Genomic DNA, 144179 nt, shown 5'->3' with positions numbered 1-144179 from the left:
GGATCTGAGCCAATCAGCAGGAAGCTTCCTCATAGCCTTACTAACTGAGCATGTACACCGGTCTTGGTCTTGGTGCAGGAGCGAGGCATTATGGGAAATTTCTTTACAGAGCTCAGTGTTTCTTTTTCCTATGAGGCTTCTGATCATCTGAACGGGAGAAATATGGGGAGAGAACTGAAGGTATGCCTACAGCTTGAGATTAACTCTTTATTAGCCTTTCCTTCTCCTTTAGCATTTTCCTTATTCAGGGTCTCCGGTACCATGCATTCCCTGGTGCTTTCCAAGACTCCAAGTGTCCCAGGGGTCACCCATATGCCCCCCTCCTGCCCCTTCTGTATGCAGTACATGGCCATAGGGAGGAGCATCTCCATCCTCAGATGCCTATGGAAGCCTCCTGTGGGCAGGGCTTAGAACTAGGGGGAGGTGCAATAGAGAAGGAGCATTGAGCCTGGGGAAGGAGTCAGCAGTGGGGTGGGTGACGGACTGATTAGTGGGTTGGTTTAAGAGGAGGTGGACCCCCGATGGTCACCATGATCAAGCAAGATGGCTGCCTTGGGTACATCCTGGCCCAGCTCTGCATTGGGGCAACGTGCCAGTTGTAATTGTCTACCAAAGTGCCTCCTTAATCCCTTGCTAATACCTTTAACTATTTGACCAAACCTCCGTGTCTTTGTAAACACATATCTGTCATCTGGCATTCATCAGATTTTGTGCAGACGATTGTTTTTTTCCATGCTAACCCCATTGACCCCAATGCACCCCAACATTTCTGCCCAATGATTGGCCAGTTCTATGCAAACCCCATCACTTCCCGGCCAATAATTACTGGTCCACGTGTACATCACCGTCCCAAATGTGCAGCGACTGTTTTCCTTAGGAACCGGCGTGACTGAAGGCGCAGTTCAATTTGCATTGGATTATTTAATTGACCTATTTTAGCCGATGTTGCAAGAATGAAAATTTTCTCTCGCCGCCCATCTATTTTATATTAAGCATGCATGCAGCCTAACCAGTTGCCAGTTTGTATGCATTTTCATATGCACGTGCAGCTACAGCCCCCATGCAACTGGGTCGCTGCTGCCATCTGTGTAGGAAAAGGCACTCTTGTTGCTTTAAAGAAGAAGGAAAGGTAAAAACTCAGTAAGCTTTATCAGAATATATGGTATAAGCACTCACAGAAACGCTGCACTGAGTCCTCTGTCAAAAGATTTGTTGTCTCTATGTCTGTTTTCCTGTGCCAGAGACCGGCAGCTCTCTCCTCTCTCCATTAGCCTTTCCTTCTCCTTTAAACTGAGTTTCAGCAGCCGACTCAATGTAAGAAAGCACTGCTAAAGGCACTGGTAACACAGGCATAACAAGGCAGGCATGATATCTAGGCAAGGGAGGCAGGGTTGGCACTGATTGCAGGCAAGGTAGGCAAAGTTCATGATACAGGTCAGTAAATTACAACAGGAATCCAGGAACAGGCAGGGCAAGGTTCACAATTGGATAATGCAGTGATGCAACTAATCCTAAATTAGCATGGACTGCATTTATAGGCTTTCTATATGGAGAAGTTTTGGGTTCAAGCCCAGCAGCAGGCTGCACATTGCAATGGAGGAGCTTGATGTGGTGACGTAACCAGGGTCGGATTGGGGGGTGCAGGGCCCACCGGGCTTCCGCGCACAGGGGAGGATGTCGGGTGGGGGCCCCCATAACCCCCCCAGGGGCCTCCATAACCCCCCCAGGGGCCCCCACCCGATGTCCTCCCCTGAGCGCACGTAAATTTAACGCAACAGGGGAGGAACGTTCGGGCAAAGCGAGCGCAGATGGGTCGGGTCTCGGCCGCCAAGATTTTCCCCGGTGTCCCGGCGGCCCAGTCTGATTTTGGGCGTAACTACATGTTACTGGGCCCCACAGCAAATTCAATTTAGGGCCCAAAAACATTGCTAAGTTGATCAATTCCCCAAAGCTATATTGATATAGCCTTACTGGGTCCCCTATACTCTTGCCCCCCCCCCCCCCCCCCAAGACAATAGGGCCTGATTCCTCTGTAGTTATGCTCCTGGTTTGATGGAAGTAGGATTGCCCCCTTTACCTCGGGTTAAACCTGGACAAAGGGGGTGGACTGATGATTGTGGGGGGGCGACTGTTGGGTGGAGTTATTGCATCACTGATTTCTGCCCAATTTTGAGACTGGTGAAAATGGGGCATAAAGATTTAAACCAGACAGCCCATTGGCAAACCAGGCTGCCCAGTTCAAAACCAGATGGGCAGCAACACTAGATGGAAGGCCAGTGTCGGACTGGGACCCCAGGGGCCACCAGAAAACCTTAGACCCTCTCCAAACTATTTTTCCCCCTTTCCCCACCCAACCTCTTTATTCTCCCAGTCTCTTTTATTTACATGCTAGCATCTATTCTTCCATCTATTTCTCCTCTTTCTTCCCATTCAGAAATAGGGACTGACCATGAAACAGGCCAAATGGTCAGGAGCAGGAGGTCCCACTGACACCTGGGCCCACCGGGAGTTTTCCTGGTATCCTGGTGGGCTAGTCCGACACTGTGGAAGGCTCACGTCCTTTTTGGAAGTTACAGGTTACTAATGGTACAGGTTTGTGTAGTGCCTATGGCATTACACCATGTCCTCTGGTGCCCAAGCCTTGCTTGTACTAGATGCCAAGCACAATAGGGGCACCCCAATGTATACCCATCTCCCACCCATATACCAATAAGTGTCCTGCTATCAGTTTGCATAGGACAAAAAAGGCGCGGGAAATGTGGGTTAGTGATGTAACTAACAGTTTCAGGCAAAGGTATAAAGAGCAGTGAGGTTAGGGTGTGTGCCATGCTGTTAGGGTGGAGTTACTGGAAGTGCTTATGGCTGAAATTACGAGAAGCAGTTAGGTAAGACTCCTGTGCCATTGGTAGGATGGCATTTAGGAGAGAAGAGCTAACGATAAATCAGCAGATTGAGAAACAAGGAGGAATAATGAAAATATCTAATAGGGCAAAGGGCAAAAGGCCTTGAAAGGGGTATAAACCTTCTGTAGCAGTTCCACCTGTAATGTTGCTGGACTAGTCCTTCTTTAGAAGGTTAAAAAGCCTTACTTGAAAGTCGAACCTTTAGCCAGGGCTCATCTTGAAGGTCCAACCTTTGCTCGTTGTCCTTTTTTAGCTAATGGAATGAGTACAGAATATTGGTATATCAGTCACAGTCAGTCAACAAATATTCACCCCAAATCTCACCCTAAATGGCCTTTAAGGTGTATCTAGACCAGGGGTCCCCAACCTTTCTTACTCGGAAGCCACAGTCAAATGTAAAAAGACTTGGGGAGCAACACCCCAATGTCGACGCGATACAAGTGAGTTCTCACTAGGGAGCATAGATAGGAATAGTATGCAGCGCTGATATGTGACGATATTAGGTAAGCCCTTTAAATGCCTTTATATAACAATATGCTGGAAAGGTTCAGTGCCAGTTCTCTGTATTGCGCTCTCATAAATACAGGGGCTTTAATATATGGATAGTGTGACAATGTCCGTGTTATGTATTCTAAACTCCATAACAAAACACTTGCAAACAATGGCTACAGAAGTACACTTGAGATAGTTTTCATAATAATAACAAGATCCCTGGTCTCTAGTGCGCAGGGCACTTGACACAGTCACATAACTGTTTCAAGGGGCGTCTGAGGGAGAACAGCAGGCTTCCGCACAATGCCTTCTTCGGCTCCGCGAGAGCCACATGGTTTGAGAAAGAGAATAGGATCATGGATTGACGTAGTTCAAAGAGATGAAAACTCGCAGCGGTCCAATTCGCCTAATTATGTTCACCAATTCTCTCACTGTTGTTTAAAAGTCATTCCATCTATAATGCAACGCCGCCAGGCAACCACAATTGGGCGAGACAGTTAGCAGCAGATAGACGGCTAGCGCTTTATAACACCTCCCAAATAAGTAGTTTCCTTTATTACCACCACTATAGCGGCTTTGACTACTGGTAGATGTGGGTGGCTAGTGGCAGGAAACATCTGCTAAACGAGAAGCAAAAATAAGTTACATAGCAGTTAATTTACCACACACAAATCCAAGGGATCTGTTATATGGAAACGCCTTTAAAATAACAGGATACTTCTATTTAAATTTGGTTTCGCCTTTTCACCACAATACAAGCAGCTTCCTGTACTTGGGGGTTTCAAATCGTTTTTCTAAGTAGCCCTCATATATGGGCTCTTACAAGGTTGAGGCATGCTCATACCCTGACACTATAACGCACTGTAAGCGCTCGACTTGTGGTACAAGTTGAGATCAGCACCGAAATAAGAGATCTTCGCGTGGATATATCAAGTTTAAACAGAATATCACCAGGATCCTATGCCATGGTCATTACGTCGTCAGACCTCAATCATAAGATACGCAATTGGCACGAGAGTGACGACACTGATTCTACGACCAAGTGATAAAGTTCCTAGCAAAATCTATGCAATGAGAACAGGTTGAATAGAGTGAGTGTGTTCTTTGTCGCGAGGGCCGTCACTACTTTACTCTATCTTGTGCATTAGCACAAGAGGGCCAGGACAAACAACGGTCACTCATCGCGAGATCATTTCCTATTAGGGTCATTATCAGAAGAGGGAAGACTAGCTCCATTGGGACTGAGGGATGAGACGATCCATGCAATATTGGAGATCAACAGCATCTCTCTTCCAAGGACGCTCAGTTTTCACTTACAGATAGCAAGAGATGATCCTGAAATACTGTTGTCTTTATATGGGTCAAGACGTAGCACTAGGACGCATAGGTGTGTAGCATGCCGAGATCTTCGCAGGGTGGGAAGATCTCACTCTCTAACAGTATAATACGAGACTACCTAAGGTTGAGGCAGCACTATGTGCGTACTGCTAGTAACAACAGCACCACAAGATCGGCGCTTGTCACTGACTAATACTTTATCGAATAACACAGCTGTCCGCACAGTCCACGTCTCGCTCTACGCACAATAAGCTAGAATCTTCTCAGTATTTGTCTATCGGCCGGGATTTTCCCATAGGTATTGTTTATGTTAAGTCTACCTCCAATAGTGGACGCCTTAGAACTCTTGCTGACTCTCAGGGCCATACTTGTTCGCTCCTCACCAACCTCCTCTAGGAGCAGATCGTGAGATAGCCCGATTAGCAGTATTAAATGCGAGCCGGAACGAGGGATGGGGATAAGAGTTTCACTCCAATAGAGGGATGGGATGGAACTATGTAGAGTAGATAGATGTCACAAAAGAGGCACGCATTGGTAGCAATTGGGTGCATGGTCATATGGTAATGAGATCCATCTTCATAGTTACACGTGTTCATCTCTAAAGCGGGATCCGATAAGGGAAGCAGAGGCAACACTTTATTAGATAGATGTGAGTAACAGTGTTTAATCGAACTGCATGGAGGAGATGAAACGCGAATTGAGAGCCGTCAGCTTCGGGACGCAGACGTCAAGTAGTCTGTTTTCCGCTTTTATATGCACGTGCGTATAGGACACTGAGTATGTGTTGGGGTACGCGCGCAGGCTGTGTAACTGCCCAGTACACCTCTGTGCACAAAGACCAGGTGCTGCTAGCGAGTGTTTGAGGGGAAAAGTACAATTCTTTAAACAAAAGAACGGAGTAGTCGAGCACAATGGACTATAGTAATACTACTCTATACGATATGTTAATACATCTTATTAACCCGTATACACTTATGTCGCGATTGGCAGGTCATAGGCGCTAAAATAGCAATAGATCCCATCGTGTAGCAGATGTGCAATTTGCCAAGTACATAGCATGCAGGAGCCAGAGGTAAATCGCACGTCTAGGTTGCAGCATAACTGAGTGGAAACTTCATTATAGGGCGGGAAGTCTCTGCTTTTATCACTATCTCTGCTCATGTCGCAGGTAATCCTCTGAGCAGTAGGGCTTTACTGCTCAAGTCACCAGCGTGGGATGTCCCTACTTGTATAGCCTGCGGCATTTATTATTTCCTTGATAACCGGACCGGCTGTAGTTGCTCTTATGTTTAAGCAAAGGTCAGTAGAGGGGTGGTTGTCCCTAAGCAGAATATAGCCACCTCAGGGTGCGTTACACGAACAATTATAAATCATACCGTGCTGGATTCGCGCGGAAGTTCACAGTATAGTGTGATTGACTATGCATTATTGAGCATAATATTACCATGTCGACCTAATAGTTCTACCGCCTGTAACTCTGTGATACCTTAAGCATCAAACACACATCAAGGGGGCACCTATGTGAGCATCATATTCAAATCTGCAGCGTACTCAAACATACAGTAGTATAAACCTACTTGGAACCTATATTATTATTAGTGCTACTTGCAATAATATAGATGGGTTTCACTGCACTCTACACTCGCGCGTTGGCAATGCCGGAGCTCCAAACTATAAGCAGTAGAGTACTTAACCCTGATGGAAGACACCTATATTAGGATTTGACACTAGTATTGATTACCTTTTCACTCATGAGTGCTCCCGGCACAATCCACTAAACACGGCGGTAAGTTCTCACAAATATTTGAACCTAAGCTATTGATTCTGAACCGTAATACGTATATAGGTAACCCCCAACGGTCCTACCCGACTCTCCAATACTGGACCTATAAACCATACAGTAGTATGTCGCTATAATAGGAAATGGGCTACACTTAGATATTCTTAAGTAACATTGAACCGGTTTCGTTTTTATACTCACTTCGTCGCCGGCACTCTCGAAGTATGCGCGACCACATGCCGGATTCACAAGTAGCTGCTCATCCAATACTATACTGCGCAAACCATTTTAATTAGATCAACTAATTTGGTCTCTAAGGATGCCAATATATCAAATCAACTCTAGCCAGATATCCCCCACCCTTGGTTTGGTGCCCTTTCCAAAACAAGTGCTTCATACTTAATGCCGTGAAAACCATTATAGCCAGTCACCGTAAATTAGGCCTAGGTATGGGAGGCTATTCATGATCCTTAATTATTCCTATGCACATCTAGTATTTATGCACACATTGCCAACTAACATCACTTACTCACGCACAGAGTCAATGATACTCACCACAAACCAGATATCTGGCCCGTGCATAAAGTTTTGGACAAAGGGCTTCCCATTTATGCGAACACCACTGGGTGGCAAACTCTATATAATACACCGGTAGATCTACTAGGCTGCACTACTCCCAGCCAGTAACCCAGCAAACGCGGTGCAGGTCTGTCTTGCTGTTGTCTCTTCTCTTTAGAATGAGGGCGCATTAAATCAAACCGCGTGGCAATCGTCTCACAGACCATAATCTTGGACGCAGCTGTATGTCAGTCTGGACTCTTCAGCTGTATCGAGGCATACCGGCCTCCCATATGTTCGGGCAACCAACTACCCTATTGAGGAGATGGCTAAACATTTTGGTCCAATGAATCAGTGTGATTGAAAACAGTGTTTTTCTTGTTTTCTCTCTTTCCCACCTCGGATCAGTGACGATCGCGGCATGTGAGGGGTTAACAAATTGCCAAGCTTCTAGCTATTGGAGCTACCGTAGTGTCCAAAAACCCCCCGCCCATTTTTAATAAAGCGCTGGTGGGTACTACCATGGCTAAGTACAAAAGGGGACCGGATAGCGTTCCGGATTGGCTCAGCTCAGGTATCTCCTAAGCTAGGGGTCTGGGAGTGATGGCACGGATAGAGGCTTAGGTTGGCTATTGTGAGCCTATGAATAAGGGCAGACGGCAAGGAGGGTCACGCGGGGGTCAAGTGTTTGTGGTCGCACTGGTACTTTGCACATACGGGTTATATATTTGATATACCTTGTTATGTTTATACAAAGTTGTTCTACCCATTTTGTATTTGTAATAATCATTAAGTTTAGTATTATAAATAAAGCTTGTGGGCTGGCCCATTATCATCTTCCTAACAATGATACTCGAACGGAACCAGTTTTTTATTGGAAGTGAAGCTGCACGTGAACGTGAGCGAGTGTACGTTAGTATGCGTGTTAAGGTCATGTGTATCTATAACCGGTGTAGAGAGGTTTACTAAACTGGTGCATTGGATTTTGTGCAAATTTAAGCAAATAACAACCTCACTTTCTTCCTTCTAGACATTAATACTGTAATAAAAAATACGTATGGGGAAAGAATGTGTCAACACTACAACAGCCCACAGATACATAGCAACTCGTGCAAAATTCGCGTCTAAACAAAAAAGAAATTACTAAAGCTCTCCGTGAATAATTTTTTGTTTATTCTATTAGTTATTTAATAAACAGGGCTGTCAATTAATTGTGGGCGGCAGCTGCTTTGCGTACATAACGACTTCATTTTCATTCGGCACCGGGTAAAAATTCCATCTGCTCTGATTGGGAAATTGTCAGTCTGTGAATCTCCATTGTTGAATGCAACAATGAAAAATATCGTCATGGGGCAAGTGATTTATGCGAGTGCGGAGAAAAAAAAAAAAAAATGAATTTGCATGGTGTTTTAAAATTACTAAGGCAACACCTAAATCCTGGACGTTTTTACCCCTAACCAAGCATCCTTATCACCGTAGGGGACCTTGATAAAAAAAATCTAGGGGGCACCCTTGAGTGAGCTCACAGAACTTAATTATTATATAGAGCATAAACCTCATTAGGAAAGCAGGAGATTGCGGGTGCATAAAAACATAGTTCATTTACTGTCGGAAAGGCAGCTTCTCCCAGTACAGGGTTAGGTCTTGTTTGGAAGTGTGTGCGTGGAGTGGTTAGATCTCATACTTTGGTCCTGAAAAGAGAGTACCATAGTTTGTGGTCACAAATGAGCCTCTCAATCGCCTCTAGAAACGACTCTCCGAGTTTGCAGTGTGTAGAACCACCCGCGCCATCTCAAGGCTGCACCGGCCTTGTTTTCTCTTCTCCGCGCCTCGCTTCGTCCTGCCACACACTGCAAGGTACAATCTCACTCGTTTTAAACACCCACCCTGGAGGACAAGCTCTACTGTCTAATATCAAGGTGGGTGTCGACAATTGAACAGGTGGAGGGTCCTGACCCCGAGGGTGTATGTTTGCAATTAGCGATAAGGGGGGGCTGGTCAATGTGTATCAATTGAACCAAACATGTTAGTAGGGATGTAAGCTTCAACCTGATGTCAAATACAGTTGCTTGTCTCTCTATTATAAGAGCTCAGGAGACGAGAAGGAAGATCCCTAGTCTCGCTCCGAGTCATTGACCAAAGGACAACATCCCTTTCCCTGGAGGTCCTGCTCATTCTGCTTCATCACAAGGCAGCAACTGGGATTATTACACACACTCCAGACAGAGCTGCAACAGCAACAGCAGCAGCAGCAGCAACAGGAGCCCGACTACAAGTAAGCAACTTTTATTGTGGTACCCATTGTGCCAAGCAGACACCCCAGGGAGCTGGGACCTACCTGCATAGGGGCAACTGGGAGATGCACAATTTCATTAATGTAATACTCACCCTAGTGCACCTTTAGCTGGAAACTTTTATACACCGACATGGGGGTTCATGTTTTCATGCACTAGAAAGCTTTATTTTGATATAATTCACAGGTTATTACAAAGTACTTTGACAACCTCGGGACTAGATGAGCGTTTTTAATTTTTCTGAGCAAGGGGGTTCATCTTATGTTCCTTTTGTTCATTAATGCTATATAAGATCATGTAGGAAATTGCCACGAATTGCGAGACGAAGCTAATGAGCACATAGGTATACACCTCAACGTTTTTTATTTTTTACCTTCTCCAATTGGGAGTGTTTAAGTACTCTCATCATCTCATGGACACATATAATAGAGATACCATCGATCTAAGAGAAGACCATTAGGGCAATAGCGCTCGAGCAATATAGTGAGAGATGCTTAATATTTAGACTATAGACTTGCAACTTCCCATGATCATGAATTCATGTTGAAGTGTGTTAGGCAGTGAGGCCTCAGCAATCGACAATGACGAGTCGCGAATAAGGAGAGTTATCTTCTTAAGTTGGTCTGTGTTACTCTTATGTTGCGCTCGGAGTGTGTGCAGAGCTGCAGTGAGTCGGCTGGTGAGACCCGTCCTACACAAACAGGCATTGCTTAAGACGCCGGCAATGTGGTCTGTAATCGTGTTATGTGGCTGTGAGTCCAATTTAAGTCATCTTATCAGTCTCGCTGCAATAACTGGTCTTACGGGTATAAGACGACATTTTGTGCTAAATAATGTTCACTCCATAGACTCATGACCCCAAAGCTTGCAGTCATCCTATATATGTCGATCACGGTGCCATCATTGTATTTTCATACCATGCCAGATAGTTAATGACGCAGATTATAGTTAAAATAGACAATGCCTGAAGAGCGTTATTACACTGCTATTTAATCTGCCGAGGTGATGACGAGGAGCACTGGAGAACTCGTTTAGGATGTCATATACTCGAAAGTATGGGGTACAGCGTCGGGAGTCTGATTAAATCAGTTTCCTGAGGGGGAGTGTACAGCACTGACCTAACTCAGCAAATGTAATATGGGTCCACTTACACTCAGATGTACTATCCATTTTCGCACTGGAAAAAGTATATATGCTGATGCGCCTCGTATAAATAATATTAGTTTTTACTACCATCACGCGCCTGCCAGGTTTTGACCATGATATATGATCTGTTTATGGTTGCTTCACCAGCCTGTGCTTACGTAGACGATATTTGAATGCCGCACATATTATACTGTTATTTCCCCACTTTTTATTTTATATTTTGGATACTCATTACTATATGTGTTCTTGTAAATCATCCACTGAGGTGTTGAAAAAGCAATTCGCGATATACTATGTGTAACTCATGTATGATGCTGGTCGCTTACCTGTGTTGTTATATTTGCTATTCGTCGACTCTTCGGACATGTGTGCATATTAAGTAATCTAAGGAAAAGCCGCCTGTGTTGTCAATTCGCACGATTCTGTGCCAGAGATACAAGGCGTTGCGAGGAGTGAAATAGGTGGTATATTTATTTATTAGATTTAGATGGTGTGTTGTTAAGAGGACGGATAGATGCAGATACTTGAGAAAATTTCAGATACTCGTTTTTTTGTTTTTAACTCTCGTCGACTTGGTGTGATCCTGCGAGGGACGAATTGAGTGGGACTTTAATCTTCATATATGCTGCATGTAGAAAGGATTGTCTCCTCGGCATATCATAGCAACAGGTGGCTGTTGCGAGGCATACGCCTCATTGTGTGAGCGCAGTTCGGCGATGGCCCAGCCAGACCTCAACCGCAGTTATCTGTATGAGGGTAGTGAATGCAGTGCATGACGCTCTGGTCATATGCTGACTCTAAGTGCACATGAATCATTGGCTAGCTTTGGATCCTTGTTAGTGTATATGAAGGCTGTCACCTGACAATAAACTAAGCCTAGCGCGATGTGTCTGGCACGATGCGATCCAGAAGAGCAAGAATATCCACCAGGAGTGGAGTGTCTCGCTGGAATGAGCCTGTCTATTGTTGCTCCCAGTGCATGTGGCCACACTCCATAACTCGCAAAGGAGTGATATTTGGGCCCCCCGCATTAGCCCTCACTTCCTTTGGCAGTCGCGTGGATAGACCTTGTGTATACACTATAGTAACGATTTGAGAGCTTTATCACACACAAAATCAGTGCCACATGCTACAGTACAGTCCGTAGTAAGTCATATAATATGTCACATAACAAAGGCCCGGGGGGCCTAAATTCCGGCCCACTCTAGGCTGATATTAATATGTGGCCCTAATCCGTGACGTAGGTGTCTTAGAACGACCATAGTTGGCACGCCAGCCCTAGCCTGTCCTAGATACAAATGTATGTCCCATTTCCTCCACAGCATCTATACAGTTAACTAAAGATGCGCAACCTGATAAATTCGTAAAGGGCGCTGGTTATATTTTAGCCATGTCCATTTGCCGCAATTCGATAAAAAAGGTGGATGGGAGAGTGTTAAAGGCAGCATTCAAGTGGATAAAACCACAACTACAGGTATGGGACCTGTTATCCAGAATGCTCGGGACCTGGGGTTTTCCGGATAAGGGGTCTTTCTGTAATTTGGATCTCCATAACTTGTCTGCTAAAAATCATTTAAGTATTAAATAAACCTAATAGACTTGTTTTGGCTCCAATAAGGATTCATTATATCTTAGTTGGGATCAAGTACAGGTACTGTTTTATTATTACAGAGAAAAGGGAATCATTTAACCATTAAATAAACCCAATAGGGCTGTTCTGCCCCAAATAAGGGGTAATTATATCTTAGTTGGGATCAAGTACAGGTACTGTTTTATTATTACAGAGAAAAGGGAATCATTTAACCATTAAATAAACCCAATAGGGCTGTTCTGCCCCAATAAGGGGTAATTATATCTTAGTTGGGATCAAGTACAGGTACTGTTTTATTATTACAGAGAAAAGGGAATCATTTAACCATTAAATAAAACCCAATAGGGCTGTTCTGCCCCAATAAGGGGTAATTATATCTTAGTTGGGATCAAGTACAGGTACTGTTTTATTATTACAGCGAAAAGGGAATCATTTAACCATTAAATAAACCCAATAGGGCTGTTCTGCCCCCAATAAGGGGTAATTATATCTTAGTTGGGATCAAGTACAGGTACTGTTTTATTATTACAGCGAAAAGGGAATCATTTAACCATTAAATAAACCCAATAGGGCTGTTCTGCCCCCAATAAGGGGTAATTATATCTTAGTTGGGATCAAGTACAGGTACTGTTTTATTATTACAGCGAAAAGGGAATCATTTAACCATTAAATAAACCCAATAGGGCTGTTCTGCCCCCAATAAGGGGTAATTATATCTTAGTTGGGATCAAGTACAGGTACTGTTTTATTATTACAGAGAAAAGGGAATCATTTAACCATTAAATAAACCCAATAGGGCTGTTCTGCCCCAATAAGGGGTAATTATATCTTAGTTGGGATCAAGTACAGGTACTGTTTTATTATTACAGAGAAAAGGGAATCATTTAACCATTAAATAAATTCAATAGGGCTGTTCTGCCCCCAATAAGGAGTCTATGGGAGACGGCCTTTCCCTAATTCGGAACTTTCCGGATAACGGGTTTTCCGCATAAGGGATCCCATACCTGTATAGAAATAAGCGAGAAAATAATCACATTTCATTGTAGCCCCCAGGGTTAACACAGTTTAGTACTGATAAGGTGTTGTTGAACTACATTTCCCAGGATCCTCAGTGCAAATTTCTTAAAGAAGCATTCATATTTTTTCTTTTCTTTCAAACTGTTCACATTTCACAATGTTGTGAAATGGGCACAACTGGGACAATGGCACCGAAATTTCAAAACTTTATTTTTTTTTTTTTACTTTGTGTCTTCCAGGGTCGTCGGGTTCATTGTTTAAAAAAAAAAAAAGGCAGAAAGCGCACGGATCGGAGCCGCCGAGCAAAATAAAGTAGGCAAGTGTCTTTTTGCTTTATACGTCGGAAGGTATCTAATTCCCTCTCCTAGACTTCCCCTCCTCCGTTTACTCTTCTGGCTCCAGCGGCTGATTTGGACGGGTCTCCGTGTCGGTGGTTCTAATGGAATTTTGTTTCTGGTTAAAATACTTTTCAGCGTTTGATAGATTTTTAAATTCTCTCTCTCTCTTTCTGACCATAGCGTGTTATAAGTCTGTCTGGGGCGAGACTGCCACTTTCTAATGTCGGTTATGATCGGGTTCAGCCGTGGGTTTTTCTGGTGGCCCCTCGAATTTAGATGTTGATCCTCTGGTCTTGATTTGATGCCAGTGGGTTTGAATTAGACTCTAATTTGATAATGAATTGTTTTTCCCTAATTCTACAACATTCATTTGCTTGGTTCTTGGGCGTCTGTTGATATGACACAACTAGGGCAGTATAGCTATGGCGGGGAGGCATGGAAACCAACGTGGGTGAGAATTGGAGAGAAGGCCTTCATAGAGACACCTGAAAGCCCAGCTTGAAGGTCAGTTTGGGGGAGATTTTAGAGTGACCAATGTGGATTTGGTGCCCCACATATTCCTAAATCTGTACTCAAGGTGGTCCTGACCCAACACTGGGCCTTCAAGAGAGGAGGCTTCAACTGAAATGGTTTTTAGAGTGACCAATGTGGATTTGGTGCCCCCCATTTTCATAAATCTGTACTCAAGGTGGTCCTGACCCAACACCGGGCCTTCAAGAGAGGAGGCTTCAAATGAAATGGTTTTTAGAGTAACCAATATGGATTTGGTGCCCCCCATTTTCATAAATCTGTACTCAAGGAGGTCCTGACCCAACACCGGGCCTTCAAGAGAGGAGGCTTCAACTGAAATGGTTTTTAGAGTAACCAATATGGATTTGGTGCCCCCCATTTTCATAAATCTGTACTCAAGGTGGTCCTGACCCAACACTGGGCCTTCAAGAGAGGAGGCTTCAACTGAAATGGTTTTTAGAGTAACCAATATGGATTTGGTGCCCCCCATTTTCATAAATCTGTACTCAAGGTGGTCCTGACCCAACACCGGGCCTTCAAGAGAGGAGGCTTCAAATGAAATGGTTTTTAGAGTAACCAATATGGATTTGGTGCCCCCCATTTTCATAAATCTGTACTCAAGGTGGTCCTGACCCAACACTGGGCCTTCAAGAGAGGAGGCTTCAACTGAAATGGTTTTTAGAGTAACCAATATGGATTTGGTGCCCCCCATTTTCATAAATCTGTACTCAAGGTGGTCCTGACCCAACACCAGGCCTTCAAGAGAGGAGGCTTCAAATGAAATGGTGTGACAACCAATACACTGGAGTCTGACTGTGGCACAATCCATAGTCAGTAAGAAGAATCAGATCTATAATCAGTGTGCCCTATGGGTGCATAGACCAGTGGAAAGGAGGGCCCTACCTGATAACCATATAGGGCAAAATACAAGGTTCAATGCTTATTGATTATGTTGGAGATCCCTGCAACAAAAAGAAAGGGACTGTGATGTCCATGGATTTATATATCTGTAATGTTTGACCGAAAAGTGGGAGCAGAACCCAAAAAGACCTCACGTTGTATAGTAGATATCGAATCAATTGACTTGAGTTGCAATCAGGCAAATGTAGCCTATAATCCTTTGATGGTGGTCCAAGTGGTTAGTGAGCTGATCCAGTGTCTGACTGGGACCCCAGAAAACCTTAGACTATAGGCCCACTTTCCAAACTATTTTCCCTCCTTTCCCCACCCAACCTCTTTATTCTCCCAGTCTCTTTTATTTACATGCTAGCATCTATTCTTCCATCTATTTCTCCTCTTTCTTCCCATTCAGAAATAGGGAATGGCCATGAAACAGGCCAAATGGTCAGGAGCAGGAGGGCCCACTGACACCTGGGCCCCCCGGGAGTTTTCCTGGTATCCTGGTGGGCCAGTCCGACACTGGTATTATCCCAAAAAACCTGGACGATCACAATTTATGGAAAGGGAATAAACTGCCCATGTTGTGCCTGGTTCTTATGGGTCCCTGTTGGTCTTTGGTCCCTCCGACTCTCCGTTACCTATCTTCATCATCACTGAAGAGCTGTTTTTCTTAGCTGATCAATAAGCAACCTTCAGCCCTTAAGCTATTGCTGAACTATAATGTACAGGTTTCCTAGGAGTTGTAGTGCAGCTGTATATAAATATCTGTAGGCTACTTGGCCCCAATCTAAGACAAAGAGACTCGCTCTGTCTGCATCTGTTCCTTTTGCCTTTACTCCCTCCACTTGTGTTTTCTCTGGCTCTGGCGGAGATTACTGAATTCTATTTCGCTCTCTTTCAAGTGGTTACAATGTGTTGTTGTAAATTTTACGTGACCCCAACGTTAGGTGCTATTTTCTCTCGGCGAGCCCCTGGTCCTGGTCGGGGATGTCATTTTTCTCTTTCGGTTGTTTTGCTTCTGATAAGGCTCGGTTGTATAGTTCCAAAGCCTGGGCTGATGGCACACAGATTAACTCTGAGTGTTTCAGGTCTATAATAAACTTATTTTTGGGGGTTGACTTGCCCTTTAAAGGCCAAGGTTGGGTTGATTTACTGGCGAGTATCAATGTGTTAACCCTTACGGGTCATGCATCCAGCGGTAGCCCTGTTGGAAGACTTCTTGTTGTTACCCCCAGTATGGAACTGTCCCAGAAAAGAAAGCAAAATAAATTAGTATATTAGCCTTATGTTGTCCACCTATAAATTAACTTTTAATACGATGTAGAGAGTGCTATTCTAAGGCAATAAGCAATTGGTATTCATTTTTTATTATATGTGGGTTTTTGTTTTTTTTTAAATGTAACTTTTTGTATAGCAGCTCTCCAGTTTGGAATTTGGAGCAGCTATCTGGTTGCTAGGATCCAGTTTAACCTAGCAACCAGGCAGTGGATTGAAAGAGAGACAGGAATATGAATAGAGGAGGGCCCTAAAATAATAAAAAGTAACAATAGCAATAAAGTCCAGGTACTGTTTTATTATTACAGAGAAAAGGGAATCATTTAACCATGAAATAAACCCAATAGGGCTGTTCTGCCCCCAATAAGGGGTAATTATATCTTAGTTGGGATCAAGTACAGGTACTGTTTTATTATTACAGAGAAAAGGGAATCATTTAACCATTAAATAAACCCAATAGGGCTGTTCTGCCCCCAATAAGGGGTAATTATATCTTAGTTGGGATCAAGTACAGGTACTGTTTTATTATTACAGAGAAAAGGGAATCATTTAACCATTAAATAAACCCAATAGGGCTGTTCTGCCCCAATAAGGGGTAATTATATCTTAGTTGGGATCAAGTACAGGTACTGTTTTATTATTACAGAGAAAAGGGAATCATTTAACCATTAAATAAACCCAATAGGGCTGTTCTGCCCCCAATAAGGGGTAATTATATCTTAGTTGGGATCAAGTACAGGTACTGTTTTATTATTACAGAGAAAAGGGAATCATTTAACCATTAAATAAACCCAATAGGGCTGTTCTGCCCCAATAAGGGGTAATTATATCTTAGTTGGGATCAAGTACAGGTACTGTTTTATTATTACAGAGAAAAGGGAATCATTTAACCATTAAATAAACCCAATAGGACTGTTCTGCCCCAATAAGGGGTAATTATATCTTAGTTGGGATCAAGTACAGGTACTGTTTTATTATTACAGAGAAAAGGGAATCATTTAACCATTAAATAAACCCAATAGGGCTGTTCTGCCCCCAATAAGGGGTAATTAGATCTTAGTTGGGATCAAGTACAGGTACTGTTTTATTATTACAGAGAAAAGGGAATCATTTAACCATTAAATAAAAAGCAATAAAACTGTAGCCTCAACGAGTAATAGTTATTTGGCTGCTGGGGTTAGTGACCCCCCCATTTGTATGCTCAGCTATAATTTACAGTTAAGCTTTTAATTTAGTCCCATTGCTTTAGTTCTGACACTTGTGGGGGTCTAACGAGTCTTTTATTATATCTGCAGGTATCTTCCCAAGATGTTTTGGACGCTATTCCCACATTGCAGTTTGGCCGTGTTCATCCTTAGCTGTTCGTTGCCGGCCCACGGGAGACCTGCGCAGGGGATCAATGGGCGAGTGTAAGTGTCACTAACATATAAGTGTACGTGTATATATGCAGTGTATATAGGTACCTGGCATGTGAGTAAAAACATATACAGGTATGGGACCTGTTATCCAGAACCAAGGGACCAAGGGGATTCCGGATAAGGGATCTTTCTGTAATTTGGATCTCCTACCTTAAGTCTACTAAAAATACAATAAAACATTAATTAAACCCAATAGGGCTGTTCTGCCCCCAATAAGGGGTAATTATATCTTAGTTGGGATCAAGTACAGGTACTGTTTTATTATTACAGAGAAAAGGGAATCATTTAACCATTAAATAAACCCAATAGGGCTGTTCTGCCCCCAATAAGGGGTAATTATATCTTAGTTGGGATCAAGTACAGGTACTGTTTTATTATTACAGAGAAAAGGGAATCATTTAACCATGAAATAAACCCAATAGGGCTGTTCTGCCCCCAATAAGGGGTAATTATATCTTAGTTGGGATCAAGTACAGGTACTGTTTTATTATTACAGAGAAAAGGGAATCAATTTTAAAAATCAGAATTATTTGATTAAAATGGAGTCTATGGGAGACAGGCCTTCAGTAATTCGGAGCTTTCTGGATAAAGGGTTTCCGGTTTCCGGTTTGTGTGTATGGTGTAACTACACATCCTATGCTTTATACTTCTCAAATATTTATGCTGGGAGACTTAATATTAGACATAGTTCTTTGAAGAGTCAAGTTTCCACCCACATCGGAGGATTAATCTGCTTCTTGGGAGACACTTACATTAAATACAGGAGGAAATAAGACAGGGGGTGGAAGGTTGAAGGCAGGAATCATGTGCTCACACGCAGCCCGTGCAGGAGACGTGTAATTATATCCGCACGGGAGAGCGTCTCGCTGGCTTTAACGTGTGTGTTGTGTCCTGAGGCCAACTGAACCGCAGGCTTAAAGGGGGATCTATTGTGAAAACTAAAATTGAATATAAGCTTCATCTCACTGAAATTTTCTAAATGTAATCAATGAAATATTCTGTACTGTTTATAAAATAATACAGTTACTCTTCATTCTGCCCATCTCAGCAAATCATTCCCTTTTCTCTGTAATAATAAAACAGTACCTGTACTTGATCCCAACTAAGATATAATTACCCCTTATTGGGGGCAGAACAGCCCTATTGGGTTTATTTAATGGTTAAATGATTCCCTTTTCTCTATAATAATAAAACAGTACCTGTACTTGATCCCAACTAAGATATAATTACCCCTTATTGGGGCAGAACAGCCCTATTGGGTTTATTTCATGGTTAAATGATTCCCTTTTCTCTATAATAATAAAACAGTACCTGTACTTGATCCCAACTAAGATATAATTACCCCTTATTGGGGCAGAACAGCCCTATTGGGTTTATTTAATGGTTAAATGATTCCCTTTTCTCTATAATAATAAAACAGTACCTGTACTTGATCCCAACTAAGATATAATTACCCCTTATTGGGGGCAGAACAGCCCTATTGGGTTTATTTCATGGTTAAATGATTCCCTTTTCTCTGTAATAATAAAACAGTACCTGTACTTGATCCCAACTAAGATATAATTACCCCTTATTGGGGCAGAACAGCCCTATTGGGTTTATTTCATGGTTAAATGATTCCCTTTTCTCTGTAATAATAAAACAGTACCTGTACTTGATCCCAACTAAGATATAATTACCCCTTATTGGGGGCAGAACAGCCCTATTGGGTTTATTTCATGGTTAAATGATTCCCTTTTCTCTGTAATAATAAAACAGTACCTGTACTTGATCCCAACTAAGATATAATTACCCCTTATTGGGGGCAGAACAGCCCTATTGGGTTTATTTAATGGTTAAATGATTCCCTTTTCTCTGTAATAATAAAACAGTACCTGTACTTGATCCCAACTAAGATATAATTACCCCTTATTGGGGGCAGAACAGCCCTATTGGGTTTATTTAATGGTTAAATGATTCCCTTTTCTCTGTAATAATAAAACAGTACCTGTACTTGATCCCAACTAAGATATAATTACCCCTTATTGGGGGCAGAACAGCCCTATTGGGTTTATTTAATGGTTAAATGATTCCCTTTTCTCTGTAATAATAAAACAGTACCTGTACTTGATCCCAACTAAGATATAATTACCCCTTATTGGGGGCAGAACAGCCCTATTGGGTTTATTTAATGGTTAAATGATTCCCTTTTCTCTGTAATAATAAAACAGTACCTGTACTTGATCCCAACTAAGATATAATTACCCCTTATTGGGGGCAGAACAGCCCTATTGGGTTTATTTAATGGTTAAATGATTCCCTTTTCTCTGTAATAATAAAACAGTACCTGTACTTGATCCCAACTAAGATATAATTACCCCTTATTGGGGGCAGAACAGCCCTATTGGGTTTATTTCATGGTTAAATGATTCCCTTTTCTCTATAATAATAAAACAGTACCTGTACTTGAAGCGAGAGCATGGGGACTGGTTGCCCTTATACTGAAGAAACAGTACAGAATATTTAATTGATTACATTTAGAAAGTTTCTTATTTCATATTAAATTTGCCCTTTAAAGGGACATGATCTTTAAAAACACAAATAGGATGCTTTCACCCTTATTTACATTATATATAGGTTATGGCCACTTTTACACTTCTATATTTCTGACACAGAAGCCCAAGCTGCCCATATACAGGCCAATATAACGCCCCTCAGGACCAACTCCTTATTTTATTTTATTAACGCCTACTGCATCCCAGCAGCAGTCACAGTTTACATTCCCTGGCAGTCAAGCAGTTAATGAGGCCTGACAGCGCTGACTCAAACACAATAAATAAACCCGCTGGCATTAAGACATTGCACCCCCGGCCAAACACCAACGGACTATGCCGGAATTTGTGTGAAAGTTGTATCTGTGTTGTAGAAAGCTAGTTGGTCCTCTTGGCCTATCAGTGCAGCAGGACTAATGCCGTGCAATGTCCTATCCCCACAGGCGGAGGGCAGTATCGGAGCACCAGTATCTCCACGACAAAGGCCGGGCCATCCAAGAGCTGCGGCGCAGGATATTCCTCCAGAACCTGATGGGCCGAGTGAACACGGCGGGACTGCACGCGCCACCGGACGAGGCCTTGCTCCCCGCCACCAGCGTGAAGAACTACAACACCCTGCGCACGGTGGCAGAAGAAGAGGGGGCCACCACGCACCTGACTCAGGAGACACAGAAATCACTGAGCTACAAGGAGCCCTCTCCGAAAACCCACGGCAAGAAGAAAAAAGGCAAGCCGGGAAAGCGCAAAGACCAGGATAAGAGGAAGAGACAGGAGCGCTCAGCGCTGGAAAGTCTGCAAGACCCACCGGGATCGGCTTTTTGGTTGGAAGAATTAGATTACAGGTAATGGTGTCAACTTGGTCTTCAAGGTGGGGATATCGAGAGAAGATCCGCTCGCTTGGCGACCTCGCCAAGCGAGCGGATCTTCACGTGTATGGCCACCTTTAGATTATTCCTATCTCGGGTTGCCACCTTTGTAGAGTCAAAGTGGTCAAAAATAGAGTCTTGTCTGGATTTCACACCTATAAAATAACTTTAAAGGAGAAGTAAAGGTAAAAACCACAGGGCCGCTCCTGCCATGAAGCAAAGGAGAACCTTGGCCTTGGCAGTAGGAAGATGCCAGTTACCAGGGGCGGCAAAAAGTCACCCGAATATTTGTTATTTGGCTCCCCCCAGGGATTTTTTACTTTCCTTCTCCATTAAGGCTGCACCACCACCTTTTTACTTGCTATACAGGCATTGGTTAGGGCATTGGTTGGGACATTGGTAGGGGCATTGGTTAGGGCATTGGTTGGGGCATTGGTTGGGACGTTGGTTGGGACATTGGTTGGGGCATTGGTTGGGGCATTGGTTGGGACATTGGTTGGGGCATTGGTTAGGGCATTGGTTGGGGCATTGGTTGGGACATTGGTTGGGACATTGGTTGGGACATTGGTTGGGACATTGGTTGGGGCATTGGTTGGGACATTGGTTGGGGCATTGGTTGGGACATTGGTTGGGGCATTGGTTGGGGCATTGGCTGGGACATTGGTCGGGGCATTGGTCGGGACATTGGTCGGGGCATTGGTTGGGGCATTGGTCGGGGCATTGGTCGGGGCATTGGTCGGGGCATTGATTGGGGCATTGGTTGGGGCATTGGTCGGGGCATTGGTCGGGACATTGGTCGGGGCATTGGTTGGGGCATTGGTTAGGGCATTGGTTGGGGCATTGGTTAGGGCATTGGTTGGGGCATTGGTTGGGGCATTGGTTGGGACATTGGTTGGGGCATTGGTTGGGACATTGGTTGGGACATTGGTTGGGGCATTGGTTGGGACATTGGTTGGGGCATTGGTTGGGACATTGGTTGGGGCATTGGTTGGGACATTGGTTGGGACATTGGTTGGGGCATTGGTTGGGACATTGGTTGGGGCATTGGTTGGGGCATTGGTTGGGGATGGCCCAAGTAAATCCCTAGGAAAATCGAAGTAGACAATGGTGCAACACCCTAATGAAAAGTACCCCGTTTAGTGCCGACGCAGGCTTCCCTTGTGCTTTTGGGGGATAAAAATGACACCCAAGGCATTTTGATGTCCAACCATTAAAAATCATTCTTTGAATTCATTAGGAAAATATTTCCAAAAAGAATTTTAAAAAAATCATCCTCTGTAACTATGCTTATACCATAGCGCCACCTTGTGGTGGTAAAGAGCACAGACTCTATTTTTGGCTCAATGAAAAAAAAATACCAAATGAATTGCCCCCAGATCTATCGCCCGAGAGGGCTCGGCGGCCGCACACGTTTGGTTAAATTAATGCCTTTCTTTTCCCTTCTTTCTCTGCAGGACGCAGTGAATATTTGACTGGAGAATACTTGCATTTTGGAGAAAATCGGAAATATAAAAAAAAAAAAAAAGACGTGCGTCAGAGAATATTCTGGATCCGTACATACGAGCTGTATTTATTATCATCCACGTGCGCTGTCCCTTCCCGCCATTTGTAAAACTGCACAGTCGCATTTCGGCGGCCTCCCCCCTCCCCCCCCCCGTCTCTTATTTATTGGTTGAATTATGTATTTATTGTTTGACCCTTGTGCTGCTGCCCTCCTTTTTATAAATGTTGCACTTTACGTTCAAAAAACTCGCAGAAAATCCTTGATTTTTTTTTTTCTATTTTTTGATATTGAAACCGATATAGCATTTTGTGCATGTAGAAAAATGTGGTATAATTTGTACAGAATTGTGTAATAAATCCGGTGTAAAAAAAAAAAAAAAGAAAAGAAAAACGAAAAAAAAAAAAACCGTTATGTCTGATTTCGGACGCCCAGTGACATTCCAGTAGCCCGACGACTCCTGGTCAGCTTTGCTGTATCTGTAACCTAAACATCTGGATACAGTGGCCTCTGTCCTATAAATAAAGTTCTTTTCTCTCGGGCCCTTACATGGCTTTGTATTGTTTTGTTTTTGTGTATCTTCTTATGTTCAGGTCCGGACTGGCAATCCATGGTTTCTGGCAAATGCCAGAGGGGCTACTGCAGAATGACATAGACAGTCACTATTCAGTGGGCTGGTTGGGCAGGGCCGGAACTAGGGGTAGGTAGAAGAGGTACAACGGTGGGGGGGTGCCAGGCAGGTACCTTTTCTTCTACCTACCACCGGTTCCAGACCCTTTCCCCCCAATGTGCAGCGGCCCCGGTAACCTCTTCCTGTAGACCTGTGCCCTGTGTGCGCATTGGAGGGTGTTGGCGGCCCAAGCCAACCGGGTTGCTTAGGGCGCCTGGCCGGCTTGGCCTGGCACTGTGGTTGGGGTATATTTGGGCCTCTATGTACTTGAAATGTCAGGGAATATTTTAAAACCCAGTCCAGACCTGTGTTCATCCATGGCCAAACCTTGGTTTACCCAAACCAGAGTCAGACTGGGTCGGAAAGATCCAACCCTTGCCGGCACTCCCTCTGCCCAACCGTTCTTCTACTGACACATTAAATTTACACACGCTCAAGGTAGGACGTTGGGTGGGGGACCCTGCAGCGGGTTAGGGGGGCCCCTGCATGGGGGGATTAGGGGATGCAGCCGGCGGGGGCACCTGTAGGGCCCCCATAGCAGGAGCCACGGTGGGCCCTGCACCCCCCAGTCCAACCCTGACCCAAACCCTGTTACACTACAAGACTACAACTCTGAGCATAATCCAATATATAATCAAGGGTTAAAGCAGTCCAGTGTTATCGTTTAATCAAACTTTTTTTTAGAAAGGGTAAAGGTGGCCATACCCGTAGCAATTTCGATCTGAATCATCAGATATGGAGGGAGAAACAATAGGAGTTCTACCTCCTTCTGCCCATTCAGCCCTGAACGGAGATTTTGCTCAGACGCCTTCTATGGCGCCCAATCAAAATCTTTTATCCTGCTGATCGGCGAGTCGCAGCCTTTTGCGATATCAATTGCCTCGCCGAGTTGCCATACACGCACCGAATATTGTATGAAATGCAGTTTCATGGGGTAATATCAGTGTGTGTATGGCCGGCTTAAGTCTTGTGATGTTGCTCTGCTTAGAATCCTTTGGAGGAACATCAGATGGCCAATTAAATAACTGGAATCCAAAGGTCCCATGAGAATCCAAATCTGTGTAACTCTGGCGCCATGTTTGCCTTTTATTCTGCTCTTTACACTATATTTTAGACCAGGGACCCCCAACCTTTCTTACTCGGGAGCCACAGTCAAATGTAAAAAGACTTGGGGAGCAACACAAGCACCATAAAAGTTCATGGAGGAGCCAAATAAGGGCTGTGATTGGCTATTAGGCAGCCTCTATGCACCCTATCAGCTTACAGGGGCTTTATTTGGTAGGAAATCTTGTTTTTATTCAACCAAAACTTGCCCCCAAGTCAGGAATTCAAAAATAACTCCCTGGTTTGGGGGCACTGAGAGCAACATCCAAGGGGTTGGGGAGCAACATGTTGCCCCGGAGCCACTGGTTGGGGATCATTGTTTTACAGTGTAAAAAAAAAAAGGGTTGACATGGAGTTCGTCTAGGAAAGAAAGATCACGGTAATTATGAAACGGGAACCTGGAGGAACCCATAAGACTGAACAGAGTCCAAAGTCATGAAACTTTTATAAGTGAACATAAAGACTCCAGGTGGAAGCCCCAAAATATAGTCTAGCAGTCCTACAGTATAGATTCTATAGCAGGGGTCCCCAACCTTTTATACCTGTGAGCCACATTCAAGTGGAAAATGTGTTGGGGAGCAACGCAAGCATGAAAAAATGTTCCATGGGGTGACAGTAAGAGATATAATTGGTTACATAATAGCCCCTATGTGGACGGGCAGCCTACAGGAGACTCTGTTTGGCATTATACTTGGTTTTTATTCAACCAAAACTTGCCCCCAAGACAGAAATTCAAAAATAACTCCCTGCTTTGAGGCCTCTGGGAGCAACATCCAAGGGGTTGGGGGGCAACATGTTACCCCGGAGCCACTGGTTGGGGATCACTGATCTATAGTATAGAATATGAGAGATTCCCTTTTCTCTGTAATAATAAAACAGTACCTGTACTTGATCCCAACTAAGATATAATTACCCCTTATTGGGGGCAGAACAGCCCTATTGGGTTTATTTTATGGTTAAATGATTCCCTTTTCTCTGTAATAATAAAACAGTACCTGTACTTGATCCCAACTAAGATATAATTACCCCTTATTGGGGGCAGAACAGTCCTATTGGGTTTATTTAATGGTTAAATGATTCCCTTTTCTCTGTAATAATAAAACAGTACCTGTACTTGATCCCAACTAAGATATAATTACCCCTTATTGGGGCAGAACAGCCCTATTGGGTTTATTTAATGGTTAAATGATTCCCTTTTCTCTGTAATAATAAAACAATACCTGTACTTGATTCCAACTAAGATATAATTACCCCTTATTGGGGCAGAACAGCCCTATTGGGTTTATTTAATGGTTAAATGATTCCCTTTTCTCTGTAATAATAAAACAGTACCTGTACTTGATCCCAACTAAGATATAATTACCCCTTATTGGGGCAGAACAGCCCTATTGGGTTTATTTAATGGTTAAATGATTCCCTTTTCTCTGTAATAATAAAACAGTACCTGTACTTGATCCCAACTAAGATATAATTACCCCTTATTGGGGGCAGAACAGCCCTATTGGGTTTATTTCATGGTTAAATGATTCCCTTTTCTCTGTAATAATAAAACAGTACCTGTACTTGATCCCAACTAAGATATAATTACCCCTTATTGGGGCAGAACAGCCCTATTGGGTTTATTTCATGGTTAAATGATTCCCTTTTCTCTGTAATAATAAAACAGTACCTGTACTTGATCCCAACTAAGATATAATTACCCCTTATTGGGGGCAGAACAGCCCTATTGGGTTTATTTCATGGTTAAATGATTCCCTTTTCTCTGTAATAATAAAACAGTACCTGTACTTGATCCCAACTAAGATATAATTACACCTTATTGGTCCCGTAAGGTGTTTCTTTAGCCATTTTTGGATGAAGCCTATCAGCTGGCCAGAGCTCTTAGCTAATAACAAGCAATAGGCGGCACTGTATTGGCCATTCAGCCATAGTTCCAGGAATATCCAGGGCAGCAAATATATGTTGACCCCCATGGAGCCGGTAAGGGTTCTGTACTTCTGACTGCAGACATTAAGCACAACTCTCTGCACGTTTCTATCTAATTCCAATTAGTTCTAGTCAAAACCGATCCTACAGCAGCCCCTGCTGAGCAGCCCCAGAAGTAAAGCCTGCCTAGCGCAGACCTATGTGTTTAAAGGCCAAATAAAGTGAAATTTACTGAGCCTTTTCTGGCCTACATGGTGGAGGGCCGATAATAGAAGCCCGTTTTGGCCACTCCCCTTTTTACACCACACCCACTTCAAACCACACCCATGTTATCACAAGATGGATAGTGCTCACTGCAGGGATATCACCCTTCGTTCATCAAAAAAGTTTATAATAAGACACACCCTTAAATCCATATGCCTCCTCCTCTCCTATGGATAGCACAGCAACACCCAGCACATAATTACACACCTTAGGGGCCATTTAATGGCTATTTCCAACTGCTAACAAACTCCCACAAACCCCTGCCAGGTTCACCTCCCACGGGCAGCATAGGGCAGGCAGAGTATGGCACACATGGGCAGCATAGGGCAGGCAGAGTATGGCACACACGGGCAGCATAGAGCAGGTAGAGTATGGCACACACGGGCAGCATAGGGCAGGCAGAGTATGGCACACACGGGCAGCATAGGGCAGGCAGAGTATGGCACACACGGGCAGCATAGGGCAGGCAGAGTATGGCACACACGGGCAGCATAGGGCAGGCAGAGTATGGCACACACGGGCAGCATAGGGCAGGCAGAGTATGGCACACACGGGCAACTTAGGGCAGGCAGAGTATGGCACACACGGGCAGCATAGGGCAGGCAGAGTATGGCACACACAGGCAGCATAGGGCAGGCAGAGTATGGCACACACAGGCAGCATAGGGCAGGCAGTACATACAGTGACACAATGCCAGCACTGCTCCTATAGTCTGAGCCTGAGATGTGAACAATGCAGGGGGGTGAATAATGCAGGATCTAAAATGTGTGAACAACACAGGGGGTTTCTTTTGCATTTAAATGTTGCCCATGAGCACTGGAGAGCTTGAAATGTTTTATTGTGCAATATTGCTTTAAGAATCCAACCCTGATGTTGCTGGACTACAGCTCCCAGCATGCCTCAGCCTTCATTATATGTTAAATTGTTCTGGGATTTGTAGTCCAGCAACAGCTGAGTAAAGTTTGGTTGAGCAGTGCAATGCAGCAATATATAATTTCAATGAATAATTACATTATCAGCCCTGTTCATGCAAAGGTACAATAGTGACCTCTACTGGACGTGGGGCACATAGCATTTAATCATGTGCCCATTTTGCTGCCCATGCCTTCTTATAATTAGAAGAATATAGAGTATATTACTAATGCCAGCAATACAATATTGCCCCTTGCTCATGGGACTGCATTGCTACGTAGTTTGGGTGAATGTGGCACGGTGCCTCTGGCTGGAACCCTCGGTTGGCACGTGGGCACTGACACGGATAAGCCATTGTTTAGCTTCTAGATGTTTTCTTGATGAGCTCTGAGACCTTGGCATTTCCTCTGACCCGTTTTTCTTCTGCCATTGGTATAACCCTCTGCCCTTGATCACTAAATATTTATTTTTCTCCTGTGCATTTTTGTGGCCTTCACGCGGCTGATAATCACCAGGCTGCCACCCGTGACTGGTATTTATGGAATTTTTCATGCTGATTGATCGTGCCCAGGCCGGTACAATAGCATCACTTGAATCCATACAGTATATAGCACTATAGCATCAGTTTTGAGCCAGAGGTTGGTGTCTTTACACTTCATACAGTCCCCAGCCCACTCACAGGCCTAGACTGGGGGGCTTCCTCTACATGTGTTTACTTACCCTTTACACATGGGTCAGGCAAATAGGTGTAAAGTGGAGCACCTCCCAAATATATTTGCCTGACCCATGTGTGCACTGGTGATTACCATTCAGGTTAATGAAGGGGCAATCAGGGATATGGTAAAGGGTAAGTAAACACATGTAGAGGAAGCCCCCCAGTCTAGGCCTGTGAGTGGGCTGAGTACTGTATGAAGTGTAAGGTCAGTATCAGCCTTGGAGTCCCATGGAGGCAAAGGAACCAACCTCTGGCTCAAAACTGATGCTATAGTGCAGGGGTGGGCAAACTTTTTGGCTCAGGGGCCACATTGACTTACAGACGGCCCGGGCCGGGCCGGGCCGGACCAGCGCTATGCCCAGGGCCGCCATTAGAAATCACAGGGCCTCTCAGCTCACCCCCAGCATCCTCCAGCTCCCCCCTCAGCATCCCACCCAGCATCCTCCAGCTCTATTCCTCAGCATCCTGCAGTTCCCCCCAGCATCCTTCAGCTCCCCCCCAGCATCCTGCAGTTCCCCCCAGCGTCCTTCCCATCCTCCTCCTCAACATCCTCCCACCAGCTCCACCCCCAGCGACCTACAGCTTCCTTTGGCTCCATCCTCCAGCGACCTCCTGCCTCCTTCGGCTGTGTCAGTCCCTCGGCTCCCGCTGCATCTGAAGTTTCATACGGTTGCGCCCCGTGCGTTCTGACGTCACGCGCATGCACGGGGCGCAACCAATCAGGCGTCGGCGGGGCAGATTAAAAAGGCAAACGGGCCGGATGTGGCCCGCGGGCCGTAGTTTGCCCACCCCTGCTATAGTGCTATATACTGTATGGATTCAAGTGATGCTATTGTACAGCCCTGGGCACGATCAATCAGCATGAAAAATTCCATAAATACCAGTCACGGGTGGCAGCCTGGTGATTATCAGCCGCGTGAAGACCACAAAAATGCACAGGAGAAAAATAAATATTTAGCGAACAAGGGCAGAGGGTTATACCCGTGGCAGAAGAAAAACGGGTCAGAGGAAATGCCAAGGTCTCAGAGCTCATCAAGAAAACATCTAGAAGCTAAACAATGGCTCATCCTTGCCGGTGCCCACGTGCCAACCGAGGGTTCCACATGACTCAGCCAGAGGCGCCGTGCCACATTCACCCAAACTACGTAGCAATGCAGTCCCATGAGCAAGGGGCAATATTGTATTGCTGGCATTAGTAATATACTCCATATTCTTCTAATTATAAGAAGGCATGGGCAACAAAATGGGCACATGATTAAATGCTATGTGCCCCACGTCCAGTAGAGGTCACTATTGCACCTTTGCATGGTCACGATCCTGAACAGGGCTGATAATGTAATTATATATTGAAAGTTAAGGTGGTCATACATGGGGAGATCTCGCCAAACGAGCGGATCTTCTCCCAAAATTCCCCATATCAGACATAGGCGCCATCGGATCAGGCGTTGATGCGGTCCCCGATCCGACGGAAAATCAAACCTGCCAGATCAAGATCTGGCCAATTTTAGGCCAGACGGGTAGGCCCATCGGGGGGGCCCATACACAGGCCGATAAGCTGCTGAACTGGTCAAAAGAACCTGAATCGGCAGATAAAATGGCCACCTTTAGTCTCTTTTTTTTATAAGACTCCACTCCGATGCATAACTTGCCTTTAAAGGGGCGGTACAAATTTATTTCACAGGACAGTCCATTATTAATGGGAATAGAAATGATGCAAAGTCATTTTTTGGCATCCAGTTGTTAGTCCTACCTACTATTAAAGGGGAACTAAACCCTGCTGCACGGCTCTGATCAACCAAACTTTGCTCAGCTGTTGCTGGACTACAAATCCCAGAACAATGTAACATATAATGAAGGGTGAGGCATGCTGGGAGCTGTAGTCCAGCAACATCAGGGTTGGATTCTTAAAGCAATATTGCACAATAAAACTTTCCCCCAAATCCGCCATTAAAATGCAAGAAATCCCCCAATGAGAATCCCAGCTGATGTGAGTAAATCCGGCTCCCTGTTCTCTGTTCCTGCAATTGGAGTTGGGAGCAATAAGCACAGTTTCCCAGCACTGAACAAGTCTGTCCCTTTATCCCCATGTCTGATTCCTGTGCCATATAATGACGGGAAAAATGCCATCATTATCTCTATATGTAAGGTACCAGCAAGATGGCCGACACAGTGCTGGGAATCAGCATTCTCATTGGTCACTTCTCCTGCACTTATAATGAGATATTTAGTCAGTAGAATGCTCAGGGGTGAACTTTCTTGCACCTATAATTACGTTTTTCGACAACTGCTATAGCAACACTAGGGGGCGCAGTGGGACAGCATTGTGATTGGGTTTACAACACCACTAAAGGTCCCCATACACAGGCCGATTCTAGCTGCCGATATCAGTCCCTTAGACCGACTCAGCAGCTTATTGGCCCGTGTATGGGCACTAACAACGAGCCTGCCCGACCGATATCTGGCCTGAAATCGGGCAGATATCGATCGGACAGGTTTAAAAATGTAGGAAAAACTTAAGGGGGTGATCACTATCTTCGCAAGTAGGTGGTAGATCTTACCAGTAGTGAAGATGGGTCCGGGTGCTCATGCCCCAGACCTTTCAGCTTAGGGAGCCTTCATGGGAAAAATCGTTGGGAGAGTAGTGTAGGCAGGCACTCCGGATACTCAAATATGTAGAGAGAAGCAGCCGATTGTGTATTAAAAAGTATAGATTTTATTTAGTCCATATGTAAAAAAGAAGGAAAGCCTTATGCATTTCGTACCGCAGGGTACTTAATCATAGGCTAAATTCTATTTATTAAATAATGTGCGAAACGCGTAAGGCTTTCCTTGTTTTTTACATATGGACTAAATAAAATCTATACTTTTTAATACACAATCGGCTGCTTCTCTCTACATATTTGAGTATCCGGAGTGCCTGCCTACACTACTCTCCAAAAAGTTTAAAAATGTAGTCGGATCGGGGACCGCATCGGCTCATTGAACCGACTGTGCCTATACCCGTCGTTCTAATTCTGTCGTTTGGCCCTGAATTAGCCCAATATGGCCCACCCGTAGGTGGGGATAGCAGGAGAAGATCCGCTCGCTTGGCGACCTCACCAAGCAAGCGGATCTCAGAGTGTATGAGTGTATCTGCCGATATTCTCCTACGTTTTGGATATTGCAGTTATACAGGGGCGATTCTGGACATATCGCCGCCTGAGGCGGCTCCTGGATGCCGCCCCCCCCACTCCCCAGCGCTTACCTTCTGAGCGCAGGAGCGGGTCCGGGGGCGGTGAGATCGCTGTTGCAGAGAGCGCAATTGCGCTCTCTGCACTAGAAGAGCCGAATTTCCGGTTTAAAAACCGGAAATTCGGCTCTTAAAGTTACCAGGAGCGGATTTTTGCCGCCCCTAATGGCAGAAGCGCCCCTGCAGTTATAGCTTGGTTGCAGCACAGTGCAACAACTAGGAAGAAAATACTTTATCTTCACCTGATTTGGCCACCTACACGCTGGTCCAAATATGGGTGATCCAATCACTTGGCTTCCAGGTCAGTGCCCAAACTTAACAGAGATTTATGCCAACTAAGCAAGAACAGCATCGACTAACCAATTGGTCCCTGCCTGACACTGGCCAATAAAGATACAATAATCTGGGTGGCAAATAAAGGCGCTCTCTACGGTCGGTTGTCCTTCCCATAGGGCAGCGCAGATACATACAACTGTATAAAGGCACATACAATTAAGTATAATAAAATGGCTTGGTTTTAATTTCATTGGCACTCATGCTCTGCTTATCAATAGGTAAAAATATTAATAGTTATTTAGCAACAGTGTGCCGTAAAGGAAAAACTAATGCTTACTCCGCTCAATTTGGGCACTTTAGCCAATGTAAATCCAAATATCCTTTTCACTTTGTCTTGGAAACACAAAACAGTCTTAGTCCTTAGTCTTATTGTAACCAATAAAGGAAGGCATAGGCGGATTTTTAGCAAGGCTAGGGGAGGCTTAGCTACCCCAAACCTGCTTGGCACCTTGAAATAAAAAAAAAAAAAAAAAAACTCATACCGTTTCCGCACTGCTCTGGAACCTTTAACATCGGTAAATCTTCTTGCATTTCTCCTTCCTGCAAGCTCCTGTTCTGTTCTAATCTAACATCAGTACCCACTGCATCTCCCTGCATATATATGGTTTTTATAAATACAGACTGCATTTCACTGTACATAATATTCCTGCGGTGTCACTACCCACTGCCTTTCTCGCTATAAAACAAATTAAAAACACATTCAAGCTAACTGATCATAAACACAAATGGATGGAGAACCCCTCCCTGGATATAATGTGCTGGTTTTTATAAATAAAGCCTGCATTTCACTGTAAATAATGTGCCTGGGGTGTCACTACCCACTGCCTTTCTCGCTATAAAACAAATTAAAAACACATTTAAGCTAACTGATCATAAACACAAATGGATGGAGAACCCCACCCTGGATATAATGTGCTGGTTTTTATAAATAAAGCCTGCATTTCACTGTACATAATGTGCCTGGGGTGTCACTACCCACTGCCTTTCTCGCTATAAAACATTTAAGCTAACTGATCATAACCAAAAATGGATGGAGAACACCTCACAGAAGTGCATTTATGAATACTTTTACATCCTGAACATTTTAGGGTGAAAAAAGCCCTCCCATCCGCACAGTAACCCTGGTCAGTCAGTGGGAACCCCAAGAGGTAGTTTGGAGGTTCATTTTTAACACCAGCAGCGAATCCACTAAGTCTCACAATAGCTTTAGGTCAGTCTATGTATGGCCCATCTTTAGCCACCCTCCTCCTATGGTGGAGCACAGCATAGAAAGGGACCGGACCCAGCAGGAAAAGGGGTGGGGTTTAGACTGTAGGGAGGTGCAAACATGAAGCAGTTCTATGGCAGTGCAAGATGCACTCCTATTGGCATTAAAGTCCTTAGGGTACTGAATTAGCCCATTCCCAGTAATAAAGGTCTAGGCTACCTGCCCCTTTAATGCGTTCATAGCGCTTGGGGCAGGTACAGTGAGCAGAGCTGCATGTTGTTACCCTCAGAGGGGGGCCCACGCACATACTCGATGCCCCCAGTGAATACACAGTATTTCAGAAAGATGCGGTTCCGCGCCCCCATCGTCGGTCCCATGTCCCGGCTCAGGATATAGATGCCGTCATTGTGCAGCGCGCAGCTCACACTCAGTCCGGATTTCGATGTATTTGCCTTCAAGCAGTTCCAGGTTTTCGTCCTTGTGTTATACGAGTGAATGCCCAGGGAGTCCTCAGTTTGGCCTGACTTTACATTACGCACGCATCCTCCAACCAGAAATATTGTCTCTTCCAGTGACACCATCTGCTGCTTCCGAACATGCTGCTGGCACACGTCGAACACACACCATTCGTCAGCCGAGGGGCAATATCGAAGAATGTTCAGGTTTCGCCCTGCACAGGAAAATACATTGTGCTTAGTACTTAGGGGGCTGTTCCTGCTGAATTGTGCTTAGTACAGGGGAATCCCTATGCTGCCATAGTTTTATGGTATCTCTCTGTACAGGCTATGAGCAAACTTAGGGGGCTGTTCCTGCTGAATTGTGCTTAGTACAGGGGAATCCCTATGCTGCCATAGTTTTATGGTATCTCTCTGTACAGGCTATGAGCAAACTTAGGGGGCTGTTCCTGCTGAATTGTGCTTAGTACAGGGGAATCCCTATGCTGCCATAGTTTTATGGTATCTCTCTGTACAGGCTATGAGCAAACTTAGGGGGCTGTTCCTGCTGAATTGTGCTTAGTACAGGGGAATCCCTATGCTGCCATAGTTTTATGGTATCTCTCTGTACAGGCTATGAGCAAACTTAGGGGGCTGTTCCTGCTGAATTGTGCTTAGTACAGCGGAATACTTATATTGTTATGGTTTCTGTACTAGTAGGGAATATGTATGTTGGCCATGAGCAAACATAGAGGTTTGTTCCCATAGCAAAGAAAAGTGAAGTGTTATTCACTGGGGGGTGCGAGTATGTTAGACACCCCCTGATGAATACAATTGCTAGCCGGGGTACTACTATATACTATTAAACCCCATGCCTGCATCTTTCTTTACCGATGTCCCGGTAGAAAAAATATGGACACCCAAAGTCATGGTAACCCCCAGACTGGTGCCTAAAGGGTAATAGCCAATATATTTACTGGGGAGAGGTGAACAAATTGGCACGCCCAGTAATAATAATAACTGACTTATTCAACATGTTGCTCCCCAAACCCTTGGATGTTGGGGATCCCTGTGTTAGAGGATATATTTCCCCTTTAATCCTATGCTTGTATATTTCCAGCCAGGTCAGTCTACCCCCAATGGTGTCAATGGGTCAAATCTACTACTTATAATGGGATTGCACTGGGAAAAAATAAGGAAAGCTGTGGCCAATCGTCCAAAGAACCATGGAGTGTTGCAAGGCTGAAGCTGCAAGCAGTAACATAATCACAGACATGGGTAATATCAATGTTACCATCAGCTAGTGTTTAAGTTATTCTCTGATATCCGTGCCCAATGGATCCCAGTTTAAATGACCAAGGTGACATAGGTGGGAATTTGGCATAAAACTGACCAATGTGTGCCCCCCTAGCCCCCCCCATAATAGGCATCCCAGAATTACAGAAGCAAAAGATTGGAATGAACTTCCTAGAACAGCACTTGCAATAAGTCTAATAGCCCATAGCAACCAATAACGTTTGCTTCCAAACAGGTGACCAGTAATTGCTGATTTCTGATTGGTTGCTATGGGTTGTTAGACTTTGTGCCAACAAATCAGATTGACTTTTAAGACCCAGGAAAAGGAGTTTAGTTGGGGGAAATGCCCTCTCTCGGTTGGTTAAGATCTGCCCCAGCCCATTGTCCAACCATGGGAAAAAAAATAGTTGCCCTGTACCTGGGCAAGTAATGGAGGAGATCATATTCACTCACCCAGTTCGGGCAAATGAATGGATCAGTGAAGGTAGATTTACCCTGTAGGTGGGGTAATTATGAACTTACCCCGAGGCGTGTAACCTCCCACCACGTATATGTTCCCACGGCTTTCACAGGCAGAGAACTCGGCCAATATCTCGGGAAGGGGGGACACGGGGGTCCAAGCGTCCTGAGCAGGAATGTAACACTCCACGTTCGGCAGAGTTTGGCCCCCGACGGCGTAAAGGGCCCCACCAACAGCCAGCAAGCGGAAATTACACCTGTTAGAAACAGAAGCGCAGCCATACATGGGGGCATTAGTTCAGCCAAAAGAGCTTGCACTCTAGTCTAGTAGACCCCCCCTACCACAAACCCATAGCTAGGGATGCTGGGAGCTGTAGTACAACAAAGGGAGAAGCACTTGTCTACTGTAACATAACTGTATAGGCCACAGCATAACTCTAACTCTATGCCTACAACTCCCAGGATCCCCTGTTTTAATACCCTGTTGATAGCCCCCAGCTGGGGCAGGAATGCATTTGTGAGTCCAGTGGGGCAGCTCTGCCTCCTGAACAGGAGCTCCCACTATCTCTGCTTTGTATCAAGCCCTGCCATGTCCCTATAAGGGCTTTGGAAATAGTCCCAAAGAAACCCCCCTCCAGCTCCAACTCGATCAGCAAGGGAAGCTACTTAGATGGAGCCAAATAAGGCTGGAGATCCAGCACAGGCACTGTCACCCCTCATAGAGGTTTCCCTGCACAATACACATCGATTTTGGGGCTGCTGCCTGGGATTCCCCTGTACTAAGCATAATTCAGCAGGAACAGCCCCCTTAGTTTGCTCATAGCCTGCACATAGGGATTCCCCTGTACTAAGCACAATTCAGCAGGAACAGCCCCCTAAGTTTGCTCATAGCCTGTACAGAGAGATACCATAAAACTATGGCACATAGGGATTCCCCTGTACTAAGCACAATTCAGCAGGAACAGCCCCCTAAGTTTGCCCATAGCCTGTACAGAGAAATCCCATAAAACTATGGCAGCATAGGGATTCCCCTGTACTAAGCACAATTCAGCAGGAACAGCCCCCTAAGTTTGCTCATAGCCTGTACAGAGAGATACCATAAAACTATGGCAGCTTAGGGATTCCCCTGTACTAAGCACAATTCAGCAGGAACAGCCCCCTAAGTTTGCTCATAGCCTGTACAGAGAGATACCATAAAACTATGGCAGCATAGGGATTCCCCTGTACTAAGCACAATTCAGCAGGAACAGCCCCCTAAGTTTGCTCATAGCCTGTACAGAGAGATACCATAAAACTATGGCAGCATAGGGATTCCCCTGTACTAAGCACAATTCAGCAGGAACAGCCCCCTTAGTTTGCTCATAGCCTGCACATAGGGATTCCCCTGTACTAAGCACAATTCAGCAGGAACAGCCCCCTAAGTTTGCTCATAGCCTGTACAGAGAGATACCATAAAACTATGGCATATAGGGATTCCCCTGTACTAAGCACAATTCAGCAGTAACAGCCCCCTAAGTTTGCCCATAGCCTGTACAGAGAAATCCCATAAAACAATGGCAGCATAGGGATTCCCCTGTACTAAGCACAATTCAGCAGGAACAGCCCCCTAAGTTTGCTCAAAGCCTGTACAGAGAGATACCATAAAACTATGGCAGCTTACGGATTCCCCTGTACTAAGCACAATTCAGCAGGAACAGCCCCCTAAGTTTGCTCATAGCCTGTACAGAGAGATACCATAAAACTATGGCAGCATAGGGATTCCCCTGTACTAAGCACAATTCAGCAGGAACAGCCCCCTTAGTTTGCTCATAGCCTGCACATAGGGATTCCCCTGTACTAAGCACAATTCAGCAGGAACAGCCCCCTAAGTTTGCTCATAGCCTGTACAGAGAGATACCATAAAACTATGGCACATAGGGATTCCCCTGTACTAAGCACAATTCAGCAGGAACAGCCCCCTAAGTTTGCTCATAGCCTGTACAGAGAGATACCATAAAACTATGGCACATAGGGATTCCCCTGTACTAAGCACAATTCAGCAGGAACAGCCCCCTAAGTTTGCCCATAGCCTGTACAGAGAGATACCATAAAACTATGGCACATAGGGATTCCCCTGTACTAAGCACAATTCAGCATGAACAGCCCCCTAAGTTTGCTCATAGCCTGTACAGAGAGATACCATAAAACTATGGCACATAGGGATTCCCCTGTACTAAGCACAATTCAGCAGGAACAGCCCCCTAAGTTTGCCCATAGCCTGTACAGAGAGATACCATAAAACTATGGCACATAGGGATTCCCCTGTACTAAGCACAATTCAGCATGAACAGCCCCCTAAGTTTGCTCATAGCCTGTACAGAGAGATACCATAAAACTATGGCACATAGGGATTCCCCTGTACTAAGCACAATTCAGCACCTTGCTATTTCCCTTGCATGTCAGTTTGACAGGATGATGGGAGTTGTAGTTCAATAACAAGGGGAATTAATATGGTTCCTATAGATGATAAAATAGAAGGTGTGCTTAGATTCTCAATACAGGACTCAGGATATAAATTTATTTTATTATATGAGTTCATCCAAGTTTAGAACTTGGAGTGGAACCTTGCACCTGGTATGTAAAGGGGAAGTAAACCACAAAATATTTTATTTTGTGCACAGAAATCGAAGGCCTGCGGTAGCTTCACAGGTGAAAAACACCAGCAGTCAAAATGCCCTGGTCCACTAGTCACCACAGCTAATGCTACTCAAACACAAGCAGTATATTTCCCCCTAGCAATCAGGAAGCGGTGTGAATGACAGATTTGAAGATAACCTGTAAAATAAGACTTTAAACTAGTTAGGGGTTGCTAGGGTCACTGACCAAGCAACCAGGCAATTGTCTGAATAAAAGACTGGCATCCTGGGCTCCTCAGTGGCCATAGCTTCATAGGACAGAACCAGAACAGAAAAGCAAAGTGACTAAGGAAAACAATATTCCCCACCTGATTACCTCTTTTGGTTCATGGAGGGCTCCTGGGTCCAGCACCCGTTGCTCGGGTTGTACGAGTGCACGGCACTGATCTCTTGCCCATTGTCCCTCCTACCTCCAGCCACAAACAGGTAGTTATGGAGTGTGGTAGCCCCATAGCCTTGCACCCTCAGCATACTCTGTGGGACCTCTCCGGTCATGACTTGCCAACCGCCTCCCCCTTCCAGGTACCTTAGTAGCACCCAGTTGTCAGGGCCCTGTTGGGACAGGACCATAAGGGCTGGGGTTCCTCTCAGCCTCTCTTCCAGGACACGAGTTCTGAGGGACCTTGGGCTCTGCTGGAAGTCTTCCCTCCTCAACATAGAAAGGTAATGAGCAGCCATGAAATGTAGAGCTGCCGAAGCCAAATCCCACTGGCCATGCAACTGCGCCACCTCCAGGATATCCAGACACGTGTCCAGGGACATGGAGGACTGCAGGAGAGACAGAAGACCTTGGACCTGTAGGTAGGATGCGGCTTCCACCACAGCCTGTAAAGGGCCCGATGACTCCAGGCCGCATGTTGATTCATCCTCCAGTGAGCAACGTTCTGGATCTTCCAAGGAAACAACCTGGAAACCAAACTCGGAACCCCCCTGAGCTTCTAGAAGGGAACCCCCAGTGATGTGGCGGAGAACCCCTTCCAGGCCCTCAGGGGTCAGCCCATGCAGAGTCACTGGTTCCCCATGACTTTCCCTCATGCCCGACCGGAACAGTGACTGGAAGAAACCACTCTGAGCCACCAGCTGTTCCCTAGGTACAGAGTAACACCTAGAACCCAACAGTATCTGAACTGTTTCTACAGAGGACATCACTTATACATGCATGATGCCTTCAAGAACCCAGAAATGGAACCAGAAAAGGGATCTACCAACATAAAAACATCACACTATTTGTGCACCGCATAGCTACAAGAACCTTGGGCACCTAATCAGGGCATCAAACTCTCATATCTGCAAGAACCTTGGGCACCTAATCAGGGCATCAAACACCCATACCTACAAGAACCTTGGGCACCTAATCAGGGCATCAAACCCTCATATCTACAAGAACCTTGGGCACCTAATCAGGGCATCAAGCACCCATATCTACAAGATCCTTGGGCACCTAATCAGGGCATCAAACTCTCATATCTACAAGAACCTTGGGCACCTAATCAGGGCATCAAGCACCCATATCTACAAGATCCTTGGGCACCTAATCAGGGCATCAAACCCTTGTTTCTACAAGAACCTTGGGCACCTAATCAGGGCATCAAACACCCATACCTACAAGATCCTTGGGCACCTAATCAGGGCATCAAACACCCATACCTACAAGAACCTTGGGCACCTAATCAGGGCATCAAACCCTTGTTTCTACAAGAACCTTGGGCACCTAATCAGGGCATCAAACTCTCATATCTACAAGAACCTTGGGCACCTAATCAGGGCATCAAACACCCATACCTACAAGAACCTTGGGCACCTAATCAGGGCATCAAACACCCATACCTACAAGAACCTTGGGCACCCAATCAGGGCATCAAACACCCATACCTACAAGAACCTTGGGCACCCAATCAGGGCATCAAACACCCATACCTACAAGAACTTTGGGCACCTAATCAGGGCATCAAACACCCATACCTACAAGAACCTTGGGCACCAAGCACCCACTCTGGGCATAAGAATATCAGGCAGAGAACCAATAAAGGAAATGCCCAATGTTCCTTACACCCCCCACCCATGACAATTAAGGAATCTCTTGGAAAAATACTCCAAAAATAACAGCCCAGAAGCAACACCCTCCAATCAGGAACAGTTGCCCAACTAGAGAATGGACCTGGATTCCCCACCCATCAGCCGGTCCCGTTTCAGCTCAGCAAACTGAGTAACAAGAAAGTCCAGAAAGAGAGAGAATCCCATCTGTGCAGCTTGTCCATTCAGCTCATTGTGCCAGCAGCTCTAGCCCCATTGGCTGCCCCCACTTGCCCCCCTTGCCCAGTCTTTCCGTTTACCCAACATGGAGAGAACGCCCCAATACAAACTGACCATCCAGGCATTTCACTTCCTGAATGTGCAGAAGCTTGTAAAAAACCCAGTCCCCTCCACCTGCGTGCCAGGGACCACGCCCACTTATACGCAAACACGTACTTGACACGCCTCCTGCCCCTCTTATAACCACAAGCCGCGCAAAGACACGCCCCCATTGCCAGACGCACCTCCTCATGGAAGCGTCTGCTTCATAGACAGGCCCCTCCCCTTCCCATATTGTGTTTTCCCCCCCATGCCCCATAAACACTGGCCTTATATGTGCAGCTGGGATTCTCTATGGGAGGGCTATATCCCTGCCAGACGCCATCCCCATGGGAACAGGCAACCCTAGCAGATATTACATAGTAGTTGGAGTTCAGCCTTTATCGCCCAACTGAGAGACTTTAGCTGTAAAAGCCGTAAAGAGATACTGACACCAGAAATTAAACCCTTTATTGCAACTGTCATGACACTGTTTGTACATTTATTTATTTGCCCATAGAAGTGTTTGCCCAATGCATTTATATTACCTATCTGGTCTCCATGTCCCTCTATGAGGCGGCGGCGGCCATATTTGTGCAGCCATTATTGGTTAGCATTAGGAGCTATAACTGACCGGCTGGGAGGGGACACTCAGGTTTAGGAACGTCAAATAGAAATGACTTACATTAACAGCCCTCCCTACCTGGGAGGATGTTGAGGAGAATGCTGGGAAGGAAGCTGGAGGATGCTGGGGGGGAACTGGAGGATGCTGGGGGGAGCTGGAGGATGCTGGGGGGGAACTGGAGGATGCTGGGGGGAGCTGGAGGATGCTGGGAGGGAACTGGAGGATGCTGGGGGGAGCTGGAGGATGCTGGGGGGGAGCTGGAGGATGCTGGGGGGAGCTGCAGGATGCTGGGGGGGGAACTGGAGGATGCTGGGGGGAGCTGCAGGATGCTGGGGAGTGGAGCTGGAGGATGCTGGGGGGGAACTGGAGAATGCTGGGGGGGAGCTGGAGGATGCTGGGGGGGAGCTGGAGGATGCTGGGGGGGAGCTGGAGGATGCTGGGGGGGGAGCTGCAGGATGCTGGGGAGTGGAGCTGGAGGATGCTGGGGGGAGCTGAAGGATGCTGGGGGGGAGCTGGAGGATGCTGGGGGGAGCTGCAGGATGCTGGGGAGTGGAGCTGGAGGATGCTGGGGGGAGCTGGAGGATGCTGGGGGGAGCTGGAGGATGCTGAGGGGAGCTGCAGGATGCTGGGGAGTGGAGCTGGAGGATGCTGGGGGGGAGCTGGAGGATGCTGGGGGGAGCTGCAGGATGCTGGGGAGTGGAGCTGGAGGATGCTGGGTGGGATGCAGAGGGGAACTGGAGGATGCTGGGGGGAGCTGGAGGATGCTGGGGTGGGGAGCTGAAGGATGCTGGGGTGGGGAGCTGCAGGATGCTGGGGAGTGGAGCTGGAGGATGCTGGGGGGGAGCTGGTGGGAGGATGCTGTTGGGAGGATGTTGAGGAGGATCCTGGGAAGGGAGCTGTAGGATGCTGGGGTGGGGAGCTGCAGGATGCTGTGGAGTGGAGCTGGAGGATGCCGGGGGGGGGAACTGGAGGATGCTGAGAAGGGAGCTGGAGGATGCTGGGTAGTGGAGCTGGAGGATGCTGGGTGGGATGCTGAGGGGGGGGAACTGGAGCATGCTGGGGGGGAGCTGGAGCATGCTGGGGTGGGGAGCTGCAGGATGCTGGGGAGTGGAGCTGGAAGATGCTGGGGAAGAGCTGAGAGGCCCCGTGATTTCTGATGGTGGCCCAGGGCATAATGCCCATCTGTAAGTCAATGTGGCCCCTGAGCCAAAAAAGTTTGCCCACCCCTGGCCTAGAGGATGAGGAGGATGAGGAGGGGCTGAAATTTCGATTTAAAAATTGGAATTGTGGCTCTTTAACTAACCAGGAGCAGTGTTTTGCTGCCCCCGGTACCTTCAGTGGTGCCGCTGCCTGAGGGGAGTTTCTCAGCTCGCCGCATTGTAGCATCGCCCCTGGCCCATGCAAACTAAGGGGGCATTCTAGGGGAAACCCACCACCTACCTTCTCTGAATACAGCACTGCTGAGCCCAGCTCCTTGCACCCACATTTTCCCTGGCCCTTTTTTCCCTGGAAGTCTGGACTGACTGTGCCAGTACCCCCCACCTATGCATCTGGCAGCACATCTGGTGCGAGAGAGTGGGTGCAGGGGTGTTGCCAGGCCCCCTCTCCTCCCTACTGTCACACCACTGGGAGACCGGGTAATATTGTGGCCTCTCATACACAGCCCCATTGTGATGAGCCGGGATGGTCTCGGCTGAGTGAGTAGCAGAATCCTAATTGTTGCGGATCTTTCAGAGCGTGGGAACAGAGAGGGCAGGTGCACTGTCAGTGTGACAAGATGGAATCGGATCAGAGCCATAGGACACAAGGGACCAAGCATACAGGACAAGAGATATGCAATGATGCAGGGGCGTTGCTACCATGAGGGGAGCTGAGAAACCCACCTCAGGCGGCAGCGCCCCCTAAAGTCACCAGGGCCGGCAAAAATCTGCTCCTGGTAAAAATGGAAATTGGGCTCTGCTAGTGTAGACCAGCGTTTTTCAACCACTGTTCCGCGGCACACTAGATGTTGCCTGGTGTGCCGTAGGCAGGGCCGCAATTTTTACTTTAAAAAAAAAATCCGGGCCCTGTCATTGGTTGCGCCCCGTGTGTACGGGTGACGTCAGTACGCACGGGGCACAACGTTATAAAAGGGCCTGTGTGCGGTCGCGTGTAGGCAGAAGTGCAGAGGCGGCGCGCGTGAGGGGAAGATGCTGCTGAAGCCGCCGAAGAGTAAAATGCTGCTGGGCACCAATGTATTAGGGGGGGCCACGGGGCACACTGACTTATGGTGGCACTGCTGCTGGGCACCAATGTACTAGGGGGGCTGGCTCTTGGCACCAATGTACTGGGGGGCACTGCTGCTGGGCACCAATGTACTAGGGGGGCACTGCTCTTGGCACCAATGTACTAGGGGGGCACTGCTGCTGGGCACCAATGTACTAGGGGGGCACTGCTCTTGGCACCAATGTACTAGGGGGGCACTGCTGCTGGGCACCAGTGTACTAGGGGGGCACTGCTCTTGGCACCAATGTACTAGGGGGGCACTGCTGCTGGGCACCAATGTACTAGGGGGGCACTGCTCTTGGCACCAATGTACTAGGGGGGCACTGCTGCTGGGCACCAATGTACTAGGGGGGCACTGCTCTTGGCACCAGTGTACTAGGGGGGCACTGCTCTTGGCACCAATGTACTAGGGGGGCACTGCTGCTGGGCACCAATGTACTAGGGAGGCACTGCTCTTGGCACCAATGTACTAGGGGGGCACTGCTGCTGGGCACCAGTGTACTAGGGGGGCACTGCTGCTGGGCACAGAGTTAAATTTTTTAACATTTTCTAATGGTGGTGTGCCTCGTGATTTTTTTCATGAAACAAGTGTGCCTTTGCCCAAAAAAGGTTGAAAAACACTGGTGTAGACAGTGCAATTGCACTCTCTACACTAGCACCCTGGACCCAGTCCGGTGCTGTAAAGGTAAGTGCCAGGGGGGCCACATCGGAGGGCCCGCCTCGGGTGGCTCAGGGGCCGAAAACACCCCTCTATAGAGAAAGCACGATATTAATTGGCATACCAGCTGTTAGGAGATTTTGTCCAGTAATGCAGGGGTTAAGAGCTGCTTGGCAACTGGCTAATTAGCGGCAGTGTTAGGAGATCGTGTCCAGTAATGAAGAGGTTAAGAACTGCTTTGCCAACTAGCCAATCAGCAGCGGGAGGCTACTTCTAGTCCCTCTGCAAGCTAGCCAGTTGCCAGTACAATTGGTTACATTGTGACGTTAGTTGCTGATGGTGTAGTTACTCGCTCATTTAGTTTCTGTGACCTGTTTGTATTGACTCGGCCCCTCCATGCAGTGTCGGACTGGCCCACAGGGATACCAGGAGAATTCCCAGCGGGCCCAGGTGTCAGTGGGCCCTCCTGCTTCCAGCCCTTTGGCCTAATTCATGGTCATTCCCTATTTCTCTATGGGAACAAAGAGACGAAATATATAGAAGAATAGATTCTCGGTATCCCCCTGGCCTAGCTACTCGGTATCTCCCTGACCTAGCTACTCGGTATCTCCCTGGCCTAGCTACTCGGTATCCCCCTGGCCTAGCTACTCGGTATCTCCCTGGCCTAGCTACTCGGTATCTCCCTGGCCTAGCTACTCGGTATCTCCCTGGCCTAGCTACTCGGTATCTCCCTGGCCTAGCTACTCGGTATCTCCCTGGCCTAGCTACTCGGTATCTCCCTGGCCTAGCTACTCGGTATCTCCCTGGCCTAGCTACTGGGTATCTCCCCGGCCTAGCTACTCTGTATCTCCCCGGCCTAGCTACTCGGTATCTCCCCGACCTAGCTACTCGGTATCTCCCCGACCTAGCTACTCGGTATCTCCCCGGCCTACCTACTCGGTATCTCCCTGACCTATCTACTCGATATCTCCCCGGCCTAGCTACTCGGTATCTCCCCGGCCTAGCTACTCGGTTTCTCCCTGACTTAGCTACTCGGTATCTCCCCGGCCTAGCTACTCGGTATCTCCCCGGCCTAGCTACTCGGTATCTCCCCGGCCTAGCTACTCGGTATCTCCCCGACCTAGCTACTCGGTATCTCCGTGGCCTAGCTACTCGGTATCTCCCTGGCCTAGCTACTCGGTATCTCCCTGGCCTAGCTACTCGGTATCTCCCTGGCCTAGCTACTCGGTATCTCCCTGGCCTAGCTACTCGGTATCTCCCTGGCCTAGCTACTCGGTATCTCCCTGGCCTAGCTACTCGGTATCTCCCTGGCCTAGCTACTCGGTATCTCCCTGGCCTAGCTACTCGGTATCTCCCTGGCCTAGCTACTCGGTATCTCCCTGACCTAGCTACTCGGTATCTCCGCTTTCTGTATATCGGTCTGAGTTCTAAAGCTGCCAGGGAGCCAAATATATCCGGACTTCAACTCCCAGCAGATTCCAATATATTACCAAGGACTAAGGCATGCTGGGGGTTGTAGTCCAGCACCATAAGGATTGGTATATGGTGCTGGACTACAACCCCCAGCATGCATTAGTCATTGGTAATGTATTGGAGTCTGCTGGGGAGTTGAAGTCTATATATATTTGGCTCTCAAGCTCTCCAGGGCCAGCAGCCCACTTAAAATAAAGCCTACCAAAATGGCCCCAGCCTCGGCACAGAAATGGACAGGCCAAAGTAGCACTGACATGGGGGGCTGCGGCTGTAGTTGTGCCTCTCTGAACGTTTTTTTTTTTTGCTACGGGCCCCAGGGAAGATTCACCCCTAAATAGTTGTATTAATTGACGTGCCTTTCCATTGTTTCCATAGTGTCAGACTTTAGTAAAGAATAACTAAGGGGGAAGTAAATCATCCCCAAAACTCTCATTTACACTCGGTAGTAGGAGCCCCAAGCTTAATTAGATATGCAATAAAATTCCCAATTAAAATTGGCCATGAAAGGGTTACACCCTTCTTAATGAGCAGCAGGAAGTAGAGCGCCATCATGCATGGCTGCGGGTTGCCCTCAGGGGAATGTAGGAGGACGAAGAGGAGGGGGAGAAGGGGCATTGTGTGTTTTCAGTCCGGCATCTCCTATGGAATGACTGGCAGGGTCTGAGCAGGGGCACAAAGGAAACTGGCACTTCCATGGGCACAGAAAGGGCCCCTTCTTCTTACTGTGTGTGGTGCCAACTAGTGCAATCATTTCCTTATCCCTTTACTGTGCCACAGGTGTTGGTTCCACAGGTGCCTCTTGTCCCATTGCCCATTGAGTTTAATTCCTGAGCCAACTGCTTGGCACTTAGTTTCAAAGCACTTTAAACACCAGCTGTAGATTGGCATTTCCGTGGGGCAGGGGTTTCGACACAACGACTTGGCAGAATCCTGAGACATTTTTGTTCAGCATCTCTCCAATTTGAAATTTCAGCAGCTATCTGGTTGCTAGAGTCTTGTTCACCTTAGCAACAAGGAAGTGGGGTTAAATGAGAGACTATAAAAATGAATAGGATGGGAACTGAATAGAAACATAAGTACAGGTATTTCTCTGTAATAATAAAACAGTACCTGTACTTGATCCCAACTAAGATATAATTACCCCTTATTGGGGCAGAACAGCCCTATTGGGTTTATTTCATGGTTAAATGATTCCCTTTTCTCTGTAATAATAAAACAGTACCTGTACTTGATCCCAACTAAGATATAATTACCCCTTATTGGGGGCAGAACAGTCCTATTGGGTTTATTTAATGGTTAAATGATTCCCTTTTCTCTGTAATAATAAAACAGTACCTGTACTTGATCCCAACTAAGATATAATTACCCCTTATTGGGGCAGAACAGCCCTATTGGGTTTATTTAATGGTTAAATGATTCCCTTTTCTCTGTAATAATAAAACAGTACCTGTACTTGATCCCAACTAAGATATAATTACCCCTTATTGGGGCAGAACAGCCCTATTGGGTTTATTTAATGGTTAAATGATTCCCTTTTCTCTGTAATAATAAAACAGTACCTGTACTTGATCCCAACTAAGATATAATTACCCCTTATTGGGGCAGAACAGCCCTATTGGGTTTATTTAATGGTTAAATGATTCCCTTTTCTCTGTAATAATAAAACAGTACCTGTACTTGATCCCAACTAAGATATAATTACCCCTTATTGGGGGCAGAACAGCCCTATTGGGTTTATTTACTGTTTAAATAATTTTTTAGGGTAGGAGATCCAAATTACGTAAAGACCCCTTATCCGGAAAACCCCAGGTCCCGAGCTTTCTGGATAACAGGTCCCATACCTGTAATAAAAAGTAACAATTATAAAATTATAAGCTCACAGAGTGATAGTTGTTTGGCTGCTGGGGTCAGTGACCCCTATTTGAAAGCTGAAATGATGCAGAAGAGGAAGGCAAATAATTCAAAAACTATTAAAAATATACAATGAAGACCAACTACAAAGTTGCTAGAAATAGGGCATTCTATAACATACTAGCCCAGTATTGTTGTAGCCGTAAGCCAAAGCTTGGCCGGTGCTTATCGAGTTCAGGATCTGGGCAGACAGAGGTGGCACCCGGATTGTAAGCAGCTGGCAAGGACCCTGAAGGCACATTGTATCTAGATTGGATTGCAAGGAATTTCTCTAAAATGGCAACACTTGCTGCGGTTGAGCCCCAAACAGGTGAGTGGAGGCCGAGTCACTGGGCCCATTGTGGTGCCTCCCTGCTGCTCACATTCAAATGGTGCAAATGTGCCGAGCAGGTCTCCGGTGCCGATTTCCCCACTCATCACCTTATTATACAGTAAAGTAGAACAATCCAATTCTTCCTCCTCGCTGCCAGGGAGCTGCATTGTACAAGGAAGCCTCGGGCTACCCAGCTAGACTTGGGCCGGCTAAGGTGGATCATTGGCGCTGCTTTCCGCTTATATGTAGGGTCTTTTCTGGGCAAACTCTCTGTATAGCTGGGGGTGCTGTTGGGCAATGTGCCCAGGCCTGGACTGGGATTAAAAATAGGTCCTGACATTCCCAGTACCCAGAGGCTCAAACAGCCCCCCCAGCCCAATAAATAGTGACTGTCTGTGGCACCTTACAGCCCCCCTGGCATTCCCAGTACCCAGAGGCTCAAACAGCCCCCCCAGCCCAATAAATAGTGACTGTCTGTGGGTCTGTGGCACCTTACAGCCCCCCTGGCATTCCCAGTACCCAGAGGAACAAACAACCCCCCAGCCCAATAAATAGTGACTGTCTGTGGCACCTTACAGCCCCCCTGGCATTCCCAGTACCCAGAGGCACAAACAGCCCCCCCAGCCCAATAAATAGTGACTGTCTGTGGCACCTTACAGCCCCCCTGGCATTCCCAGTACCCAGAGGAACAAACAGCCCCCCCCCAGCCCAATAAATAGTGACTGTCTATGGCACCTTACAGCCCCCCTGGCATTCCCAGTACCCAGAGGAACAAACAGCCCCCCCCCAGCCCAATAAATAGTGACTGTCTGTGGCACCTTACAGCCCCCCTGGCATTCCCAGTACCCAGAGGCACAAACAGCCCCCCCCCAGCCCAATAAATAGTGACTGTCTGTGGCACCTTACAGCCCCCCTGGCATTCCCAGTACCCAGAGGAACAAACAGCACCCCCCCAGCCCAATAAATAGTGACTGTCTGTGGCACCTTACAGCCCCCCTGGCATTCCCAGTACCCAGAGGCACAAACAGCCCCCCCAGCCCAATAAATAGTGACTGTCTGTGGCACCTTACAGCCCCCCTGGCATTCCCAGTACCCAGAGGCACAAACAGCCCCCCCAGCCTAATAAATAGTGACTGTCTGTGGCACCTTACAGCCCCCTGGCATTCCCAGTACCCAGAGACACAAACAGCCCCCCCAGCCCAATAAATAGCGACTGTCTGTGGCACCTTACAGCCCCCCTGGCATTCCCAGTACCCAGAGGCACAAACAGCCCCCCAGCCCAATAAATAGTGACTGTCTGTGGCACCTTACAGCCCCCCTGGCATTCCCAGTACCCAGAGGCACAAACAGCCCCCCCAGCCCAATAAATAGTGACTGTCTGTGGCACCTTACAGCCCCCCTGGCATTCCCAGTACCCAGAGGCACAAACAGCCCCCCCAGCCCAATAAATAGTGACTGTCTGTGGCACCTTACAGCCCCCCTGGCATTCCCAGTACCCAGAGGCACAAACAGCCCCCCCAGCCCAATAAATAGTGACTGTCTGTGGCACCTTACAGCCCCCCTGGCATTCCCAGTACCCAGAGGAACAAACAACCCCCCCAGCCCAATAAATAGTGACTGTCTGTGGCACCTTACAGCCCCCCTGGCATTCCCAGTACCCAGAGGCACAAACAGCCCCCCCCCCAGCCCAATAAATAGTGACTGTCTGTGGCACCTTACAGCCCCCCTGGCATTCCCAGTACCCAGAGGCACAAACAGCCCCCCCAGCCCAATAAATAGTGACTGTCTGTGGCACCTTACAGCCCCCCTGGCATTCCCAGTACCCAGAGGCACAAACAGCCCCCCCCCAGCCCAATAAATAGTGACTGTCTGTGGCACCTTACAGCCCCCCTGGCATTCCCAGTACCCAGAGGCACAAACAGCCCCCCAGCCCAATAAATAGTGACTGTCTGTGGCACCTTACAGCCCCCCTGGCATTCCCAGTACCCAGAGGCACAAACCGCCCCCCCAGCCCAATAAATAGTGACTGTCTGTGGCACCTTACAGCCCCCCTGGCATTCCCAGTACCCAGAGACACAAACAGCCCCCCCAGCCCAATAAATAGTGACTGTCTGTGGCACCTTACAGCCCCCCTGGCATTCCCAGTACCCAGAGAAACAAACAGCACCCCCAGCCCAATAAATAGTGACTGTCTGTGGCACCTTACAGCCCCCCTGGCATTCCCAGTACCCAGAGGCACAAACGGGGGCCCAGGGCAGCATAACATTAGGGGGGCCGTGGCCAGCATAGCGTTAGGGGGGCACTGTGTATGGGGGGCCCTGGCCAGCATAGCGTTAGGGGGCACTGTGTATGGGGGAAATTGGGGGCACTGTCTTTGGGGGGCATTGTGTATGGGGGGGCCCTGGCGAGCATACCGCTAGGGGGGCACTGTGTATGGGGGAAGTTGGGGGCACTGTGTATGGGGGGCCCTGGCCAGCATAGCGTTAGGGGGCACTGTGTATGGGGGCAATTGGGGGCACTGTCTTTGGGGGGCATTGTGTATGGGGGGGCACTGGCCAGCATACCACTAGGGGGCACTGTGTATGGGGGCAGTTGGGGGCACTGTGTATGGGGGGGCCTGGCCAGCATAGCATTAGGGGGGCACTGTGTATGGGGGAAATTGGGGGCACTGTGTATGGGGGGCCCTGGCCAGCATAGCATTAGGGGGGCACTGTGTATGGGGGCACTGTGTTAGGAGGGCCCTGATACTTTTTATGTCTGTGTGTCCTTTGTACTGATGGGAGGGGCCATTGGGTGGAGGGGCCCCATGGGAGAGGGGCCCAGAAAATTTTGTTGTGAGGGGCCCCGTGATTTCTGATGGCGGCCCTGTTTGCCAGCGTCCATAGATTGCCAGTCAGGGCCTGAATGTGGCCACGATATACCCCATTGCTATTAGGTCCCTCTACGCACCATTTGTGTGTCGCCAGTGTGTCCCAGTAACCTGCCTGTCAGCGCACAAATGGAGTGGATTTCGCCCCAAAGCATCTTTTTTTCCATGTTTTTCCATTAAGCACACCCTGTAACCGGGGGTCATGGGGGAAGCTGAAGGATACTTGGGGGGTCCCTGGGGGAAGCAGAAGGATACTTGGGGGGCCCTGGGGGAAGCTGAAGGATACTTGGGGGGGCCCTGGGGGAAGCTGAAGGATACTTGGGGGGGCCCTGGGGGAAGCTGAAGGATACTTGGGGGGGCCCTGGGGGAAGCTGAAGGATACTTGGGGGGGCCCTGGGGGAAGCTGAAGGATACTTGGGGGGGGGCCCTGGGGGAAGCTGAAGGATACTTGGGGGGGGCCCTGGGGGAAGCTGAAGGATGCTTGGGGGGGCCTGGGGGAAGCAGAAGGATACTTGGGGGGGCCCTGGGGGAAGCTGAAGGATGCTTGGGAGGGCCCTGGGGGAAGCAGAAGGATACTTGGGGGGCCCTGGGGGAAGCTGAAGGATGCTTGGGGGGGCCTGGGGGAAGCAGAAGGATACTTGGGGGGGCCCTGGGGGAAGCTGAAGGATGCTTGGGGGGGCCCTGGGGGAAGCTGAAGGATACTTGGGGGGGCCCTGGGGGAAGCAGAAGGATACTTGGGGGGGGCCCTGGGGGAAGCAGAAGGATACTTGGGGGGGGCCTTGGGGGAAGCAGGAGGATGCTTGGGAGGGGCCTAGGGGGAGCCGGAGGATGCTGGGGGTGCCCTGGGGTATGAGTATGAGTAATTTGGGGGAGGACCATTGATGTTTTAGGGGGCCCTGGGCTGGCTAGCAATGATTTAGGGGGTACCTGCCCTGGCACCAATGCAAAACGTAACCCCTGGCTACCAATGTCTGTATGTCTTTTGTATTGATGGGAGGGGTCACTGGGGGAGGGGCCATTGGGGGTGTGGGAGGAGGGGGGGCCCAGAAATTTTTTTTGTGAGGGGCCTCGTGATTTCTGATGGCGGCCCTGGTGGGGGCCAAGCATTATTTTAGCAAGGGGCCCAGCATTATTTTGGCAGGGGGCCCAGCTGGGTAATTTTGCACCACTGGGCTAAATCAGGTTCAGCCAACCGACCCCTAGGGCCAGTATCTGGATCACATGGGTGGCCATTACAGACTCATAGGGACTACATGGTTTCCACAGCCCAGGAGAACCCTTACCCAGTAGGACTTTCCAGCTTCCTATTTGACAAAGGGGGGGGCAAGGCACCCACAAGCCAGGGTACCAGGTGTCCAGCAGGACTAGCTTGGGTGGGGGGTCTTTGCAGGCCTGGAGCCCACTGAAAGTATTAATGGCATCCTGATAGGCCAGTCTGCCCCCAACAGTGGACATCCACCCTGCCTGGACCAGTGGGCTTACAATCAAGCGTAATTAAATTGGGGACTCTATAATGTATGAGCACATTTATACACACAAATGAAACCTTTGCCTACATTATATCAGTAATAAAAGATTAAATTAATAGCATTAAATCTTCAAAACGTTCTCACATATCTCCCATTGGTTTACGGCAGGTTTGCAGCCAATCAGCCGACAGCTCTCTAGCACCAGTGCTCCCTCCTGTATTATTGTTACACCCCCCCCTCCAACTGAAACACGGGTCTGGGAAGAGACGAGGAGGAGGAGGAGGAGGAGGAGGAGACGAGGGTTGGGCGCTGGAGGCAGAAGGAGAGAGGGCAGATTGCTTCATCTCAGTAACATCATGACACAGGACGGAGAAGGACCACTCGTTATGCAGGTGAGTTTGTATTGTACTGTATTGTAGGGCCAAGGGGGTATACATACCTGATACACGGGTGAGAGTATACATACCTGATACACGGGTGAGAGTATACATACCTGATACACGGGTGAGAGTATACTTACCTGATACACGGGTGAGAGTATACATACCTGATACACAGGTGAGAGTATACATACCTGATACACAGGTGAGAGTATACATACCTGATACACGGGTGAGAGTATACATACCTGATACACGGGTGAGAGTATACATACCTGATACACAGGTGAGAGTATACTTACCTGATACACAGGTGAGAGTATACATACCTGATACACAGGTGAGAGTATACTTACCTGATACACAGGTGAGAGTATACATACCTGATACACAGGTGAGAGTATACTTACCTGATACACAGGTGAGAGTATACATACCTGATACACGGGTGAGAGTATACATACCTGATACACGGGTGAGAGTGTACGTACCTGATACACGGGTGAGAGTATACATACCTGATACACGGGTGAGAGTATACATACCTGATACACGGGTGAGAGTATACTTACCTGATACACGGGTGAGAGTATACATACCTGATACACGGGTGAGAGTATACTTACCTGATACACGGGTGAGAGTATACATACCTGATACACAGGTGAGAGTATACATACCTGATACACAGGTGAGAGTATACATACCAGATACACAGGTGAGAGTATACATACCTGATACACGGGTGAGAATATACATACCTGATACACAGGTGAGAGTATACATACCTGATACACAGGTGAGAGTATACATACCTGATACACAGGTGAGAGTATACATACCAGATACACAGGTGAGAGTATACATACCTGATACACGGGTGAGAGTATACATACCAGATGGGTGCTACTTTCTCTATATTAGGGTGCCACTGAGCCCAGTACAGTATGAATGCTACATTCTCTATATTAGGGTGCCACTGAGTGCCATACGGTATGGGTGCTACATTCTCCATATTAGGGTGCCACTAAGTGCAGTAACTGTATAGGTGCTACATTCTCTATATTAGGGTGCCACTGAGTGCCATACGGTATGGGTGCTACATTCTCTATATTAGGGTGCCACTGAGTGCAGTAACTCTATAGGTGCTACATTCTCTATATTAGGGTGCCACAGAGTGCCATACGTTATGGGTGCTACATTCTCAATATTAGGGTGCCATTGAGTGCAGTAACTGTATAGGTGCTACATTCTCTATATTAGGGTGCCACAGAGTGCCATACGTTATGGGTGCTACATTCTCAATATTAGGGTGCCATTGAGTGCAGTAACTGTATAGGTGCTACATTCTCTATATTAGGGTGCCACTGAGTGCCATACAGTATGGGTGCTACATTGTCTATATTAGGGTGCCATTGAGTGCAGTAACTGTATAGGTGCTACATTCTCTATATTAGGGTGCCACTGAGTGCCATACGGTATGGGTGCTACATTCTCAATATTAGGGTGCCGTTGAGTGCCATACGGTACGGGTGCTACATTCTCTATATTAGGGTGCCACTGAGTGCCATACGGTATGGGTGCTACATTCTCTATATTAGGGTGCCATTGAGTGCCATTCGGTATGGGTGCTACATTCTCTATATTAGGGTGCCACTGAGTGCCATACGGTATGGGTGCTACATTCTTAGGGTGTCATCGAGTGCTACAAGTCTGGTGCAAGGTGCGTGCTATTAAGACTCTCCTCTCTGCACAGGGAACCCCCCTATTTCCCCTAGGCTCCGGGCAATGGCTTTCAGTCTAGGATGTGCTGGCTTCCTTCTCCTCACTCTCCTCCATGTACCAAAGACTCTTGGCAGATCCAACACCCTCTGCCCCCAAACCTCCTTCTACCATGACTGCTGGATCCGGCGCTTCCCCGGGCTCCACCTTAATCTGCCTGTGTCCGAGCAACGTGGGGCCCAGTTGCTGCAGACGGAGATGGAGCCATCGGCACAGCGCTGCAGCCGAAAGTGCTGCGACCAAGGTGAGTGTTCGGCACATTGACTCAAAAGTGCCATTCTTCTAGTGTGATTGGTGCTGAAATGGACAATTAAAGTAATTATTTATCAGTTTTTAGGCATCTATCTATCTTCTCTCAGCAGCAATCTGTAACCTGGCCGTGTCTTTCCTGGACATCAGCCAAGGAAGTGTAAGTTGCCACTTGGTCCACTGCCCCCACCCGGAGAGCTGCATCCTCCACCAAAAAGAAAGTGCCGTCCTCTATACTGTCACAGCTGGTGAGTGGGAGGGGAGAGGCCGACGTGGCCCCTTTCTTTTTTGAATTCCTTTCTTGTTGTCGTCACTCCTGCCCCACAGCTGTTCTCTTTCGCCATTTTAAATTGGCAGTATACCCCCTTTTTTAAAATAAGTTTAATAAACAGGGTTTGTGCTGAACATACTTTCTGCCTTTTGTATATGGCCCGGGTAGACCTCTCTTGTCTACTCCTATTGGCCCCCTGTCCTATGTCTACTCCATTTGCCCCCATCCTACCCTTTTCATTACTTCCTTGTTATCACTTCACACTGGCTGCTCCTCACTGTACTACCCTCATTCTACCCTCAGTCACCTCTTATGATTTCTGGAGCAGTCTTGGAGGTCTATTCCATTTGCCCCCATCCAAGGTCTACTCTATTTGCCCAAGATCCTCGATCTACTTCATTGGCCCCCTATCCTAGGTCTACTCTATTTGCCCCCTTTCCTAGGTCTCCTCCATTGTCCCCCTATCCTAGGTCTACTCCATTGGCCCCCTATCCTAGGTCTCCTCCATTGTCCCCCTATCCTTGGTCTACTCCATTGGACCTCTATCCTAGGTCTACTTCATTGGCCCCCTATCCTAGGTCTACTCTATTTGCCCCCTTTCCTAGGTCTCCTCCATTGTCCCCCTATCCTAGGTCTACTCCCTTTGCCCCCTATCCTAGGTCTCCTCCATTGTCCCCCTATCCTAGGTCTACTCCATTGGCCCCCTATCCTAGGTCTCCTCCATTGTCCCCCTATCCTAGGTCTACTCCCTTTGCCCCCTATCCTAGGTCTCCTCCATTGTCCCCCTATCCTAGGTCTACTCCATTGTCCCCCTATCCTAGGTCTCCTCCATTGTCCCCCTATCCTTGGAAAAACTCCCTTTGCCCCCTATCCTTGGTCTACTCCATTGGCCCCCTATCCTAGGTCTACTCCCTTTGCCCCCTATCCTTGGTCTACTCCATTGGCCTTCTATCCTAGGTCTCCTCCATTGTCCCCCTATCCTTGGTCTACTCCATTGTCCCCCTATCCTTGGTCTACTCCATTGGCCCCCTATCCTAGGTCTACTCCCTTTGCCCCCTATCCTTGGTCTACTCCATTGGCCCTCTATCCTAGGTCTCCTCCATTGTCCCCCTATCCTTGGTCTACTCCATTGGCCCCCTATCCTAGGTCTATTCCATTGGCCCCTATCTTACCCTTTTCACTACTTCCTTGTTATTTTGATATCACTCCCCACTGACTGCCCCTTACTACCCTCATTCCATTTGCTCCAAACTTTCTATTCTCTTATGTTCTCCTCCCACTGCCCCCATTCCTCCCATTATTAAACGTCCCATCTTATGATTTCTGGAGCAGTCTTGTACTTTGCCTCCCATTTCCTTTACTTCTGTCTCCATTGTCTCATCCCTCTCTTGTCAATGTTTTACAACTTCCACTATCTTCCCCCTGTAAGTTTCTACTCCCTAGTGTATTCTTCTATATGTTTGGGTGTTTTTTTCTATTCTCTATGTATTACCCATTTATTGAGCTTTTCTCTTGCCTTTTCCATTGGGCTCCACCTTATACATTTGGTGCTCCTGTCTTCGTTTTGACCATTTTTCTCCATCCACTCTTCCATTCTTAAATTCTCTTCCCTGCCTTTCCACTTCTTTCCAACACCTGCCCTCAAGCTCTAGTTTCTTCCTTTCCTTCTCTTCCACCATTTTTTCATGCCCCCTCCCTTTCCAACTCATTGCTTCATTGTTTTCTCCATGCCCATTCCTGAGCTTTCATGTTGCTATCCTCCTCTCCATCTCCACTCCCATTCATACCCCATTCTTCCTTCTACTCCACCTTCTCCTATTTCTTTCCTTTCTTGTTGGGCAGTTAAAGATTGTTCTGTTCCGATGAGCCTAATGTAGAAATGTAAATTTCACTGTAACCCACAAGGCCCCCTCCAATGAGAGTCTTATTAGTTTCAGTCTCTTTCCTTAGGTATTGACCCTGACCTGTTGGTGTTTGAGAAACTGGGACATGTTGATTTGAACCCAAGATCATCTTTGAAAATGCACCGCGTCAACACATCGGGGGCAGTTGCTCCCCCAGTTCCTCTGCCCCAGTCTTTTCTTCCTTCTAAAGACCCCCAACCAGCTCAACAATTATCTGCATCACCCAAACCCTCTACAGAGTCTTTGTTGCCACTCCCTACCTCTTTTCATCACTCCCTCCCTCATCCACCTGGTCCAGGGGATTCTTTTCTTCGTTCCTTCCCTCCCACTAAGTCTCCACTATCAACACCCTACGATTCTGAAACAACCTCCGTCACCCACTCAGAGACCAGTTCTCTGGCTGAGACAGCTCACAGTGAAGACCCTCTCACTTCCTGGGAACCTGTGGGAAAGCCCATACTCAACCTGCACAGTCCGGCTCATCTCGACAGCAATAAACAGCATGTCAACGACACCAAAGGCCACAGTGGCAAGAACCAGAGTTCTGATGCAGAAGTGGAGGATGCGTCTAGTCCCTGGTTGGGGCTGTGGTTATTCCCTGGCTTGTTCGGATCTTCAGTTGCATTATTGTGTTGCTGTTCTGGAATTATGATGCTTGGATGCTGCAGGAGAAGGAGGAGGGGCAGATACAGACCAGGGCAGGTGGCTGAATATAGAAGGGGTAGTTTGATCAAGTTTGCTTTTCTTAAGGAGAAGGCATGATCTCAGGATCAAGAGTGGAGAGTGTATGAACAACGCAAACACAAGTCGACTTCTGTTTAGATTGGTCATCTTGGACCTTCTGCAGCATGCATCCATATGTAGTGGGAGGAATGCGGCAGACGGGGCATCTGCCAGATAACGCAGAGGAACCTCAAGAACCAAGCTCTTTGCTCAAGTATCAGGTGCTGGAGTACAAAGAACGCCAACGAACACCGCCCATAGTGGTTTTCTCTTGTTCAATTGTACAGATGAATTTTGTTATGATTGGCCGCTTAATTTATATTCAGGAGGCCTCTTCCTGGCTTAGCATCACGTGCTTTGAGGATAATGTCTATGCTACTGTTTTGGTGCAATTAAAGAACTTTTTTTTTAGTACGTTTTACAGTAGATGGAAATGTTCTTAGAGAATCCTCTGCACATAATCTTAATAGGGGAGCACAGGCCCCAGGTTGGACCTTCAAGTGGGACTTTAACAGAAGTCAGTGTGTTATATGTGCCTTTGCCCTTAGGTCCCACTTGAAGGTTCAACCTTTGGCCAAAGGCCCCTTTTATCAGTCATTCAGCTATAGTTCCAAGAATATCTATGGTAGCAAACACATTCACCCCAAATCTTACCCTAACTGGCCTTTGGGTTTATCTATGAGAGTAATTGGACATTCTCCCCAGTCCTTACACTAACTGGTCTTCCATTTGGGCTGTCAGGTGTATCTAGGAGAGCAAAGTGCCATTCCCCCAATTCTTACCTAAAGGTCCCCATACACGGGCCGATTCTAGCTGCTGATATGGGTCCCTTAGACTGATTCGGCAGCTAATCGGCCTGTGTAGGGGCACTACCAATGGGCCTACCCGACCGATATCTGGCCTGAAATTGGCCAGATCTCGATCGGGCAGGTTAAAAAATCTAATCGGATTGGGGGCCGCATCGGCTCGTTGATGCAGTCCCCGGACCAACTATTCCTATACCCGTTGTTATAATTCAATCGTTTGGCCCCAGGGCCTGGATTCTCCCGATATCGCCCACCCTTAGATACACCTAAAAGTCCAGTTTGGAGGACAGTTAAGGTGCCCATACACCTTCAGATCCACTCGCTTGGCGACATCGCCAAGCGAGCGGATCTGAAGGTGTATGGGCACCTTAACTGTCCTCCAAACTGGGCTTTTAGGTGTATCTAAGAGAGTAAATAGCCATTCTCCTTAATTCTCAACCTAATGGGCCTTTAGGCCGAGACTACCCCCTCATACCACTGCAACAAACCCCACTGGGGGGCCAGCCCCACAACTTGGCAACCACTGCCTTAAGGTGGCCATACATGTAGCAATTTTCAATCTTCAATGGCGCCCACCAACCTGGGCGATCGACGAGTCGAGCGATATCCGCAGCCTTTTCAGTCACCTCGTTGAGCCCCCATACACGGTTTCATCATCGGCGCGTGTATGGCCGGCTTTAGGCTATTGTCACAAGTTTCTGCACCGGTTTATATCGGCTGCCATGAAAACCCCAACCCACCTGTGCAGTTTAATGAAAACCATCTGCCCCCCCAATAGTACAGACCAAAGCAGGTGTGATATTAATATAAAAATCAGCCTTATTTAGGCTCTGAATACTGTAAAACCCTGTAATATGTATATACAATGCTGCATATTGATTCTCAGGAGCCCAAGGCATTTTGGGATATTGCACTATTCATACGGAGGGTTAAGAGGGCACATTTTGCAGAGATGAAGGGTATCATAATACGGCTTTGTTACTGGTCACAGCCTTGCACTCCATCTTACATCTCAGCTATAAAACCCCAGCTTTTAAAACCTTGTCGCCCCCCCCCCAGGTCACCAATAGTAGCCCGTGCCATGATGTGCCCGGTTATTAGCTATGTGTTTGCATTTCCCCTTGAGATTTGAGGGGCCGGCTGCAAACTGTGCAGGTAAGAGATCTGGCCCACCCTTCCCCCAGCCAGCGAGGGAGGGAGCGAGGGGGGGGCACCTATCTTTTGTGCCGTCACTTCTCAATGCCTCCATTCTTCCCTAATGCACTGTTTGTGTTCCCTGTTCCCTGGAGCCAAGGCTGAAGGTCACCCTGAATGAAATGGGCCCAGCAAAGGGGATTGTATATTCTGAGATTAGCAGCAGGTCACTAAATGAGCCCTAAAAGAGTCAACGGTAAGAATTACACCACTTACCAAAAAGCTATACCAGCCATTACCTCCGCCCCCCCGAATATTCCTATTTATACAGAGACGTGGGTGCTGCCATGTTGTCTATATATTTGTACAGGTATGGGACCTGTTATCCAGAATGTTTGGGACCTGGAGTTTTACGTAATTTGGATCTCCATAACTTAAATCTGCTAAAAATCAAATAAACCCAATAGGATTGCTTTGCATCCAATAAGGATTATTATATCTTAGTTGGGATCAAGTACAGGTACTGTTTTATTATTACAGAGAAAAGGGAATCATTTAACCATTAAATAAACCCAATAGGGCTGTTCTGCCCCCAATAAGGGGTAATTATATCTTAGTTGGGATCAAGTACAGGTACTGTTTTATTATTACAGAGAAAAGGGAATCATTTAACCATTAAATAAACCCAATAGGGCTGTTCTGCCCCAATAAGGGGTAATTATATCTTAGTTGGGATCAAGTACAGGCACTGTTTTATTATTACAGAGAAAAGGGAATCATTTAACCATTAAATAAACCCAATAGGGCTGTTCTGCCCCCAATAAGGGGTAATTATATCTTAGTTGGGATCAAGTACAGGTACTGTTTTATTATTACAGAGAAAAGGGAATCATTTAACCATGAAATAAACCCAATAGGGCTGTTCTGCCCCAATAAGGGGTAATTATATCTTAGTTGGGATCAAGTACAGGTACTGTTTTATTATTACAGAGAAAAGGGAATCATTTAACCATGAAATAAACCCAATAGGGCTGTTCTGCCCCCAATAAGGGGTAATTATATCTTAGTTGGGATCAAGTACAGGTACTGTTTTATTATTACAGAGAAAAGGGAATCATTTAACCATTAAATAAACCCAATAGGGCTGTTCTGCCCCAATAAGGGGTAATTATATCTTAGTTGGGATCAAGTACAGGTACTGTTTTATTATTACAGAGAAAAGGGAATCATTTAACCATTAAATAAACCCAATAGGACTGTTCTGCCCCCAATAAGGGGTAATTATATCTTAGTTGGGATCAAGTACAGGTACTGTTTTATTATTACAGAAAAAAAGGAAATCATTTTTAAAAATGAGAATTATTTGCTTATAATGGAGAGACAGCCTTCCCGTATTTCGGAACTTTTTGGATAACGGGTCCCACACCTTACTTTCTATTTAGGCCCTCCTTTTTTTAAATTACTGTCTTTTTTTCATACCACTGCTTGGTTTCTAGATGAAATTGGGCCATAGGAACCAGATAGCTGCCGAAATTCCAACCTGTACATGTGCTGAACAAAAAAAAAGTAATTAAAAAAAACAAAAAATGCTAATAATAAAAATTAAAAGACCATCTGCAAATTGTTTCAGATTAGCACTATCTACATCATACTAAAAGTTAACCTCCAATCCTATACTTATTAAAATGACTTCCTAACTCCCACTGACCTGCAAATCTGCCCATTATCCTCTTTTCGTCCTATGCCATAGCTTTCAAAGGAGCGAGTCACAGAGTGCAGCACTAATGGATCCCTATAGGAAACAAAGGAATGTACTGTTAGGTGCACTTAGAAGCACATGGGTGGGTGCCGGGGGGATACGAGTCCTTTCAGGGGCTAGTGGGAAGCCATATCTTGGCTCAAATTCTTTAAGGTCTGGAAAACCATATTACAGGTATGGGATCCCTTATCCAGAAACCCTGCGAATTACAGAAAGGCCATCTCCCATAGACTCCATTATAAGCAAATAATTCTAATTTCCTTTTCTCTGTAATAATAAAACAGTACCTGTACTTGATCCCAACTAAGATATAATTACCCCTTATTGGGGGCAGAACAGCCCTATTGGGTTTATTTAATGGTTAAATGATTCCCTTTTCTCTGTAATAATAAAACAGTACCTGTACTTGATCCCAACTAAGAAATAATTACCCCTTATTGGGGCAGAACAGCCCTATTGGGTTTATTTAATGGTTAAATGATTCCCTTTTCTCTGTAGTAATAAAACAGTACCTGTACTTGATCCCAACTAAGATATAATTACCCCTTATTGGGGGCAGAACAGCCCTATTGGGTTTATTTAATGGTTAAATGATTCCCTTTTCTCTGTAATAATAAAACAGTACCTGTACTTGATCCCAACTAAGATATAATTACCCCTTATTGGGGCAGAACAGCCCTATTGGGTTTATTTAATGGTTAAATGATTCCCTTTTCTCTGTAATAATAAAACAGTACCTGTACTTGATCCCAACTAAGATATAATTACCCCTTATTGGGGGCAGAACAGCCCTATTGGGTTTATTTAATGGTTAAATGATTCCCTTTTCTCTGTAGTAATAAAACAGTACCTGTACTTGATCCCAACTAAGATATAATTACCCCTTATTGGGGCAGAACAGCCCTATTGGGTTTATTTAATGGTTAAATGATTCCCTTTTCTCTGTAATAATAAAACAGTACCTGTACTTGATCCCAACTAAGATATAATTACCCCTTATTGGGGGCAGAACAGCCCTATTGGGTTTATTTAATGGTTAAATGATTCCCTTTTCTCTGTAATAATAAAACAGTACCTGTACTTGATCCCAACTAAGATATAATTACCCCTTATTGGGGCAGAACAGCCCTATTGGGTTTATTTAATGGTTAAATGATTCCCTTTTCTCTGTAGTAATAAAACAGTACCTGTACTTGATCCCAACTAAGATATAATTACCCCTTATTGGGGGCAGAACAGCCCTATTGGGTTTATTTAATGGTTAAATGATTCCCTTTTCTCTGTAATAATAAAACAGTACCTGTACTTGATCCCAACTAAGATATAATTACCCCTTATTGGGGGCAGAACAGCCCTATTGGGTTTATTTAATGGTTAAATCAGGGGTAGGGAACCTACGGCTCGGGAGCCAGATGTGGCTCTTTTGATGGCTGCATCTGGCTCTCTGCCAAATCATAAATAAAAAAAATAACGAGGGGCGTGGCCTGCGCTCGGCAGATAGAAGACGTGTTCTAAGCCTTAGAACACGTCTTCTAGCCGCCGAGCGCAGGCTATGCCCTCCTCCGCATCCGGTATCCTTGGCACCCACCCTACCTTGCCCCTGTGCTCGGCGGATAGAAGACGTGTTCTAAGCCTTAGAACACGTCTTCCATCTGCCGAGTGCAGGCCACGCCCTCCTCTGCATCGCATCTGGCATCCTTGGGACCCACCCTACCTTGCCCCGCAGCATCCACGGCCAAACATATTGTATGGCTCTCACGGAAATTACATTTTAAAATATGTGGTGTTTATGGCTCTCTCAGCCAAAAAGGTTCCCAACCCCTGGTTTAAATGATTCCCTTTTCTCTGTAATAATAAAACAGTACCTGTACTTGATCCCAACTAAGATATAATTACCCCTTATTGGGGGCAGAACAGTCCTATTGGGTTTATTTAATGGTTAAATGATTCCCTTTTCTCTGTAATAATAAAACAGTACCTGTACTTGATCCCAACTAAGATATAATTACCCCTTATTGGGGGCAGAACAGCCCTATTGGGTTTATTTAATGGTTAAATGATTCCCTTTTCTCTGTAATAATAAAACAGTACCTGTACTTGATCCCAACTAAGATATAATTACCCCTTATTGGGGGCAGAACAGTCCTATTGGGTTTATTTCATGGTTAAATGATTCCCTTTTCTCTGTAATAATAAAACAGTACCTGTACTTGATCCCAACTAAGATATAATTACCCCTTATTGGGGCAGAACAGTCCTATTGTGTTTATTTAATGGTTAAATGATTCCCTTTTCTCTGTAATAATAAAACAGTACCTGTACTTGATCCCAACTAAGATATAATTACCCCTTATTGGGGCAGAACAGCCCTATTGGGTTTATTTAATGGTTAAATGATTCCCTTTTCTCTGTAATAATAAAACAGTACCTGTACTTGATCCCAACTAAGATATAATTACCCCTTATTGGGGCAGAACAGTCCTATTGGGTTTATTTAATGGTTAAATGATTCCCTTTTCTCTGTAATAATAAAACAGTACCTGTACTTGATCCCAACTAAGATATAATTACCCCTTATTGGGGGCAGAACAGTCCTATTGGGTTTATTTCATGGTTAAATGATTCCCTTTTCTCTGTAATAATAAAACAGGACCTCATACTTGATCCCAACTAAGATCCTTCTTGGAGTTAATGTTTAACTGATTTTTGTAGGCTTAAGAGATGGAAGGACCCCTTATCTGGAAAACCCCAGTTCCTAAGCATTCTGAATAACAGGTCCCTTACCTGTACCTTCAGAGGGAAAACACAGAAGGGTTAAGAAGGAGATGTGAAAGGGCATCTGAGGCCTCTGATTTCTTTCCTGAGCAGAGCAACATCAGAACAACTTTTCTTTTTACGAGAACTAACCAGCAGGTGGTGCTGTTGTTACAAAATTCATTATATTGGCAGTTGCAAAAGTGCTAAGAAAAGTTTCCTGAGCCATTTTACATTTTTTTTAAGGTTTACTTATCCTTCAAGTGGTATTCACCCACAATGCTGCATTTCCCCTACTATAATTGCGCAATTGCACTGCAAGAAGAAGATGCACACGGTGCAGCTGAGTCCAAGTGAAAGCAATTCTGCTTGTGCTTTGATGCAAACTGGAAAATACGAAATGTTGGAATAAATTGGAGATTATTTATGTTTCAAGATGTGGTCACATACCCCTGAGCCACATTCAACTGTCAAAAGATTTGGGGAGCAACAAAAGCATGAAAAAAGTTTCTGGAGGTTCCAAAGAAGGGCTGTGATTGGCTTTTCAGTAGCCTCTTTGTGGACCGACAAGGCGCTGCTTGGCATAACACTTGGTTTTTATGTCACCAACACTAGCCTCCAACCAGGAATTCAAAAATAAGAACCTGCTTTTAGGGCACTAAGAGCAACATCCAAGGGGTTGGGGAGCAACATGTTGCCCCTGAGCCACTGGTTGGGGATCACTGCACTAGACCAAGGGAACAGCAGTGGGCTAATTTAAACTACAGGGTCTCATATGTATGTGTATTTGTGCATACAGTCATTCCACATGGTTCTGACTCTTGAATAAACCCAATAGGGCTGTTCTGCCCCAATAAGGGGTAATTATATCTTAGTTGGGATCAAGTACAGGTACTGTTTTATTATTACAGAGAAAAAGGAATCATTTAACCATTAAATAAACCCAATAGGGCTGTTCTGCCCCCAATAAGGGGTAATTATATCTTAGTTGGGATCAAGTACAGGTACTGTTTTATTATTACAGAGAAAAAGGAATCATTTAACCATTAAATAAACCCAATAGGGCTGTTCTGCCCCCAATAAGGGGTAATTATATCTTAGTTGGGATCAAGTACAGGTACTGTTTTATTATTACAGAGAAAAGGGAATCATTTAACCATTAAATAAACCCAATAGGGCTGTTCTGCCCCAATAAGGGGTAATTATATCTTAGTTGGGATCAAGTACAGGTACTGTTTTATTATTACAGAGAAAAGGGAATCATTTAACCATTAAATAAACCCAATAGGGCTGTTCTGCCCCCAATAAGGGGTAATTATATCTTAGTTGGGATCAAGTACAGGTACTGTTTTATTATTACAGAGAAAAAGGAAATCAGTTTTAAAAATCTGAATTATTTGATTAAAATGGAGTCTATGGGAGACGGGCTTTCCGTAATTTGGAGCTCTCTGGATAATGGGTTTCCGGATAAGGGATCCCATACCTGTACCAGCAATGCATAGGATATAAACACAGCCGGCTGTCAATATCCAGTTACACTTACACATAACTTTAAAACCAGTAAATAACTCAGCCAAATCCTTTTAATGTTTGATACAAGTAAAGTTCAGTGGAGTTTTAGTCTCGGCCAAAAACTGAAATATGCACAGCCGCATACCTTAAATTCTGTGTTTGCCGGAATTATTCCGGCTGGAATTTCACAGAGGCAGAACTGGTAGCTGCAGTACGCAACTAAACCACCAGGGGGAGCCTGTATCCGCAACAAGAGCCCCGTCTAAATGGTTGTAAGTGTAAAGCAGCCTGCAAAGCTGCACAAAACCATCTGTACAGGAGGCACATTGGATGTCTGGGTCTAAGGCCGTTATGCAATTCCCAGCATGCTCTTCACACTCTGCTTGTAGTTCTCAATGCTTTCCTCCTGCTCGCCTTGGTTGCGCAAGTTCAGCATGGCGTTGCGGTACTGCTGCACGGCAGGGCTCTGTAGGATCTGCTCTTGTGGCGTGGAACTGTATCTCCCTCTGAGAAGGGTTTCTAGGGCATTCTTCTCCGACCTGCTCCCTTCCCACACGTACGCCTCCATGTCACTCTCCTCTTTCTCGCTTTCCCAGGCTTCAGTTTTCTGTAAAACAAATCACTAATGAGTCGAGCCATGCCAGCCTTCCAATTCCGGTTATGCCCAAAATAACTCAAGATGGCAAGCTGGTATCTATGGGCACGTGCCGCTATCCAAAGAGGTGGTCAGAAATGAAATCACGGGGGGGCTGGGATGGTCAGGAGCCAGCAAGAAGGGCTGCACCTTCCTCTTACTTTGCATTGGTTGGTCCATACGCTGGACTGCATGGCAACTGGTCTATATGTGGTAAGATGACAGATAGGTGAATGCAATCAAGCATTCCACTAGTAATTTGGGACACACTGGGTCACACCCTGATCAACCCCAAACTCCACCCACTTTCACTAACAAACCCCCTTCATAATTCTACACTCAATGAAGACTCAATGAAGACTCAATGAAGACTCAATGAAGACTCAATCAAGACTCAATCAAGACTCAATCAAGACTCAATCAAGACTCAATCAAGACTCAATCAAGACTCAATCAAGACTCAATCAAGACTCAATCAAGACTCAATCAAGACTCAATCAAGACTCAATCAAGACTCAATCAAGACTCAATGAAGACTCAATCAAGACTCAATCAAGACTCAATCAAGACTCAATCAAGACTCAATCAAGACTCAATCAAGACTCAATCAAGACTCAATCAAGACTCAATCAAGACTCAATCAAGACTCAATCAAGACTCAATCAAGACTCAATCAAGACTCAACCAAGACTGTCTGGTGTATGGTTCCCTGTATGTTGGGGCTAGTTGCGGGGAGGATTCTCCTGTCCTTCCTAGTCCACTAGCCTTCATGGTTCCTGGTATTCGGCCCATTTTGGTTTTGGACCTACTGGTAGCTTGCTGAAAAGTTATCAGCAGCATGTGGGCTGGGGAGGGGAAGATTTATAGAAGAGACTGTGCATACAGCAGCCCCAGACACATAATAAACATGACTGCTACAGAAAGCCATGAATAATTCAAGGCCTTTGGTAGAAACCTATATGCTGCAAGCAAGTCTTCCTCTACTGAGGGTTAAACCTTGTGCGCTAAAGGTGAGTGCTTACATCCTCAGAGAGGTTAAGCCACGCTGCCATGAAATGCAGGCAACAAGCTAACCGCGGGAAGGTGTTTACCTCGGGATTCCCCCCCATGAACCTTAACTTATCGCTACATCGTCCGGATCATGGAAAAATCACAAGTGTCACAGAGGCTCATGAAATATGCAGAGCAATCAAAGGCAATTCATCCAATGAGAAGGCCCTGAAATATTAATGAGCGGCTGAAAGGTAAAGAAAGAGGCAGGAGAGTTTGTGCAGAGCCAGCGGCTTGAGATCAGGTGGCACAAGCGAACGGCCACCGACTGCTCTGGGCACTGAGCTTGGCAGGGCGGTAGGTGGCATTCTGCTGCCTTCTATTGATCTGCATCTCCCATCATCCTCAGCTGATCAGGCACAGCTCCAATCCCCCTCATCCAGCCAGCGGACATTAGCAGAAAATCCGGTGCCACAGTTGCACGAGTCAACCCTGCAGCAGATGAGCGGCACCCGACTTGTACCATCCACTCTCCATTTACTGGGGTTCTACAACAATGTTAGAAATAAATGGCACACAGTGCCCCAACATATAAGGGGAAAGTGCAAGAGAACTCACTCACCCAGGACTCGTGGTACAGGACAGTCAGCAAGTAGAGAGTGTAGTCCCGGTTCTGTCTCCTTACTGGGCACCTGGTATAACAGAGCAGATTATACTGTATATAAAAGTGCTTTTATTGTATAATAACTGTATATGCAATTATTATAGTAAAGCCATTCATTTGCTCCAGTTTACCCCTCCCACCGGGGCATGAACACTGTAGGTACCTATCAGAGCGGAGGGTGAGGGTATCGGTAGTCGAGTCGTATCTTGGTCCTGCAAGTTTTATAAGCTTCTTCCTGGAATGATCATCCAGATTGAGGCTAGACAGCTTCACCTGGAACACAGAATGGAGGGATTTAGAGAGAGAGAGAGAGCAGCAGCCTGCATAGCATAAACAGACAGTCAAAATATGATATCTAATGCTCTCACAGTGGCCCATTGCCCTATGCAGTCACGTGCATGCACTCCCATCTTACACACACACTGACAAAAATCCCATTTAAATCCAGTCTTCTAAGTTAAGAGGTTTACTGGAATACAATCAGAAAAATAGGGAAAACAACAAATATATGTACTTTAGTAGGATGGGTATCCTATGCCCAAGGTGTTAAAATAATCACACATCTCCCCTCATTCTAATTTGCGACTATGAGCTTAGCTGCAGGGTCGGACTGGGTGTCCTGAGTTCACCACGACCCAGTCTCAAGGGCACACTACCCTGCACAATGCACCACTCACCCACTTCAATGCCCAACTGTACCTTATACAGGTATGGGATCCCTTATCTGGAAACCCGTTATCCAGAAAGCTCTGAATTACGGAAAGCCCATCACCCATAGACTCCATTTTAATCAAATAATTCAGAATTTTAAAACTTTTCCTCTGTAGAAATAAAACAGTACCTTGTAATTGATCCCAACTAAGATATAATTACCCCTTATTGGGGCAGAATAGTCCTATTGGGTTTATTTAATGGTTAAATGATTCCCTTTTCTCTGTAATAATAAAACAGTACCTGTACTTGATCCCAACTAAGATATAATTACCCCTTATTGGGGGCAGAACAGCCCTATTGGGTTTATTTAATGGTTAAATGATTCCCTTTTCTCTGTAATAATAAAAAAGTACCTGTACTTGATCCCAACTAAGATATAATTACCCCTTATTGGGGCAGAACAGCCCTATTGGGTTTATTTCATGGTTAAATGATTCCCTTTTCTCTGTAATAATAAAACAGTACCTGTACTTGATCCCAACTAAGATATAATTACCCCTTATTGGGGCAGAACAGTCCTATTGGGTTTATTTAATGGTTAAATGATTCCCTTTTCTCTGTAATAATAAAACAGTACCTGTACTTGATCCCAACTAAGATATAATTACCCCTTATTGGGGCAGAACAGCCCTATTGGGTTTATTTAATGGTTAAATGATTCCCTTTTCTCTGTAATAATAAAACAGTACCTGTACTTGATCCCAACTAAGATATAATTACCCCTTATTGGGGCAGAACAGCCCTATTGGGTTTATTTAATGGTTAAATGATTCCCTTTTCTCTGTAATAATAAAACAGTACCTGTACTTGATCCCAACTAAGATATAATTACCCCTTATTGGGGGCAGAACAGCCCTATTGGGTTTATTTCATGGTTAAAGGATTCCCTTTTCTCTGTAATAATAAAAAAGTACCTGTACTTGATCCCAACTAAGATATAATTACCCCTTATTGGGGCAGAACAGCCCTATTGGGTTTATTTAATGGTTAAATGATTCCCTTTTCTCTGTAATAATAAAACAGTACCTGTACTTGATCCCAACTAAGATATAATTACCCCTTATTGGGGGCAGAACAGCCCTATTGGGTTTATTTCATGGTTAAATGATTCCCTTTTCTCTGTAATAATAAAACAGTACCTGTACTTGATCCCAACTAAGATATAATTACCCCTTATTGGGGGCAGAACAGCCCTATTGGGTTTATTTCATGGTTAAATGATTCCCTTTTCTCTGTAATAATAAAACCATACCTGTACTTGATCCCAACTAAGATATAATTACTCCTTATTGGGGGCAGAACAGTCCTATTGGGTTTATTTCATGTTTTATTGATTTGTTAGTAGACTTAAGGTATGGAGATCCAAATTATGGAAAGACCCCTTATCCGGAATACTCTTGGTCCCGAGCATTCTGGATAATAGGTCCTATACCTGTACTTTTCCCCCTGAAAACTTGAACCCACTGATCCTGGTGAGGAGCGGGCCTGGGCTAATGGACGCATGAGGGCTGTGGCCCACTGGGTTTTCTCCCGGTGTCCTGCCAGCCCAGTCCGACCATGCTGAGCCGTCACCAGCATTAGATTCCTGATACTAACGGTCACAGAGCCACTGCCTGTGGCTGGAACTGATCTTAGGGCAGCCATAACTGGGCTTATTTACTAGCCGATAAGCTCACAGACAAGATCGACAGATATTGACAGTTCATCCACGTTTGGGGGGGTTCACATGAAATATTGGTATAGGCATCACTTACCTGCATGCTCACCACACGGGCTTTGGGGTTCCGGAGTGAGGGGCCAGCAGAGACATAATCCAAAGTCTGGAAATTGATTGGAAAGTTCTTTTCGCACAGCTCATCACTGGAGAGAGCAGACGGCCACTGGGTGCAAAACTCTTGAGACAAAAACATGCAAGATCCCAGTTAGGCAAGTACAAAACTGCTGGACCTGTAAGCCACCTAGTCACGTTAGCCATGTGTGCCACAACTCTGTTGCCCCGTGAGTCAATTAAAAAGAGAAACTTTAAGTACAAGGACAAATAAAAAGTCATGTCAAGTTGATTAAAATTTCTTACCACATTTTTCTTGCAAAAATACACTAGCCCGGGGTACTTTCCTTCTCAGTGCCACATACTCTTCAGGTGCCTCAGCATTCTCTATGTTACTCTGGGCAAGCTCATGTGCAGTACAGAAATGAATGATTCTTTGGTCTTCTGTACCATGGAGAGAATGCTGGGGCACCGGAAAACCATGGTGGTGTGGCATTGAGAAAATGTACCCCGGGAAAGGAGTCCTGCATTGGTTCAGGTGCTGCTGCCAAGACGCAAGGTGAGAATCTTGCCCCAGGTGGGAGCTACCCTAAGGTTACCAGGGGGAGGCAAAAAGTCACTCCAATTTAGAAATGTCATTTTCGGTTCTCCTAGTGCAGTGAGCCAAACTGTACTCTCATTAGGGATAGGAATCTGTGGGTAGGACTTGCAGATGTGCGTGCTGGTTAGTGGGTCTCCCTTAACCTTGTTTTTTAACCTGATGACGTAATTTCCGGTTTAATGGTGGTCGGGAAGATTACAGGTCCCGATTGCGGGTCACAGGTCTGGGTACCAGAAACTGAACCAGGCTCTGCTGGGAAGGTGCATTTTTGGAAGAAAAGGAGCACCAGCCCCGTGTTCGCACTTTGCACTTAACAACTGGGCACCGCCCTGGTGATTCTACCTTTCTTTTTCCCCTAAGCCAACCCCCCTTTTTCCCCTGTGAGCAACATGAAGACAAAATCAGTGTATGCAAAGGGACACTAACAGAACCATTACAGGGATTGGGTTGAGCTTGTCACAGATAGTAAAGAGTCCACCCAATGAATGGTAGGGGTATGCTATAGACCCCCTAATGTAAGGGAAGAGGCTCAGTTGCAAATAGAAAAGGCTGCTAGTTTGGGGCAAGTGACAATAATGGGGAATTTAATTACCATGATATTGACTGGATCAATAGAACTGCCAGGACAGTAACTGGGAACAAGTTTATAAACTTACTACATGGCAACTTTATGTCACAGGTTGTTGAGGAGCCAATCAGGAACCATGCTATATTGGATCTAGTGATCTCTAATGACCCGGAATGTATAGCAAATGTGCAAGTGGTTGAACTCCCTCTATTCTGTAAAGCGCTGCATAAATTGATGGCGCTATATAAATAATAATAATAAACCTCTGGGTAATAGTGACCATAATGTTATTTCATTTAACTTGTTCATAAATGACTTAGGGGAGGGTATTATGAGTAATGTATCAGTGTTTGCAGATGACACAAAACTCTACAGACCAGTCAATTCTATCCAGGATGTGACACCTTGCAGCAGGATCTTGGCCAACTGGCAGTCTGGGCAGCTAAGTGGCAGATGAGATTTAATGGGGATAAATGTAAGGTCATGCACCTGGGATGTAAAAATATCCCCCACTTATACCCTTAATGGGACTGCACTAGGCAAATCCATAATGGAGAAGGACCTTGGAGTCATTGTAGATAATAAACTTGGCTGTAGCAAGCAATGCCAGGCAGCAGCTGCAAGGGCAAACAGGGTTCTGAGCTGTATTAAAAGGGGTATAGATTCACGGGAGGAGGGGGTTATTCTTCCCCTTTACAGAGCGCTGGTAAGGCCCCATCTAGAATATGCTGTTCAGTTCTGGTCTCCAGTGCTCAAACGGGACATTATTGAGTTAGAGAGGGTCCAGAGAAGGGCAACTAAGCTGGTAAAGGGCATGGAAAGTCTCAGTTATGGGGAAAGGCTGGCCCAGTTGGGTTTGTTTATAAGGGGTGACATAATAACTATGTATAAATATATAAGGGGATCATATAATAACCTCTCTAATGTTTTATTTACCAGTAGGGCCTTCCAACGGGCATGAGGGCACCCACTCCGTTTAGAAGAAGGGAGGTTCCATTTAAACATTCGGAAAGGATTTGTTACTGTGAGAGCTGTGAGGGTGTGGGATTCCCTCCCCGAATCAGTGGTACTGGCTGATACATTATATAGCTTTAAGGGGCTGGGTGGGTATTTAGCAAGTGAGGGAATACAGGGTTCTTAGTACAAGTTGATCCAGGGACTGGCCCGATTGCCATCTTGGAGTCAGGAAGGAATTTTTTCCCCTCTGGGGCAAATTAGAGAGGCTTCAGATGGGGTTTTGCCTTCCTCTGGATCAACTAGTAGTTAGGCAGGTTATATATAGGTATTATGGTTGGACGTGATGGACGTACATCTTTTTTCAACCTAACTTACTATGTTATTGTATATGGTTCACAGATACCAGGTGTCCTTCACCCACAATGGCAGTATACAGGCTATCTTTTCAGGCATGGCTTTTGGGGGGCCTCATGCACATCTTTCTCGCAAACCTTGAGGACTTTGAATGGTTTTACCTCAGAAAAACAAATGGAGTCCCCTCACCTTTCAGGGCAGCACAGTGATTTTTGATAGCCACCGGTGTCAGATGCAGAAAGTTTGGGATCTGTAAGTAACAGAAGAGATTTAGAGTGGAGAAACCAACCGTGTTTATTCCCAAATATTTGCAGCCCCCGCCCCCCCTGGATTGCAATGTCATAACCTTGTCCCGTATCTGGGCAGGATTTTACCTTGATGAGCTCTAAGTTTCCGGTCTTCTCCGGGGGGACACCCCTCTTTACGGGATACCCCATACGCACAGGAAGGGGCACCGCTGATGGCTTGAATGGCGCTGCTGTTGGATAAACACTGCACCAATCCTGGTCCGGAAGCATCTTCTCTGTCCTGGGAGGAGCAGCCTGAGGAGAGATTGGGAGGGGAGGAGTCAATGTACAAATACAGGCACACCCACTCACCCAAAATGGGAAATTAATGGGAAATAGGATAGTCTGTCTTTTACCTCTCTTCTGAAAAGGTTCTTCTGTTGTGAGCGGTTCCCTCGGGTTGCTGGTACTGTATATGAACAAATGAGACCATAAACAGAACATAGGAGAAATCCAGACCTGATTGGGTTATAATTGTAGATAGATAGATAGATAGATAGATGATAGATAGATATTTATATGATATAGATAGATGATAGACAGATAGATATGTAGGGACCCATAGGGTTAACATGCCCCTATGGCTTTAAACCCTACAACTTCCTTAGTTTGTGCGGTTACTGGGCAAAGTCCCACGTATCCAGTTTAGAGTTTGCCTTATTGGTTATTTGGGGTTGACCACACCTCTTGCACTCACATAGTGTTTAGCAGGAGGGTGAGCCTGGGATCAACAGGGCCCCAGTAAAGCCTTCTACCCAAGAGTTATCATCTTATAGTCTAGTGAAGTCAGGGACAGGGACCCCGTGAACAAGTACCACTTAGTTACTCTTGTCGAACACTTTCTAGGAAAGGGAGATAGAGAGGGAAGGAAGCAAGAGCAGTTTCGGCTCCACCAAGGAAAGTAGTTGGAAGTACCTCCCATACAGGCACTGTTGCCTCAGCATAGGGCCATAGTTAAGACGTAGGAGAAAGGCAGTACCTAAACCCTGATCCACAGTTGGCTGTGGGACCCTGAAGGCTAGAAGTTATCAACCTGAGGACAGAGGTATCTATCCAGACTGCTTCCAAAGGGGTACCAAGCTGCCCAGGTGCATTTACCCTGCCCAGACTCAAGATGAGTTGAGATAAACCGGCGTGCATCCTCTCTGTGCTGTCCTCAGAGTATTACTATCCTATAACCGCTGTATGTGAGTATATTGCAATAACCCTGCACATTGATTGTCTCTAACAATAAACCAATTCTATTGTTCAACTGCAAGAACCTTCTGGCGTCCATTTGTTACTCTGCACTGCACACAGTTACAGTGAGTTGTAGTTGCACTACACCATAGCTCCGTTTGGTCACTTCCATTTAGCAAGGCCCATCCTGAAGGATTGAGTCAAGTGTACCCCATGCTCTAAATCCTATACTAGCCCTGCTGTTGGCTTGGTTACAGCCAAGAAGGGGTTACAGATAGATAGATAGATAGATAGATAGATAGATAGATAGATGATAGATAGATAGATAGATGATGGATAGATAGATAGATAGATAGATGATAGATAGATAGATAGATAGATGATAGATGATAGATGATAGATGATAGATGATAGATAGATAGATAGATGATAGATAGATAGATGATAGATAGATAGATGATAGATAGATAGATGATAGATGATAGATAGATAGATCGATAGATAGATAGATAGATGGATGATAGATAGATAGATAGATGGATGATAGATAGATAGATAGATGGATGATAGATAGATAGATAGATAGATAGATAGATAGATAGATAGATGATGATAGATGATAGATAGATAGATAGATAGATGATAGATAGATGATAGATAGATGATAGATAGATGGATAGATAGATGGATGATAGATAGATAGATAGATAGATAGATGATAGATCGATAGATAGATAGATAGATAGATAGATAGATAGATAGATAGATGATGATAGATTATGATAGATTATAGATAGATAGATAGATAGATAGATAGATAGATAGATGATAGATAGATGATAGATAGATGGATGATAGATGGATAGATGGATGATAGATAGATAGATAGATGATAGATAGATAGATAGATAGATAGATAGATGGATAGATGATAGATAGATAGATAGATGGATGATAGATAGATAATTTCATTCATTCTGCACACAGAGAGTTTTAGGGTGGAGGTCCCATTAAATATCCAATATCACTGCGTGACATGAGGCACCAGGGAACTGATTTATAAGGTATAAGAGCAATGAAACCTCCATGCAGTTGGTCAGCTTTAGAAACAAGAGTAGTATTTCAGCAGGGAAATGCCTAGAGAGACCCAGCCAATCACAGGCAGTGCCTGCCCACTCACTGCCATTTGAAATCTCTCCCTGTTACCCAGTGTCACTGACACCCAAGAGGTCACATGGAAATCGCAATCGCATGATTACACAGGAAGCAGAATACCCAAGTGCGACTCACCCGTATCTGATTTGGACACTACCAAGCCCGTACTGTACCCGGGACCCATAGTGGGTGTCGCTCTCTGAATCCCGGGGCCCCTCAAGGTGCTACACACTCGGTTCAGCACGCACGCCGCCATCTTGTGTGTGGCAGAAAGGAACCGCAGCAGTACGGAACGCAGCAAGGGACAAACCCGCTAAGGCTAAAGACAGATGTGGGCGTGGCTTGGGACAAGTGGATTTGTTGGACAAAATACGGGAAGGAGAGCTGTGCAAAGCGACAAGGGGTGTTAGAGATGGGGCAGGGTCATTTGTATCATTTATTTTATGACTTTTTTGACTTTGCTTTTTTTCAGTGGTTATAGGGATATGTAATTGTGACTGAACACGGTATCGGGCTGAACACATTAGGCTGGCAGCTCTAAAGTTTAATGCACCTATAGTGCAAGTGGCCAAGTGCAGTTATACAGGGAGGGCAACAGTAATCACAGGGGCATATACTGCAGGTGCCTCCCTTTAGTGGGCACAGTTAGTAGCACAATGGCTTCCTTGTTGGTGGGCCTTGCCAACAAATAGAATTGATGCCCCAGTTTAAAAATGCCCAATGTTCAATAGATGTTCTCTTCCAGTAGATCATATGCCGTCTGATGGGATCCCAGGGGTATTAGGGTGAAGACACATGGCGCTACTAGTAGTAGCTACTTGTGGTTACTGATATAGACAATGCTGATCATTTACTGATAACAGGCAGCATAGGGCAGGCAGAGTATGGCACACACAGGCAGCACAGGCCAGGCAGAGTATGGAATACACTGGCAGCATAGGGCAGGCAGAGTATGGCACACACAGGCAGCATAGGGTAGGCAGAGTATGGCACACACAGGCAGCATAGGGCAGGCAGAGTATGGCACACACAGGCAGCATAGGGTAGGCAGAGTATGGCACACATAGGCAGCATAGGGCAGGCAGAGTATGGAATACACCGGCAGCATAGGGCAGGCAGAGTATGGCACACACAGGCAGCATAGGGTAGGCAGAGTATGTCACACACAGGCAGCATAGGGCAGGCAGAATATGGAATACACCGGCAGCATAGGGCAGGCAGAGTATGGCACACACAGGCAGCATAGGGTAGGCAGAGTATGGCACACACAGGCAGCATAGGGCAGGCAGAGTATGGAATACACCGGCAGCATAGGGCAGGCAGAGTATGGCACACACAGGCAGCATAGGGTAGGCAGAGTATGGCACACACAGGCAGCATAGGGCAGGCAGAATATGGAATACACCAGCAGCATAGGGCAGGCAGCGTATGGCACACACAGGCAGGGTAGGACAGGCAGAGTATGGCACACACAGACAGCATAGGACAGGCAGAGTGCTGCCTGTGTGTGCCATACTCTGCCTGCCCTATACTGCCTGTGGGAGGTGAACCTGGCAGGGGTTTGTTCTGGGAGTTTGTTAGCATTTGGAAATAGCCATTAAATGGTCCCTAAGGTGTGTAATTATATGCTGGGGGTTGCTATGCTATCCACAGGGGAGGAGGCATATGGATTTAAGGGTCTGTCTTAATATGACATAATATAATTCTTTCACATATGAAGGGTGATATTCCTGCAGTGAGCCCCAATCATTTGGATTTTTGCTGTGCTACCACCATTAGTGTGGGTTTGGTCTTAAAGGGGTTTGTTCACCTTATAATTACCTTTTAGTATGATGTAGAGAGTGCTATTCTGAGAAAATTTGCAATTGGTCTTCATTTTTTATTACTTGCATTTTTTTAATTATTTAGCTTTCTATTTTGCTATCTGGTTACTAGGGTTCAATTTAACCTAGCTACCAGGCAGTGGTTTGAAAGAAACAGGGCAATACAAATTGAAAAGGGCATAAATAGGCCATTTTATAACATACTAAAAGTTAACCCTTTAAAAGCCCTTGTGATAACATGGGTGGGGTTTAAAAAAGGGGAGTGGTCAAAACTGGCTTCAGTTATCCGCCCTCTGCCATGTAGGGCCATAAAAATTCCGGCCCTCGGTACCACAGAAGTTGGACAGCACTGCCCTAAGTGTTCTTCACTTAGGGCAGTGCTGCCCCAATTCCATGCACTTTCATTGATAGTGTATGAAGTCACAATGCTGTATTACCACTAGGTGGCACCATTACTGCAGTTTCCTATTGCCACAAACTTTCCCCTGCCCCCAGGACCATTTCCTTCCCATTGTGTTGCCACACAGCCTCCCTTGCCATTCCCCTTCTGTCACCCTAGTGTTATGGCAGCCCCCACCCAAGGCTACAGTGTGCCCCCACGTAACACAATGACTGCACACTTAGAGTAATTGGCTTAGAGTCAGGTGACACAAGAATTTCATATAATATCCATGCCCCGGGAGCAGACACCTGATCTGGCCGATCACACAGCAGCCTTGTTTCTTACCTCTCCTTTCATCGGCACAATGACACCGGCCGGCTCATCTGTAAGCAGTCTCCAGGGGCCCTTACTAATAATAATCCAGCCTGGGGGGCTCAGATTCCTGCTGGTTGTGAGTTGTGTCGAGATGTGACCGCTACCGGCCTATACACACTTACACCCTATTGATTCCCTCTACTGCGCCTTGGACCAGTAGAACAAGGCAGAAACAGTGTTTGCATAGGAGCCCCAAGTTGCCCTCAGTTGCCACATCAGCGTTAAAGGGGCAGTTGACCATAAAATTAATATTAATTGTTCTGCAGACAGTGGTATTCTAAAGGTGCTCATACATGGGCAGATTTCAGCTGCTGATTCAAGTTAATTAGAGACCATTACAGCAGCTTATCAACTTGTGTGTGGGCACCCCAAGGGCCCCACCCAACCGATATCTGGCCGAAAATTTGTCCAGGTGTTAGTTGGATCAGTTAGTTGATGCAGTCCTCACTCCAACTCCTCCTATGTCCATCTTTGTAATTTCAGCTGAACAATTTATGGTGGCCATACACAGGCCAATTCTAGCTGCCGATATGGGTCCGTTAGACCGATTTGGCAGCTTATCGGCCCCTGTATGGGGCACTAACGACTAGTCTGCCCAGCGCTGGATTTCTACTGGGGGTGCCCCTGCCCGCCACGAGAAAACACCAAAAATAGAACTCCCATACGGAGCAGTCGGGAGATGTCCCCATTGCTCCGTATGGGAGCAAAATTTTCAAATTTGCCTGCGGCAGGGCTGCATGCTGCCCCTGTGGTTGTGCCGCCCTAGGCCCGGGCCTTTGTGGCCTCGCCGCAAATCCAGGCCTGAGTCTGCCCGACCGACATCTTGCCTGAAATTGGGCAGATATGGATCTGGCGGGTCAGTTTTAAAAATCTAGTCGGATCAGGGACCACATCGGCTCGTTCATGCGGTCCCCAAACCAACTGCGCCTATACCCGTCTTTCAAATTCGATTGTTTGGCCCCAAGGCCAAACGACTAAATTAGCCTGACTTAGCCCCCTTTCACCCACCCGTAGGTAGGGATATCGGGACAAGATCCACTTCCTTGGCATGTATGGCCCCCTTTAGACTTCTAATTTGTTGTTTGTCTTTAGTTTCTATTCTATGGGGCAGATTTATCAAAACACGTGTTCGAATCCCGAATGGGAAAAATACGGAAGTCACAAAATTTTGGTACCAAACGATTGTAAACAGCGGCTAAAAATATGAAAAAGTCATGCAAGCGCCGAAAAAGTTGCGTAAGCGGCGAAAAAGTTGCGGAAAATACGATTGGACCGATTGAACAAACGCTAGGAGCGTTCGTAGATAAGTAATTGTGCCCCTATGTGTTTTTTAACAATTTATTCTGTGGCTTTGCAGTTGGGAGTTTAATTGTTCCCTGATTGCCCTTTACCCTTTTACAAGTGGCTTCCAAGGCACGTGCCTCTTCGGCCCTGGGCTGGGAATGATAGAAAATGAATGAATGGATGATGCAGGCCTTCAAAGGTGTCCTAGCTGCACCCAGGGTTGGACTGGGACACCGGGAAAAATCCCGGTGGGCCCCGGCGGCCCAGACCCGACCCTTGCCGGCCCTCCCTGTGCCCGACCGCTCCTCCCCTGACGCGTTCAATTTGCGCGCTCGGGGGACGACGGCATGTGGTGGGCCCAGCGAGGGGGGTTAGGGGGGGAGTTAGGGGACGTGGCCGGTGGGAGCCCTGGTGGGCCCTTCACCCCCCAGTCTGACCCTGGCTGCACCCCATCTTGGATTGTGTTAGACCTCCTTTTGTATATCAGTGGCACTGCAAGTGCTTAGTGGGCTCTGGGCTGTTGCTCGGAAGCTAAATAAAGTTATTCTCTCATAGAAGCTGATGGTACAGGGCTGATTATGAATCAATTCTCATGCAGACTGCACTGGTTTCTATGCTGCCATGTAATGTGAATCTGAATTAATTACCAATCACCCTTGTTTTGTGACTGTTATATTGTATATTATATATGGTATATGTAGTGTATATTGTGGGTCCCTAAACTCAGGGGCACAAGGCCCAGTGTTATACACTAAGCAATCCCATTATCAGAGCTCACTAGATGGAACGGCCAGTACAGATGTTGAGTGAGCAGCCACCCCCTCCCACTAATCTCCCAGTGACTTCCCATGAAATCTCACATGCCGCTGTGTGTTGCGGTCACAGAGATTGCCGAGCAGTGATTGCCACACTCCTGCCCGTGACGTGGGGCACTGCCAAAGGTTGGTATATGTGGGAATCCTCCATACAAGTAACTTTTCTGTCTTATATCAGGGCTTATCATACACTTGGCAAGACATTTAGAATGTTGAATGGTCGCATTATACTGCTGTGGATTATGGGGTGAAAAATGCTGTAACGCTAAATGGCCCCCCAGGGCCACTGTATAAGGTTCCCTTGCTTTTGGCAGTGGATTTTTGATTTAATAATGGTTAGTGCTACAATATCAAGCCAGGACCATGTGTCCAACACTGCTGCTGCTTCTCCCTGTGCCTGGATCTTCAAGCACTCTTGGGGCCCTAGGCAAGTATCTAGGGAGCCTTGTTAGAGTCCAGGCCTGGACTGGCATTCTGTGGATTCTGGCCAATGCCATAGGGGCTGCTGTAATGCCATAGACATTAACTATTTATTGGGCTGGCGGGGGGCCGTTTGTGTACTTGCCTATTTTGAATCCTTATCCGGACCTGGTATGCAGGGGCGTAACTATAGAAAATGCAGATGTGACTGATGAGGGGCCCTGGAGGTAAAAGAGCCAATGGGGCACCTACTGATATAGGTTTATGAAAAATGTCTTAAGTCATAGAGTAAATGTACAGTATAGGGTATATTGCTTGTTATACTGCATCTTATCTCTGTAGACCAGAGATGTTCAGCCTTTGTCTTTTGTGTGGGTTCTGAGAGTTGTAGTTCAGCAGCAGTCGACCTTGGACCATCGCAGCACCATCATTGCCGCAGGATTTTATCAAACAATATGCCCTACCTGTCGTGTTATTGTATCTCCAGGTTGAACAGCCTGTACCTGGGTACAGAGCCTCTCGGAGCTGCTGGGAGGGACAGTGCCTGTGCCAAGGGGAGGAGAGAGCGGGGAGACAAAATACAGAGAGGCTTTTCAGCACAGACAGGTGCCTGACAGGGATGATCAAGGTAGCGGGATTCTGCCTATTTCCAGTAGAGACGGTGATCATGGCTCAGAGTTGGTGATGCCAAGGGCCATGGATCAGAGCAACGCCCTGCAGGTAAGGATAAGGGCATCGGGGCAATTCAAACACTGCTGACCAATAAGGGCTTTCTGTATTATGTGGCCTCCGGCATCAGGTTTGGTTTTATTTACGGATCAGTTGGTCTTTTCAGAGTATTAGGTTGCATGGAGGATGTGTAGATGCCCTACAGGTATATCCCCCAATGCCCATAGAGAATATACCAAGTTGGCATTGCATGTTGGAGCTGTCGTTGGCTAAAGGGTAAGTTTGGCTTCCATGCTTTTTATATAGTCGGAGGCGTAAGGTGTTGGATGTATGGGTGATGCTCTGCAGGTATTGTGAGCATAGGGCTGCAGAGGGTGGACAACCTCCAAGGAGCTGGTCATTGTGGGGTCCCCTAAAAAAGTCAATTTTTGTTTTTAGCCACTAGGTTGCTTTCTAGGAGACTGGGCGTCTCATTTTATCTTATGGATGTTGAGCTGTTGTAGGACCCAAACTCCCACGCAAGGCATGCTGGGGATTCTGGGAGTTGTAGTACATTACTAAATAGCAGGGCTCTACACTGCATTATGGCCCAACCCCCCAAGTACAAGAGGATGTGCATTGTGCCCTGTAGGGGTGAGACCATGCAGAGAGGGATGGGGGGGTCAGAGGTGGGACAATTGTACACTCGCCATATGTTATTTGATGAACAAAAGGTAATTGTGGCTCAATCCAAAAAGGTAGCTGGGAATAGCTGGATGTATAGCTGTGAGTATAGTGTCACCTGTATGAATCTGTATGGTAGGTGTGTGTTTGTGTGTCATAATTTACAACAGGGTGTTTTATTGCTGTGAGCACTGTGCATTGTGTTAGAGTTGTGTATGGCAAAGTTTATAGCTGTGCGTTTTGTGTAAATTGTCTAACAGCCACAGTGTGTGCCAGTATATCCGGCTGTGCGTGGGTACTGTGGCTGATTATAGTATGTAGTTGTGTGTATTGGGCTGAGAGTGTTCAGTAGTGTGTATGTGTGACTGTGAGTTCCACTGTTTACACCTGTGCATTTAAATTATAGTTACGTTTACTTTGCCACGCGTGCACCCAGGGATTGCTCATACCTCGCTCCGTGTGTTGGGATCGAGCAATGAATGTTTTTTACTGTGTGTGTGAATTGTACTATATGTATATGTAGTGTGCAGTGCTTATCTTGCAATGTGTATGTATTTTACTGCATGTGTGTATACATTACATTTTATGTACAGGTATAGGGCCCATTATCCAGTAAGGATTATTTATATCTTAGTTGGGATCAAGTACAGGTACTGTTTTATTATTACAGAGAAAAGGGAATCATTTAACCATTAAATAAACCCAATAGGGCTGTTCTGCCCCCAATAAGGGGTAATTATATCTTAGTTGGGATCAAGTACAGGTACTGTTTTATTATTACAGAGAAAAGGGAATCATTTAACCATTAAATAAACCCAATAGGGCTGTTCTGCCCCAATAAGGGGTAATTATATCTTAGTTGGGATCAAGTACAGGTACTGTTTTATTATTACAGAGAAAAGAGAATCATTTAACCATGAAATAAACCCAATAGGGCTGTTCTGCCCCCAATAAGGGGTAATTATATCTTAGTTGGGATCAAGTACAAGTACTGTTTTATTATTACAGAGAAAAGAGAATCATTTAACCATGAAATAAACCCAATAGGGCTGTTCTGCCCCCAATAAGGGGTAATTATATCTTAGTTGGGATCAAGTACAGGTACTGTTTTATTATTACAGAGAAAAGGGAATCATTTAACCATTAAATAAACCCAATAGGGCTGTTCTGCCCCCAATAAGGGGTAATTATATCTTAGTTGGGATCAAGTACAGATACTGTTTTATTATTACAGAGAAAAGGGAATCATTTAACCATTAAATAAACCCAATAGGGCTGTTCTGCCCCAATAAGGGGTAATTATATCTTAGTTGGGATCAAGTACAGGTACTGTTTTATTATTACAGAGAAAAGGGAATCATTTAACCATTAAATAAACCCAATAGGGCTGTTCTGTCCCCAATAAGGGGTAATTATATCTTAGTTGGGATCAAGTACAGGTACTGTTTTATTATTACAGAGAAAAGGGAATCATTTAACCATGAAATAAACCCAATAGGGCTGTTCTGCCCCAATAAGGGGTAATTATATCTTAGTTGGGATCAAGTACAGGTACTGTTTTATTATTACAGAGAAAAGGGAATCATTTAACCATTAAATAAACCCAATAGGGCTGTTCTGCCCCAATAAGGGGTAATTATATCTTAGTTGGGATCAAGTACAGGTACTGTTTTATTATTACAGAGAAAAGGGAATCATTTAACCATTAAATAAACCCAATAGGGCTGTTCTGCCCCCAATAAGGGGTAATTATATCTTAGTTGGGATCAAGTACAGGTACTGTTTTATTATTACAGAGAAAAGGGAATCATTTAACCATTAAATAAACCCAATAGGGCTGTTCTGCCCCAATAAGGGGTAATTATATCTTAGTTGGGATCAAGTACAGGTACTGTTTTATTATTACAGAGAAAAGGAAGTCAGTTTTAAAATTCAGAATTATTTGATTAAAATGGAGTCTATGGGAGACGGCCTTTCCGTAATTCAGAGCTTTCTGGATAACGGGTTTCCAGATAAGGGATCCCATACCTGTATAGGTATTTTGTGCTGTGTGCTTATTGTACAACTGTGCAGTGTGTGTATTTTGCAGTTAGTATGTGTATAGTACACAGTGTATTGTACAGTGTCTGTTTATTATACAGTGTGTATATTGTGCATTTGAATGTGTATTACAGTGTGTGTATTGTACAGTGAGTGTGTATTATTTGGTGTGTGTATTGCATCATATTTTTATGTGTATTTTACAGTAAGTAGGTGTGTATGTGTGTATTGTACAATATATGTGTAGAGTATTGTTGGCTTCACCCATGCCCTGACCTTGCCATGTTCTCCCTGTTGCAGGACTATGAGTGACAGCGAGTGACAGCAGGTGACAGTGGGTGACACAGCTGTGATCCCGTCTGTGGTGACTCAGAGCCGCCCAGTGATAAGAGGGATCAGGTCCCGCGGGAGCTTGCAATCTAACACCGGCTCTTAGGATGTAAAATATTGATCAGTGGCAGTCTGCGGCATGTCGTGCCCTCCGGGGGAGTGCAGGGGTTTCCCCCTCTATACCTTCTACTCAGCCCCCAATGCTTCAGACCCCATGCATTATTCTTCTGTGGCCCTCAGCACAAACCCACCCTTGAACAATGGATCTGGGGCCCCATGTCCAGCGCAGGACCCCACACTGCAGGTGAGCAGCCCTTCCAGGGGTTCCAGGGACAGGCACGGAGACTCCTCACCCAAGTGCTTCTATCGCCACTATCTGACCCGCACCAGCATGCAGGGCGATATCTACAACTTCTTAGAAAGACCCAGCGGCTGGAGGTGCTTCATCTATCACTTCAGTGTGTGAGTACCCAGTCATTATATAGCCCCCCAAAATCTCCTAGTCATTATATAGCACCCCAGTATCTACTTGTCATCATATAGCACCTCACTTGCTCCTAATCAGATAGAGCTCCCCAGTCATTATGGCAACCTAATTGTTCTAACTCATTAAAGAGCTCCCCAGTGTCTCCTTGTCATTAAATGGCACCCCAATACTTCCTTATCATTAAAGAGAACCATAATTACTCATTATCTCTCCTTGTCATTAAATGGCACCCCTATATTTACTTAGCATTAAAGAGCACCCTAATTACTTCATTTTGCTATCGAGCACCCCAGTGTTTCCTTATTATTATATGGCACCCCAATTGCCCTTATCATTAAAGAGCACCCTAATTAATTCATATTGCTATAGAGCACCCCAGTCTTTCCTTATTATTATATGGCACCCCAATTGCCCTTATCATTAAAGAGCACCCTAATAACTTCTTATCATTATAGATTACCCCAGTCTCTCTTATTCTTTACACATCACCCCAGTCTCTCCTTATCATTATAGAGCACCCAATAACTCCTTATCATTATACAGCAACCCATGCTCTTCTTGTCATTATAGAGCACCCCAATAACTCATTATCATTATACAGCACCCCAGTCTCTTCTTGTCATTATAGAGCACCCCAATAACTCCTTATCATTATACAGCACCCCAGTCTCTCCTTGTCATTATAGAGCACCCCAATAACTCCTTATCATTATACATCACCCCAGTCTCTCCTTGTCATTATAGAGCACCCCCAATAACTCCTTATCATTATACAGCACCCCAGTCTCTCCTTGTCATTATAGAGCACCCTAATCACTTCTTATCATTATAGATTACCCCAGTTTCTCTTATTCTTTATACATCACCCCAGTCTCTCCTTGTCATTATAGAGCACCCTAATCACTTCTTATCATTATAGATTACCCCAGTTTCTCTTATTCTTTATACATCACCCCAGTCTCTCCTTGTCATTATAGAGCACCCCCAATAACTCCTTATCATTATACAGCACCCCAGTCTCTCCTTGTCATTATAGAGCACCCCCAATAACTCCTTATCATTATACAGCACCCCAGTCTCTCCTTGTCATTATAGAGCACCCCCAATAACTCCTTATCATTATACATCACCCCAGTCTCTCCTTGTCATTATAGAGCACCCCCAATAACTCCTTATCATTATACAGCACCCCAGTCTCTCCTTGTCATTATAGAGCACCCTAATCACTTCTTATCATTATAGATTACCCCAGTTTCTCTTATTCTTTATACATCACCCCAGTCTCTCCTTGTCATTATAGAGCACCCCAATAACTCCTTATCATTATACAGCACCCCAGTCTCTCCTTGTCATTATAGAGCACCCCAATAACTCCTTATCATATACATCACCCCAGTCTCTCCTTGTCATTATAGAGCACCCCAATAACTCCTTATCATTATACAGCACCCCAGTCTCTCCTTGTCATTATAGAGCACCCCAATAACTCCTTATCATATACATCACCCCAGTCTCTCCTTGTCATTATAGAGCACCCCCAATAACTCCTTATCATTATACAGCACCCCAGTCTCTCCTTGTCATTATAGAGCACCCCAATAACTCATTATCATTATACAGCACCCCAGTCTCTTCTTGTCATCATAGAGCACCCCAATAACTCCTTATCATTATGCAGCACCCCAGTCTCTTCTTGTCATCATAGAGCACCCCAATAACTCCTTATCATTATACAGCACCCCAGTCTCTCCTTGTCATAATAGAGCACCCTAGTCACTCCTTGTCGTTACACAGCACCCTATGGCTGCTGTTAGTCATTCCATAGCACCCTGATTGTTGCTTGTTGACATCACATAGCAGCCTGATCATTGCTTCCTGTGATTACATTTCACCTTTATCTCTGCTGTATGTCATTACATCCTTGCCTTCCCGCTCTCACCGGACTTTAGGTCTCCTGTTCTTGTTTCCTTGGCTCTTGGTACATACATTTAACTTGTGTGTTACCCAACACCGCTGGCGTCTCTGTTGCATTTGTAGCATCCAAGTCTGTCTGTCTGTCTCTAAAAAAGCGTGTGGAGCAGCGCACTGTACATCTATAGACATCTGTCTGAGTACTTAAAGGAGATCTAAAGCTAAATAGCAAATGAATTTAATCTTACTCAGAATGCCTCTCTCCATATAAATTAATTTTCTAATTTTAGATATTAGTAGTTTTAGACTGCTATTACTAGGCTTTCAGCTCAGCTTTAGCTCAGCAGCTCTCTTTAGAGTGTCAGCAACCATAAATGTGCTCTGTCTGCATCATCTCTTTACCTTAGGGTTACACGGACTCTAAAAGAGATGTACTGAGCCGAAACAGTCTAAATCTGCTAATATCTCAAAAAAACACTAAAAGTAGACTATTACTGTAAACTGCAAAAGGCTTTGGAAAAGAAATCTATGTATGTATTTATTATTTGGATTTGTCTCCTCTTTAAAGACAGTTTACTGTACGTGCATGTTACAATACCCTCAGTAATATAGTTTGGTTTCTTAAAGGGGTAGTTAACTTTTATTATGTTAGAAATTGTCCTATTCCAACAACTGTTCAGTTGGTCTTCATTACTTATTGTTTATTGTTAAAATGGGGGTCACTGACCCTGACAACCAAAGGACTAATGCTCTGTGAGCTTTCAGATCTGTGCCACTGTGACAGAATGCTCTGTTATACAGATAGCTAGAATCTCAGCCATAAAGCAGGGCAGGACTGCTGCTTACAATGGGGATCAGATAGGATCTGTGCCACTGTGACAGAATGCTCTGTTATACAGATAGCTAGAATCTCAGCCATAAAGCAGGGCAGGACTGCTGCTTACAATGGGGGGGATCAGATAGGATCTGTGCCACTGTGACAGAATGCTCTGTTATACAGATATCTAGAATCTCAGCCATAAAGCAGGGCAGGACTGCTGCTTACAATGGGGGGGATCAGATAGGATCTGTGCCACTGTGACAGAATGCTCTGTTATACAGATAGCTAGAATCTCAGCCATAAAGCAGGGCAGGACTGCTGCTTACAATGGGGGGATCAGATAGGATCTGTGCCACTGTGACAGAATGCTCTGTTATACAGATAGCTAGAATCTCAGCCATAAAGCAGGGCAGGACTGCTGCTTACAATGGGGGGATCAGATAGGATCTGTGCCACTGTGACAGAATGCTCTGTTATACAGATATCTAGAATCTCAGCCATAAAGCAGGGCAGGACTGCTGCTTACAATGGGGGGGATCAGATAGGATCTGTGCCACTGTGACAGAATGCTCTGTTATACAGATAGCTAGAATCTCAGCCATAAAGCAGGGCAGGACTGCTGCTTACAATGGGGGGGATCAGATAGGATCTGTGCCACTGTGACAGAATGCTCTGTTATACAGATAGCTAGAATCTCAGCCATAAAGCAGGGCAGGACTGCTGCTTACAATGGGGGGATCAGATAGGATCTGTGCCTCATTACATGCATTTTACCCATATATACCCATTGACTGAATGACATTGGAGAAGTCAGGCACTTCCTCGCTTGTCCCTATTGCAGTCCAAAGATTATATCCAGGATTTTCCTGGAGACTTGCTGCCAATTTCTGGGATTTGCCTCTGTCGAGGACAGAGCCGCTCACACATCTAATCGGGGGCTGCGTCGCTAATCTCTGTCAGCTGTGCAGATGTTGCGCTGAGTGGCCCTTATAATCTGCGGATTTATCCCTGTGTGTGATGTGCAGTCAGGATATTATCAGCTGCCGTCCCCCCCGCCCCACGCGGCATCTGTCTCGTTGGGCTCTCGGCGTCAAATCAAAAGGGGCCTACGTGTGAATTATCTGCACTGAATTTGTCATATAAGGAGTTAATGTACCCCCTACTGTTTTATATAAGACTATGACAAGGCATGGGGGGGATTCAATGAACATTTAAAAGCCCGGATAAAGGAGCTTTATAGAGTTTATAAACCAATCCCTGTCCCAGTGGAGCTTACAATCTATGGCCCCTATCCCATTCCCATCAGTCCCTGCCCCAGTGAGCTTACAATCTAAGGTCCCTATCACATTCCCATCAGTCCCTGCCCCAGTGAGCTTACAATCTAAGGTCCCTATCCCATTCCCATCAGTCCCTGCCCCAGTGAGCTTACAATCTAAGGTCCCTATCACATTCCCATCAGTCCCTGCCCCAGTGAGCTTACAATCTAAGGTCCCTATCACATTCCCATCAGTCCCTGCCCCAGTGAGCTTACAATCTATGATCCCTATCACATTTCCATCAGTCCCTGCCCCAGTGAGCTTACAATCTAAGGTCCCTATCACATTCCCATCAGTCCCTGCCCCAGTGAGCTTACAATCTAAGGTCCCTATCACATTCCCATCAGTCCCTGCCCCAGTGGAGCTTACAATCTAAGGGCCCTATCCCATTTCCATCAGTCCCTGCCCCAGTGAGCTTACAATCTAAGGTCCCTATCACATTCCCATCAGCCCCTGCCCCAGTGAGCTTACAATCTATGGTCCCTATCACATTCCCATCAGTCCCTGCCCCAGTGAGCTTACAATCTAAGGTCCCTATCACATTCCCATCAGTCCCTGCCCCAGTGGAGCTTACAATCTAAGGTCCCTATCACATTCCCATCAGTCCCTGCCCCAGTGAGCTTACAATCTAAGGTCCCTATCACATTCCCATCAGTCCCTGCCCCAGTGAGCTTACAATCTAAGGTCCCTATCACATTCCCATCAGTCCCTGCCCCAGTGAGCTTACAATCTAAGGTCCCTATCCCATTCCCATCAGTCCCTGCCCCAGTGAGCTTACAATCTAAGGTCCCTATCCCATTTCCATCAGTCCCTGCCCCAGTGAGCTTACAATCTAAGGTCCCTATCACATTCCCATCAGCCCCTACACAGTGATCTTACAATCTAAGGTCCCTGTCACATTCCCATCAGCCCCTGCCCCAGTGAGCTTACAATCTAAGGTCCCTATCACATTCCCATCAGTCCCTGCCCCAGTGAGCTTACAATCTAAGGTCCCTATCACATTCCCATCAGCCCCTACACAGTGATCTTACATTCTAAGGTTCCAATCACATGTCCTACTCTAATCCGACAAGACCTCACTGGGCTATGGTGGTGTCATTTTATATAGAACTTCTAAATTTTTCACATACAGGATCATTAATCTTGCCCTGGGTGAGTCCGATGATGTTATTCTGGGCATTATATCCTGGATATACGTATTTTTTCCCTTGCAAAGGCAGACATAGGCTGTAACTTAAACACCAGGAAATTTACTCCTTCATGCAAAATTCAAACCTTTTATTGTTTTAAGACACATGAAACCTTCAGCCAGTTTCCCTTTAAACCCAGGCTGGACTCTTTATTCTTTATGAGGTTAAACATTTCCTTCACTTTCAGTGCTCTGAACCCTTCTAGTTGAGCCCATCATCTGGTTTGCCTTGGACAGTAAACCTGGGCATACACAAAACAACGTCCATTGGACAATGTGCCCAGATGAGCAGAACCCCTGATTGGTGCCCGGGTCAGACACCCCCGGGCAGGACCACATCAAAAGGATGATTGGTCGCCAGTTAGAGTGATATTTGGCAGTCAACTGATTCAGTGTTGGATGTGGGACCACAAACTCCAGGACCAAGTGCTTCAACCCAATTACCCCTTGCTGGTGGTAGCAGGCTCGGACTGGCCATCTGTGGGTTCTGGCAAATGCCAGAGGCTGCTGTAAGTTGCCATAGACAGTCACTATTTGTTTAGCTGGTGGGGGGCTGTAGCCTACAGCATTGCTATAGCTACCTTTTTTTGTGATACACCCACAGCTTGGGCACCTGTCTCACTGACAGACTTGCCCCTATATAGGTATTGGACCCCTTATCCGGAAACCCATTATCCAGAATGTTCCGAATTACGGAAAGACCATCTGCCATAGACATTTTAATCAAATAATTCACATTTTTTTAAAATGGTTTCCTTTTCCTTTTTGTACAGATAATTCCCTTTTCTCTGTAATAATAAAACAGTACCTGTACTTGATCCCAACTAAGATATAATTACCCCTTATTGGGGGCAGAACAGCCCTATTGGGTTTATTTCATGGTTAAATGATTCCCTTTTCTCTGTAATAATAAAACAGTACCTGTACTTGATCCCAACTAAGATATAATTACCCCTTATTGGGGGCAGAACATCCCTATAGGGTTTATTTAATGGTTAAATGATTCCCTTTTCTCTGTAATAATAAAACAGTACCTGTACTTGATCCCAACTAAGATATAATTACCCCTTATTTGGGGCAGAACAGCCCTATTGGGTTTATTTAATGGTTAAATGATTCCCTTTTCTCTGTAATAATAAAACAGTACCTGTACTTGATCCCAACTAAGATATAATTACCCCTTATTTGGGGCAGAACAGCCCTATTGGGTTTATTTAATGGTTAAATGATTCCCTTTTCTCTGTAATAATAAAACAGTACCTGTACTTGATCCCAACTAAGATATAATTACCCCTTATTGGGGCAGAACAGCCCTATTGGGTTTATTTAATGGTTAAATGATTCCCTTTTCTCTGTAATAATAAAACAGTACCTGTACTTGATCCCAACTAAGATATAATTACCCCTTATTGGGGCAGAACAGCCCTATTGGGTTTATTTAATGGTTAAATGATTCCCTTTTCTCTGTAATAATAAAACAGTACCTGTACTTGATCCCAACTAAGATATAATTAATCCTTATTGGGGGCAAAACAGCCCTATTGGGTTTATTTAATGGTTAAATGATTCCCTTTTCTCTGTAATAATAAAACAGTACCTGTACTTGATCCCAACTAAGATATAATTAATCCTTATTGGAGCCAAAACGATCCTACTGTTTAAATAATTTTATTAGCAGACTTAAGGTAGGGGATCCGAATTACAGAAAGATCCCTTATCCAGGAAAACCCCAGGTCCCGAGCATTCTGGAAAATGGGTCCTATACCTGTACTGCCTTCTCTTCATCTGGCCATGGCAGCCTTCATTTTGGGCCTATGTAACAATTTTATATAGGATGGGGTGCCAAAACCTATATATATATATATATCCCTAGCTATTTCATATTATCATTATTCTGTTTATCCCCTGTAATCCATGAACAGCTGAGTCTCCTTCCCTGACCTACAGATGAGGTTATGGAGGATCAGAGATGCAGAGTTGCATCACTTGATCATTTAACAATTGAGTTTTCAGAGGCCAGCAAGAGCCCAAACCTTGTGAAGGACCTGATGAAGGGTGGCAGTAGGGTGCAGCATGGGAGCTGTGTTGTCTGTGGGTGTTAGAAGAGACGCGAGAGATGTGAATTACTGATGGACTTGATGGTCAGCCAAGTGGTGTATTCGGTGACCAAGACTGAAACAAAAGAGTAGGGTGCTTGATGCTGGCGTGCAGTGCTGAGGAAGAATGTAGTGATCTCATTGGTTGTTACAGCCATGAGTGTGACTATTAACAGTATCTATAGAGTGGGGTGATAGGACCTTGACCTCATTCATCATTTAGGTACAAGTAAGACTTGGCCTGCGCTAGCCTCAGAGGAAGATGCCTAAAGGTAGCCATACACAGGCAGATTAAAGCTGCTTATTAGAGTCCTTTAGACCCGTCTTGCAGCTTATCTGCAAGTGTATGGGGACCCCCAACAGGCCTTCCCTACAGATATATAGAAACATTGGGGTAACAGTCACCCCGCTATAGTTCCAGGGGTACCCAGGGCACAAATAAGCACTCACCCCAAATCCCCCCCTAACTGGCCTTCAGGCTGGGCCCCCTTAGCCCATAACAAGGTTACAGATATATAGAAACATTGGGGTAACAGTCACCCTGCTATAGTTCCAGGGGTACCCAGGGCACAAATAAGCACTCACCCCAAATCCCCCCCTAACTGGCCTTCAGGCTGGGCCCCCTTAGCCCATAACAAGGTTACAGATATATAGAAACATTGGGGTAACAGTCACCCTGCTATAGTTCCAGGGGTACCCAGGGCACAAATAAGCACTCACCCCAAATCCCCCCCTAACTGGCCTTCAGGCTGGGCCCCCTTAGCCCATAACAAGGTTACAGATATATAGAAACATTGGGGTAACAGTCACCCTGCTATAGTTCCAGGGGTACCCAGGGCACAAATAAGCACTCACCCCAAATCCCCCCCTAACTGGCCTTCAGGCTGGGCCCCCTTAGCCCATAACAAGGTTACAGATATATAGAAACATTGGGGTAACAGTCACCCTGCTATAGTCCCAGGGGTACCCAGGGCACAAATAAGCACTCACCCCAAATCCCCCCTAACTGGCCTTCAGGCTGGGCCCCCTTAGCCCATTACAAGGTTACAGATATATAGAAACATTGGGGTAACAGTCACCCTGCTATAGTTCCAGGGGTACCCAGGGCACAAATAAGCACTCAGCCCAATCTCCCCTAACTGGCCTTCAGGCTGGGCCCCATTAGCTCATTATAAGGTTACAGATAGAAACATTAGAGAAATGTCTGACATCCCTGGAGAATTGGCCTCACCAATAAGGACCCAATGGTACAATGACCCACTACACTGCTCCTGACCTGCTTTAGCCTTGGCCTCTTATAACCTCCTTCCACTTTCATCAGCGAGATGCGCCCATTCTTGTTGCCTTTGTTTTACCACTGCCCATTAAGTACTCCTTAGTGACACACCTTTTTGCCGTCTGTCATTTGACTCCCGAGACAGCTAAGACACTAAGGAGCTTTCGGTTCATTCATTAACCATATATGATGTCTCTCCCTTACCCTAAGGGACTTCTAAGCTCTGATGAGTAGAACCTTCTGGTCATCCTGTTTCAGCTGCCAACTTTCGGATCAAAAGGTTTCATTATGAATAATATATTACATTGTCTAGAGCAGTGATCCCCAACCAGTGGCTCAGGGGCAACATGTTGTTCCCCAACCCCTTGGATGTTGCTCTCAGTGCCCCCAAACCAGGGAGTTATTTTTGAATTCCTGACTTGGGGGCAAGTTTTGGTTGAATAAAAACAAGATTTCCTACCAAATAAAGCCCCCTGTAAGCTGATAGAGTGCATAGAGGCCCCTAATAGCCAATCACAGCCCTTATTTGGCTCCTCCATGAACTTTTATGGTGCTTGTGTTGCTCCCCAAGTCTTTTTACATTTGACTGTGGCTCCCGAGTAAGAAAGGTTGGGGGTCCCTGATCTAGGGTCTTTGTTTGGGCCAGAAATTTATCTTGTGTTACTGGGTCACTTCTATCTGCAGGCCAAACTCTAAAGGTGGCCGTACACGTTAAGATTCCCTCGCTTGGCGAAGTCGCCAAGCGAGTGGATCTTCTCCCGATATCTCCACCTACAGGTGGATGATATCAGGCTATTTCAGGCTAATTCGGTTGATTGGCCCTAGGGCCAAACAATCAAATTACAACAACGGGTATAGGCACAGTCGGTTCGGGGACTGCATCAATGAGCCGATGCGGTCCCTGATCCGACTAAATTTTTTAACCTGCCCAATGGATATCTGCCCACTTTCAGGCCAGATGTCAGTCGGGCAGGCCCGTCGGTAGTGCCCCTACACCGGCCAATAAGCTGCCAAGTTGGTCTAAGGGACCTGTATCGGCAGCTACAATCGGCCTGTGTAAAACCCTCCATGTACCACTGGCCATAGCTGTACATTATCACTGGTCAACTTCAAAATGTAGGTTAGGCAGAATGCTGGCCTTTTGTTACTCCTAGCCATTAGGGTTGGCAACTGCCTGGGCCAGCTGGTAACAATCGTTCTTGATGCCTTGGAGATAACAGAGATAGGGAGTTGGCCAGTTGGCCAATGCAGCAGTATGGGTGAGACCAAGCACTAGTCATTTCTTTGTTTAGCCTTAATACAGAGCCAATGCTGGCTGAAGAAGGAACGATAAGTTCTTGTATGTATGCCCAACTCCCACCTTGGGGCTGGAAACGGCGATTCATTCAGTAAAACTAAGAATAAACAAGGTGCTGCCGATGACTGGGACACAGCTTTCTTGTGGTTTCAGCCCAGTATCTATGTATGTATATCTTTATTTATAAAGTGCTACTTATGTACCCAGCGCTGTACAGTAGGATACATTAATACAAACAGGGGGTTATTAAGATAATAATAGATAAATACAAAGTACAACAATAAATACAGATAGATACAAGATAAATACAATTGCAATAAGTTAAGAGTCAAAGACACAAGAGGATGGAGGTCCCTGCCCCGTAGAGCTTGCAGTCTATATACCATTCCAACGTTGGCTTCCATTGCCCTAACAGCACATTACTGACCAAAGCTAATGGCGTTGGGTAATTCTGTATATTTTCCCTGTTGCACTAATGTTTCATTATTCCTCAGTACTCTCCGTAGCAATTTATACTTTCCCTTTAACCTATACGGGGAGGCTGCATAGCTTCAGAGACCTTTCTGTAAGCATCTTAGGGCCCCACGTGCACGCAGAATGAAATTACAGGCTGTAATCACGGGCTGATGGGATGTATTTACGGGTTGAACTTTGACCTGTTCCGTGTAATTATAGGCTTACCTCCTCTGCATGTATATTCTGGTTATTTCCATGTATTTATTATCTGTGTGTATTATGAAGTGTATGGACATGTTAGAATGTTCTCTGCCTACCTTCTGTGCTTCCACTATTGCTTTCTAACTGCTCTTTTGGGTCTATGAGACTTGCAGTTTCCAGATATCTGTTTCAGCAACTTGATTGATAGGTGATAGAATCAGCCAATCAGGTTGCTGACAAGTAGAAAGGAACCTAGAAACCTAGTAAAGTAATATTGTTGGGTGCCTACTTCAGCCTTGGGAATCCTGCAGTCCTTTAGATATTGTTGGATTACAACTCCCAGCACCGCCTCATCACCCCGCCTCATCACCCCGCCTCATCACCCCGCCAGCAGTTCCATGTTTTTACATTGTTAATATCCAGTAAGAAAAAAAAATCTGTTTGCACCTCTGGGCACAACCCTGCCCTGTAATAAAAGGAGCAAATTAGGCCAAGTCTAGTAACCTATAGCAACCAATCCAATGTTAGCTTTCAAACAGAGTGTTGGTAAATGCTACTTACTGATTAGTGATATGCAGGACCCGTGGGTTGGGCGAGATCAGGCGTGCCCCTGACATGCCCCGCCCCTTTTGTGGTGGATCGGGCGCAGGTCTATAAATCCAGGGCATAAGCCGGATCGGGTAGGGTAGGATTCAGGTTGGGAGCGGGCGGGTTAGGGTCAGCGTCAGCTGCGGGTCAAGTGTTTTTTTGACCCCGCACATCACTACTACTGATTGGTTGCTATTGGTAACTAGACCTGTAGCAGTCTTTGCAACTTGCTTACACATTCTACAATTGGGCACGTGACCATTTTTTCTGTTGCTCTATTTATTTAGGTATTGGCACTGGTTCAGTAACCATACGTCTGCGGTCTATCCAGTATAGTGATAGTAACATAGTAGTAAGGTTGAAAAAAGACATATGTCCATCACGTTCAACCATAATGCCTATATATAACCTGCCTAACTGCTAGTTGATCCAGAGGAAGGCAAAAACCCCATCTGAAGCCTCTCTAATTTGCCCTTGAGGGGAAAAAATTCCTTCCTGACTCCAAGATGGCAATCGGACCAGTCCCTGGGGCAACTTGTACTAAGAGCTATTGTACTAAAAGTTATATTCCAGAAAAAGGCAATTGTGCCTTTTGTAGTTCCACAAAGCATTAGTTGAACCCATCAGAAGAAGTCAAATAATTCAGAAAATGTAACAATAATGACACGCTGGATCCATTATCCCCATGTTACAACCGGGCACTATAATTTAGGCTAATAGGGGATTATGGCCTGAAAGCAATGACATTTGAATTTTTGTCCAAAATCTGCAACATTTTGTGTAGTGACAGGCAAAGGCCATTGGCACAAGGCAACAGGCATAGTGTTACAGTAACACTGCTTTATTTCCAGGGGTACCTAGGGCCCACTACTGTACCTGACCTCTAGGATCACCCATACATTACATATAATGAAGGCCAGTTCCTGGGGTTCCCAGAATACAAATAAGCACTCACCCCAAATCCCCCCCTAACTGGCCTTCAGGCTGGGCCCAGTCTTTATTTTTGGACACAAATTTGCCAAAAGTTTTAGGCATTCCTTCTCCTTTAAAAGAAGAATTATTAGATAGACTGTATACAAAAGACAATAACTGACCTAGTAAGAACTTTGGAAGTTTGAGGGTTTCAGAATTAGCTGGTACAGATGGATATCGTACTATACTACTATGCCAACTTTGGCAACATAGGTATTCCTGTACTAAGCACAATTCAGCAGGAACAGCCCCCTAAGTTTGCCCATAGCCTGTACAGAGAGATACCATAAAACTATGGCACATAGGGATTCCCCTGTACTAAGCACAAATCAGCAGGAACAGCCCCCTAAGTTTGCCCATAGCCTGTACAGAGAGATACCATAAAACTATGGCAGCATAGGGATTCCCCTGTACTAAGCAGAATTCAGCAGGAACAGCCCCCTAAGTTTGCTCATAGCCTGTACAGAGAGATACCATAAAACTATGGCACATAGGGATTCCCCTGTACTAAGCACAATTCAGCAGGAACAGCCCCCTAAGTTTGCTCATAGCCTGTACAGAGAGGTACCATAAAACTATGGCACATAGGGATTCCCCTGTACTAAGCACAATTCAGCAGGAACAGCCCCCTAAGTTTGGTCATAGCCTGTACAGAGAGATACCATAAAACTATGGCACATAGGGATTCCCCTGTACTAAGCACAATTCAGCAGGAACAGCCCCCTAAGTTTGCTCATAGCCTGTACAGAGAGATACCATAAAACTATGGCAGCATAATTATTCCTCTGTATTGTGCTGTTTGCCAAATAACCCAACACAGAAAACTGGGGTCCTGTGGCCCTAAGCCTGGTGTCAGTGTGCCCTAGGAACAGAATCACATATTCTCATTGGAATGGGTCAACACCCACCAAGTCTCTAGGGGCTCCTGTTGGTAGGGCTCAGGGATGGAGGAACAAATGCCTGTGGAGTGGGTAGTACCCATTGTAAACCAGGTGTATCCTGCTATTATGCCATTAAATGTAAAGAAAGGCCTTTCTATTATTATATTTACTCTTCCTGGTTAAGAACCACGGGTGCCCAAGTTACATTATTAAACTGAATGCATGTCAGACTGGGGTATCTTGGATCAACTGCCATAGGTTACTAGACCAGCAGGAATGGAGGGGGGAATAGGAGGCAGACTGGGGGTGGATTGGAGGGGGGCTGGGGTGGAGGACAAGGAAGCCCTGACTGGTATTTTACCAGCTAGGCTGGTGAAATACCAAAAAGGTTGGCAACTCTGGGGGGGGGGGAAGGATATGACATCACACGGGTGGGCTGGTAACATCACAGAGGCAGGACTATGACGTGGTGATCGCCAATTGGCCAGTCACCTCGTCAATATTGGAGAGTCCTGCCCAGTTTTCCAAGTTGGGAAAACTGGGCTGTCGGGTTGGCAACCCTAACCCAATCCCTGATCTGCCCCATTCTGTACAACTGTACCCCGGCTTAACTAAGCCCAACCCTTTTGTTGCCCTTGATTAATTCAGCGCTGCTACATTTACCACCCCCTTCCCCCTGGCGCTCCACTGTCCTCTGATGCCCACTGACAACCAATGACCTCGCAAGACTTAAAAAGCCTTATCTGATTGGTTGCTGTGGGTTACTAGACTTGGTGCACACTTTGCACCCTTTATTACATTACCTCCACAGCTATAGGAACTGCAGCAAGGAACTCAGGGATCCCCTCACCCCATTATGGAACCTCTAGAACACACTTCTAACCCTAATGAAGAGGGGACATTGGGTGGAAACGTTGTCACAGTTACAGACAACGTCACAGTTACAGAAAGGGCTGATCCCCAAGGGTTAAGCAGTGAGTAAGCAGCGCCTTACGTCTGTGTATGAATTATTTGTGCGAGACGCATACCACATGTCTGTCATATATATGTCCCGTGTCACGTGTTCCCTGTCATATGTCTGCCTGTCACACGGGTCCGCTCGGATTAGCTGTGTCCTGATCTCTTCATGTTTTATTCAGTGGTTACAGTTGTTACAATCTAACATTACACACAGACAGGCCTAGCATCCTGTAGTTAACATCAAGCGAGTTCCGCTAATTCTACTTTTACTCTCTGTCTGGCTTCGCTAAGTCAGGTTGGTGCCCCATGTTCCTCAGAGGTGTCTGTTCCATTTTTTTTGCTCTTTACCCACTGCTTCCTGGTGCTGCTTTTTGCATGGAGAGGCTGATTTCTTGCCCCCGGCACATCTCTGGGAGCAAGTGCTATATACATTAGCAAAAAGGGGTGTAATATGTGACTGGGGTGTGCGGGGCCCACCTTAAGTCTACTAAAAAAACAATAACACATTAATTAAACCCAATAGGGCTGTTTTGCCCCCAATAAGGGGTAATTATATCTTAGTTGGGATCAAGTACAGGTACTGTTTTATTATTACAGAGAAAAGGGAATCATTTAACAATGAAATAAACCCAATAGGGCTGTTCTGCCCCAATAAGGGGTAATTATATCTTAGTTGGGATCAAGTACAGGTACTGTTTTATTATTACAGAGAAAAGGGAATCATTTAACCATTAAATAAACCCAATAGGGCTGTTCTGCCCCAATAAGGGGTAATTATATCTTAGTTGGGATCAAGTACAGGTACTGTTTTATTATTACAGAGAAAAGGGAATATTTAACCATTAAATAAACCCAATAGGGCTGTTCTGCCCCCAATAAGGGGTAATTATATCTTAGTTGGGATCAAGTACAGGTACTGTTTTATTATTACAGAGAAAAGGGAATCATTTAACCATTAAATAAACCCAATAGGGCTGTTCTGCCCCCAATAAGGGGTAATTATATCTTAGTTGGGATCAAGTACAGGTACTGTTTTATTATTACAGAGAAAAGGGAATCATTTAACCATGAAATAAACCCAATAGGGCTGTTCTGCCCCCAATAAGGGGTAATTATATCTTAGTTGGGATCAAGTACAGGTACTGTTTTATTATTACAGAGAAAAGGGAATCATTTAACCATTAAATAAACCCAATAGGGCTGTTCTGCCCCCAATAAGGGGTAATTATATCTTAGTTGGGATCAAGTACAGGTACTGTTTTATTATTACAGAGAAAAGGGGATCATTTAACCATTAAATAAACCCAATAGGGCTGTTCTGCCCCCAATAAGGGGTAATTATATCTTAGTTGGGATCAAGTACAGGTACTGTTTTATTATTACAGAGAAAAGGGAATCATTTAACCATTATATAAACCCAATAGGGCTGTTCTGCCCAAATAAGGGGTAATTATATCTTAGTTGGGATCAAGTACAGGTACTGTTTTATTATTACAGAGAAAAGGGAATCATTTAACCATTATATAAACCCAATAGGGCTGTTCTGCCCCCAATAAGGGGTAATTATATCTTAGTTGGGTTCAAGTACAGGTACTGTTTTATTATTACAGAGAAAAGGGAATCATTTACCCATGAAATAAACCCAATAGGGCTGTTCTGCCCCCAATAAGGGGTAATTATATCTTAGTTGGGATCAAGTACAGGTACTGTTTTATTATTACAGAGAAAAGGGAATCATTTAACCATGAAATAAACCCAATAGGGCTGTTCTGCCCCCAATAAGGGGTAATTATATCTTAGTTGGGATCAAGTGCAGGTACTGTTTTACTTTTACAGAGAGTCTATGGGAGACAGGCTTTCTGTAATTCGGAGCTTTCTGGATAACGGGTTTCCGGATAATGGATCCCATACCTGTATAAACTCATTCCAATTCATTCGTAGTATTCTCAGTTAGCTTCATGCTTCATTTGATTTGTGCCTGTCCTCTTTTCTCCTGCAGTGTTTCAACTGCCAGTGAAATCAGTGGCCACTGACATATCAATTTTACTACTTGCCCTCTACACCCTGCCTTTTGTACCCCTGTACTTGCCCCTGAACCCTGGCCTCTCCGTCCCCTTGACCTTGCAGGTGACATGTTTTACCCTCGCTAGGGTGTTAATAAATAAGTGAATTTCCGTGCAAGGTTTGATGGCAGCTCTCCCCCTGCTGAGCTAACAGATTTTCTGTATTTAATCTTTAGGAGGCACAGGGAGACAGCTGTTGGGTTTAATTACAGTGCTGATAATCGGGCAGCGGGCTGCCCTCACCCAGATGCCATGCTACATTAAAGTCGTATTTAGTACCAAGCTAATGGTTTACATATGGTTTCTCTGTCTTTATAGGGCAGCGGTCCCCAACCTTTTTTTTTTTTTTAACCCGAGAGCCACATTTAAACATAAAAAAAAGTTGGGGAGCAACACAAACATGAAGCAAGTTCCTGGGGGTGCCCAATAAAGGCCGTGGTTGGTTATTAGCTAGCCCCATGAGGACTGGTACACAACAGGAGGCTCTGTTGCCAGTACAGATGATCTTTATTCATCTTTATCCACTGGGAGAATATCCAAGGGTTTGGGGAGCAACATGCCAGTTGGGGATCACTGCTATAGGGTATAAGAAAACTGAAAAAGTGGCATTAGCTCCCATTTAGTAGGCTAGGCCCCCAGTGGCATCATACAACACTCTTAGACGACATTCAATCCTTGTTATATGTAATGGGAATATACAGGGTCGGACACTGGGAAAAACACGGTGGGCCCCGGCCCTAGTGGGCCCTGGTGGCCCAGACACGGCCCTTGCTCCACTCCCTCTGCCCGACCGCCCCTCCCCTGACGCGTGAAATTTACACGTGGTCAGGGGAGGACGCCGGGAGGGGGCCCCTGCGGGGGGTTAGGGGGGCCCCTATGAGGGGGGGGGGCGTTAGGGGACATGGCCGGTGGGGGCACCTGTGGGCGGGAACCCCGGTGGGCCCTGCACCCTCCAGTCCGACCCTGGCAATATAAATAATATAGAATTCCTGTTGGAGGTGATAATAAGTTTGCGGCTGCCTGCAGTGAGACAATGGCTACTTGGGCAAGGCTGAAAGTGTAGGTTTGACAAGGAATCTTTGGAGTAGTATTGCCTGGGTCAAGCAGGTTCGGGCCAGCACACCGCTTTCCTACCAGGTGATACCTAGGGGCATATTTATTATAGTGTGTAAGCCAACAATCACCTGCATGTTAGAAAACAAAAGCAAAGCTCTTTTTGGTTGCCATGGGCAATGGGGATGCTGGCTTACACAGTATAATGAATATGCCCCCTAGGGTAGGGGTGCCACCTGGACAGATGTTTTACTGGCACGGCCAGGGTTGCGCTGCTGCGTGCATTCATAACAAAGCTGGTTTATTAGTGATATGTTATATCCCAATGTATTATTTTCTCTCCAGTTAGATGATTGTTGAAAAGACCAGTGCTGGGAATGGCTGAACGTCCAATAATTCCCAGAAACCCTTATTATCCCACCAATCTTCTCTCACCCTGCAGGTTCCTTCTCGTTCTCATCTGCCTGATATTCAGTGTTCTGTCCACAATTGAACATTACTCAGAATTTGCGACTGGAACCCTCTTCTGGATGGTGAGTAGTTGTAGATATCAGGAGTACATCTCTACATGGTGTGTCCGACAGTTAGGTCAGTGACTCAAGCCTCCTGGTCAGAAAGCCACCTAAAAGGGTGAAATGGTTGTGTAGTTGAGATCAGCAACTGCCCTGGCTATACCTTAAAACCATGTAGGTGAGCTCTAGACTATAGGGCAGTGTTCCCCAACCAGTGGCTCCGGGGCAACATGTTGCTCCCCAACCCCTTGGGTGTTGCTCTCAGTGCCCCCAAACCAGGGAGTTATTTTTGAATTCCTGACTTGGGGGCAAGTTTTGGTTGGATAAAAACAAGATTTCCTACCAAATAAAGCCCCTGTAAGCTGATAGGGTGCATAGAGGCTGCCTAATAGCCAATCACAGCCCTTATTTGGCTCCTCCATGAACTTTTATGGTGCTTGTGTTGCTCCCCAAGTCTTTTTACATCTAACTGTGGCTCACGAGTAAGAAAGGCTGGGGATCCCTGCTATAGGAATGATGCTGGGATTCCTTCCCAGGATTCTGCTTTGTTCAATGTATGTCAAAGGAGGTCCACAGGCCTTCCCCTTACTCAAAGGAAATCTAGGCCCTTCGGACCAAGAGCTTGGTTACAAACTACAATTATTCACCCAGACCCTACTTTTACTCCTGTTAAATGTCCAGAGAACTGGGCTGAAGAAGCCCCTTTCCAAAAAGAGCACATTTCCAACTTCATTCATGTCAAGAAACCAGAGGGCTGAAGGGCATATACCTTCTTCTTAGGCAGCTATTTGCCACCTAAAGGTCCCCATACACTGGCAGATCCGCTCGCTTGGCGATGTCTCCAAGCGAGCGGATCTTCTCCTGATATCCCCCACCTACGGGTGGGTGATATCAGGAGAATCCAGGGTAATTCGATCAATTGGCCCTGGGGCCAAACGATGGAATTATAATGACGGGTATAGGAAAAGTCGGTCCGGGGACCACATCAACGAGCCAATGCGGTCCCCGATCCGACTAGATCTGGCCAATCTCAGGACAGATATCAGTCGGGTGGGCCCATCGGAAGTGCCCATACACGGGCCAATTAGCTACCGAATCGGTCCAAGGGACCCATATCGGCAGCTACTATTGGCCCATGTATGGGGACCTTAAGACAAGGTGTTCACCTCAGATCTTGGCAGAAATACCCCTGACCTTGCTCCAGCCTGTTCCTGGTAGGATTACTTGGAGTAACCAACCCCCTCATTATGGCTACTACAATATATGGAATTGGCTTCATCATCACACGCATTGGTTGGTCAATCCCATAGCTAGTGTTATATATTTATTATTCTTTATTTATATATGGCAGCAGTACCTTTATGCAATACATTATAGTGATGGTGTCTTCTTTGCATCCCAGTTGTGGGTCTCTTGTTGTCTCCTCCATGCACTTTTTTCTTTGCTGCAGGAGATTGTGCTGGTCGTATTTTTTGGCGCTGAATACCTCATTCGCCTCTGGTCGGCTGGTTGTCGTAGCAAATATGTGGGATTCAAGGGCCGAATCCGCTTTGCCCGGAAACCCATTTCTATCATTGGTGAGAGCTTAGGAACCAATTTCACTTGAATATGGTACCTCTGTTTAAATGAAAGGTCCATGAAACCTTGAATGGGCGGAATACACAATACTAAAAAACATTCTGTTCTTGTTCTTCCTCCCAGATCTCATTGTGGTCATCGCATCCATCATTGTGCTTAGCGTAGGATCCAACGGACAAGTCTTTGCCACGTCTGCAATTAGGTTGGTGAGTTTATGTGGGATGGGCCATGGTACCATAGGAACAGACCGCAAGGGGTCATGACTATAGGATTAGGTGGGTTCATATGTTTGAGTTGACAATAATGGGGTCCCACAAACACCCCATGTATTAATTTACTGGTTAAGTGTAGGGCCTGTGCAAAAGCGGTTATTGTAGGACAGATGGCAACAGTGGGATATTATTTGTTCAACCTGTGGCCCCCTATGCAGTTCTTTTTTCTTCCCTCCTTTCTAAGGATTCTCTTCCCTTTCCTTCTCTTCTGTCTCAGCTGCCCCTTCCATGACTCTTTCCCATCTTTCACTTTCTGTCTTTCTTTCTCCCCTCTTTTCTCCTTCTTTCTCCATGACTTTTCTTTGTAGCTTCTTACCAGAAAAGTCACCAGAATACCAGCTGAGAACCTTGGGGGTGGTTCCTGCTTGACCCTATTTTACTTGTATGATCTCCTTTTTGCTCATTGCATTTTGCACTTAGTGTCCCCTGTTCTTCCCTTGTAGAGGTATCCGTTTCCTGCAGATTCTGCGCATGTTACATGTAGATCGACAAGGAGGAACCTGGAGACTGCTGGGATCTGTGGTGTTCATCCATCGACAGGTAAGCAAGCCAACCAGTCCAAGTCTTGCCCAACCTTTTGTGTTCAACAATGTGCAGTGGTCATTCTGCCTCTTATCCAGTACAGTCAGCATTGAGCCTTTTTCCATAGACAGTCACAATTTATTGGGCCTGTGAGGGACTGTGAGGGACTCTGAAATGTCAGGCTCCTTACTGGTTGGTGGTCATCCTGATTATATATTTGGGTTTCTATCACTGTGTCTCTTATCAGGGTCGGACTGGGGGGTGCAGGGCCCACCGGGGCTCCCCTGCCGGCGGCGTCCTCAAACCCTTCCCCCCCCCCCGCAGGGGCACCCCTAACCCCACGCAGGGTCCTCAGCCCAACGTCCTCCCCTGAGCACGTGTAAATTTAACGCATCAGGGGAGGAACAATGGGGTAGCGTGTGCAAGGGTCAGGTTTGGGCCGCTGGGGCCCACCAGGGCCTGGGCCCACCAGGATCTTTCCCGGTTTCGTGGCAGCCCAGTCCGACCCTGTCTCTTATTACAGTTTAAGTAACTATTCCTATAGAGTAGGGTTCTGGATTTTGCTCACAGTTTTGCCTCTTTGCTGTATTAATCACTAAGTGCAATGCCTTAAGGTGCCCATACACTATAAGATCCGCTCGCTTGGCGATGTCGCCAAGCGAGCGGATCTTCACCCGATATCCCCACCTACGGGTGGGCGATATCGGGTAGCAAGAAACTTAAAGAAAAAATAATCCGATCGTTTGGTTATGGGGCAGTCGGTTCGGGGACCACATCAACGAGCCGATGCGGTCCCCGATCTGACCGGATTTTCTAACCTGGCCGATCGAGATCTGGCCAATTTCAGGCCAGATATCGGTCGGCCAGGCCGCTCTGTTCTGCCCATACATGGGCCAATTAGCTGCCGAATCGGTCCAAGGGACCCATATCGGCAGCTATAGTCGGCCCGTGTATGGGGACCTTTAGGGAAAAAAATACACACGGAGCTACTAAAAGCCAGAAAATCCCCTGCCATAGACAATACTGAGAATTGCCCCTGCTACAACACACGTAGAGACAATTATCAGTAAATGATCAGCATTGTCTATTTTTGCAGCTGTGACAAGTAGCTGCTACTAGTAGCTCTGTGTGTCTTCACCTATATTTTTGGCCACTGTTCCCCGTTTGGTGTATTGGTCATTACAGCACAGGATAAAAATTTTGGTTACTGTGATTCTTGTTTTCTGCAGGAAGACCTTAACAGAAGGGTGAAAGGGGCATTTGTACCGGGCACCCCAATCACCCCAATCATCCTCTTTGCTTTTGTTTTTGACCCTCTGAGTGCCCTAGCCACTCATACTCATCTACCTGTACTTGTTGGTCTCAGTGGAACTTTGCTTAATTCTCATTGCCCTGCTCAGTGTCACTTGGTAACTTACTTTCCCTTCAGGAGCTCATAACAACTCTGTACATCGGCTTCCTGGGCCTGATCTTCTCATCTTACTTTGTGTATCTGGCCGAGAAAGATGCTGTAGATGAGGAGGGAAGAACTGGCTTTTCCAGTTACGCTGACGCCCTCTGGTGGGGAGTGGTGAGTATGTCAGAAATATACCCCTGTATGGCATTGATACTTATATCGGTATGTTATGTAGAGTTATTGTTTTTCCACAAATGGTATACAGGTATAGGACCTGTTATCCAGAATGCTCAGGACCAAGGGTATTATAGATAAGGGGTATTTCTGTAATTTGGATCTCCATATCGTAAGTCTATTATAAAATCAATAAAACGTTAATTAAACCCAATAGGGTTGTTTTGCATCCAGTAACGATTATTTATATCTTAGTTGGGATCAAGTACAGGTACTGTTTTATTATTACAGAGAAAAGGGAATCATTTAACCATTAAATAAACCCAATAGGGCTGTTCTGCCCCCAATAAGGGGTAATTATATCTTAGTTGGGATCAAGTACAGGTACTGTTTTATTATTACAGAGAAAAGGGAATCATTTAACCATTAAATAAACCCAATAGGGCTGTTCTGCCCCCAATAAGGGGTAATTATATCTTAGTTGGGATCAAGTACAGGTACTGTTTTATTTTTTACAGAAAAAAGGAAATCTGTTTTAAAATTCTTAATTATTTGATTAAAATGGAGTTATGGGAGACGGGCTTTCCGTAATTTGGAGCTTTCTGGATAATGGGTTTCCGGATAAGGGATCTCAAACCTGTATACATATATAAAGTCATAGTCCCAATATGCCAGCACTCATACCATCATCAAAAAGATATATATATATGATATTTTAGATGTAGCGAGTGTTTGCATTATTTTATTTTTATGATCCTATTACACATGGACCAGACCAGTAAAGTTGTGCGACCGCTGACTCTCTAATTTTTCCTCATTCCCTAACTTTTATATTTCCCAATCTGTTTAATTTACGTTAATGTTTGATTTCCGTACTCATTTTGAGTACAACCTGGACAGGACTTCATTATGCAAAAGAGATAAATATAATCTGCTGAACTTATGCAAGAAAAACTGTATCCCAAAGTAGCTTTTCAAGTCGAAATGGAGGAGACGTTACCCATTTGGGACCTACGGACAAACCCTAACTCATCAATAACATACCAGGTCCATCTATATATTGTCAATGTTAGCCTGACCCATGTAAATTGCCGTATAAGTCTTCTTTTTCAATACTTTTCTATTCTGTTGAGTTAAAATAAAAAGAAGTATGTATTTTATAAATGAAGAATATACAAAAAAAAAAAGATATGTATATGTAATCAAAGGAGGATCGGCACTCTCGGTGAAAAAAACATATATTTATTATTACACGGTGAAATACAAGGATATAACAGTAGAGGATATAACAGTAGAATAACAAAACACATTGGTGAGAGTGTTTGGTTATTCTACCGTTATATCCTTGACAAAGGCCCTCAGGAGGGACTGAAACGTTGGATTTTTTGTATTTCACTATGTAGTAATAAATATAAGTTTTCTCAGTGATTTCTAATATCCTTATAATTCACAATAGGGGGTACATTATCCCCTATAATACATGAGTGATGCATATGACTGTATAAGTACAGACACAGCTGTATGACTTGGTTAGCGTTTTGCTCCTCAGGTCACAGTGACGACTATCGGATATGGGGATAAAGTTCCGCAGACCTGGATTGGAAAGACCATTGCGTCCTGTTTCTCCGTATTCGCCATCTCTTTCTTTGCTCTGCCGGCAGTGAGTACATCAACCACAACCTTCTTAGTTAGGGACCCCATTGAGGTTAGGGGTCCGGTGCTTTGTTAGGGGCCCCATTGCAGAGCGGGGAACAGAGAAACATAAAGGTCCCATTTGCAGGCCACAAATTGTGGGTGGGGAGCTTGAATGGTTTGAGAAAGTATTCAGGGCCTTGGTCCTGTAACCATGAAAGTGAGTATGCTCAGCACGATCATAGGCAGTTTTATATTTGTACTTATGCCCGTTTTCTTGTTTCTCAGGGGATTCTGGGATCTGGTTTTGCTCTCAAGGTTCAGCAGAAGCAGCGACAGAAGCACTTTAACAGGCAGATCCCCGCAGCAGCTTCACTCATCCAGGTAAGGGCTCTAGACTGGCAGTCTAGTAAGATGCCATAGACAGACGCTAGTTATTGGGCCTGTAAGGGGGCAATTTGGGCATTAGTGAGGGCCTATTTTTATGATGCACACTCGCTAATGAAGGAACATTCTGTGCAACTCGTTTACCGAGACCCAGAGCCTCAGACGGACCAAACTAGGGGAAGGCAGGCAGAAGAGGTCTGTGTCCGTTGTGCTCTAGGCTTGTGCCTCTTCTGCCTGCCCCTAGTTCCGGCCCTGTCCCTGGGTACCCACCCTGTAACCAAACAAGTGACTGGACTAACAGCAAGCTGGCTTAAGTGCTGGGTGCCCCAACTAATAAAGCAGCAAGGCACCCATACCCCTAAACTAGTCCTATCTAGGCAGCTGATCTGCAGAGACAAGAGCATCTCTAACAAGGGCACTAGTCCCTGAGGAATCTGCCTCTAACTATGGTATGTTAGATATACCAGCCAACTGAGCCTGCCCAGCACTTGTATCCATGGAGGTACAGATACCAAAATATCCATGCTGAACCAAAAAGCCATGGACTTCATTCCTCTATTCAAAAGGGGAGCAACCCTTTATCCTAAGTGAGTCCGGTAAAGAAGTTCATGTCTCTTTACTGCCAGGAACCTTGGTTTCAACATCAGGTCCTGGGCATGACCCATGCACAGTGTTTGTATAGGTATCAGTATGCTTTTAATTGCTTACTTAAGTGTTTTCTTTATTTTGGTAGCTTACTGTATGGTCTAGGGGGTATTTGCCTTATCAGTTAGCCCTGGGTAACAGGATACTGCCCTACTTGTACAGTGCATTCCTATGTGTGCCAAATTACTGCCATCATATGCAGGGTGGTAGCGTCGCTGCAGGAATGGAGAGGGTAACAAAACAATGCTGGCTAATGTGACACTCTCTCCCATGTAGACCCTCTGGAGATGTTACGCCGCTGAGAAATCCTACAGCTCCACAGCCACCTGGAAGATCTACCTTACCCCTCCGGAGCAGGGCAACAAGACCCCCATGGCCCCAGCCAGCCCCACCTCACGGAAACAGGTCCGGTGATTGTTGCCAGCTTTATCTGCTTCTATCTATGCTTACCGTCTGCACCTGATCCGCTTGACATAGGCTACTCCGTATCTACATGGCATAGTCTGCACTTGATCTGCCTGGGGCTATCTACACTTGACCTGCTCAGCACAGTCTGCATTACAGTTTCCCATTTCAGACTCCGGCACCAGCACTTAGACCTTTAGATCTAATTTCCCTCCTCTTTTATTTGCCTACATCAGTGCTGCAAGGACTATCCAAGAAAGAGCGCCCCATCTGGCTAAGTGACCTTAGCCAGAGGGGGCGCTGCTAAGGAAAGCACTGTTCTCTCAAGTACAGGTAATCCAGAAACCCATTATCCAGAAAGTTCTGAATTACAGAAAGGCCACCTACCATAGACTACATTTTAATCAAATAATTCACATTTTTAAAAATGATTTCCATTTCCTCTGTAATAATAAAACAGTACTTGTACTTGATCCCAACTAAGATATAATTACCCCTTATTGGGGCAGAACAGCCCTATTGGGTTTATTTCATGGTTAAATAATTCCCTTTTCTCTGTAATAATAAAACAGTACCTGTACTTGATCCCAACTAAGATATAATTACCCCTTATTGGGGCAGAACAGCCCTATTGGGTTTATTTAATGGTTAAATGATTCCCTTTTCTCTGTAATAATAAAACAGTACCTGTACTTGATCCCAACTAAGATATAATTACCCCTTATTGGGGCAGAACAGCCCTATTGGGTTTATTTAATGGTTAAATGATTCCCTTTTCTCTGTAATAATAAAACAGTACCTGTACTTGATCCCAACTAAGATATAATTACCCCTTATTGGGGCAGAACAGCCCTATTGGGTTTATTTAATGGTTAAATGATTCCCTTTTCTCTGTAATAATAAAACAGTACCTGTACTTGATCCCAACTAAGATATAATTAATCCTTATTGGAGGCAAAACAATCCTAGTGGGTTTAATTACTGTTTAAATATTTTTTTAGCAGACTTAAGGTAGGAGATCCAGATTACAGAAAGACCCCTTATCCAGAAAACTCCAGGTCCCAAGCATTCTGGATAACAGGTCCCATACCTGTAGTACATAATAAACCCCCATACAAACACATGGGCATCAAGGGTCCGTATACTGAATCGCTGGGCCCCAAAGGAACACATTTGACTATAAATTCCTTTTTGGCTAATTGCCTGTCCTTGTTTTTCGTAGCCATTGTACGTGTGGCAATGTGCCCCCTGATTAGAGTGGGTCCTGTTGTAACTGGTATTCTAGGGTAAATGTTGAGCGTAACTCCCAGTAACCTAATAGTTAATAGTTTCTTGCTGTTCCCTCAGAACAGAAGATGTAAGAAGAAAAGCAAATCTATACACGAGGCATGTGTTAACCCTATGAGCCCCGTCCTGGCCCCGCTGTGCCTCTCCCCTACCCTCCGGACCCCACGTAGCCCTCCCCAGGAGAATGCACTGTCTGTCCCCCACATCACCTACCATCACACAGAGGAGGACAAAGCAGATGATGGCTTTCAGGATCCTGCAGGTAAGGACCGTAGGTGGTACATAGCGAACATGAACCTGTGCCTATAAGTGTCCTGGATTTCTGAGAGTTGTAGTTTAACAGTTGGGGGGCTCTGTGTTTGGACATTACTGTGCCCATGTACAAAGGACAATGGCTGCACTCTGCGCCCAACGCTGGATACAAAATACATTGCAAGGTGCAGAGCAGAGCGTTGCCAGATGCAGCACAGCCCTGTCCTTACTTCCAGCCATAGGGCCCAAGATGTGGTTAGTACCATAATAATACAGAGCACCATATACAGTAGGTAGGTGTTTGCCTGAAATGGGGGTGTCACAAGCTGTTGGTCTTGGGTCGTCTCATCTATTCTAACATTTCTTTTCCTTCCTCTGTTTTTTTTTAATCTCCCCTGATACTATTCCCCCCCATTACTACTCTCCCCTTATACTATTTCCCCTCTCCAATTACTACTATTTCCCCTCTCCAATTACTATTCTCCCCTCATACTATTTCCCCTCTCCAATTACTACTCTCCCCTGGTACTATTCCCCTCTCCAATTACTACTCTCTCCTGGTACTATTCCCCTCCCCAATTACTACTCTCCCCTCATACTATTACCTCTTTTACTACTCTCCCCTGATATTACTTCCCCCTTCCCCTATTACTACTCTCCCTTGGAACTACCTCTCCCCCCTATCACTACTTTTCCCTGATACTACTTCCCATCTTCTCCTATTACTACTCCTACCTCATACTACTTCCCTCTTGTCCCTATTACTACTCTCCCTTGGAACTACTTTTTTCCCTGATACAACTTTCCCCTTCCCCTATTACTACACTTCCCCTACTACTTCCCCCTAATACTACTCTCTCCTCATACTACTTCCCCCCTCCCCTATTGCTACTCTCCTCTCATACTACATCTGCCTCCCCTATTAAAACTCTCCCCACATACTTCTTCCCCCTGCCCTATTACTACTTTCCCCTCATGCTACTTCCCCCTCTCCTATTACTACTCTCATCTAATACTACTTCCCCTTCCCCTATTAATACTGTCCCCTAATGCTACTTCCCATTCCCTATTACTACTCTTCCCTCATAATATTTCCCTTTCCCCTATTACTACACTCACCTTGTACTTCTTCCTCCTCCCCTATTACTACTCTCCCCTCATACATCTTTCTCACTCCCCTATTACTACTTTCCCCTCCTCTCCCCCATTACTACCCTGATAATCCCCCCATCCTCCTTCCTATCCCTGTTTTGGGGTCTCTCTCTGATAGGTCGGCCTCGATCTTGGTCTTCTCTCTCTATCTGCACATCATTCAGCCTGACGTCCCAAGGTATCTCAGAGTGGTATTGTCTATAGCAGATTTAATAGCAGCTTCAGGTGGTGTATCTCCCCTTTATAATTGTATAAATAACAACATAACTATGTAATGTACAGAGCTAAGAAGCTGGTAGGAGCCCCCACTGTTTGTTCATCTCTTCAACATTTATACATATTAAAGTAACACGCTAAAGCACATGTGGTAGTTTTACACATACATGTACTCATTACATGCATGTTCATTATTACACTGAATTTGTAAATGTTCCCACGCCCGTGTATGTGCCCAAAGATTTACATTCACAACTGCCTATCTGATGGTAGGGCTGTAACCTTGGAGGCCCAGGATTGGCTGTGATGAGCATGGGGTAGGAATCCAGAATTGGCTGTGATGGGAGCAGGATGGGACTTTAGGATTGGCTGTGATGGGAGCAGGATGGGACATTAGGATTGGCTGTGATGTGACTGGAATGGGACTTTAGGATTGGCTGTGATGTGACTGGAATGGGACTTTAGGATTGGCTGTGATGGGAGCAGGATGGGACTTCAGAATTGGCTGTGATGTGACTGGAATGGGACTTTAGGATTGGCTGTGATGGGATTTGAGTTGGGAGTTTAGGATTGGCTGTAATAGGAGTGGGATGGAAGTTCAGGATTGGCTCTTTGGAGTAAGATAACTGACTGATTAAGTTGAATGGGAATTTAGGATTGGCTGTGATTGGGGCAAGACATGACTTCAGGATTGGCTGTAATGGAAGTTGTAATGCCATTCAGGGATAAGTCAGGTGGACAGACATGTCAAGGTTTTCCATTTTGGTTGTTGACCCTACCTGTTTTCCTGCAGGAAGAGGCCGACCGGGACAGTCCCTTCCGGACATCTCACGTACAAACAGTTATACAGACGACATAGACGGAATAAGCGAGGAAAGTGCGCTGCCTGCTGTTACAGATCTATCACAGTAAGTGCTCCCTAAATGGCCTCTCTCTGTACTGGCTGGAAGCAGCCTTAGTAGGGGTCTTTTTAACAACACTGGGCAAATTTGCCCTTGGGAACATGAGACCATGATTCTCAAACCAATAGGCTGCACCCTTTGTTGTCTTCATGTTAAGAGGGTTTTAACACTACAGGAGGGCTACGAGGCAGACTGAGAACAATGGGCACTTGGGCAATGCTGTGTCGATTACACCTTCATAGAATATTTCCATTAGATCAATAAAAAGTAAAGGAAATTAGGGATATACTAAATCCATGGTGTTTGGATTTGGCTGAGCCCCAAATCCTCCCCAAAACAGCCGCTCAGATACTGAATTTAATGCATCCCTACAATAAATGCCTCTGTGTATGCAGTCTCTTACTCTTGTGTTTGTCTCTCATAAAGAAACTGTAGTTGTTCCACGTCTAGCCATCTGCATTCTGTCTGTCTGTCCCTCTGTCCATGTCTCCATTGTGATGTTCATAACAGCATCCATTTGTCTCCCCTTCACAGCACTGTGAGCAGGTGAGTTGCACGGGTGCTTTCTCTGTGTGTGCTTGGCGTGTAATTGCGTGTGTGTGAGTGTGCTTGCTCCCGGTGCTCTTGCTTTGTGAGTGGGCTTAAACCGGCCATGTTGTTATTCATATCACTCCCCTCTTGGTTAGGGTGAAGACACACACAGCTACTAGTCACAGCTACTTTTTCACAGCTACTAAACACCAGAAAATCCCCTGCCATAGACAATACTGAGAATTGCCTCTGCTAAAACACACGTAGAGACAATGATCAGTAAATGATCAGTATTGTCTGTTCTTGTAGCCACGACAAGTAGCTGCTACTAGTAGCTCTGTGTGTCTTCAACCTTCAATACCTTGCAGCAGATGTTTCATTCATAAATTACATGAATTGCCCCAATATACTCCTTAAGGTCCCCATACATGGGCCGATTCTAGCTGTTTATATGGGTCCCTTGTATCGATTCGGCAGCTAATCGGCCCGTGTAGGGGCACTCCCAACGGGCCTGCCCGACCGATATCTGTCCTGAAATAGTCCAGATCTCGATCTGGCAGGTTAGAAAATCTAGTCGGATTGGGGACCGAATCGGCTCGTTGATGCGGTCCCTGGACCAACTTTTCCTATACCTGCCATTATAATTTGATCGTTTGGCCCCAGGGCCAAACGATCAAATTACCCTTTATTCTCCCGATATCACCCACCCATAGGTGGGGGATATCGAGAGAAGATCCCCTCACTTGGCGACATCGCCAAACGAGCGGATCTTATGGTGTATGGGGACATTTAAGGTCAGAATCTGACCTAAAGTAGTTTATGGCAAGAGATTGCAGATAAGATAGACCTAACTGCTGTGTTAATATAAAAAGCTGAGCTACTGCAAAAGCATGCCAGTCCCATTCCCACAGTTTTGGACTAGGCAGGGTCGGACTGGCCCGGTGGGCCTCGGCTCTAGTGGGCCCCCGGCGGCCCAGACCTGACCCTTGCCGGTGCTCCCCCTGCCCAACTGTTCCTGCCCTGACACGTTAAATTTACGCGCTCGGGGTAGGAAGTCGGGTGGGGGGGGCCTTGCGAAGGGGGTTAGGGGGGCCCCTGGGGCGGGAGCCCCGGTGGGCCCTCCACCCCCCAGTCCGACCCTGGGACTAGGTGTCCCACTGGGGCCGCCACCTTCACCCCCTTCACAAACTTCCCCCCACCCCAAACACCCCATTGTAATTCCTGCCCCACTGTATACCTTGTCTCTCTTTCTGGGCCCCCAGATCCCAGGCAATAGGAAGGGAGGAATGTAGTGGCCCTGGGTTACAAATTCCCAGCTCACTATGTACCTCCACTCTCCTGGGCCTACATATCTCAACAAGCCCTCAGATTCAAAGCAGCAAGGAGGGAGGAGGGCAGTGGTTTTGGTTCTCCTGGTGCCCCTCCAGCCCAATCTGACCCTGCACTTTCAGGAAGGAACATACAGTTTTAAGTAGACCTAAGTAGAACCCCTGCAGAGCTACCCCAAGAGGACAATAGTGGTGTGGTTTATGAGAGGGAAGAAGCCTTTCCAGGGGTCCTAACTTATATGAATGCTTTGGATCTGTTTAAGAGGGGCAGCAAACAGTGAGCAGTCTACAAGACCCCCTATGGTTTATGGTGTTGCTTACATATATATGTGTATAAGGATTTCTGTTCCATTAGACATAAATTGGGGAAGACAGTAGAGCAGCGGAACATTGGGGGCAGAGGAAGATTGGAGGGGTACATGGGGGAATATTTGCAGATGTGAGTGGTGCCCTGATTCCTCTCCCTTTGCCAGCTAGATGTTGTGTGTTTCCATGTTAACCCTGGGCACATAAGCTAACACTCTTTCTTCCATAGGCTGACAGAGGCTCACAGGATGGCGGTGAAGGTCACGCGCAGGATGCAGTACTTTGTAGCCCGACGAAAATTTCAGGTATTTCAGTTTATTTGAACAAATGCTTTGAGAAAATGGCCAATTATCTTCCATTCTTTTACAAGGTCTCATAGAACTTTAGCAGATGCCATTCTGATAGACAGATCCGAGTGAGGCTGATGGGTCCGTATGAGGGAGCAGTTACTGCTGAAAATGTAATGTTACTAACCACCAGTTTATGGCACCAGTGACAGCAAACTGCACCTAATTTTCTTACCAGGACAAGTCCCCAGGGCCTACAGTAAACAATGGCAGCTTAGGCAAGACTGAAAGTCATTATCCCCTACGGGAACCAAATGTAAAGCACTCACCCCTTAATAGATCCTGTAGGCAAATCGGAATGAAAAAATCAAAAGTAAAGGCCCTTTGAACACCTCCTAAGCACAAAGGCAAGGATTCAGATAGTGATTTTGGCCACAGGTGTGCAGCTGATATACTGTATATATATATGGGCCTAATACTGCTATGGCAGACAGGGGCGGGGGGTATATTTTTATACTGTACATGTTTCTAACTGGTTTCCCCCAAACTCTCAGCAAGCTCGGAAACCATACGACGTGAGGGACGTGATTGAGCAGTATTCCCAGGGCCATTTAAATATGATGGTGCGGATCAAAGAGCTTCAGAGAAGGTAATGGCTGTTTGATTCCACGTGAGGGATAAGGGGAGACACCATGAGTGGATACAGAAGATCCACACTACCCATGGCATCTTTGGCCACCAGTTGGGCCCACTGGGTACGTGGCCAGATTATGCCATGATATGGTGGTCATTAACTTATTTCTGTACTTTCCTTCCAGGTTGGATCATTCACTGGGCAAACCAGGACTGTTTCTGCCAGGTAATAGCTCCAGAATATGAGTGGGGCGCCTCTTATCCAAGCTTGTGTGTGCTGATACATATGACTGTGCCAGGGCTGGGACTAGGGGCAGTAGGAGCGGTTGGGAGGTGGCGTGGTGCTGGGCCAGTGGTAGGGTGGCTATGTGTGGACCCAGTGGCACAGGCATGCAAGCAGGTGAGGGCTAATACCTTGGGCATCAGTACTTCTTCCCTCCTGCTTGTGTATGCCCCTCTAGTCATTGTGTAGCCACATGTAGACAGTATCTGCCCTGGTATCTGTTATTAAGCTGGCCACGTGTGGGCAACTGCTTGGGCAAACCTTACTAAAAGTAGGTGATCTTTTCCATATGTCAACACAAGGGCACAAGTATTTGCTTGGTCTTAGACCAACTATCAGACCACATGGGGACCAACGCATCCACGCTTGGATTTCCCAGTCCCTTTGCCCAATACCTGACTAACAAAGGTGGCACAGTTTGACCAATATTGTCTTTTTTCCCTACAGAGAAAGGAGTGGATAAGGGATACTACACAGTTGGTTCACGGCTAATGCGCCTGGAGGAAAAGGTACAGAGGTGGTTCTGGTGGGGGGGGGGGGGGGTGTATACTAATAGACTTATGTCTATTAGTATATGTGTATGTATATATAAATATATTTGCAATGGCACAGGGGCATTTTGCCAGCCGCTGCTATCACACAGAAAGGGCTCAGATTACTGCAGAAAGCGGCACAGGGAATGCCAGTACAGTTTCCCAGGCTGAATAATACTGACGGGGAACCCTGTAGCACCCTGAACGTTCACTTGGGGTCAGTGCCCGGCTGGCACTTCTCTTCAGCTCTCATTCCCTACTGAGTTTTGACCAAAGACAGAGCTTAAAGCCGCCCTAATTGTGTGCCAGGCCTACTGAGCTGGAACGTGCTCCATTCATTTGGCAGGGCTGCAGGCCTGGCGCAGACTAATGCCATGAACACAATATTGTCTGGGTGAGACAATGGGGGGGGGCATCCCCAAACACCCAGGAGAACAGGGTCCCCCTTCTAGTTTCTTTTCCCAGGACTCTGTCCCCATTTCACCTCACTGCCTATAAATTCGATTAGAATAAGGGGATGAACTAAGGACTAAAGCAGGCCTGCACTGGCAATCTGTGGGGTCTGGCAAATGCCAGAGGGGCTGCTGTAAGGTGCCACAGACAGTCACTATTTATTGGGCTGGGGGGGCTGTTTGTGCCTCTGGGTACTGGGAATGCCAGGGGGGCTGTAAGGTGCCACAGACAGTCACTATTTATTGGGCTGGGGGGGCTGTTTGTGCCTCTGGGTACTGGGAATGCCAGGGGGGCTGTAAGGTGCCACAGACAGTCACTATTTATTGGGCTGGGGGGGCTGTTTGTGCCTCTGGGTACTGGGAATGCCAGGGGGTCTGTAAGGTGCCACAGACAGTCACTATTTATTGGGCTGGGGGGGCTGTTTGTGCCTCTGGGTACTGGGAATGCCAGGAGGGCTGTAAGGTGCCAGAGACACTCACTATTTATTGGGCTGGGGGGGCTGTTTGTGCCTCTGGGTACTGGGAATGCCAGGGGGGCTGTAAGGTGCCACAGACAGTCACTATTTATTGGGCTGGGGGGGGGCTGTTTGTGCCTCTGGGTACTGGGAATGCCAGGGGGGCTGTAAGGTGCCATAGACACTCACTATTTATTGGGCTGGGGGGGCTGTTTGTGTCTCTGGGTACTGGGAATGCCAGGGGGGCTGTAAGGTGCCACAGACAGTCACTATTTATTGGGCTGGGGGGGGCTGTTTGTGCCTCTGGGTACTGGGAATGCCAGGGGGTCTGTAAGGTGCCACAGACAGTCACTATTTATTGGGCTGGGGGGGCTGTTTGTTCCTCTGGGTACTGGGAATGCCAGGGGGGGCTGTAAGGTGCCACAGACAGTCACTATTTATTGGGCTGGGGGGGGCTGTTTGCTCCTCTGGGTACTGGGAATGCCAGGGGGGGCTGTAAGGTGCCACAGACAGTCACTATTTATTGGGCTGGGGGGGGCTGTTTGCTCCTCTGGGTACTGGGAATGCCAGGGGGGGCTGTAAGGTGCCACAGACAGTCACTATTTATTGGGCTGGGGGGGCTATTTGTTCCTCTGGGTACTGGGAATGCCAGGGGGACTGTAAGGTGCCACAGACAGTCACTATTTATTGGGCTGGGGGGCTGTTTGTGCCTCTGGGTACTGGGAATGCCAGGGGGACTGTAAGGTGCCACAGACAGTCACTATTTATTGGGCTGGGGGCAGGCCCGGATTTGTGGCGAGGCCACAAAGGCCCGGGCCTAGGGCGGCAAACATTTAGGGGCGGCATGCCGCCCCGCCGCACCGAAGTTCTGCTCCCATACAGAGCAGCGGGGACCTCTCCCCGCTGCTCCGTATGTGTTCATATCGGCGCCCGCAAAAATGCGCATGCGTGCGCTGGGGGGGGGTGAGTTGCGCATGCGTGCTCTGGGCGAGTTGCGCATGCGCGGGGGGCGGCTGCGTTGGGTGGCCTCCGGGCGCTCGGATTTTAAATCCGGCGCTGGCTGGGGGGGGGGGGGCTGTTTGTGCCTCTGAGTACTGGGAATGCCAGGGGGGCTGTAAGGTGCCACAGACAGTCACTATATATTGGGCCCGTTGGGGGGGCTGTTTGTGCCTCTGGGTACTGGGAATGCCAGGGGGGCTGTAAGGTGCCACAGACAGTCACTATTTATAGGGCTGGGGGGGGGGGCTGTTTTTGCCTCTGGGTACTGGGAATGCCAGGGGGGCTGTAAGGTGCCACAGACAGTCACTATTTATTGGGCTGGGGGGGGGGCTGTTTGTTCCTCTGGGTACTGGGAATGCCAGGGGGGCTGTAAGGTGCCACAGACAGTCACTATTTATTGGGCTGGGGGGGCTGTTTGTGCCTCTGGGTACTGGGAATGCCAGGGGGGCTGTAAGGTGCCACAGACAGTCACTATTTATTGAGCTGGGGGGGGCTGTTTGTGCCTCTGGGTACTGGGAATGCCAGGGGGTCTGTAAGGTGCCACAGACAGTCACTATTTATTGGGCTGGGGGGGCTGTTTGTGCCTCTGGGTACTGGGAATGCCAGGGGGGCTGTAAGGTGCCACAGACAGTCACTATTTATTGGGCTGGGGGGGCTGTTTGTGCCTCTGGGTACTGGGAATGCCAGGGCCTATTTTGACTCCCAGTCCCTGGACTATAGCTCCATTCACTTTCTCGCTTTGTGGAACAGTGGCCCCTGGGCCAATAAGATACCCCAACCCAAAGGGCTAGAAATACAGCTTAGGCCTAAAGTGTGTCTCAGTAACATATATACCTCCCTGTTAACCAACCTCCAGTTCTCCCGATATCTCCACAGGTAAATCGGATGGACCACAAACTGGACGAAATCTTATGTGTCTTTCGCGCTCAATTGGTGCCAGAAGAGGATCCGGCGCAGTCCTCCCAGCCGTCCTCACCTGCCTCCCATCGATTGCACCCGTCTCCCAGCTCCCCCACGCACAGCCGCAAACTCTGAGGAGCACCCCGACTCCTTGCAGGGAATAAGAGACAGGGCTTCCCTGTACTAGCGAACCCATTGGAGATGCTTTGTTTACTCTATGTGAGCCACTAAGGTAGAAATGGTTACTCTCAGTCAGTGGGGGGCCAGTTTTGTATACTTGGTACACACTATCTCCATTGCTCACATAGTCTGCCTTCTTCAAGGAACCCAGCTAAGGAGCACAGGGTATCTGTGGCACACTGACCAACATGGAAAGCCCAGGGACCACACTCCATTCAGTTCTCAGGTTCTCTGCAACACAAGCCCTATAGACACACATAAATCAGCCTACATGTTGGTTGCACCTAATACACGTCCTGCCCTTGACATGATCACTTGTATATAGGATTGTGAACCCACTTGCCTTACGTTGACCTCAGGGGAGCACAACCCCCTCACACTTCCTTCCGTGCTCTCTCTCCATTCGGTTACACAAGCAACGAGTGTGTTAGAACCCAGCTGTGTGTTTGTGTGTGTGACATGAACTGCTCTTGGAGCCTGAGTACTGCAGGCACCACGTGTTAAGTGTGCGTATGATTGTGATCTCCTATGGACCCAAAAATGGAATAAACTTCAATGGAGACTAGGACTGTATGGGAATCTGATACAGAATAATTACATTCATAAAACATGGATTTGTCATTGTGTTGTTTATTGTATGTACCATGGATATTGGGCAGTTGGGGTATCATGAACAAACAGAAAAACACAAAGGCTACTATGTATGGTCTCTTGTAGGGTGTCCATCCACATGGCCCATGGCCGAATTATCAGACTCTGTAGGGCAGGGGTCCCCAACCTTTCTTACTCGGGAGCCACAAGCAAATGTAAAAAGACTTGGAGAGGAACACAAGCACCATAAACGTTCATGGAGGCAATTTGGCAGCCTCTATGCACACTATCAGCTAAAGGTGCCCATACAGGGGCCGATTCTAGCTGCCGATATGGGTCCCTTAGACCAATTCGGCAGCTTATTAGCCTGTGTATGGGCACTAACGACGGGCCTGCCCGACCGATATCTGGCCTGAAATCGGGCAGATCTCGATCGGGCAGGTTAGAAAATCTAGTCGGATCGGGGACCGCATTGGCTCGTTGATGCTGTCCCCGGACCGACTTTGCCTATACCCGTCATCATAATTTGATCGTTTGGCCCCAGGGCCAAACGACCGAATTAGTCTGGACTCTCCCGATATTGCCCACCCGTAGGTGGGGGCTATCGGGAGAAGATCTGCTCGCCAAGCGAGTGGATCTTAAGGTGTATGGCCACCTTTACAGGGGGCTTTATTTGGTAGGAAATCTTGTTTTTATTCAACCAAAACTTGCCCCCAAGTCAGGAATTCAAAAATAACTCCCTGGTTTGGGGGCACTGAGAGCAACATCCAAGGGGTTGGGGAGCAACATGTTGCCCGGAGCCACTGGTTGGGGATCACTGCTGCAGGGCATAGGGCTACCTTAAGAGTGATCTACAACTTAATTTATCCTCAACCAAAAGTGGCACTATGTAGGTGATTCTAAGGGTATCCCAACCTTTGGGACCAGGCCAGACCATAACGCCCTGCCTGCTAGCACTTTGCTGCTTTGATACAGGAGACACGGATATGTTCAGGTTTGACCACGTGACACAAAATGCCCCACCGTGGCCAAGAAGATGAGAGTCTCTGCATATGTAGGTGCACTAAATGATAGAAAGGTACCCATAACATGTGTGGCTCTCTCTCTGAATTTTGTCCCAAGGTTGAAAAGAGTATATGGTTGGCCCATGTATGGCCTGATAAACTGTGCTTTTTTTTTTTTTTTTTTTTTTTAAAGGGGAACTAAACCCAAAAAACAGGTTTTTGCATTATCCAGTTGCAGACCTGGAAGATAAGTGATTTCTACTACATTGTTTCAGAAATCAGAGGACAATAGGGATACATAATGTTTCCAATTGCATTAACCAGTGAGAATGTGGAATTCATGGATACTGGGAAGTTGACTACAAGTATATTTTCTTCCATTATGTACAAATCTGTAGCTGACGTTGCTGGCAGTGGGGAGACCTGGGGGCCGGCAGGTTGGATTGCCACCTCACCTTTGTGCATATAGAATACACCTCCGGCATAGTCAGACTGGGGGGTGCACCGGGGCTTCTGCTTCAGGGGCCCCTGCACCCCCCAATGGCCCCTGCCGCCTACACCCTCCCCCCACAGAGGCCCCCAACACCCTCCGTCCCCCTCCCCTGAGACTGATAAACAATTCAATATTTGTTGTCAAGGTTTACAGGGGCCCCAAAATGATATTGCTATGGGGCCCATTAATCCCTGGCTGGTTGAAAAGTTCAGTTTTTTTTCTGTTTCTCGGTGAATCATTTGGTTAACTGAAAAATTAACTTTTCTCCCTAAAACCAACATCTATTAAAAGAAAGCTGCTATTTCCGGGAGAATAAATGCATTATCATGATTACAGGTATGGGATCCCTTACCTGGAAACCCGTTATCAAGAAAGCTCTGAATAACGGAAAGCCTGTCTCCCATAGACTCTCTGTAAAAGTACCTTGTAATTAATTCTTATTGGGGGCAAAACAGCCCTATTGGGTTTATTTAATGGTTAAATGATTCCCTTTTCTCTGTAATAATAAAACAGTACCTGTACTTGATCCCAACTAAGATATAATTACCCCTTATTGGGGGCAGAACAGCCCTATTGGGTTTATTTAATGGTTAAATGATTCCCTTTTCTCTGTAATAATAAAACAGTACCTGTACTTGATCCCAACTAAGATATAATTACCCCTTATTGGGGCAGAACAGCCCTATTGGGTTTATTTCATGGTTAAATGATTCCCTTTTCTCTGTAATAATAAAACAGTACCTGTACTTGATCCCAACTAAGATATAATTACCCCTTATTGGGGCAGAACAGCCCTATTGGGTTTATTTAATGGTTAAATGATTCCCTTTTCTCTGTAATAATAAAACAGTACCTGTACTTGATCCCAACTAAGATATAATTACCCCTTATTGGGGCAGAACAATCCTATTTGGTTTAATTAGTGTTTTATAAATTTTTTAGTAGACTTAAGGTATGGAGATCCAAATTACGGAAAGACCCCTTATCCGGAATACCCTTGGTCCCGAGCATTCTGGATAATGGGTCCCATACCTGTATTATAAAAACGGTTTCCAGCCTGCTCACTGCTGAGACACAGGCAGCATCTCCCCCTTCCACCTTAACAGCTGGCCCCGCCTCTCCCCCTCACCGCCAATGATTCCAGGCCCCGCCTTCACTTTGCCCTCTGATTGGCTCCTCGCCGCGCCCGTCACACCAAATGCAAAACAGAACATCGAAGAAAACAACCGGAAAATGAAAAAAAAACAGAAGGTTTAAGACTTGCGGAGTCAGAGCAAAGTGAGTGCAGCCCAATGTGTGTGTCCCTGAAGTGTTTTGCACCCACACGCACTGGGGGAGGGGGGAGGGTGCCTGTGTAAATAAGGTTACACCTATAGTTACACCTATATACATGCATTGGGTGGGGGTGAGGGTTCCTGTGTGTGGGGTATATTTTGCTCAACGTTTTGGTCCCCAACAGAAACTTCAGTCAGGAGTCAGAACATCCTTAGTAACCATAATCTCATACAGTAACACAGGCCTTCAATCAGTCTGTCCAAACCTGGCAACAGATTGTATGCAATAATAAAGCCAGACGTGAGTACAGGTATGGGACGTGTTTCCAGAATGCTCGGGATCAAGGGTATTCCAGATAAGGGTTCTTTCCGTAATTTGGATCTCCATACCTTAAGTCTACTAAAAAAAATAATAAAACATTGATTAAACCCAATAGGACTGTTTTGTATCCAATAAGGGGTAATTATATCTTAGTTGGGATCAAGTACAGGTACTGTTTTATTATTACAGAGAAAAGGGAATCATTTAACCATTAAATAAACCCAATAGGGCTGTTCTGCCCCCAATAAGGGGTAATTATATCTTAGTTGGGATCAAGTACAGGTACTGTTTTATTATTACAGAGAAAAGGGAATCATTTAACCATGAAATAAACCCAATAGGGCTGTTCTGCCCCCAATAAGGGGTAATTATATCTTAGTTGGGATCAAGTACAGGTACTGTTTTATTATTACAGAGAAAAGGGAATCATTTAACCATTAAATAAACCCAATAGGGCTGTTCTGCCCCCAATAAGGGGTAATTATATCTTAGTTGGGATCAAGTACAGGTACTGTTTTATTATTACAGAGAAAAGGGAATCATTTAACCATGAAATAAACCCAATAGGGCTGTTCTGCCCCCAATAAGGGGTAATTATATCTTAGTTGGGAACAAGTACAGGTACTGTTTTATTATTACAGAGAAAAGGGAATCATTTAACCATTAAATAAACCCAATAGGGCTGTTCTGCCCCCAATAAGGGGTAATTATATCTTAGTTGGGAACAAGTACAGGTACTGTTTTATTATTACAGAGAAAAGGGAATCATTTAACCATTAAATAAACCCAATAGGGCTGTTCTGCCCCCAATAAGGGGTAATTATATCTTAGGTGGGATCAAGTACAGGTACTGTTTTATTATTACAGAGAAAAGGGAAATCAGTTTTAAAATTCTGATTTATTTGATTAAAATGGAGTCTATGGGAGACAGGCTTTCCATAATTTGGAGCTTTCTGGATAACAGGTTTCCAGATAAGAGATCTCATACCTGTACACATGCCTAGAATGCCATTTGACTCCTTATGTTGCAATGAATAGCTAAAAAAAAGGAGCTAGGCTAGTATGGGTATATATATATCTTTGTGGCAGAAAATAGGTCAGGAAATAAATACAGAATATTGAATGCAAATACAATCTATCAAAGAGATATGTATAACCGACAGAGAGAAAAACAGTATCCATGGACCATAATGCCAACAACTAAATTACACTTGAATGTGGGCAATGAATGTCCCATTTTCAAAAAATGCCTAGCAGCTGGTTGTTTTGCTTTTCAGTGCTTCACTAATGGCAAATCAACGGTTGCCTATTCTTTCCTTCAGTGCAGTATTGGCTTTACCTACATAATACAGTCCACAAGGCAAGTCACAATATAAACCACAAAAGTAAATGTACACTGTTATACTTTTTCCCAGTGAGAGGATGGGGAAAGTCTGGGCTAACCAATAGGCATCTACCAGTTACACCAGGGGTCCCCAACCTTTCTTACTCGTCAAAGTCAAATGTCAAAAGCACCATAAAAGTTCATGGAGGAGCCAAATAAGGGCTGTGATTGGCTATTAGGGGCCTCTATGCACCCTATCAGCTTACAGGGGGCTTTATTTGGTAGGGAATCTTGTTTTTATTCAACCAAAACTTGCCCCCAAGTCAGGAATTCAAAAATAACTCCCTGGTTTGGGGGCACTGAGAGCAACACCCAAGGGGTTGGGGAGCAACATGTTGCCCCGGAGCCACTGGTTGGGGATCACTGGGTTACACAATCCAGGCACCTATAGAGGATAACCAATTGCCACTAGTAGAATAGTCAGTCCTAACCAGAATATCTCTCAGACTCCTCTTCCATTAATATCCAAACATGGGTCCAGGTGCCTGGTGAAGGGAGAAGCTTTCATCCATGTAAAGAATTGCCCAGTTATTATACACAATGCATCCGAGGTTCTTGGAGACATCTGAAAATGTGGTAATAAAAATGAGGGGTGGCTGTGTTGATGAATGGTCCCCGTTTATAGTCAAGGAGTTCATCCTGCCTCTACACTGTTCCTTATAGCTGAACTGTGAATAGGGGATACCTCTTAAGGTGGCCATACACGGGCCGATTGTAGCTGCTGATATGGGTCCCTTAGACCGACTCGGCAGCTTATCTGCCCGTGTATGGGCACTAACGAGGGGCCTGCCCGACCGACATCTGGCCTGAAATCGGGCAGATATCGATCAGGCAGGTTAAAAAATTTAGTCGGATCAGCGGCTCGTTGATTCGGTCCCCGAACCAACTGCGCCTATTACCAGCGTTCTAATTCGATTATTTGGCCCCAGGGCCAAATGACCGAATTAGGATGAATTTGCCCGATATCGCCCAACCGTAGGTGGGGATATTGGGAGAAGAGCGGCTCACTTGGCAACTTTGCCAAGCGGGCAGATCTTAACGTGTATGGCCGCCTTTAGGGTGGAAGGCGTATGGTTACCGGCAGCATGAAGCATATTATTATGGTCAGTGGCTTTTCTAAATAGACATGTCCCTAGTCAGTCACCTTATCTGTATATCTGAAGGTCTAAGAAGTCTATGATCTGAACGTCTAATATTAGAAAGAGGTCCAGCATGTTGACCATTTGATATAAATGTCTCACCCTTAAGGTCCCCATACACGGGCCGATAGAAGCTGCCGATATGGGTCCCTTGGACCGATTCGGCAGCTTATCGGCCCGTGTAGGGGCAGAAACGAGGGGCCTGCCCGACTGATATCTGGCCTGAAATTGGCCAGATATCGATCGGGCAGGTTAGAAAATCCAGTCGGATCGGGGACCGCATCGGATCGTTGATGCGGTCCCCGAATCGACTGCCCATGGCCGCAAATGTAATCCGATCGTTTGGCCCCAGGGCAACTTGCTACCCGATATCGCCCACCCGTAGGGGTAAAGATCCGCTCGCTTGGTGACATCGCCAAGCGAGCGGATCTTATAGTGTATGGGGACCTTTACCCATCCAGATACAAAAACACATCATCTATGTAGCATAGGTTCAAGGTGATGGGAGGTGTTGCCCTAGGTATGATGAGTGTTTGCATAGGAAGGGAAGCGCACGTCCCAGAGATCCCTGCTTGGTGCGGAATGATGAAATACAGGCTTTTGACATCCATAGTGGCTAGAAGACAAACCCCCCCCCCCAGTTGTTTAAAGGCCCTAATAACATATGTCGAGCCTTGGGTATATGTTGGCATTAATTAGACCAAAGGCTGCAAGAATAAACCAGTGAAGGTGGAAAAGAGGTTAAATATTGAAAAGTGTCCTGGTTAATATATTTGGGGTCAATATATTTGGAGTTAGGGTCAGCAGGTGGTTAATGGTAGGTAGACCCATCACATAACTGAGAGCGTAGTAGGCCTTTGCTCGATATATACTACAGGTATCGGACCCCTTATCCGGAAACCCGTTATCCAGAAAGCTCCGAATTACGGAAAGCCCGTCTCCCATAGACTCCATTATAAGCAAATAATTCAGAATTTTAAAACTGATTCTTTTTTTATGTAGAAATAAAACAGAACCTTGTACTTGATCCCAACTAAGATATAATTACCCCTTATTGGGGCAGAACAGCCCTATTGGGTTTATTTCATGGTTAAATGATTCCCTTTTCTCTGTAATAATAAAACAGTACCTGTACTTGATCCCAACTAAGATATAATTACCCCTTATTGGGGGCAGAACAGCCCTATTGGGTTTATTTAATGGTTAACTGATTCCCTTTTCTCTGTAATAATAAAACAGTACCTGTACTTGATCCCAACTAAGATATCATTACCCCTTATTGGGGGCAGAACAGCCCTATTGGGTTTATTTAATGGTTAAATGATTCCCTTTTCTCTGTAATAATAAAACAGTACCTGTACTTGATCCCAACTAAGATATCATTACCCCTTATTGGGGGCAGAACAGCCCTATTGGGTTTATTTAATGGTTAAATGATTCCCTTTTCTCTGTAATAATAAAACAGTACCTGTACTTGATCCCAACTAAGATATAAATAATCCTTATTGGAGGCAAAACAATGCTATTGGGTTTAATTAATGTTTTATTAATTTTTTAGTAGACTTAAGGTATGGAGATCCAAATTATGGAAAGACCCCTTATCCGGAATACCCTTAGTCCCGAGCATTCTGGATAATGGGTCCTATACTTGTATATGCAACTTTAAACACCCAAATAAATCCCCCCCCCCCCCAAAAAAAAACTAAACAGACGCTGCTTTCTGCGTAGATTTATTTCATGTAAATGATTGCATGACGTAAGAACATAAAAACAGAAATCAGGCATTTCAAACCATTATTATTGTTTTTTTTTGTTTTTTTTTTTTAAACTGTAAAAAGATTTACAAATGCGTTGGGCTCAGTCTGCAATCCATTAATAGCCAAAAAAAAATTCTTTAAAAAAAAAATAACACAAGGCATTTACAGATGCACAAATTCTGCCACTTTGGCTTCACAAAAAAAAAAAAAATCAAATTTCTAGATTAAACAATTTTCTTTTTTTGTCATTTTCTTGTTTAAACATAAATAAGTTAGTACAATTTCTCAGTGTTTTTACACAGCAATACTCACACGCACCTCAAATCCTGCCATCATTTAGTATGCTACATACACTGGCTATGCGGAGCGGCCGCTTCCCCTCGCTCCTCCTGGGCGGAGACATAGGAAGAGGGGGCGGGGGCAGCTCCATCTGGAAATTGACCTAGATCATATCTGCATGATGTAGAATCAAAGATCTATTGACTCGAAGGGAATGTGCTCGTTATTGCTTATGTTTAAAAAAAAAAAAAACCAAACAAAATAAAATGCTGTATTGCCTTTGTATTATCCGCTATCGGTACCTCGGGGGCGGGACAATCACTATACAGCATTTGTATTGATAAACAGGGGTACAAAATGATATAATGTCCCAATTTATGCAGGACAGTTCTTAATTGTTAACTGTAAATAAAAAAGGGGGGTTGCTTGGGGGTGTCAGGGGCATGTAGCCCACATGATTATCCAATCTGCCCAACTCAACCCCTTTTACAGCAGTCTGGGCCCTCTTCTTCAGCTGGGCCCTGATGGGTGTCCTGTCCAGGGTCGGACTTGGGGGTCAAGGGCCCACCAAGGCTCCCACCCCTGCAGGTGCCCCCAATGGCCGTGTCCCCCAATTCCCTCCCTCGCTCCACCCACAGGGGCCCCCCTGACCCCCCTTGCAGGGCCCCCCACTCGACATCTTCCCCCGAGCATGCGTCAGGGGAGGAGCATTCAGGCAGGGGGAGCGCCGGCAAGGGTCGGGTCTGGGCCGCCGGGGCCCACCAGGATTTTCCCCGGCGGCCCAGTCCGACCCTGGTCCTGTCCCCCCTCAAATGGCAACCCCGCCTATTAGGATAGATCACGTTTAAGCATGCATACAGGCTCCACCAATCACAAACCTGGATTCAGATTCGGTTCGGGATTCGGTAGAATCCGTCAGGGTGAGTCCGGGGGTTCGGCCAAACCCCAAAAAATGGGTTTGTTGCCTCCCTTTATTATTACGGAGCCCAAAGACACCGACCCTGCTCTATAATACTTATTAAAAGGGCCTCTGCTCCACTGCCTGGTTGCTAGGGCAAACCGGACCCTAGCAACCAGACAGCTGCTGAAATTCCAAACTGGAGAGGCTGCTGACCCAAAAGCTAAAAATGAAAAATAACATCAATTGCAAGTTTTTTTTAAACACAGCAATTATGAGTAAATTCCCAGCATTGTGTTTAACCCCTTCACTGCTAGGGAAGGGATCCTGTAGTACTAAGAAAAAAAAAAGGGAATGAGACCCTTTGGGGGGTTTTTTATAACGGAACCTGTTTGTTTACTGGTGAGTGCACACCCACGCCCAAAAAAATTAAAAAAAAAAGATAAAGCTAACAACCCATCTTCTGTCAAACAGCTGTTGCCAGTGTTTATAAGACCAGAATTTGCAAAAAAAAAATTCAAACCATATTACAAATTAAAAAATAGATATATAAATTTATATGTACACGCATAAAAAAAGGTAATAAAATCATAAAAAAGGGGGGAAAAAGAAAAAATAAACACTGTGGAGCATGTAACCTTGCAGCACATGAGAGATACAAAACACATTATTTTTGGGAGGGGAGGGAAGGGTTAAAAACACCCCCTTGTGCATTAAAAAAAAAAAGAGGCTCGTCAGTATCTGGAATGCATGATGTTAAAGGGAAAGTATCAACCGGTCAATCAAGCTTCAAACTGCTTGAAAATATATACTTCCAAGTCCTTTATTGGGGTATAATAAGTGCTTTCATTCAGTGGGCGGGGGGAAGACATTATCCTTGCACACTGCACTTCCTGTTATTAAGCAGGAAGTAAGGATCATAAAAAAATAGTGCTTACCTCCAGCTGCCTGTGGTGGGGGGGGGGGGGGGGGACAATTTGGAAACACTGATATGTTTATCAGTTCATGATACAACACATGCTTTCATAGAGACATTAGTGTTAATGGCAGCCTCGTTAAGATACTGAACAAACGAGATGTTGTTTGTGACGGGGAAGTATTATGCAATTTGTTTGTAGAATGAACATTTATCATTGGTGTATTTCCCCTTTAAAAGGCAAAGGGTGTTGCCTGAATGCCATGTACAGTGGCAGGTTCCCATAAGGCCTGGGGGGGGCAGTGTTGTCAGGAAGGGGGTGGGACATGGGTGGAGCGAGGCAGGAAGGGGGTGGGACATGGGTGGAGCGAGGCAGGAAGGGGGTGGGACATGGGTGGAGCAAGGCAGGAAGGGGGTGAGGCATGGGTGGAGCAAGGCAGGAAGGGGGTGGGGCATGGGTGGAGCAAGGCAGGAAGGGGGTGGGGCATGGGTGGAGCAAGGCAGGAAGGGGGTGGGGCATGGGTGGAGCAAGGCAGGAAGGGGGTGGGGCATGGGTGGAGCAAGGCAGGAAGGGGGTGGGGCATGGGTGGAGCAAGGCAGGAAGGGGGTGGGACATGGGTGGAGCAAGGCGGGAAGGGGTGGGACATGGGTGGAGCAAGGCAGGAAGGGGGTGGGACATGGGTGGAGCAAGGCGGGAAGGGGTGGGACATGGGTGGAGCAAGGCAGGAAGGGGTGGGACATGGGTGGAGCAAGACAGGAAGGGGGTGGGACATGGGTTAAGCAAGGGTTAAGCACAGCCCAGAGGACAAAAGAACCGGAAGGAATTATCTATAGACCACTGGATGGAAATGCTGGGCGGCTTGCAATATGGCAGCTCCCATCAATATCCAGAAAGAAAGAAATGCAAATATTTGAATATGTCAATATGTTCTAGGCGCACAATAAACTCTCATAAGTGCAGCAATATGGCAGCTCCTACCCATAGTTAAACGGTAGGGAGGGAATGTTCCTGCACACACTAAACCTTTTCATCATAAAGGGTAAATACATCAAGACAAACCTGGCTACATACCAACAATAAAAATGCCAAAATATACGCCCCGCTGAGGATTCTGGGAACTGTATTCCAAAGGGCGTGGTGCTGCGGAATAATGTGCAAGGGCTACTCATGCACTGACCAGGTTCTGGGATTCTCAAAAATGTAAAAAGAAAAAAAAGCCCCCAAATAGTTCTCTTCACTCAGATTAGGGTGAAACCCGTTTCACACCCCCACCCTACCCCCTTCTAAAACGATTTATGTGCTACACGGGGAAGAGATGGAGATTACACAGGTAGTGAGAGAAGTGAGAGAAGCGAGCGAGCGAGAGAGAGAGAGAGAGAGAGAAGGTGCCTAATTGCACAAATGCTACATCGTATGCCCCAGGCTCTGTAGTGTTACTCTGTATCAGTGCTTGCGAGGATCTCCCACCAGTGACAGAGAACAACAGGCTGAGTGGGCAGGAGCCAGCCAGCACTGGGGGAGGGTGGTCTGGAGTCTGTGAGGGAGAGACAAAAAGAAAGAGAAGGAAAGGGTTAATCAACAACAACAACAACTGCACTGAAATGCATTGACTTTAGTAGAACCTGCATTATCTAGTTTGGCCACTAGGGGCATTATGGAAACACTATAGGCTCCTTTTTTTTTTTTTTTTTTTTTTTTTTTAAAGAGACAAGTGATTCCCAGCATTTTGCTGCCCGCCCACCAAGCTGAACATGATTGGGTTGCAAAAATGCTACTCACTGCCCTTCCACTTACCGTCACTATAATCTCCGGGACCCCGTGGGGAGTTTCTCCACCCCTGCTACTGAGCAACCAGGGGCCATGATTGCCACGCTGGTCTTAACATGGGATCATATTCAGGGTGTGATAGGGTAAGGTCTGGCATTACATTTTAATTGGCCAGTAGTTTTTATTAGGGTGAAGACACACTGAGCTACTAGTAGCAGCTACTTGTCACGGCTACTAAACTCCAGATAATCCCCTGCCATAGACAATACTGAGAATTGCCTCTGCTAAAACACGCGTAGAGACAATTATCAGTAAATGATCAGCATTGTCTGTTTTAGTAGCCACGACAAGTAGCTGCTACTAGTAGCTCCATGTGTCTTCACCAATAGGGCTCCATTATACTTAATTGAAAGATTCCACTGCTGAAATACGGGGTGAACTAATAACCTTGACCGTGATTAGTAAGCAGTATGGCGCCCCTGATGGTGGCAATAAGACACATTACCTGTCTCTTAAACAATTAAAGGGTAAGTAAAAAAACAAATCCTCCTAAAGAAAGGAATGTCAGGTTACAGTAGTACCGGTGGGAAATGCATGGCTAGATGTGTTACCATGGAGATGAAATAACACTGACATACCTTGGTAGGTGGAGCCTGAAGCCAAAGTACCCCACCCACTGAACCTCTCTGCCCCCCCAGCACAAGTTAATACAAATCTACTCACCCCATTCCTTTACGTGCCGGGTTTACTCTTCTTGGGAGTTTCCTCGGGGGGAGGAGTTAAGCTGCCACCTGCTGTGTCTTCAGCTTCTTTCCTGTGGGACTTCTTCATGGAGGGGGCAGAGGAATCTGAAAAAAGAGGAGAGGGGTAAGGGAACAATTACAACTCTGAGATGTTCTTAGTTCCAAAGGAACTCCTCCAATAGCCAAAGGGGGGCGCTGTTTGACACAGATGGCAGCTCCCAACTTGTATTAATCAGTACTAATATACAGATAAATAAGGCCCCCCACCCAAATGAAGGAACCCTATAAGTTTAGCATCCATGTAGGTTTGGCAGAGCATGTCACACACAGGCAGCATAGGGCAGGCAGAGTATGGCACACACAGGCAGCATAGGGCAGGCAGAGTATGGCACACACAGGCAGCATAGGGCAGGCAGAGTATGGCACACACAGGCAGCATAGGGCAGGCAGAGTATGGCACACACAGGCAGGGTAGGGCAGGCAGAGTATGGCACACACAGGCAGGGTAGGGCAGGCAGAGTATGGCACACACAGGCAGGGTAGGGCAGGCAGAGTGTGGCACACACAGGCAGCGTAGGGCAGGCAGAGTGTGGCACACACAGGCAGCATAGGGCAGGCAGAGTGTGGCACACACAGGCAGCATAGGGCAGGCAGAGTGTGGCACACACAGGCAGAGGGCAGGCAGAGTGGTGGCACACACAGGCAGCATAGGGCAGGCAGAGTGTGGCACACACAGGCAGGGTAGGGCAGGCAGAGTATGGCACACTCAGGCAGAGTATGGCACACTCAGGCAGAGTATGGCACACTCAGGCAGAGTATGGCACACTCAGGCAGAGTATGGCACACTCAGGCAGAGTATGGCACACTCAGGCAGAGTATGGCACACTCAGGCAGAGTATGGCACACTCAGGCAGAGTATGGCACACTCAGGCAGAGTATGGCACACTCAGCAGAGTATGGCACACTCAGGCAGAGTATGGCACACTCAGGCAGAGTATGCACACTCAGGCAGAGTATGGCACACTAGGCAGAGTATGGCACACTCAGCAGAGTATGGCACACTCAGGCAGAGTATGCACACTCAGCATGAGTATGGCACACTCAGGCAGAGTATGGCACACTCAGCAGAGTATGCACACTCAGGCAGAGTATGGCACACTCAGGCAGAGTATGGCACACTCAGGCAGAGTATGGCACACTGGCAGCAGTATGCACACTCAGGGCAGAGTATGGCACCACTCAGGCAGAGTATGGCACACTCAGGCAGAGTATGCACACTCAGGCAGAGTATGGCACACTCAGGCAGAGTATGGGCACACTCAGGCAGATATGGCACACTCAGGCAGAGTATGGCACACTCAGGCAGAGTATGGCACACTCAGGCAGAGTATGGCACACTCAGGCAGAGTATGGCACACTCAGGCAGAGTATGGCACACTCAGGCAGAGTATGGCACACTCAGGCAGAGTATGGCACACTCAGGCAGAGTATGGCACACTCAGGCAGAGTATGGCACACACAGGCAGCATAGGGCAGGCAGAGTATGGCACACACAGGCAGCATAGGGCAGGCAGAGTGTGGCACACACAGGCAGCATAGGTCAGGCAGAGTATGGCACACACAGGGCAGGTAGGGGCAGGCAGAGTATGGCACATGCAGGCAGAGTATGGCACACACAGGCAGAGTATGGCACACACAGGCAGAGTATGGCACACACAGGCAGCATAGGTCAGGCAGAGTATGGCACACACAGGCAGCATAGGGCAGGTAGAGTATGGCACACACAGGCAGCATAGGGCAGGTAGAGTATGGCACACACAGGCAGCATAGGGCAGGCAGAGTATGGCACACACAGGGCATAGGGCAGGCGGAGTATGGCACACACAGGCATGGTAGGGCAGCCAGAGTATGGCACACACAGGCATGGTAGGGCAGGCAGAGTATGGCACACAGGTAGAGTAAGGCACAGACAGGCAGCATAGGGCAGGCAGAGTATGGTACACACAGGTAGGGTAGGGCAGACAGACCATGGCACAATGTAGGGGGGCAGTACTGAGATCAGTAGCCAAACAGGTGGGGGGCGGTCAAAGCAGCCACACGGGGGGGCCACAGTCTGCCAGTTGGACAGCACTGCTGTATATGTTCTAAAGGCTAAATAAGTAGCTGAAATTAAATAATTTTTTCTCACATCCCTATCACTTGTGCCTCAGTTCTAAATTAACTCTTTCCCCCTGAAAAAGCTAATTGTGCTTTTATATTTTTGTAAATATATACTGCATTTCACTGTATGTAACAGGGGTCCTCAAACTACGCCCCCCCATAGTCATTTACCCGTGCCCCCGCCCCTCCTGTGGCCTCACCCCTGGCTACTACCTTTCTGCCTCAGCTGAGGACCACGCTGAGTCAGACAGGTAGTAGCCAGGGGTGGGGACACAGCAGGGGCGGGACCGTAGTTTGAGGACTAACTCCAGTCCGGCCCCCCAACACTCTGAAGGCCTGTGAACTGGCCCCCTGTTTAAAAAGTTTAAGGACCCCTGGTACATTTAAACTAAAGGTTTTAAGGTTGAACTTGATGGATGTGTGTCTTTTTTCAACCTAACTTACTATGTTACTATATGATCACAAACACAAATGGATGGAGAACCCCTTGCAGAAGTGCGTGCATAAATACTTTTACATCCTAAACATTTTAGGGTGCGCAGTATCCCTGGGAGTCAGTGGGAACCCCAAGAGGTAGTTGGGGGGGTTCATTTTAACACCAGCAGTGAATCCACTAAGTGTCACATTAGCTTTAGGTCAGTCTGTGTATGTTCCACCTTTAGCCACCCCCAAATTAAATAGTCACCCTCGGCCTACGGTTTAACCCCCAGTTTTGTATACAAAGGCTAGAACAGTGGCAGCGCTGTTACACAGACTGGGACACATTGTTACACCCCACAAAAAAAAACAACTTATAATTGATACATTGTTGCAACTGGCAGTTGGTTTACACCCTGTTGCTGTAATAGGAAACAGTTTGTTATACATTGTTGTTGTTGCCAGGGGAGACACAGTCAGTGGCAGGTTGTTTCTATGGGTGACACAGGGTTTAACTGAAGGAATTCACACTCCAGCCCAGAGCTGTCAGGGTAGGAGAGACAGAAGGAGGGCAGCAGCAGCAGGCAGGAGTAAGGGCTCTTTTGGGGGTATAGTCCCTGGCTATTCTGTGGGTAAAGTGCAAGTATATTAGGGGTACGGGTGCACCGGGAGGGCCAAACTTCAGCGCAGGACTAGGAACGTAGGTCCGGGCAGCCTTAGTCACCACAGAGGGCGAAGCCAAACTTGGGGTGTGTTGGGGTATTTACCTGGGGGGGGAGCAGGGGCTATAAATGCTGGGAAAGCCCGGTGGGGGGGCAATAAGCTGCGGTGGGTTATTATGGTTACAGACCAGCAGGGCTGGGGGAGTAAATAAGTATAACGGGTAATTATGGGTTACCGGAGCTTTGTGCCCCCCCCCCTGCCGGGCGCAGTTAGACTCACCCGCCGTCTCCCCGTTGCGCTTCTTGGCTCTGGGCTCCGCCTGGCCCTCGGCCCACTGTGATTGGGAATCCTGCCCCCTGCGGTAGAATTCGGGCGCCTTCTCCGTTTCCTCCCAGTGGAGGGGCCCCGGCAGCGGCCGGTGGTTGCGGAAGTCGAAGTTCCACCTCTCGCTTTTCTCGTTCTCCATCGCCCGAAGGCTGCGCTCCAGGTCCCGGGCCAACAGCTCATGATCCACCGGGCCGAACAGGCAGCGCCGGGCGGGGGAACGGGGCGAGCTGGGGGCCCGGGACACCCGTTCCACTCCCGGGGCCTCCGGGGATAACGGCACGCCCGACATGGGCTCGGCTCTGGCGTCGCGGAGGGCACTGTCAGCGGGTCACCGGGCTCCTGCGCCGCCCAATATGGCGGGTTATGCGACCAGCGCCCGCTGGGGGGGGGGGATCCGAACGCCCTCTGCTGGCTACTGGCGCAACTACAGCCAAGGCTGATTAAGGTAGAACGGGGGAGATGGGACCCCAGCCCCCTGAGCAGCTCTGTGCCACTGTTATGCGCACCGAATCTCTCACTCTATAAAGCAGTGTCCCCCCCCTCCTTGCTTAATGGATTGATCCTTACCTGGGGCTATTCAACCTGAGCAGCCTTGGGAGCTTATAACAGGCAACATAGTAGATGAGGTTGAAAAAAGACAAAAAAGGCAGAGGGATGTCACAATGGGCAATTCTGTTCTGCTGCCCATTCCCCTTCCTGTTGGCCTCAGTCAGGGTCGGAATAGGGGGTGCAGGGCCCACTTGCCCCCCCCCCCCGCAGGGTCCCCCACCCTATGTCCTCCCCTAAGAAGCTGCTTCACTTCCACATGGGTTTCCCCTCACTGTGACATTTCTTCCCCTGTCCCTTGGCTGGAGCCAAGTCTGAAGAAGAGCCACCCCATGGTATTGGGGAGCCACACTGACCCCCCCCCCCGGCTGATTGACCCCCCTATATCCCCTCCTGCCTGATTGGGGTGCAGAGGAGGAGAGGGCGGAGGAAGAGTCGGGCAGGGGGAGGGCTGGCAAGGGTCCAGTCTGACCCTGCCCTCAGTTGTAATCACCTGGTGCTGCTGCACTTGGGGGTCAGAATACTGTTATTCAGAAAACTCCCGGTGGGCCCTCCTGCTCCTGACAATTTGGCCAATTGCACGGTCATTCCCTATGTCTTTATGGAAAAAAGATATGGAAGGAAAAGAGATTTGGATAATGAAGTTTAGGGAGGAATAATAGTTTAGAATGTGGGCCTATGGTCCAAGGTTTTCTGGTGGGCTCCTGGCATCTCAGTCTGACACTAATATCCTTATCATTTACAGTAGGGGGTACATTATCCCTTATAATACATGAGTGATACTCAGAGTTCCCTGTATAACTCAGCCTGCAGCCTTGTGCCTTTATATGGGCACAGAACCCCTCAGTGACTGCTAATATCCTTATCATTTACAGTAGGGGGTACATTATCCCTTATAATACATGAGTGATACTCAGAGTTCCCTGTATAACTCAGCCTGCAGCCTTGTGCCTTTATATGGGCACAGAACCCCTCAGTGACTGCTAATATCCTTATCATTTACAGTAGGGGGTACATTATCCCTTATAATACATGAGTGATACTCAGAGTTCCCTGTATAACTCAGCCTGCAGCCTTGTGCCTTTATATGGGGGGCACAGAACCCCTCAGTGACTGCTAATATCCTTACCATTTACAGTAGGGGGTACATTATCCCTTATAATACATGAGTGATACTCAGAGTTCCCTGTATAACTCAGCCTGCAGCCTTGTGCCTTTATATGGGGGGCACAGAACCCCTCAGTGACTGCTAATATCCTTATCATTTACAGTAGGGGGTACATTATCCCTTATAATACATGAGTGATACTCAGAGTTCCCTGTATAACTCAGCCTGCAGCCTTGTGCCTTTATATGGGCACAGAACCCCTCAGTGACTGACTAATATCCTTATCATTTACAGTAGGGGGTACAGTATCCCTTATAATACATGAGTGATACTCAGAGTTCCCTGTATAACTCAGCCTGCAGCCTTTACACTATATGTAATGGGGGCACAGCCTGGTGCTGGGTAGAATATATATATATTCTACCCACACACTCCCCTGCCTCCATAATATATATATATTCTACCCACACACTCCTCTGCCTCTGTAATATATATATATTCTACCCGCACACTCCCCTGCCTCTGTAATATATATATATTCTACCCGCACACTCCCCTGCCTCTGTAATATATATATATTCTACCCGCACACTCCCCTGCCTCTGTAATATATATATATTCTACCCGCACACTCCCCTGCCTCTGTAATATATATATATTCTACCCGCACACTCCTCTGCCTCTGTAATATATATATATTCTACCCGCACACTCCTCTGCCTCCGTAATATATATATATATTCTACCCACACACTCCTCTGCCTCCGTAATATATATATATATTCTACCCACACACTCCCCTGCCTCTGTAATATATATATATTCTACCCGCACACTCCTCTGCCTCCGTAATATATATATATATATATATATGTGTGAAAAAGTGATTGCCCCCCTTGGTAAAAAATAACTTAACTGTGGTTTATCACACCTGAGTTCAATTTGTGTAGTCACCCCCAGGCCTGATTACTGCCACACCTGTTTCAATCAAGAAATCACTTAAATAGGCTGATGCCACACACGGCGTAGGGCTGATTTTTTCGTCCGTGTGTGGCATTATATATATATATATTACGGAGGCAGAGGAGTGTGCGGGTAGAATATATATATATATTATGGAGGCAGGGGAGTGTGTGGGTAGAATATATATATATTACGGAGGCAGGGGAGTGTGTGGGTAGAATATATATATATATTATGGAGGCAGGGGAGTGTGTGGGTAGAATATATATATATTATGGAGGCAGAGGAGTGTGTGGGTAGAATATATATATATTACGGAGGCAGGGGAGTGTGTGGGTAGAATATATATATATTACGGAGGCAGGGGAGTGTGTGGGTAGAATATATATATATTACGGAGGCAGGGAGTGTGTGGGTAGAATATATATATATTATGGAGGCAGGGGAGTGTGTGGGTAGAATATATATATATTATGGAGGCAGAGGAGTGTGTGGGTAGAATATATATATATTACGGAGGCAGGGGAGTGTGTGGGTAGAATATATATATATTATGGAGGCAGGGGAGTGTGTGGGTAGAATATATATATATTATGGAGGCAGGGGAGTGTGTGGGTAGAATATATATATATTACGGAGGCAGGGGAGTGTGTGGGTAGAATATATATATATTATGGAGGCAGGGGAGTGTGTGGGTAGAATATATAATATTATGGAGGCAGGGAGTGTGTGGGTAGAATATATATATATTACGGAGGCAGAGGAGTGTGTGGGTAGAATATATATATATATTACGGAGGCAGAGGAGTTGTGGGTAGAATATATATATATTACGGAGGGCAGAGGAGTGTGTGGGTAGAATATATATATATTATGGAGGCAGAGGAGTGTGTGGGTAGAATATATATATATTACGGAGGCAGAGGAGTGTGTGGGTAGAATATATATATATTATGGAGGCAGGGGAGTGTGTGGGTAGAATATATATATATTACGGAGGCAGAGGAGTGTGTGGGTAGAATATATATATATTACGGAGGCAGGGGAGTGTGTGGGTAGAATATATATATATTATGGAGGCAGGGGAGTGTGTGGGTAGAATATATATATATTATGGAGGCAGAGGAGTGTGCGGGTAGAATATATATATATTACGGAGGCAGGGGAGTGTGTGGGTAGAATATATATATATATATTACGGAGGCAGAGGAGTGTGCGGGTAGAATATATATATATTACGGAGGCAGAGGAGTGTGTGGGTAGAATATATATATATTACGGAGGCAGGGGAGTGTGTGGGTAGAATATATATATATATATTACGGAGGCAGAGGAGTGTGCGGGTAGAATATATATATATTACGGAGGCAGAGGAGTGTGCGGGTAGAATATATATATATTACGGAGGCAGAGGAGTGTGCGGGTAGAATATATATATATTACGGAGGCAGGGGAGTGTGTGGGTAGAATATATATATATATATTACGGAGGCAGAGGAGTGTGCGGGTAGAATATATATATATTACGGAGGCAGAGGAGTGTGCGGGTAGAATATATATATATTATGGAGGCAGGGGAGTGTGTGGGTAGAATATATATATATTATGGAGGCAGGGGAGTGTGTGGGTAGAATATATATATATTACGGAGGCAGAGGAGTGTGTGGGTAGAATATATATATTATGGAGGCAGGGGAGTGTGTGGGTAGAATATATATATATTATGGAGGCAGGGGAGTGTGCGGGTAGAATATATATATATTATGGAGGCAGGGGAGTGTGTGGGTAGAATATATATATATTATGGAGGCAGGGGAGCGGGTAGGGGCAAGTCTAGACTCCTGCCGGCAGCTGAATGGGGGGTGCGGAAGCAGACTAAGCAGCAGGAAGAGTGGGCACGTGCCTCAGGCAGTCAGTAGCCACCCACCAAGGCCGGCGAGACAGACATTATGCAGTGAGAGTGCCGCAGGGCCAGCACGGGGGCCTCATCCACTGCCTCTAATCCTGCAAATCCGCAGCCACTGACCCATGGCATCTGATGTGACATTGCCCTGACTCGTCACTTTCTGCCCAGGGCACTGGGGCCCATGTCAGGGGAACGGAGAGGGGCAACAAACACAGCTTTGGCACTGCTCCTAACCTTAAACCCAGTACCCCAGAGTGTCTAATGGTGGGTTCATATAGTAAGGCACTTTGGTGTGTATAGTAAGGCACTGTGGTGTCAGGGGCCATAAATGGGGATTGTGTGTATAGTAAGGCACTATTGTCAGGGTAAGGGGCCATAAATGGGAAGGGATTGTGTGTATAGTAAGGCACTATGGCGTTAGGGTAAGGGGCCATAAATGGGAAGGGATTGTGTGTATAGTAAGGCACTATGGTGTTAGGGTAAGGGGACGTAAATGGGAAGGGATTGTGTGTATAGTAAGGCACTATGGTGTTAGGGTAAGGGGCCGTAAATGGGAAGGGATTGTGTGTATAGTAAGGCACTATGGTGTTAGGGTAAGGGGCCATAAATGGGAAGGGATTGTGTGTATAGTAAGGCACTATGGTGTTCGGGTAAGGGGACGTAAATGGGAAGGGATTGTGTGTATAGTAAGGCACTATGGTGTTCGGGTAAGGGGACGTAAATGGGAAGGGATTGTGTGTATAGTAAGGCACTATGGTGTTAGGGTAAGGGGACGTAAATGGGAAGGGATTGTGTGTATAGTAAGGCACTATGGTGTTAGGGTAAGGGGCCATAAATGGGAAGGAATTGTGTGTATAGTAAGGCACTATGGTGGTAGGGTAAGGGGCCATAAATGGGAAGGGATTGTGTGTATAGTAAGGCACTATGGTGGTAGGGTAAGGGGCCATAAATGGGAAGGAATTGTGTGTATAGTAAGGCACTATGGTGTTAGGGTAAGGGGCCATAAATGGGAAGGAATTGTGTGTATAGTAAGGCACTATGGTGTTAGGGTAAGGGGCCGTAAATGGGAAGGGATTGTGTGTATAGTAAGGCACTATGGTGTTAGGGTAAGGGGACGTAAATGGGAAGGGATTGTGTGTATAGTAAGGCACTATGGTGTTAGGGTAAGGGGCCATAAATGGGAAGGAATTGTGTGTATAGTAAGGCACTAGAGTCAGGAAAGGGGCAATACCAAGGGGACAGGATTTATAGCAATATATATATATGATACATTTCTACAGCGCTGTACAAAGATGATGAATTCGTAGTCAGAACCAGCAATGCAGAGAATACAAACAGCTGGAGAGATGTACAGCATGGTTTTATTGCAATTACCGTAAATTGAACCCATCGGCAATCGCCCCAAAAATGCTGAAGCGACAGATGGAATAGAGGGGTAACGAGCGTTTCTCAAACACTCCGTGAGCGGTTACCCTTAGGGTGAAGACACACGGGGCTACTAGTAGCAGCTACTTGTCGTGGCTACTAAAACAGACAATGCTGATCATTTACTGATAACTGTCTCTATGTGTGTTTTAGCAGAGGCAATTCTCAGTATTGTCTATGGCAGGGGATTTTCTGGGGTTTAGTAGCCACAAAGAAGTAGCTGCTACTAGTAGCTCTGTGCGTCTTCAGCCTAAAGGAGTGAGCAGAGTAAAAAATATCCACACTTGCAGAACTGTTGCGCTTGGTCTATTGACCACACTGCATTGCTTTTATTGCCAAAATACAAAGTACACAGTATAAAAATGAGATGCTCAGTACAGCAAAGACTGACTGATAATTAGAAATAAAGTGCCGGGGTTTAGTTTGTTTAGTTTGTTTCTGAGACTGGTCACTTGCCCATATGTGCCCCAGGCCATAGAAACCACCGGGCCAGTATGAGAGTACAGGTATCGGACCCCTTATCCGGAAACCCATTATCCAGAAAGTTCGGAATTACAGAAAGGCCATCTCCCATAGACTCCATTTTAATCAAATAAATCACATTTTTAAAAATGGTTTCCTTTTCTCTGTAATAATAAAACAGTACCTGTACTTGATCCCAACTAAGATATAATTACCCCTTATTGGGGCAGAACAGCCCTATTGGGTTTATTTAATGGTTAAATGATTCCCTTTTCTCTGTAATAATAAAACAGTACCTGTACTTGATCCCAACTAAGATATAATTACCCCTTATTGGGGCAGAACAGCCCTATTGGGTTTATTTAATGGTTAAATGATTCCCTTTTCTCTGTAATAATAAAACAGTACCTGAACTTGATCCCAACTAAGATATAATTACCCCTTATTGGGGCAGAACAGCCCTATTGGGTTTATTTAATGGTTAAATGATTCCCTTTTCTCTGTAATAATAAAACAGTACCTGTACTTGATCCCAACTAAGATATAATTACCCCTTATTGGGGCAGAACAGCCCTATTGGGTTTATTTAATGGTTAAATGATTCCCTTTTCTCTGTAATAATAAAACAGTACCTGAACTTGATCCCAACTAAGATATAATTACCCCTTATTGGGGGCAGAACAGCCCTATTGGGTTTATTTAATGGTTAAATGATTCCCTTTTCTCTGTAATAATAAAACAGTACCTGTACTTGATCCCAACTAAGATATAATTACCCCTTATTGGGGGCAGAACAGTCCTAGTGGGCTTAATTACAGTTTCAATATTTTTATTAGTAGACTTAAGGTAGGAGATCCAAATTACAGAAAGATCCCCCAGGGCCTGAGCATTCTGGATATCGGGTCCCGTACCTGTAACAGCATGCTAGCACTAAACATTCTACATTTCCTCTGATCCAAACTAAACTGGGTATTTAAAGGCAACATACTGGGCAGTAAGATCAAAGAACTCCTGGCACCAAATAGATAAAAAAGAATAGGCTTCTCATCCTATTAAAGGGGAAGAAGGTATGTAAAGCATCTACAGAATTCCAACTGTAAGTAGACTTGGCACATAGACTGATCCTGTATTAAAAACAAACTTAGGGGGCTGTTCCTGCTGAATTGTGCTTAGTACAGGGGAATCCCTATGTGCCATAGTTTTATGGTATCTCTCTGTACAGGCTATGAGCAAACTTAGAGGGCTGTTCCTGCTGAAATGCTCTTAGTACAAGGGAATCCCTATGCTGCCATAGTTTTATGGTATCTCTCTGTACAGGCTATGAGCAAACTTAGGGGGCTGTTCCTGCTGAAATGCTCTTAGTACAAGGGAATCCCTATGCTGCCATAGTTTTATGTTATCTCTCTGTACAGGCTATGAGCAAACTTAGGGGGCTGTTCCTGCTGAATTGTGCTTAGTACAAGGGAATCCCTATGCTGCCATAGTTTTATGGTACCTCTCTGTACAGGCTATGAGCAAACTTAGGGGGCTGTTCCTGCTGAATTGTGCTTAGTACAGGGGAATCCCTATGCTGCCATAGTTTTATGGTATCTCTCTGTACAGGCTATGAGCAAACTTAGGGGGCTGTTCCTGCTGAATTGTGCTTAGTACAGGGGAATCCCTATGCTGCCATAGTTTTATGGGATCTCTCTGTACAGGCTATGAGCAAACTTAGGGGGCTGTTCCTGCTGAATTGTGCTTAGTACAGGGGAATCCCTATGTGCCATAGTTTTATGGTATCTCTCTGTACAGGCTATGAGCAAACTTAGGGGGCTGTTCCTGCTGAATTGTGCTTAGTACAGGGGAATCCCTATGCTGCCATAGTTTTATGGTATCTCTCTGTACAGGCTATGAGCACACTTAGGGGGCTGTTCCTGCTGAATTGTGCTTAGTACAGGGGAATCCCTATGCTGCCATAGTTTTATGGTATCTCTCTGTACAGGCTATGAGCACACTTAGGGGGCTGTTCCTGCTGAATTGTGCTTAGTACAGGGGAATCCCTATGTGCCATAGTTTTATGGTATCTCTCTGTACAGGCTATGAGCAAACTTTGGGGGCTGTTCCTGCTGAATTGTGCTTAGTACAGGGGAATCCCTATGTGCCATAGTTTTATGGTATCTCTCTGTACAGGCTATGAGCAAACTTAGGGGGCTGTTCCTGCTGAATTGTGCTTAGTACAAGGGAGTCCCTACACTGGCAGAGTTTTATTGTATCTCTCTTTCTATAAAGGGTAACTGTATAGCTTTTAGGGAAGGGTAGAAAAGG

The 144179-nt window shown here is 46.1% G+C and overlaps 6 protein-coding genes across 19 annotated transcripts; 3 read left to right on the top strand and 3 right to left on the bottom strand.

Moving 5' to 3' along the window:
- The first annotated feature begins 9270 nt into the window (after nt 1-9270).
- pthlh (parathyroid hormone-like hormone) lies at nt 9271-23006 on the top strand. 2 transcript variants are annotated; one of them, XM_031898661.1, is made up of 5 exons: nt 9271-9346; nt 13359-13435; nt 17438-17551; nt 20535-20933; nt 22412-23006. In XM_031898661.1, exons 3-5 carry the CDS (start codon nt 17451-17453, stop codon nt 22419-22421), a joined length of 510 nt encoding a protein of 169 aa, XP_031754521.1. In that variant the 5' UTR covers nt 9271-9346; nt 13359-13435; nt 17438-17450; the 3' UTR covers nt 22422-23006. The 2 variants fall into 2 exon arrangements, with proteins under 2 accessions (XP_031754521.1, XP_017948233.1); XM_018092744.2 differs by lacking the exon at nt 13359-13435 and having other exon boundaries at nt 9277-9346.
- Nucleotides 23007-32516: 9510 nt separating this feature from the next.
- On the bottom strand, nt 32517-40133 carry klhl42 (kelch like family member 42). Of its 10 annotated transcripts, XM_031898659.1 has the most exons (6): nt 39648-40133; nt 39352-39602; nt 39217-39261; nt 38002-39171; nt 35074-35267; nt 32517-33491 (listed from the first exon to the last, which is right to left on the bottom strand). In XM_031898659.1, the coding sequence occupies exons 4-6, from the start codon at nt 38829-38831 to the stop codon at nt 33058-33060; spliced, it is 1458 nt and encodes a 485-aa protein (XP_031754519.1). In that variant the 5' UTR covers nt 38832-39171; nt 39217-39261; nt 39352-39602; nt 39648-40133; the 3' UTR covers nt 32517-33057. The 10 variants fall into 10 exon arrangements, with proteins under 10 accessions (XP_031754519.1, XP_031754516.1, XP_017948282.1 ...); XM_031898656.1 differs by having other exon boundaries at nt 38002-38937; nt 39028-39602; XM_018092793.2 differs by having other exon boundaries at nt 39217-39602.
- An 11725-nt stretch (nt 40134-51858) lies between these two features.
- On the top strand, nt 51859-57322 carry mansc4 (MANSC domain containing 4). Of its 2 annotated transcripts, none has more exons than XM_004912736.4 (4): nt 51859-51991; nt 53736-54005; nt 54121-54258; nt 56232-57322. In XM_004912736.4, the coding sequence occupies exons 2-4, from the start codon at nt 53768-53770 to the stop codon at nt 56945-56947; spliced, it is 1092 nt and encodes a 363-aa protein (XP_004912793.2). In that variant the 5' UTR covers nt 51859-51991; nt 53736-53767; the 3' UTR covers nt 56948-57322. The 2 variants fall into 2 exon arrangements, with proteins under 2 accessions (XP_004912793.2, XP_002941430.3); XM_002941384.5 differs by having other exon boundaries at nt 51860-51991; nt 54124-54258.
- A 7604-nt stretch (nt 57323-64926) lies between these two features.
- mrps35 (mitochondrial ribosomal protein S35) lies at nt 64927-75004 on the bottom strand. The gene is given in 8 exon segments (NM_001016014.2): nt 64927-65480; nt 67120-67189; nt 67325-67434; nt 69630-69769; nt 72313-72373; nt 72498-72665; nt 72767-72819; nt 74880-75004. Coding segments are annotated over 8 exon segments (981 nt in total). The 5' UTR covers nt 75001-75004; the 3' UTR covers nt 64927-65222.
- A 4275-nt stretch (nt 75005-79279) lies between these two features.
- LOC100492908 (potassium voltage-gated channel subfamily KQT member 1) lies at nt 79280-119942 on the top strand. Of its 3 annotated transcripts, XM_031898654.1 has the most exons (20): nt 79280-79549; nt 80331-80563; nt 83516-84007; nt 101554-101644; nt 103074-103200; nt 103325-103403; nt 103917-104013; nt 105425-105565; nt 107115-107225; nt 107486-107581; nt 108506-108634; nt 109982-110183; nt 111444-111503; nt 112335-112449; nt 112978-112989; nt 114838-114913; nt 115450-115544; nt 115714-115754; nt 116259-116320; nt 119127-119942. In XM_031898654.1, the coding sequence occupies exons 3-20, from the start codon at nt 83685-83687 to the stop codon at nt 119283-119285; spliced, it is 2016 nt and encodes a 671-aa protein (XP_031754514.1). In that variant the 5' UTR covers nt 79280-79549; nt 80331-80563; nt 83516-83684; the 3' UTR covers nt 119286-119942. The 3 variants fall into 3 exon arrangements, with proteins under 3 accessions (XP_031754514.1, XP_017948277.1, XP_031754515.1); XM_018092788.2 differs by lacking the exon at nt 111444-111503; XM_031898655.1 differs by lacking the exon at nt 112978-112989.
- A 7309-nt stretch (nt 119943-127251) lies between these two features.
- Nucleotides 127252-136026, bottom strand: cdkn1b (cyclin dependent kinase inhibitor 1B). The gene is made up of 3 exons (XM_031898653.1): nt 135418-136026; nt 131879-132003; nt 127252-130922 (listed from the first exon to the last, which is right to left on the bottom strand). Exons 1-2 carry the CDS (start codon nt 135752-135754, stop codon nt 131888-131890), a joined length of 453 nt encoding a protein of 150 aa, XP_031754513.1. The 5' UTR covers nt 135755-136026; the 3' UTR covers nt 127252-130922; nt 131879-131887.
- Between the last annotated feature and the right edge of the window lie 8153 nt (nt 136027-144179).

Source organism: Xenopus tropicalis, chromosome 3 (genome assembly GCF_000004195.4).
Source record: "Xenopus tropicalis strain Nigerian chromosome 3, UCB_Xtro_10.0, whole genome shotgun sequence".
Lineage (NCBI taxonomy): Eukaryota > Metazoa > Chordata > Amphibia > Anura > Pipidae > Xenopus > Xenopus tropicalis.
Note: the sequence above shows the minus strand (reverse complement) of the source record. Positions and strands in the feature narration are given on the sequence as shown.

What these genes read in the sequence shown, in the direction of transcription:
- klhl42 (XM_018092792.2), bottom strand. Translation starts at nt 38,831, where the DNA reads ATGTCCTCTGTAGAAACAGTTCAGATACTGTTGGGTTCTAGGTGTTAC. An exon ending in CCCTCCATGAACCAAAAGAG is followed by an intron (nt 35,268 to 38,001) that starts GTAATCAGGTGG and finishes TGTTTCTAACAG; the next exon opens with GTGTAATTTCCGCTTGCTGG. An exon ending in GGGAGGTTACACGCCTCGGG is followed by an intron (nt 33,492 to 35,073) that starts GTAAGTTCATAA and finishes TTTCCTGTGCAG; the next exon opens with GGCGAAACCTGAACATTCTT.
- mansc4 (XM_004912736.4), top strand. Translation starts at nt 53,768, where the DNA reads ATGGCTTTCAGTCTAGGATGTGCTGGCTTCCTTCTCCTCACTCTCCTC. An exon ending in CCGAAAGTGCTGCGACCAAG is followed by an intron (nt 54,006 to 54,120) that starts GTGAGTGTTCGG and finishes ATCTTCTCTCAG; the next exon opens with CAGCAATCTGTAACCTGGCC. An exon ending in CCTCTATACTGTCACAGCTG is followed by an intron (nt 54,259 to 56,231) that starts GTGAGTGGGAGG and finishes CTCTTTCCTTAG; the next exon opens with GTATTGACCCTGACCTGTTG.
- pthlh (XM_031898661.1), top strand. Translation starts at nt 17,451, where the DNA reads ATGTTTTGGACGCTATTCCCACATTGCAGTTTGGCCGTGTTCATCCTT. An exon ending in CAGGGGATCAATGGGCGAGT is followed by an intron (nt 17,552 to 20,534) that starts GTAAGTGTCACT and finishes CTATCCCCACAG; the next exon opens with GCGGAGGGCAGTATCGGAGC.
- LOC100492908 (XM_031898654.1), top strand. Translation starts at nt 83,685, where the DNA reads ATGTCGTGCCCTCCGGGGGAGTGCAGGGGTTTCCCCCTCTATACCTTC. An exon ending in CTGGAACCCTCTTCTGGATG is followed by an intron (nt 101,645 to 103,073) that starts GTGAGTAGTTGT and finishes TCTTTGCTGCAG; the next exon opens with GAGATTGTGCTGGTCGTATT. An exon ending in TAGCCCGACGAAAATTTCAG is followed by an intron (nt 114,914 to 115,449) that starts GTATTTCAGTTT and finishes CCAAACTCTCAG; the next exon opens with CAAGCTCGGAAACCATACGA.
- cdkn1b (XM_031898653.1), bottom strand. Translation starts at nt 135,754, where the DNA reads ATGTCGGGCGTGCCGTTATCCCCGGAGGCCCCGGGAGTGGAACGGGTG. An exon ending in GCGCAACGGGGAGACGGCGG is followed by an intron (nt 132,004 to 135,417) that starts GTGAGTCTAACT and finishes CTCTTTTTTCAG; the next exon opens with ATTCCTCTGCCCCCTCCATG.